The sequence below is a fragment of the Podarcis melisellensis genome (genome assembly GCF_964234715.1).
Source record: "Podarcis melisellensis genome assembly, chromosome: 17".
NCBI lineage: Eukaryota > Metazoa > Chordata > Lepidosauria > Squamata > Lacertidae > Podarcis > Podarcis melisellensis.
The window spans coordinates 8,039,141-8,149,838 of NC_138534.1; the positions used below are offsets into that span (position 1 = coordinate 8,039,141).

General features: G+C 45.8%; 2 protein-coding genes and 1 pseudogene across 5 annotated transcripts; 1 reads left to right on the forward strand and 2 right to left on the reverse strand.

Moving 5' to 3' along the window:
- Positions 1-307: 307 nt before the first annotated feature.
- Positions 308-54,809, reverse strand: DENND1C (DENN domain containing 1C). 3 transcript variants are annotated; one of them, XM_081894014.1, is made up of 24 exons: positions 54,762-54,809; positions 53,678-53,813; positions 50,414-50,478; positions 44,716-44,759; positions 43,783-43,832; positions 42,620-42,739; positions 40,538-40,607; positions 40,329-40,409; positions 38,959-39,048; positions 37,641-37,691; positions 35,000-35,110; positions 34,315-34,415; positions 32,607-32,652; positions 30,392-30,493; positions 26,062-26,187; positions 24,487-24,588; positions 24,158-24,245; positions 22,330-22,370; positions 19,635-19,706; positions 16,918-16,974; positions 8,645-8,782; positions 5,087-5,142; positions 1,714-1,936; positions 308-1,617 (listed from the first exon to the last, which is right to left on the reverse strand). In XM_081894014.1, exons 2-24 carry the CDS (start codon positions 53,695-53,697, stop codon positions 1,003-1,005), a joined length of 2,469 nt encoding a protein of 822 aa, XP_081750140.1. In that variant the 5' UTR covers positions 53,698-53,813; positions 54,762-54,809; the 3' UTR covers positions 308-1,002. The 3 variants fall into 3 exon arrangements, with proteins under 3 accessions (XP_081750140.1, XP_081750139.1, XP_081750141.1); XM_081894013.1 differs by having other exon boundaries at positions 308-1,620; XM_081894015.1 differs by lacking the exon at positions 8,645-8,782 and having other exon boundaries at positions 308-1,620.
- Positions 54,810-67,167: 12,358 nt separating this feature from the next.
- Positions 67,168-83,959, reverse strand: TUBB4A (tubulin beta 4A class IVa). Its single transcript, XM_081894486.1, has 4 exons — positions 83,800-83,959; positions 73,471-73,579; positions 71,785-71,895; positions 67,168-68,966 (listed from the first exon to the last, which is right to left on the reverse strand). The coding sequence occupies exons 1-4, from the start codon at positions 83,854-83,856 to the stop codon at positions 67,909-67,911; spliced, it is 1,335 nt and encodes a 444-aa protein (XP_081750612.1). The 5' UTR covers positions 83,857-83,959; the 3' UTR covers positions 67,168-67,908.
- Positions 70,752-71,324, forward strand: LOC309360258 (large ribosomal subunit protein eL21 pseudogene; annotated as a pseudogene). Its single transcript has one exon. The product of its transcript is annotated as a large ribosomal subunit protein eL21 pseudogene (transcript).
- Positions 83,960-110,698: the final 26,739 nt, after the last annotated feature.

Here is a 110,698-nt window from a genome sequence, read left to right on the forward strand (position 1 = left end):
CTCTGCAGAAAAAATAACACAAACTACATGGATTTCACTAGAGTGCCCAGGCACAGGATGATGGAATGAACTGATTCAGTGCAAAAACATCAGGGGCATAAGGATGCCTTTGGTGGGTCAGACCAAAGATAGAACTATTTGTGGGACATGGGTGGCGCTGTGGTCTAAACCACTGAGCCTCTTGGGCTTGTTGATCAGAAGGTCGGCGGTTCAAATCTCCACAACAGGGTGAGCTCCCGTTGCTCTGTCCCAGCGCCTGCCAATCTAGCAGTTTGAAACACACCAGCGCAAGTACCACATCTGGAGCTAAAGTTCCTTGGTTTTATTTATGTTTATTCACATGTGCACACCCCTCCCCAAATTAACTGATGTTGCAGCCACTGGGTGGCAAGCAGTGCATATGTTGAACCAGCCCATGATGATGGCTTGTCCTTTTCTAGTTACATACTTTCCCTGATATGGTTTCCATATTGGGAAAAGTTACATGAGGAGCAGTCTCACGTGTTTAGGAGAGGAATGGTGCTAAAGCAGTCTTTCCCCCAGTCCCAGGAATATGAATGTACGTACACACAAACACACAGACACTGCTTTTTTCTTTAAAAATGTTTAGGGGTACTCTCATTTTCCTACTCATTGAAATTCTGCCCCTCAATGAGGCCAAACTTAGATTCACAAAGTGTTCAGGGGTATGCGTACCCCCGGGAAAAAAGCACTACTGTCTCCTAGTAGTGAGCAAGGGGCAGCTTACGAGTCAGGCAGCAAGCGAGTCCTATGCACTGGGACTAGGAGTAGAACCCAGTTCTGCTTCTAGCAATCCCTATTGATGCCCGGAGCGATGGGGTGTTTCCCCCAGTGCCTTTCAAAGCCCAGAGCTGCCTTGTGGCACCAGAAGAGAGGCCTGTAGTGCAGCCTCCGGCCACAGAAGCTACTACTGCACCCTGGAAGTCAAAAAACAGACAGGTGTTCCTCTTCCGAGGCTACAGACTCCTCACTTTGAACATTCTAGGCCTCAAATCTTTTCTTCAGCTCGGACACTTTGGCTAAGGGCCGGGAAGTCAAGGAGTGTGGTGGTCTAGTGACCACCCCAAGGGCTGGCACGCTGTGCTTGGTCTTGAAGTCGGTGTCCACATTCACTTTTCTTTGGGACAAAGCCACAGGTGACTGGATGCCAGAGCAATTGGTTGCTGGTGGCTCTACCTTGGTGGCGGCAATGGCTGGAGCGAGTTTGAGCATCTGGTCCGTCCTAGACTCCTGGCCGGACTCCACCTCAGTGCAGCTTTCAGTTCCATTTTCATTTGCGCTGGAGTTCTCATGGTCTATATTCCGGGTCCATGCCACTTGCGGCAGCTCATAGCCAGCGGTAACAACTGCTGTCTCCCCTTGCGATGGAACTGCTGACTTCTCAGGGCAAGGAATCTCTTCGGGTTCAGGGACGTCATGGTCCCACTTCTCACAGCTATTTTCTGCTGCTCTGGTGGACACTAGCAGAGCACTCTGCACATGCTCCTGATCCGGAGAGGCTGGGAGCAGGGTGCCCTCGGACAATGAGTCATCATCATCATCATCACCATCCTTTTCCTCAGACAGGGGTTCATGGAGTGTGTTCCTGCTGGGCCTCTGCTACAACAGACAAAGAGACTGAGTTGGAATTTGCTGCTGTCCACGCTTGGCCTCTTTGACAGGTGCACAGAGAGCCAAACTAGGAGGGCTTACCTTAGTATAGAAGTTCCTCTCTTCTAGGTTGCAGAAGTCCAGGCTCCGCGTCCCATAGAGTGGCCGCTGGGCTTGGCTCGGCTCCAGCAAGTTTAGAGTCTCAAAGATTTCACCTAAAAGATCAATCCCACCTGTATCCAGGAAGTCCGGGTGCAGATTTTCAGTTTCTCCAGGCTCCAAAGAACAATCCAGCGAGCTTGAGCTGGAAGAGTGGGAAACTTCCCTGGAAGAATATATGTTTCACATGAGAAATGTGATCAGGAATAAAATGCTGTACAGTACATCAGGGGTCAGCAACCTTTTTCAGCCGTGGGCCAGTACACTGTCCCTCAGACCTTGTGGGGAGCCGGACTTATTTTTTTGGGGGGAAATGAACGAATTCCTATGCCCCACAAATAACCCAGAGATGCATTTTAAATAAAAGGACACATTCTACTCATGTAAAAACACGCTGATTCCAGGACAGTCAATGGGCCGGATTTAGAAGGCGATTGGGCTGCATCCGGCCCCTGGGCCTTACGTTGCCTACCCCTGCAGTACATGAAAACAACAATGTTTGAAAGGTCCATGTAAAGTGACATGGGAGATGAGCATGTTCACGCAATGGCCAAGGGAACCAGGCTTATTTGTCCCTCCTTGTATTGTTTCTGGCCCCGCTCAGCAAGATTTTGACTTCTGTAGTTTACGAAGAAAGCAGGAAAGGCAATTCATCCTTGTTTTGAACCTGGCTATGTTCAGTTCTCCCTCTCTCATGTGAAAGGCAATAGGTTGGTAGGTGGATTTGCGTTGTTGTGATCGTTTATGGACTAGCCCCGGGCAGCGCTTGAGCTAAACACTGCTAATTATCACATTACCTGCACTGCAGTCGAGCTGCACCACAGAACAGCTTCCAAATTTATTTTGGGTGTAAGTGACCTGTAAAAGCTTGTTTGGGCCTGCTCTGTTACCCTCTTCCCGATTCCATGCTCTCTGCAAAATGCCTGTGGAGCAAAACTCACAGGGACTTCACGAAAACAAAACTCGGCATGGGTGGCCACAGGGCAGGGCTCACCTATCTTTACAGGAGGGGCTGTGCAGCTCCTCCAAGTACGACATTGTCCTGTTTGCTAAAGAATTCAAGAGAAGCCACAGTTGGAATTCATTAGCAGATATGATCCTGTGGGAGGGGCCATCTTGCTACAGAAAGGCAATGCCCCACTTTGCACTCTGCCTTGTTATAATGCTAATTGTTCACCAGTGGTGTCTATCTGCAAGTTAATCACACCCGCTCTGGTATTAATCAGGGCTCCGCCTATTAATGGGACACAGTTCCTGCTGTCTCTTGCATTGCTGTGTGGGTTTTTTAAAAGAGGCATTTCTACATAGGCAGCTCCTGGCACCTTTCCATGCTTTGAAGAGGGCGGATATGTTCTGTCCATTTGATATGTCACTATGCACATTAAATACATGCCTCTCCTTAAAAAAAGAGAGAGAGAGAGAATAGTGCTAAGGAAATCTGCAGAGATGGTGCTACTACTCTTCTCCTTCCAGCGCTTTTCTGTGCTCTCAGATGGCAGGAACCAGTGCATGCTCTGGTTATCTCCCGCTTGGACTACTGCAGCAGTGGGAAACATAAGGCCCAGGGGCCAGATGCGACCCAATCGCCTTCTCAATCCGGCCCTTGGACGGTCCGGGAATCGCCGTGTTTTTACATGAGTAGATTGTGTCCTTTTATTTAAAATGCATCTCTGGGTTATTTGTGGGGCCTGCTTGGTGTTTTTACATGAGTAGAATGTGTGCTTCTATTTAAAATGCATCTCTGGGTTATTTGTGGGGCATAGGAATTTGTTCATTATTTTTTTCAAAATATAGTCCGGCCCACCACATGGTCTGAGGGATGGTGGACCAGCCTACGGCTGAAAAAGGTTGCTGACCCCTACACTACTGCAATGTGCTCTACGTGGGGCTACCTTTGAAGGTGACCAAGAAACTGCAACTAATCCAGAATGCGGCAGTTAGACTGGTGACTGGGAGCGTCCACCGAGACCATATAACACCGGCCTTGAAAGACCTACATTGGCTTCCAGTACGTTTCCGGGCACAATTCAAAGTGTTGGTGCTGACTTTTAAAGTCTTAAACGTCCTCTGCCCAGTATACCTGAAGGAGCGTCTCCACCCCCATCGTTCAGCCTGGACACTGAGGTCCAGATCTGAGGGCCTTCTGGTGGTTCCCTCACTGTGAGAAGTAAAGTTACAGGGAACCAGGCAGAGGGCCTTCTTGGTGGTGGCGTCCGCCCTGTGGAATGCCTTCCCACCAGATGTCAAAGAAATAAACAAGTACCTGACTTTTAGAAGACATCTGAAGGCAGCCTTGTTTAGCGAAGATTTTAATATTTGATGCATTATTGTATTTTAATAATTTGCTGGAATATTACCTATTCCATTGCCCATGGAAAAGCACAATAGAACTGTGACTGGCTAATGGCATCTGATGCCCTGTCAACTGCCAAGCAGTTGTCAACCCACTTTTTACCTGTCCATTTCCCCATCACTTTCCTTACTGCATAAAGTTCAATTTGGTGCAGCGGAGTGAGTTTCAAATCTACTTTAACTGCACAACTTGAATTTACTAGTATGTGATTTAATCCTACTGGCAAAAGAGCAACAGTCTGCTAGCAGTGAGCTCTGGACCATAAAAGCTTATGCCACACTTTACTTCTTTAAAAAACGAGGTTTATAAATAAATACATAAATTCCTCCTCAGAAGCGCGATTCAGAGGGGATGTTCTGTTTGGCTGTCTAAATTACTATTTCAGATTTGAAAATAATGAACCCAGAAGACAAATTAACTAAACAGTAGAACAGTTTTTCCTCAAGGTGCCAGCAGACTCTTCTGTTTTTACCACAAAAAGATGATGGCAGCTTATGGTTATTTTTAATCATTTAACAAGACACAACAAATACCTCATCCCTGAGTGTTTATGGAAGAACAGATGAGTAAAACCACTGGTCTGTTTGTTTTTTAATCATTTTGGAAATTATTTGTTTCAACATCTGTGGAACTCTGGAGCACAATGACACCCCCAAGAGCAGTGATGGTTTCCCCTAGAGATAATCCTCCCATCCCTATGGGTTTACTCAGAACTAGGAAACTTCCTCTGAGGTCAGTGAGACTTATTCTCGGATTTAAGGGTGCACAGCACTGTAGCCCAAGAGGTTTAGCTGAGCATGGCTTTCCCCCAGTCACAGAACCTAATTCATTGCAGCGAGGCTTGTGTAGGATCATTTTCCAGCAGATTCTGATCCACCTGCTGGGCCAGCCCTGAAACTCACACAGGATGTGGCAAGCAGAGCTGAGAACAGCAAAGAGAGTTCGGCGGTAAGCAGGCCTTACCTTTGTGACTCCAATTCTGTACTGCTGGTCTGTCTTTGTGGTCGCCTGGGGCGAGACTGTGAAGAGAAAGAGAGCACAACATTTATGCTATATGGTAATTTATGGACCTAATAGGTATATAAAGCCATTTGCACATAACAAAATATGTAATTTTATCAAAGTAATTGTTGAACTGAAATACAATTAAAGAAGAAGTATTTTAATAGTGCAATACAATTAAGAAGAAGTGAAATAATTATTAAGCTCTAACTTAAAATGATTGGGGGCCCATTACTTACATCACAGGAGCCTATACAGCACAAAACACTGTTGCTGTATGTAGGTGTTATTTTATTTGTTTTTTATCTTACATTTTGGGAATGTACACCCAGGTTTTTTCTTTTAATTTTTTTGGGGTGGCCCTAAGCTATAGCTTAGGGATGTGGGTGGTGCTGGACAGAGTCCAGGACTTGCCGATCAGAAGGTTGGTGGTTCGAATCCCCGTGACAGGTGAGCTCCCGTTGCTCAGTCCCAGCTCCTGCCAACCTAGCAGTTCGAAAGCACATCAAAGTGCAAGTAGATAAATAGGTACCACTCCGGTGGAAAGGTAAACGGCATTTCCGTGCGCTGCTCTGGTTCGCCAGAAGTGGCTTAGTCATGCTGGCCACATGGCTCCCTCAGCCAATAAAGTGAGATGAGCGCCGCAACTCCTGAGTCGTCCGCGACTGGACCTAATGGTCAGGGGTCCCTTTACCTTTACCTTTAAGCTATAGCTTGTTTAGCTTATATGTAAATCCGGCACTGGACACACACCTGTAAGGGTTCTGATCCCCTTGTCCAGAACAAAATGTCCTGGTGATTAGTGGCCCTTTCTCCATGATTCAAAACTACATATTCCCCACTCTAGTGTAAGGTGGGGCATGGATTCAGCTGGAGACTCTCAGGACAACCAGGCTGCTTTCTCTATTAGTAATACTACTACTAGTACTACTACTACTACTAATAATAATTTGTTATTTATACCCCACCCATTTGGCTGGGTTTCCCCAGCCACTCTGGGTGGCTCCCAACAGAATAATAATAATAATAATAATAATAATAATAATAATAATAATAAAAAGTGATAAAACATCAAACATCAAAAACTTCCCTAAACATTAGGCATCATCCTTGGCAATCCTTAACACTGGATGTGTCGTTACCGCCAACAAACCCACTTTCAGTCATTCCCTCTCACCAGGGAATTGTTGATCTGCAAGGAGAGCTAAGGATCTCCAACAGAGAATATCTGAGCACTCTCAACAAACTACAATTTCCAGTATTCTTTAGCAGAAGACACGGCAATTAAATAGTACATAATGCCCAAATGTGTTGTGCAATTAATTCAGCCAAATTTTCTGTCCCGTCTTTCTGCTTTGCATATTGTAACTTAGTTTTCGCTACAAATGTGAACTCAACTCTCATGATTACAGTGCTGCTCTCTACATTTGACACAAAGAAGCACAGTCACAAGTAGACTTTTGAATGCAAGGGGACATTAGGAGGTAAGACCCACTGAACCTATAAGGGCTTCCTTCTGAATTAACGTATTTAGGAGCTAGCCGTACATGGGAGCCTTAAGGTAGCATTTTTTAAAAAATCCTCTGCCCCTGTTTCTTTACTTATCTACTCCCAATTTATTTATTCCTTAACTTTTGCATACTGATGCCTTTTGCATATAAAAACATGCAAGCAAGCAACACATTCACATACAAGCCAGACACAGGCAAAACTTGCAGAACATTTCTATAAACAATGGGAGCTGCACTACTCTGCTCATTTCCTTATGTTAGAGCATGGGTCAGCAAACTAAGGCCCGTGGGTCGGATCAGGCCCAATTGCCTTCAGGATCCGGCCTGCGGATGGTCCGGGAATCGCCGTGTGGATCGCCAGCGCGTACGTTCTTTCCCTCTCCCTCACACGGCGGTGGCAGCAGCGGCGGTGCCTCCTCCCTCCCTCCTCCTGGATTCTCCTCGCCCTGCCTAGAGGAGGAAGGGGGCTGGGCTTTGTTGGTGCCAGTAGCAGCAGTGCTTGAGCGGCCGCCATTTTAAGCAACCCCTCTCCAGAGCCCTGGAGCCCATCATTTTGTTTTTTCAAGGTCTGAGGGACAGTGGACCGGCCCCCTGCTAAAAAAGTTTGCTGACCCCTGTGAAATAAAAAAATATGGTCTTATATATATAATAAATGTTCATAAATGTACCAAGCAAACACGTACATAAATATATAAACCACATGCCTGAAGCAGCACAGGAAAACAGTCCTGGAAGCATTTTGACTGCCAAACTGACCAAATGTTTTCTCTGCAAAGTCAAAGGAAAAGCCTCCCCATTGTTTTTTCCTTCACAAATCCTGTCTTAAGGGTATGTCTGTGTATGAATAGGGTATGAATAGGGTGAGCTTGTGACCTGGCTCAGGAACTAAGTATTTATCATTACAAAAGACTGGCCAGGCTCTCCAGGGTATCCAATCAAGTAAGCATTAACAGGTAACTTGCCAGACAGGAGGTAAACAACACACTCAGATATCTCTTGAGCTACATCCCTTTCTGTGATGTAGGTATGATGTGTCTGGGGGTGGTCTTGGACTCCAAGGCTGGCAATTTAATATGTCTATATAAGGGCGGGCACACCTGGGTTCTGGGTCCTCCTCCTTCTCCTGTGTGTGAGGGGAGCACCCTGTTGCAACAGTTCAATAAAGACCAGGCTTACTAGCTGCTTTGCTTCTCAATATTTTCTGGTTGGCCTCTGTTATTTTCTCCTACCGATGGAGAACCTACAAAGGACTCTATAAGGGCTCTTGTGTCCCCCATAAGGGAATAAGGGCAGATTTTCATTTATTACACCTGTGCTAGAGGTAAGCAACCTGGGCCCATCAGATATTGCTCGACCATTGGGCCATACTGACTGGTGGGAGTTGGAATTCAACAACCTCTGGAGGGTCACAGATTCTGCCTGCTGTGTTGTTCATGCAACTGGCTTGCGACTATCAGACAAGCTGTTGCACTGATCTCCTGCAGAGGGACATCCGTGACTCCACATTTGCACAGAGTACATGCAGCAAGTGTTAAGGCTGCCCATTTGCACCAATGCAGTTACAGTGGTACCTCAGGTTAAGAACTTAATTCATTCCAGAGGTCCGTTCTTAACCTGAAACTGTTCTTAACCTGAGGCACCACTTTAGCTAATGGGGCCTCCCACTGCCGCTGCACGATTTCTGTTCTCATACTGAAGCAAAGTTCTTAACCTGAGGTACTATTTCTGGGTTAGCAGAGTCTTTAACCTGAAGTGTCTGTAACCCGAGGTAACACTGTACATTCTTGGGGGAATCCTCTTCCGGGTGCCCCCTGGCCCGGTTCCTCTTCTTTTCCTCACATGTTGTTTTAGGTGAGGGATAGGGAAACTATGACCTTTCAAAATTCCCAATTCCCATCAGCTCCAGTCAACTGCCAGGGATGATGGAAGCTACAGTCCAACACTATCTAAGGGTGGTGGCAGCGATGCAGGTTCCCCACCCATTTTAAATTACTCATTCCCCCCTTACCTTCCCAAAGTGCTGGGTGATGGGCAACCGGCTTTGCAAGCTTTCAGACTGCCTATTCCTGGTGGGCATGATGGGATCGGAGATAAGGTCACAGTTCGAGGAATGCCCTCGCTGTCGATGAGGGCCTGTACTGGAATCCTAGAGAGGACAAGATTATTCTGAGCATAAGCTTTGCTTCCCATCCTGACCAGTGCCGGATTTACGTATAAGCTAAACAAGCTATAGCTTAGGGCCCCACTCTCTTGGGGCCCCCAAAAAAAATTAAAGGAGAAAGAAACTGGATGTACATTTCCAAAATGTAAGATAATAAACAAATAAAATAAAACCTACGTACAGCAACAGTGTTTTGTGTTGTGTAGGCTCCTATGATGTAAGTCATGGGCCCCGCCTGTTAGCCTGTTCCCTAAAATATCACTGGTTTGCTCATTTCTATAGATAGTGTGTGCCTACATTCTAATTACTTTGATAAAATACATATTTTGTTATGTGCAAATGGCTTTAGATACCTATTAGGTCCATAAATTACCATATAGCATATATTCAATGCAAAAAACAGTCATGGCCCCCGCCTGCTAGCCTGCTCCCTAAAATATCACTGGTTTGCTCATTTCTATATATAGGGTGCCTACATTCTGCTATTTATAATTATTAGTAGTTTGCATCATATATTTACACCTATTATTATTTCATGGTATAGCAAATTTCTAGAGACTAGATTATGAGTCTTTGTAAATTGTGTTTCTAAAGGAACTTCTGTTATTGCCAAATGCCAATGTGTTTGCAGTTTGTTATGAATAAAAAATCATTTTAAGTTAGAGCTTAATAATGATTTCACTATTAATAGACTTCTTCTTAATTCAGTTCAACAATTACTTTGACAAAATTCATATTTTGTTATGTGCAAATGGCTTTAGAAACCCATTAGGTCCATAAATTACCATATAGCATATATTCAACACAAAAAACAGCGACAATTTGTTGTTGACAAAGGACAGCTGGACATATAAAGGGCCCCATTACCTTTAGTAGCTTAGGGCCTCATCTAACCTAAATCCGCCCCTGATCCAGACCACACACCAGCTAGCTTGTCAAAGAAGAAGCTAACTGGAGAGGCTGCAATAGTTAGGGTTGCCATATGTCCGGAATTTCCTGGACATATCTGGAATACTGCAGTCAGAAACGATGTCCGGGCGGAAATTGCTAAAAATGTCCAGGAAAATCCGGATATATGGCAACCCATGTCGGCAGTGTCATTTTGGGCAATTTCCCTTAAAAATAGCTCCAAAACTTCATTTGAACAGTATTTCACACGGTAAACATGTGAGCGTATAAAGAAGAGTTTGGATTTGATATCCCGCTTTATCACTACCCGAAGGAGTCTCAAAGCGGCTCACAATCTCCTTTCCCTTCCTGCCCCACAACAAACACTCTGTGAGGTGAGTGGGGCTGAGAGACTTCAGCGAAGTGTGACTGGCCCAAGGTCACCCAGCAGCTGCATGTGGAGGAGCGGAGACGCGAACCCGGTTCCCCAGATTACGAGTCCACCGCTCTTAACCACTACACCACCCTGGCTCCCCTTCTGGCAGAGCGTATTTACAGAAATAAGCTATATTACATGTCAATATGTGGAATGTACCCCGAGTTTAAGATTGTTAACTGTTTTTAAAGAAGGGCAATTGGACCTTGGTTACTTTTCTTTGAGTAGCAGCACGTCTACTAGCAGCACAGAATTGGAACGGAATTATAAAATTATGCATGGCATAGAGAAAGGGGATAGAGAAAAGTCTCTCTTCTGCCCCTGGCAACACAGATTCAGGACACATAAAAGATAATAATAATAATAATAATAATAATAATAATAATAATAATAATTATTTATACCCCACCCATCTGGCTGGGTTTTCCCAGCCACTTTGGGCGGCTCCCAACCAAAAATTAAAAGCACAATACAGCATTAAAAACTTCCCTAAACACGGAGCCTGGAGCACCAAAGGAACCGGCACCCTTGGTTGACAAAGTTCCACCCCCGGAAAAATAACCAGATTCTTACAGGATGTCTCTGCAACTTCTGAGCTGGAACATAAATGGCTGTAACATTCCCGAGAAAAGGAAGAAAATTTTCCACATATTAAAAAAGGAACAATTGGACATTATTTGCTTGCAAGAAACACATGTGACCAGGCTCCACAGAAAAATTCTGGTAAATAAAAGACTAGGCCAGGAATTTATATCTTCAGACAGAGTCAAGAAGAGAGGGGTGGTGATATATGCAAAGGAGAGCCTTGCACCTAAATTATTATTTAAAGATGAACAAGGCAGAATTTTGGCAGTTGAAATACAGCATCAAGGCGAAAAAATTTTGTTATTAGGAGTTTATGCACCAAATGAAGGGAAATCGGAATTTTATAAGAAGTTGCATGAGAGCATGCTGGATTATCTGGACTTTGACAACATCATTTTGATGGGAGATATGAACGGGATTGTATCAACTAACATGGATAAGTCGCAAAGCCAAAAAGTTACCAAAGATGGCAGACTACCAAAGACCTTTTTTGAAATGACAGACAATATGGATTGGATTGACATTTGGAGAACGAGAAACCCCTTGGAAAAGGAAGGAACATTCTTCTCTGAAGCCCATCTGACTTGGACAAGAATCGACCAAATATGGATTTCTAGATGTCTGGCACCTAAGGTCAGAAAAGTGGAAATCTGCCCAAAGACCTGCTCCGACCATGACGCTCTGAAAATGGACTTGACATTACTACCAACCGGCTCCTTTCGATGGAAGATGAATGACAATTTGTTCAGAGATCAGGAGATTGTTAAAAAGGCCCAAAAAGTTTTGAAAGACTATTTTGAAATAAACTTGAATACAACGGTGGAAAAAAGAACAATTTGGGACGCAAGCAAGGCTGTGATGAGAGGGTTCCTAATACAGCAGAATGCTATCAAGAAAAGGAAACAAAATGAAAAGAAAGACAAGATTTTGGAAAAAATAAAAGAATTAGAAAAGAAGCTAAGAGGAAACCTGAAGTCGCAGCCGATTCTGAGAGAAATTAAACTCCATCAGGCGCAATATTCTAAATTGATAAATCAGGAAATAGAATGGAAGATTAAGTCAATGAAACAAAAAACGTTTGAATCGGCAAATAAATGTGGGAAACTGCTGGCCTGGCAGTTGAAGAAGAGACAAAAGTTGAATACAGTAACAAATTTAGAAATTGAAGGAAGAAATATTCAGAACCCTGTGGAAATCAGGAAATCTTTCCAGAAATATTTTAAGAAATTATATACTCAAGGGCTGCAAAATGAGGTTGAGATTGAACAATTTTTGAAGAAAAATAGTCTTAAAAAACTCACACAAGAAAATAGATCACTCCTGAACAGTCAAATAACACGACAGGAAATTGAACTTGCTATTCAGAACATGAAGCTGGGCAAATCTCCAGGACCAGATGGACTGACCTCCAAGTATTATAAGACAATGAGTGACTATTTGATCCAACCTTTGATGGAGGTCAGCAATGAAATTTTGGAGGGAAAGAAGGCGCCGGAATCGTGGAAGGAAGCTTTTATCACGTTGATCCCAAAATCAGAAACTGAAAAAACACAACTTAAGAACTACCGCCCCATCTCCCTTCTAAATGTGGATTACAAAATATTTGCTGATGTTTTGGCATGCAGACTTAAAAGAGTTTTAAATGAAGTAATTCATAAAGACCAGGCCGGCTTTCTCCCGGGCAGACACATGTTTGCAAACACAAGGAACATTATTGACATTTTGGAACTTTTGCAAACAGATATAAACACTAAAGCAGTACTGATATTTATAGACGCAGAGAAGGCCTTTGACAACATCTCTTGGAAATTTATGAAGGGAAATCTAAAAGAAATGGGAGTGGGGCGGGGTTTTGAAAATGGGATCGATGCAATATATTCAGAACAAAAAGCTAAATTGATAGTTAACAATGTGGTAACAGAAGAATTTAAAATTGAAAAAGGAACACGACAAGGCTGCCCGATTTCCCCTCTGTTATTTATCTCAGTTCTGGAGGTGCTCTTGAATTTGATTAGAGGGGACCGGCTGGTGCAGGGGATCCAGGTCGGAGCGAAACAATATAAACTAAAAGCCTTCGCAGATGACCTAGTATTGACATTGCAGGAGCCAGAATCTAGTACGAAAAGAGTATTACAATTGATAAATGATTTTGGTCAGGTGGCAGGATTTAAGTTAAATAAACAAAAAACGAAGGTGCTAGGGAAAAATATGACAGACACAGAGTCAGAACGGTTTCAGAGAGAAACAGAATTATCACTAGTGAAAAGGGTAAAGTACCTAGGGGTAAATATAACAGCTAAAAATCTGAGTCTATTTAAAGACAATTATGAAAAATGTTGGTCGGAAATTAAGAGAGACTTGGAAAGTTGGGCAAAGCTGAAGCTTTCTTTATTAGGCCGAATTGCTGCAATTAAGATGAATGTGCTGCCAAAGATGCTGTTTTTGTTCCAAACATTGCAAATTGTGGACAAAGCAGAGTGTTTCCGGAGGTGGCAGAGAGATATTTCCAAATTTGTCTGGCAGGGCAAAAAGCCCAGAATTAAGTTTAAGATATTAACAGATGCAAAGGAAAGAGGGGGCTTTGCCCTGCCAGACTTAAGGTTGTACTATGAAGCCGCAGCCTTCTGCTGGCTAAAGGATTGGCTACTTCTTGAGGACACTGATGTGTTAGATCTTGAAGGTTTTGGTTGGCATGCATATTTGTGGTATGATAAAGTTAAGATCAATAAGGCCTTTAAGAACCATATTGTCAGAAAAGCAGTGTTTAATGTCTGGACTAAATATAAAGACTTACTGGAAAATAAAACACCAAGGTGGCTTTCACCTTTGGAAGCTAAGGCCCGAAAAGGAACCAATATGGAAGCCAACTGGCCAAAATATTGGGAACTGTTAGAAAAAGACGGAGATAATTGGAAATTGCAGAGTATGGAGAAAATGAAGGATAAAGTGCGAGACTGGTTACACTACGCTCAGATTAAGGAAACCTTTAAAAGTGACAAAAAGTTAGGATTCCAGGTGGAGAAATCGAAGTTGGAAACAGAACTGTTAGAACCTAAGACTAAGGTACTTTCAAGAATGTATAACTTGCTGTTGAAATGGAATACACAAGACGAAATGGTTAAATCGGCTATGATAAAATGGGCACAGGATATTGGGCATAATATTATGTTTGAGGATTGGGAAAGGTTGTGGACCACTGGGTTGAACTTTACTGCATGTAATGCTTTGAAAGAAAATGTAATGAAAATGATATACAGATGGTACATGACCCCAGTTAAACTTGCTAAAATATACCATTCGTCAGACAATAAATGCTGGAAATGTAAGGAAAATGAAGGAACATTCTACCACCTCTGGTGGACTTGCCCTAAGGTGAAGGCCTTCTGGGAAATGATATATAATGAGTTGAAAAAGGTGTTTAAGTATACCTTTACCAAGAAACCAGAGGCCTTTCTTCTGGGCATTGTCGACCAGAAGGTGTTAAAGAAAGATAGAACATTTTTCATGTATGCGACAACAGCAGCAAGGATACTACTCGCTAAGAATTGGAAAACTCAAGATCTACCCACACTGGAAGAATGGCAGACGCAACTGATGGACTATATGCAACTGACGGAGATGACTGGCAGAATCCGAGACCTGGGAGAAGAGAGGATGGAAGAAGACTGGAAGAAATTCAAGATTTATCTACAAAAATATTATGATTTATCGGAATGTTAAAAAAGATGCTTAGTTATAAATAATTGGCCATCACTAAAATAGATCAGGAACTGATGAGAAGAGAGATTAAGAAAAACAAATTTGCAGGAGAACAATTTTATTGTAATTAAGCGGTTTTAAAATTTGGAAATAAGATGATAATTTGCTGGACAAAATTTATTAATGATGCAAATGGGAGTGGGAGGCGTGAGGAAGTTCAAAGAGGATATGAAATTTTGTTAAACAAAGTAATATTGTATATTGTTATTGGATGTTTTCTTTTTTTTCTGTAAAAACCCTAATAAATATTTTTTTTTTTAAAAAAACTTCCCTAAACAGGGCAGCCTTCAGATGTCTTTTAAAGATAAGATAGCTGCTTATTTCCTTCACATCTGAAGGGAGGGCGTTCCACAGGGTGGGCGCCACTACCAAGAAGTCCCTCTGCCTGGTTCCATGTAACCTCACTTCTTGCAGTGAATGAACTCCAGAAGGCCCTTGGAGCTGGACCTCAGTGTTCGGGCTGAACAATGGGGTGGAGATGCTCCTTCAGGTATACAGGACCATGGCCGTTTAGTACTTATTCATGCAGTGCTTAGGGATGTACAAAGCAGGGGGGCAGGCCGCCCTGGCCATCACTTGGGGGGTGACAAGATGACCCACTGCCCCCCAGCTGTAGAGTGGATGAGTGCGCACACACCGTAAGTATGGGCACCGCTTGTGTGGCTCTGCCGCTCTCGAGTGCCGCCTGTACGGGCATCCATAAGGGCTGCCTCTCGTGCGCCATTGGGCGTGTTAAGTTGTGGGCAAACATATCAGACGACACAGCGATTCTTCAAACAGCTCTTGTTTATTCACAGGCCAGAACAGAACTGAACTGAAGGGTTCAGCCAGCCTGCTTATATAGAGCTCCACTACAACGCAACAGTAACAACTTTCTGAACTATCCAATTACTGAACACTTTCAATTCCTTATTTGCATATGTGGACCTGAGTAAAAACTATCTACAGTATCCCCCTGCTGGCCCAGGGTGAGAACTTCAGTACATAACAGAGAGGTTCATCTCGCCCCTTGGTGTCCCACTCCCGGTGCCGGAGAGGGTTCCTGCGCCACTGCGCATAGTTAATCTCCCACAGGAGGTAGTGATGGTTGCCCACCCCAATGGCTTTAAAAGAGGATTAGACAAATTCCTGGAGGTGAGGGCTATCGTTGGCTACCAGCCATGATGTTATGCCTCTACAGTTGGAGGCATTAATGCTGCTGAACATCAGTTGCTGGAAACCACGAGAAGGAAGAGTGTTGCTCTTGTTGCGCTTGCGGGTTTCCAACAAACACCTGGCTGGCCAAGGTGAAAACACGATGCTGGACTAGGTAGAGCATCGGCCTGATCCAATAGGCTGTTCTTCTGTTTGTAAAACAATCAATCACATTTAAAAACAATTTTCACCCAGTTGTTAGAAAAGGTTATTTATGTATGCCACTACTGCGGCTCGTGTTTTGTTAGCCCAAAAATGGAAAACAAGAGAAGTCCCAACTAAATAAGATTGGCAGCTTAAACTGGTGGAATATGCACAGCTTGCGGACCTAAAATATAGAACAAGAGAACAAAAAGAACATAGGTTTAAAGAAGATTGGGAAATGTTTATTGACTAAATGGGGGGGGGGGAATTGTGTTTATTTGAAAACGTGGGCAGCATTAAGATAAATTCTACAGTGTAAATAAGTTTTGATGGATGTAATAATGGAATACTGAATGGTTCAGTTTATATAAAATATGAAGGGATTTATGTTGTGCAAAATGAACCATGGAAAGAGAGGAAGATTTTGAATTTTATTGATATTGATGCTGCATTTTATGTTGTATTCTATGCTGTTTTATGGGACGCGGGTGGCGCTGTGGGTAAAACCACAGAGCCTAGGACTTGCCGATCGTCAGGTCGGCGGTTTGAATCCCTGCGGCGGGGTGCGCTCCCGTTGCTCAGTCCCAGCGCCTGCCAACCTAGCAGTTCGAAAGCACCCCCCGGGTGCAAATAGATAAATAGGGACCGCTTACTAGCGGGAAGGTAAACGATGTTTCCGTGTGCTGCGCTGGCTCGCCAGATGCAGCTTGTCATGCTGGCCCCTGGCCTCTTGAGCGAGATGGGTGTGCAACCCCAGAGTCGGACACGACTGGCCCGTACGGGCAGGGGTACCTTTACCTTTACCTTATGCTGTTTTATGCTGTTTTCAAGTTGCATTTTAATCAATGTTTTAAATTTTTTGCTGTTAGCCGCCCTGAATATAAATAAAAAATTATTATTATTATTATTATTATTATTATTGATATTATTGATATTTTAAGGTTGTTTAAGTGAATATTCTAAAATGTACAACAGAAATTTAATAAAAAAAATTAAACTCTAAAAACAATTTTCAATTGGGTTTTAAACAAATGCAAAAACAAGACCCACTGAACACTCATCCAGCAGTACATCACCTTTAATCATTTTAAGGAAGAAGTCTGGAGTGGCTTACCTTTTCCATCAGACGGCTCCGCATATTCTTCAGCCGCATTTTGGCATGGCCTTTGGCCTAGACAGAACACGGAGGGGATGTGAGGAGATATGCAGCACTCCAAACAGAGGGTTTGGGCCAAAGGTAGTCTTACTCAGAAAAGACCAACTGACAGGGCTGGCCTGCCCATGAGAAGGGCTGAGGCAGCCACCATCTTGTGCCAGAATCCCATGGGGCAGTTCCCCCACAGGCCCCTTGCCGCAGCAGAAGTGAGGAGAAGTGATGGCAACAGATTCCAGTGAGATTAGGATGACCCTGGAAAGCAGGACTCCAGAACAGGGGCAGTGTTAGGGGGCGGCTGCACCTTCCTGTTTCACCTACTGTACCTGCCCATTGACAATAATAGACACAACTAACTCAAGGTTCTACTCTGAGTAGAACTTAGTTCAATACTTCCCAGAATTTCAAGGACAAAGAAAATAGATCAGTCGATTGACATGTGTAACTTCTCAAAGCTGCACACACACACAGGGTGAGCATGAGGTTTAGGGTGTAAAAAAAGAGCCATTTTGTGCAGTCTTCAGCATTGCATCCAAGTAGTTGGGAATTGCAAAACCCTCATTGCAACTACAGCCGTACCTTGGTTTTGAACAGCTTAGTTCTCGAACGTTTTGGCTCCCAAACGCCGCAAACCCAGAAGTGACTGTTCCGGTTTGCGAACTATTTTTAGAAGCCAAATGTCCGACGGGGGCTTCCGATTGGCTGCAGGAGTTTCCTGCAGCCAATCAGAAGCCACACTTTGGTTTCCGAACATTTTGGAAGTTGAAAGGACTTCGGGAATGGATTCTGTTTGACTTCCAAGGTACGGCTGTACTTAAAAGCACATTCAAAGCACATTCTTTCCCTGAAAGAATTCTGGGCAGCGCAGTTTGTTAAGGATTGCTGGGAACTGAAGGGATGCTCATCAGATTTGCAGATGACAACAAACTGGCTAGCTAATGCTGCAGAAGATTAAAATAACCTTAACAGACTGGAGAACTGGGACCAAACAAACAGAATGAGATTCAATAGGGTTCACTGAGGAAGAACTAGATGCACAAATATAAGATGGGGAACCTGTATTATTAGCAGTGCATGTGAGAAATCTGGGGTCTTAGTGGACCACAAGCTTTAACATGAGTCAACAGTGTGATGCAGTAGCAAAAGAAAGCTCATGCTGTTCTAGGCTGCATCAACAGAAGTCTAGTGTCCAGATCAAGGGAAGTAATAGTATCACTCTACTCTGCCTTGGTCAGACCACACCTGGAGTCTTGTGTCCAGTTCTAGGTGCCACAATTTAAGAAGGATATTGACAACCTAGAACGTGTGCAGTGAAGGGCAACCGAGATGATCAAGGGTCTGGAAACTGAGCCCTATGAAGAACAGTTGAGGGAGTTGGGGATGTTTACCCTGGAAAAGAGGGGATATGATAGCCATCTTCAAATGTCTAACTGGCTGTCACATGTGTTGCAGGAATTTATGTATAGGTTGGTTGGGGGTTGCCCCTCCAGCAGATATCATGCACATGCAGCCCACTACCAAAACCAGCACAATCGCTTTTGTGACTTTTGTGATTTGTCCCCACAAAACACTTCATCACAGTGTCTTCCTATCTATTCAGAGGGCCTCTGCTGCACAATACCAAATGTAACAATTCACTGATAAATGTATCTATGTACTGGCACACTCGGAAAACTTCAGAAATTCATATAGACATGTGAGCTCAGCTACCCAGCAGCCCCTCTGCCTGAGTGATAATCCCTGGCATCCTAATACCTGAGTGCTAGACAGGTAGCCATTCCAGAAATAACAAACCCAGATGAAGACAAAAGGGTGTGATTAACTTGGCTGGGAATCAGGGAAATGTACCGTAAATATCTTTTTTTGTTACACTTGATGAATGTTTGGTGGAGGGCAAGGGGAACCATGGGGCAGGGTCCAGGATGCTCAGATTACTGCCACCAGACCTCCCTTTTCATGATGTAATTGTGATGTATGAGTGATGTAGTTTTTTTGGGGGGTGTAACATGGGGATTAGCAGCTAATAAAAGTTTGGGGGCTCTTTTGTTTGGGGCTTCCATCTTGTCCCACCTTGTGGCAGGTGGGAGTCCTGTCGTGGCAGTCTTCAATAAAGACCAAACCTACTGGCTGCTGTTTTGCTCTGGTATTCCTGGCTGGTGTCCTTGTTTTTTGTCCAAGGGAACCCTCCGATTTCTCTGTTATAACACATGGAGGATGGAGCGAGCTTGTTTTCTCTTGCTCTGGAGGCTAGGACCCGAACCAATGGCATCAACTTGAAAGAAAGGAGATTCTGACTAAATACTGTATCAGGAAAAACTTTCTGACGGTAAGAGCTGTTCAACAGTGGAACAGACTCCCTCGAGAGGTTGTGGTTAAAAATCTGCTTAAAAATCTCCTTCCTTGGAGATTTTTAAGCAGAGATTGGATGGTCCTCGTTCATGGATGCTTGAGTTGAGATTCCTGCATTGCAGGAACTAGGTGACCCTTCGGGTCTTTTCTAACTCTACAAGTATCTGAAGAAGTGTGCATGCACACGAAAGCTCATACCAAGAACTAACTTAGTTGGTCTTTAAGGTGCTACTGGAAGGAATTTTTTTTGTTTTGACTATGGCAGACCAACACGGCTACCTATCTGTATCTACAAGTATGTGATTCTATGAAGAAAAAAAATGCCTTACATATTGATATGCATTCTTGACAGCTGGATTGGCCTTGTTTTTCATGGTACTTATCAGGGCTCCTCCACCTTTCTAAGGAGAGAGAGAGAGAGAGAGAGAGAGAGAGAGAGAGAGAGAGAGAGGTGTGAAGCTTAGGCACACATCTATTCGGAACAACACACTCAAAAGACACTAGTGGGCAAGGATGCTACGCAAGGGAGCTTGATTTAATTCCTGGCCACTGAGACAATCACTTGATATGCAGGGAGGAAGCAAGTCCCTCAGCCTGTGTGTGTCGGCTTGTGCAAACTACAGTCCATAAAAGCTGATTCATTAAATTTGTTACAGTCTTTAAGGTGCCACAAGACTTTTTGCTGCCACACACCACAGCAGCTACAGTGGTGCCCCGCAAGACGAATGCCTCGCAAGACGAAAAACCCGCAAGACGAAAGGGTTTTTCGGTTTTTGCGACGCTTCGCTAGACGATTTTCCCTATGGGCTTGCATCGCAAGACGAAAGCCCATAGGGAAATCTCGGGGACCTTTTTTTAAATGCTGGCGGTGGGGAGCAAAGCCTTTTCCCCCCCTCCGGACTTCAGAAGAGGTCCAGGAAGGCCGGCGGGGGCGAAAGGCTTTGCTCCCCACCGCCAGCATTTTAAAAGCGGTCCGGGATAGCAGGGAAGCGCTTCCCGCTATCCCAGACGGCTTTTGAAGGCAGGCAGGGGGGGGCAAAGACTTTTGCCCCCCGCCCGCCTTGGGAAGAGGTCCTGGACCTCTTCCGAAGGCGGGCGGGGGGCAAAAGTCTTTGCTCCCCCCTGCCTGCCTTTCCGGGAGAGCGGGAAGGCAGCGCTGCCTTTTCCGCTCTCCCGGAAAGGCAGGCAGGGGGGAGCAAAGACTTTTGCCCCCCGCCCGCCTTCGGAAGAGGTCCAGGACCTCTTCCCAAGGCGGGCGGGGGGCAAAAGTCTTTGCCCCCCCTGCCTGCCTAACCGGGGGCTTTTAAATCGCCCCGGGACTGTCCGGGGCGATTTAAAAGCCCCCGGACGGCTTTTGAAGCCTCCCCCCGCCGCCCGGCATCGGGGCATCGTCCCGATGCCGGGCGGCGGGGCAGGAACGCCTCCCCCCGCCGCCCGGCTTCGGGGCATCGTCCCGATGCCGGGCGGCGGGGCGAGAAAGCCTCCCCCCGCCGCCCGGCATCGGAACGATGTCCCAAAGCCCGGCGGCGGGGCGGGAAAGCCTGGGCGCGCTGGCAACTCTCCGCAAGGAGCGCTCCGGCTGCTTGCGGAGAGGTCCGCGAAGCCTGTCCTGGACTTCTTCTGAAGGCAGGCAGGGGGCAAAAGTCTTTGTCCCCCCTGCCTGCCTTCCCAGGGGCTTTTAAATCGCCCCGGACAGCGGAGAAGTCCTCCGCTGTCCCGGGCGATTTTAAAATGCCGCCCGCCAGAAGAGGTCGGGGGAAGGCGGTTTCCATAGGAACGCATTAATTGATTTTCAATGCATTCTTATGGAAAACCGTGCATCGCAAGACGAAAAACTCGCAAGACGAAGAGACTTGCGGAACGAATTAATTTCGTCTTGCGAGGCACCACTGTACTTCTCTGGACATCATCTTTGTTGCAATCCTTAAAAGCAACAGTCTCGAAGATAACAGAAATCACTGGGTTAAAGCTGACCAAAAGTCCAGAGGTTGCATTATTATCAATTTACCATGGGGTGGAAGTTGTGCAGGCTGTGAAGGACTTGATCACAAATTTATTGACAGCTGCATGAATTATGATAGCTAGGAAGTGGAAGGGGCAAGCGGAATATAAAATGGAAGAAGTGTGGGATATAGCTAGTAATGACAAATTAGCATGTGCCATTAAGGTAAGACGGGGAATATGCAGGAGAAATGATTTTGAGGAGATATGGAAGGTGTTTGTAGAATTCGTACTGTTAAAATGGAAAGGGGTCAAACCATCGCAAGAGGTGCTGAAATTTTTGGAGGTTGGATAGTTACAATGGAATGGTCTCAGTGGTGGGGTGCACATTTTTATTCTTATTTATTTATGATTATTACTTTGTCAAAATAATAATAATAACAAAAACAAAAACAGCAAGAATCTTGTAAAGTAGGTCACTACTGTTACCTCCATACTGCAGATTGGGGTGTGTGTGTGCGTGCTGATGTTGAGAGATTCGTGCTCTGACTCTTAGCTATTAAATTTCAGCAGCCACATCAAGGACCAAAACACAGAGCTCGGAGAATCCAGGAGGCCTGTGTTCACCCTGCCCTGCCTGGTGGATTGGCAGAATTGCACCACTGCTTTCTCGGCTCCAGACCCTGCTCCAATTGTGATTCCCTGTGGCCAGCCCCCTCTCCTGTGCAATGGTCAGATCCTGACCTTCCCACTCTGTTGGCCACATGACCCAGAAGCTGTATGCCGGCTCCCTCGGCCAATAAAGCGAGATGAGCACCGCAACCCCAGAGTTGGTCACGACTGGACCTAATGGTCAGGGGTCCCTTTACCTTTACCTTTAGTCTTTCACGATACTTTATGGTGGATGCATTTTTAATCAAACGTCCTAATTTTATAATTTCATGCTTATATTATGTAAGCTGCTTTCTGGGGGCTTGGCCCTAAAAGACAGCCTAGAAAAGACCTCAGTGCAAACAAAACAAGTAGCTGTGAGAAAAAGAGATAACAGGGTAAAACAAGATGGATGGAGTTTCATTCATTTACCTTTAGGTTCTCCACCCATAGCTGATAGGAATGCATGCTACCTGGGAAGGGAAGAGAGTACAGGTGAGTGTCCCTGAGGGCCTTGACTTTGTCTTCACAGAGATTTGAACTGTATATTCAGAGTAGCTTCTTATATCTGCCCATCAGTGTACAAAGGACCCACATTCTGTGAAGAACTGGACGCAGAAGGTAGCTCTGAACACATTCCCTACACAAAAAGGCTCCTAAATGTAGGGGGAAATGTGTGGGTAGGTACTGGTGTGGAAACGGCATGGGATTCCCACAAACTGATCTACGTACTTATTTTATTGAAATTTTATGCCGCTTGAAGGGGGGAAAAAACCTCAAAGCAGTTTCCAAAAAAAAGATAAAACAATATACTTATCGCTAAAAATGTACTACCGTAATTTAAAACATACAGAAGATTAAAAATAGGGTTGCCATATTTCAAAAAGTTGTTCAGCTTTCTTTGGGAAATTGTTCAGCTTTTTGGGGGAGGTGGGCCCAAGTTGTTGAGCTTTCCTTAGGTTTTGAGCAATTTTTAAGGGAAATTGCCAAAAGCGACACTGCCAACATGGGTTGCCATACAGATTTTCATGTACATTTAAGCGACATTTTCCCGACTATGTCCAGGAAATTCTGGACCTATGGCAACCCTACCTTAAAATCACAATAAAATAAGACTAAAGCAAATTATAACTCCTATAGACTTTCCAAACATCTGTGTAGGCTTGTCTGGGGCAACCCAGCCAGATGGGCAGAGTATAAATGATAAAATTATTGTTATTATTATTAAATAAGAATGTATTCAGCAGGCACCGAAAGGAATACTGTAAAGGTGCCTGCTTGATTTCAATAAGCAGGGAGTTCCAGAATTTATATATCCATAGCTGTCAACTTACAGATTTGAAAATAAGGGACCAGCAGCCAAAATAAGGGACCTGCAGCCTCACCTGTTCCAGGCACCCCAGTCTTCCTGTCCTCCTGCAGTCTGGTCAAACTCACGCTGGTAGCTTCGAGAACACTGTCCAACCAACTTTGTAACCAGAGGTTCAACTGAATAGAATCTGAATCACATGCACCACAAGGCCTATGGAGCCTCAACTTAAGGTGGTTCCCCGGCCTGGCTTTGCACTGCAAAGTTTGTAGCAGCACGTGCAACAAAATGGCGTCCAGCATTCAAAACCCCCCTCAGCTTGCATTAACTAGCCACACACAAGGCATGCAAGCTCCACCCCCCAGTCGTTCTTAGACCTCTTTTTGGGTGAGCAACACATCCAAGCAACACAGTTGGAGCCTCCCTCCTCCCTGGCCGGCAGGGAGGGAGGGAGAGGAGCTGCTTCCTTTGAAATTTAAGGGACATCATTTAAGGGACATTTAAGGGACATCCATCAATAAGGGATAGCAGCGGGACGTGGCGCTGGAATAAGGGACTTTCCCTTCAAATAAGGGACACTTGACAGCTATGTATATCATTGGAAAGTGTTGCTAACCACACCTTTCCTAAGGCTGTATCCAATCAAGTTACACTCATGAGAGACCCACAGACATTAATGGACCTAAGTGAGTCATGTCCATTGCTTTCTATGAGTCTATTCTATGTCAGAGTAACTGGTTACTAATGTGGAAGCATCCTACAATCTCAGGAGTCTCCCAGTAAATTCTTGCTGAGACTTTGTTGTTGTCAAAGCTTCACCTTTGAAGTACCCTACAAAGAAAGGGGTGTTGAGGAAGCCATACAACCTAGGGCTGTGCCTTGGTGGATCCTTCGCGGATCCGTTTCCATGTTATCAGCTGAAGAGCAAAAATAAGGGAGGTTCTGCCCTACCTGGGGACAGGCTTCTGTTGATCTCCTGCTCAAAGAGGTCAGAGAAGTCTTCCCCTGCATTCAGCTTCTCCAGGCGGTCATCTACGAACTGGTGGAGTTGAGGTTGGGTGCAGCGTTGGGGAGAGAAACAAAGGAAGTCATTAGAAAATATGCGGGAAGAAGTCATCTTCCATGGGAGAAGGAAGCACGCACAGCGTCAGCAACCGGTACACACAAAGGAAGAGGAGAACAGTCAAATGCCTTTTGCCTGGCGAATTGATAGCGGTGCTCAAATTGTGGAAGAGCATCTTGTTTGGAAGACCTGCTTGGGTTTCTCCATCAGCCCATACCTGCTTGAAGAGCTGCAGGTGCACGGCCCGCTGGAGGAAAGCCTGCATGGCACTGGAACCTTGTTGCAAGAAGGTGTCTTTGCAGAAGGAGATGGGCTCTCCCTGCAGAGATAAGAGAGAAAAGTTGCGAGGTAACAGTCAGTGTGGCCGGAGGGTGGGGTGTGTGAGAGAGAGACCCTTGCAAGCAAAATAGGTTAAGGTTGCCAGATTTTTTTCAATGAATCTCAGGACACTTTAGTTAGTTAGTTAGTTAGTTAGTTAATTACTACACATTCGGGACGTTGATGCTGCAGTTATGGCAGTGGCAGAGGGGCGGCCACTGCCTTGACCTCAACCACCACGTTTCCCCTTCCCCCAAGGCTTCTATCTCCTTTCTCCATGAGCCTGGGCAGCCCCTGAGTTGTTGGCTCTTCAGTGGTGGTGGTGGGAAAGCGGTTGGCGGTGGGTCAGGCATGGAAGGCAGAGAAGGAGGGCTGAGAGTGGCAGCGGCGAGGCTCGGGCAACACGATGCTTCCCTTCCCATCGGAGCAGCCCCAATCCCATTCCTACTTGCGTGCAAGCAGGAGGGGCTGGGATCCCTCAGCTGGGAAGGGAGGCCTCCCGTTGCCTCACTGAGAGATCCCTGCCCTGTCCTGTGAAGCCTCCCTTCACAGCTGAGAGATCCCCGCCCCGCTCCTGCTTGCACGCAAGTAGGAGTTGGGAGGTGGTTCTGATAGGCAGCATGACGCCTCACTTCGTAGCTTAGTTGCTGGGATCAGGGAAGGTGGAGGCAGCCTGGAAGCTGCATCTTAGAGCCCCTGCACCACCATCATATGGGGACTTCTGAGCAGCTCCTGAAGCCAGCCAGAGCCAACTGCTCCGGGCTGCTGAGACTTTTGCTGTTGCATTTCCCAGGGACATTAGATGAAATCCGGGGACATTCCGGGGATCAAATTTGTCCGGGGATTTATTTTATTTTTAAAATCATTTTTATTAAGTTTCCCATTTTAACGATCCAATCAAATCACATTGAATGTTCCAAATTATACAAATATATATCAAATAGTCCAAATATTCTGCCTAAATTATAATTTTTTTGTTGGGACTTCCCATGCTTCAAGTTTGGGGGGGGGGGGGGCTCTGATCATCTCATATCTCTGCTGCCTTGAATAGTCTTTCCAATAGTTCCTTTAAATCTTCCTGTTGTTAACCTTCCTTCTTTCACGGCCTCTGAGTTGTTTCCACAAGCGAGTTGAAAGAAGCAATGATGTGTTTCTGTGTGGATTTTATGTGTATGACTCTCCGCTGTTGTTGCAGTATCTCCTCACACACTGGTGTTTATGCTGAATCAATACAAAAGTCATTTTGCTGCTGGCAGACACCATCTTCTCTCAATTCCGGAATTTGTCTGGGGATTTATTCGCAAATCTGGGGACTGTCCCTGGGAAATGGGGACGTCTGGTAACCCTAATACAGGTATGCATAGTAAGTGTTCACGTGGGATAAAGAGAAATTGCTTCCAGGCAGCCTGTTTACTGAGCACTCATCATGATTTCTTTGCACAAACTTTGAACCAAGAGGAGCCCAGCTACTCACCGGGTTGCAAACGAGAGCCTCGCGGTAGCTGCCAAACAGCAGTGCCTGTGACCTAAGGAAAGCTCGGGCAACTCCATCCCCAGTAGTCGCCGTCTGTTTCTTCAACTGGAACTTCAACAGAGAGACCTGTGCGGGGAGAGGAGGAGGGTTACAAGCTCTTCTCTGACCAGGGGGTCCTTCCACAAATCGCAAGAGGGTGTCTCAACCACAATTTGTACCCAGAAGCCCCAACCAAGTGCCAGGGCCTTGTCATATGTCCCACTGCCATAGGGTTGCCATATTTCAAAAAGTAAGAAGAAGAAGTCCCAGCAAAGGAAGAATGGATACAAAAACTTATGGGATATGCAGAAATGGCGAAACTTAACAGAAGAATTAAGAAATCAAAATAGCAAACTTTTTTTTAATAAAAGAATGGAAATGGTTTATGGAATGTTTACAGATAAATTACAAACAGATAAAAACACTAACAGGATTATTGTAATAACCTGCATTATATAAGGTTATATATTTAAAGAAGATAAAAAGATGAGTAAATTAAGTGAATTTGGATACGCAGAAGATATTAAAAATAAATTTAAGGAATTGCAGGAAGAGGGGGAAGGAAGTCAAGTTTTAAAATGTCAAGAGGATTGTAAAATCAGGGAAATATGAAAATCATGGCCATAGGAGTTTCCAATGGGAGGAATGCAGGGCAGGGCCTTTTCTGCAGCAGCACCCTGGTCATAGAATTCTCTCCCTTGGGAGGTTGGTCTGGGGAGGTCAGGTAGGCCACAACCTTGATAGCTTTTCTGTAGGCAGTAAAAAACCACTGTTTCACTAATTGGCGCTTTAAGATTGAAGAATTTAACTCTGGGACAAAGTAAGCTGTATCAGATTGGTCCAATTTCCACAAACCACAGGAAGGGAAGTGTGTTTTTGTGCTCAGCACCTGTTTGTGGGCTTTCTGTGGGTCTGTGGCTGGCCAATGAGAGAACAGCATGCTGGACAATTGTTCCTGATATAGGTAAATGTAAAGGGACCCCTGACCATTAGGTCCAGTTGTGGCCGACTCTGGGGTTGCGGCGCTCATCTCGCTTTATTGGCCGAGGGAGCCAGCATACAGCTTCCGGGTCATGTGGCCAGCATGACTAAGCCGCTTCTGGCGAACCAGAGCAGCGCACGGAAACGCTGTTTACCTTCCCACCAGAGCGGTACCTATTTATCTACTTGCACTTTGATATGCTTTTGAACTGCTAGGTTGGCAGGAGCAGGAACCGAGCAAGGGGAGCTCACCCCCTGGTGGGGATTCGAACTGCTGACATTCTGATCGGCAAGTCCTAGGCTCTGTGGTTTAACCCACAGCGCCACCCGTGTCCCTCATTCCTGTTATACCTAATTGCAAATTCAAATGTATCCCTATCGTGTTTTATGACTTCCTTGATATTGTATGTGGGCTGGAACTGGTCTGTGACCGAAATAATAAAATTCAGCATGCTGGACTAGAGCCACTGGCTAGCAGCAGCTCTCCAGAATTTTGGACAACGTTCTCTCCCAGCCCAACCTGGAGATGCTGGGGATTGTACAAAGCATGTGCCTTACCAGTCTGCTGTTCTTGGTTTCTAATGCTTCATTTTAATTTGACTGTTTTTGTGTGTGTGATATAGCCTGAAAACAGTCTTGGGACCCTTTGCTAGGGTAAAGGTAAAGGTAAAGGGACCCCTGACAATTAAGTCCAGTTGCGAATGGCTCTGGGGTTGTGGCGCTCATCTCACTTTACAGACCGAGGGAGCTGGCGTTAGTCCACTTCCACAGACAGTTTTTCCGGGTCATGTAGCCAGCATGACTAAGCCGCTTCTGGTGAAGCCAGAGCAGTGCACGGAAATGCCGTTTACCTTCCCACTGGAGTGGTACCTATTTATCTACTTGCACTGGTGTGCTTTTGAACTGCTAGGTTGGCAGGAGCTGGGACTGAACAACAGGAGCTCACCCCGTTGCGGGGCCTCGAACTGCGACCTTCCAATCAGCAAGTCCAAATGGCACAGTGGTTTAAACCACAGCGCCACCCATGTCCCTTAGGACGGTATAGAAGGCGGTATAAAAACGCTTTTATAAATTCAAAAAGAAATATCCTATCCCCCATGCCAATGGTAGGTCTGTGATTTTGGGTGACATAGACAAAATGGAAGTTGTGGCACTGTTGGGATCATGGGATATTTGGCAGTCTTGCGTGCCAGCTTGTCACTTTCTGGTTAGCATTTCATAGTGTTTTATTTTCTACCTTTCTCAAGGTGGAAATGACATAAATGAGAAGAGACACAACTAAAAACACACCAGTTCCATGTAAATATTTTGCCCTATTAAAAACAGCGCTGAATTTGAAATCTTAAAACCACTCTTCTGCTAATCAGCTACATTGAGAGACCCCAAAATTTAAGAAAGGGAGAGAAAAATGTATATTGCCTCATCTTTACAACCATTCATAATTTTCTAAACTTCTGGCGTGTTGCCTCTTGCATATATTCCCCCCTCCTACCTAAACTAAAGACAAACAAAAACTTTAGTCTTTCTTCCTATGAAAGTACACCATACATATGTAATTTTACTTTCTTTTTCTATTCCTTTATCCCACTTGACAATATTTTTTATGAGACGAACACCCAAAAGCTGTACATGCAGCTACACCATAGAATTATATAATGGCATTTTTACTTTCTGTTCTCTTTTATCTGAAGGGAGAGGCCACACACAGACATAAAATGAGCTGAAATTCTGTTTATGCCAAATTAGTCATTGCAGAAAGAATATTTGAGGGTAGATACACAAATCGTGCTCTTGGCATTCAAATATGACTAACATGGCACTGGAGGGTGTGATATCAGTTGCATGCAAACAGCAGGTTCAAAAATAGACACTCTCTCAATTTATTTAGGGCGAGATTAAAATAAGTTGTGTGCACAGAACAATGTCCACTCAGGGTTCTCCAAATCTTCTCTGGAGAGTTGGGAAACCTCCAGAACAGCTTTAGGGGGCATACAGGGGAGGGAAGAGGGAGAAATTCCCACTGTGCAGGCAGACCTCATTTCCCATGTTCATACTCCATGTAGCACTATGTTGAATGCCAGCCCACAATGGTATTCAATTTAGTATTAGAATAGACCAGCTGACATTTATGAACATCACTAAAGTTTTATCCACATTTCCTCTCGTCCTGCCACTTCCCCTAGGGAAAACTGCTCTTTTGCTCTCAATCAGAGCAAACAGCAATTTGGGTTTTTCATGGATTGCCATTTGTTCCGATTTAGAGCTAAAGAGCAGGTAGTCCCTGGGAATGGGAAGGGGAGCCATGTTTTCTAGGCACACTTTATCTATGACAAGCATTAGTGTGGACAAGCCTTAAGTTAGGCCCATTGATTTTAATAAGTGTACTTTTTGTAAAACCCACTGTATGGGATTTACGTGGCAATCATTAGGAGTTTATGACCTTCATCTATATGGAATGTATCTGAGAAAGCTCAAAACCTGAATTGTTTTATGAATGGTATTAGGAAGTTAGAGAGTTAAAGAACAATACTAAGCAAAAAAATGAACTCTCTCTCAAATAGCTCAACTTCCTCTATCAGAACATAACAGAAAACGGCAATTTTCACACATTGGCAGAATAGCCCAAGAGTTTATGCAGGGCCATTTCCCATCTTCCAGGTCTGCTAATACATTTTCAGCTGATATATTTTCAGAAAAGAAGCAATGAATCAGTTGCTTTAAAGTGAAAGTTCAGTACTGGAAGCTAAAGTTTGCATACATAAAAAATAACTGTTAGAAGATAAAGATAAAGGTAAAGGGAACCCTGACTGTTAGGTCCAGTTGCAGATGACTCTGAGGTTGCGGCGCTCATTTCGCTTTATTGGCTGAGGAAGCCGGCGTACAGCTTCCGGGTCATGTGACCAGCATGACTAAGGCGAACCAGAGCAGCGCACGGAAACACTGTTTACCTTCCCGCCGGAGTGGTACCTATTTATCTACTTGCACTTTGACGTGCTTTCGAACTGCAAGGTTGGCAGGAGCAGGGACTAAGCAATGGGAGCTCACCCCATCAGGGGGTTTCGAACCGCCAACCTTCCGATCAGCAAGCCCTAGGCTCTGTTGTTTAACCCACAGCGCCATTCATGTGATAATTCAAGGCAGGGGGAGGAAGAGGGACTATGAGTGGAAGAAAAGAATAATGGAAGCAAACCACAAAGGCCCCAGGGTGCTCAGAAGAACATCAAAACTACCTGCACTATAGTTTATTGTTGTTATTTATCATCATCATCATCAATCATCATCATCATCATTTTATGAAATCAATACTAACTACGTCACTTGGGAGGTTTTCCAGGTCCTGGAAGGGCGATTCAAAGGTGTTGCTGTCAATGTTGAGAATGACGACATCTTCCAGGGCCTTGCTCCTCACTCTCTGGAGGAATGAAAGACAAAAGAGAGAAACTAAAAGAGAGACACCACTTGCTCCTCTATTCGCTGCCTTTGGAAACCACTGTCATGAATGTTAAATGTGACCCAGCTCCACCTGATCTTTCACCACTCTTGGGGAGGGATCCCTGCCTCACAGCACTGAGGTGTTCCTACAAACTGGGCATAATGTCTGTGGTTTGCCTCCACAGTTCCAATTTCTGGAAGCCATGGAATAGGAGAGTGCTTTGGTGCTTATGTTCTGCTTGCCGGTTACCCACAAGCATGTGGTTGGCCACTGTGAGAACAGGATGCTGGACTAGATGGACAATTGGCCGGATCCAGTGGCTATTCTTAGGTTCTAAGCATCATAGAAACAGAAGAGATGGGTTGGCCAAAGGGCTTATACTCAACCCACCAACCCACCAAGGCAGGAGCACCTGCCTGCCTGCCACACACAAAGCCTCCATCAACCTAAACCCAGGATCATGTCATCTGGACTGCACAAGCATGTTAGGATTTTTATCTATCCGAGCTGCTCCAGCGAGTGGTACTGTTGTACCATGTTTTTGTATGCAGAAGGACACTGACAAACTGGAACGTGTCCAGAGGAGGGCAACCAAAATGGTCAAAGGCCTGGAAACGATGCCTTATGAGGAACGGCTAAGGGAGCTGGGCATGTTTAGCTGGGCATGTTTAGCCTGGAGAAGAGGAGGTTAAGGGGTGATATGATAGCCATGTTCAAATATATAAAAGGATGTCACATAGAGGAGGGAGAAAGGTTGTTTTCTGCTGCTCCAGAGAAGCGGACACGGAGCAATGGATCCAAACTACAAGAAAGAGGATTCCACCTAAACATTAGGAAGAACTTCCTGACAGTAAGAGCTGTTCGACAGTGGAATTGCTGCCAAGGAGTGTGATGGAGTCTCCTTCTTTGGAGGTCTTTAAGCAGAGGCTTGACAACCATATGTCAGGAGTGCTCTGATGGTGTTTCCTGCTTGGCAGGGGGTTGGACTCGATGGCCCTTGTGGTCTCTTCCAACTCTATGATTCTATGATTCTATCATGTGAGTGTCTGAGAGAGTGTGAGGCAGGAAGCCTGAGTACTGTTGGAAGTTGGTTTCACTACTGAATGTGTTGCTGTTCTGTAAAGGTAAAGGGACCCCTGACCATTAGGTCCAGTCGTGGGTGACTTTGGGGTTGCGGCGCTCATCTCTCTTTATTGGCCGAGGGAGCCGGCGTACAGCTTCCAGGTCATGTGGCCAGCATGACTAAGCAGCTTCTGGCGAACCAGAGCAGCGCACGGAAATGCCATTTACCTTCCCGCCAGAGTGGTACCTATTTATCTACTTGCACTCCGTTGCAGGGATTCGAACCACCGACCTGATCAGCAAGTCCTAGGTTCTGTGGTTTAACCCACAGTGCCACCCGCATCCCTTTGTTGCTGTTCTGTACAGGTGCTCAAAGAGCACAGATGTGCTGATGGAGTCTTTGTATTATAGACTGTAAATAAAGTAGTTTTAGAGCTACTGATTGATTCTTTCTTCTGCAATGACATGTCAGAAGACGAGTTGCTTCTCTCAGGAGAGAGGGGTCGCTTATCACCGGTCTCTCTGGACTGAGGGAGATTTACAGCCAGGGAAGACCACTGGAGAGATGCCCCAATGACTTGGGAAGTTGGCGGCCTTCCTGGGTGTGTTTCCAACAGTCCAGAGTGATGGATCTATTGACTGCCATCAAAGAAGAAGGCTGCAATCCTAGAGGTTTAGGCCCAGAATCCTTTGCAAATGTCACTGGCAATGTCAGGCATGGCTTTTGAGTTGAGACTGAAGTACGGAACAAACAGACTTTGCTCAACAATACCGTACAGCCCACACTACAAGTGACCACAAAATGGCAGCTGCCCTGGGTGTCGAGGCTCCGTTAATGCTGACCAGAGCTTCTTCCCACCCACCCAACCACCCATTCGTCCTCTTGCACCTATTCATGGAACATGTGGACTCCCCTAGTCTTCGTTACATGGATGTTCTGTGCCTCTGGGGCCAGGGATTGCAGGACTCAGATGCAGGCTCATGAGAACTGACCTGTGAGGCCAGAGGCAGAATGGATTGGCACGCTCACCTCCATGAAGCTGGTGTGGATTCCTATGAGGTAGGGCATGGGGGCACTGTCAAGGAAAGGAAGGAAGGAAAGAAAGTCAGAGCTGGTTCCAGATTCGGGTGGGCTCAGAGCCCCTGGGAGAACCGTCCAGATTGCACCCCCTAGCCATGGACTTCTTTCCGCCTCTCCTCCATCCTCCACCCTCCACCCCACTCCCCCCCCGATAAAGACCCTCTATTGAAAACCTTTTCTTATGAGGCAATAATCAATATTTTTATTTAAAGACATATTTATGAACATATGCTTTAGCCGATTTTGCACCCCCCTTTCGTCTGTGCCCCTGGCGGGGGCCTTCCTCACCACCCCCTAGTTACGGCCCTGGGTGGGCTCCATTGAACCTTGCCTGACTTACTTTGCCCCTAGAGCCATGTGGGGGGGGGGGGAGAGACATGCCCTCCAGAACAGGGAAAAGTCCTTCTGTGGGGAGCCACACCCAGGCTCAAAACAGATCAGATTGGTAAGGGCTTTCCTGGGAAAACAATGTTACTTCTAGGCATTGTCTTTCATCTCTCTCTCTCTCTCTCTCTCTCTCTCTCTCTCTCTCTCTCTCTCTCACACACACACACACACAAATATGAAATTGATGTCTTTAAACACACCAAAGATTCTTGCTTCTAATGTGCATTGAAGTTCACAGCTCACATGTCTACCTTTGCAATGAATTAGGCACAAGGTCCTCTTATAATCACCCCTGGGCCTTGGGGAGGGCACTGGGAAGGGTCCAAGCCTCCCCACAGCGGATGCCAGAGACAGGGAGGGGGGCAAGCCCAGGGGTGGGAGTACAGGCAAAGATTTCTTTTTCTATTGTACAACTCTCCGTGCTCCACTTTTCTGCCCTTTGTCTACAACAGAGACTTGATTTGAACTACAGCTTCCCAAATCACAGCAGCAGAGACTCAAATTGTCAGGATAAGAAACAGCAACTGGCTGCCTGCCTTGTTCTCGCTGTTGATTCATTGCAGACATCACTATTGCTGCCTGTTTATAGGCCGTTTTCCCAGCAAACACCCCCCAAGTCAGATGCCAGGAACAGGGCTGGATTGAGGTTTAACAAGGCCCTAAGCTATCGAAGGTAATGGGGCCCTTTATATGTCCAGCTGTCCTTTGTCAACAACAAATTGTCGCTGTTTTTCATGTCGAAGATATGCTATATAGTAATTTATGGACCTAATAGGTATCTAAAGTCATTTGCACATGTTGCCATGCAACCCGTCCATGCAGAATATAGGCACCCTGTATACAGAAATGAGCAAACCAGTGATATTTTAGGGAGCAGGCTAGCAGGTGGGGCCCATGACTTACATCATAGGAGCCTACACAACACAAAACACTGTTGCTGCATGTAGGTTTTATTTTATTTGTTTTTTATTTTATATTTTGGAAATGTACATCCAGGGGTTTTTCCCCTTTACATTTTCTGGGGGGCCCCAAGAGGGTGGGGCCCTAAGTTATAGTTTGTTTAGCTTATATGTAAATCCGGCACTATACAGGCAGGAGCTGGGACAGAGCAACGGGAGCTCACCCAATCACCGGGATTCGAACTGCCGACCTTCTGATCAGCAAGCCCAAGAGGCTCAGTGGTTTAGACCACAGCACCACACACGTCCAGCTTTCAGTCTTACCCCCTGCCCTGCCCAGTGCTTCAAAAAGAAGAAATGAAAAGGCTCACCAGCAGTAGTCAAGGAGGTGTGAAGGCAGCACCGGGATGTAGATGTGTTGCCAGTGCATGGGATACAACATGGAGAGGGAGGCCTGAACACAGGCTGTGAGCTGCAGGGAGAGAGAGAGGGGTTAGGAGATTTCCCTTAGGATGGCCTGACTCTGCTCAGAAGACCAGAACCAGCCTCCAAGTGACAGCCTGTGCCTTACAGGTGGTTTTAGCCCCTGTAGAAGGATCAGCCTCGTCCTCTTCCTGAAAATTGCCAGAATTTTGGCCTGAAGTTTTGGGGTCTCCTCCAGATTCAGGGGGTGGGTAGGTGGGTCTCAGGCTAGCCTATTTTCTACTATGCCCATGTCTATGTCACCACCGCTAGACTTCTCCCTACCAGGCAGGCCCCCCCCCAAACTCCTTGACCTCTGCTCCTTGCAATTTGGGGCTTGAGCCACAGGAGACCTGGCAACTCCCTGAGACCTGAGACTCAGCTGTACAGCTGCAAACACAACATTTTGAGTGTGTTTTGAATGCATTCTGCAAATGTGACACCAGATGGCGATGGTGAGCTAACGGCAAATTCAATATATATATTTATAACTTATATATATTTCAAACTTTTTTTCTGAAAGCATTTTCACAGCATTTTTATATGTGATTCCACCTTCCTATCCCACACCTCCAAGCATCCACTTGCCCTCACCGTGCTGAGTTTTCTGGTGGTGAGCAGGATCCGTCGCTCGTGGAGCAGGCTCGCATACAGGCGTAACATGTTGTTTGCATCCACGGCCACAACAAATTCTGTCAGGTTCCTCTGTGGGAAGGAGCCAATGTCCGGTTAGGTTCTCCAGTGAAGATTTGGCACAGTCCCCTCCCCACCAATTGTTCTGCCCTCTGTACTCTGTGTCACTCATGGCAGTACAATGCATCCAGCTCTCTTACATCTTCTGTTGTCTTTTTTCTAGGAACACCATGACACCAGGAAATGCCCAGTTGCAGCACAGTGTCTGGGAAAATCTAGACATATGGCAACCAATGTCGGAAGTGTAGATTTTAGCGAATTTCCTTTTAAAAAAGCTCAAAACCATCATGTGTTTTTTGTGGGGGTGGGTGGGGAGATTTTCCAAAAAGCTCTACATTTCGGGGCAAAACCTTCATATTTTGCAAAAAAATATATATTAAAAAGCGCTTTGCCACAAAAAGCACAACATCTTTTGAGTTCCCTGGGTCCATCTTGTAGGCGATGGATTGGGGATTAAATGTGTAGATCGAAATTTAAACCTCCTATCCCCTGTGTGTAGGAGAAATACAAAAAGGAACCCTGTGTATCTGAATGCATTTTGCAAATTATCACTCATTCGAGCTGCAGTCTCTCCTTTCTTAGCGTGGACCAGCTGTTCCAATGTCTATGTGCCTCACCTCTATTTTGCCTAGCAACTGCTCTGCTTAAAAGCATCCTGATGGTGGTGTATTTTGACTACTGGAGTGAAAGTCTCAACCTGGTCCTCTCCATGCTTTTGTCATCTAATTCAGTGCTGCCTACTCTGAGGGTTGGTCTCCAGCAGAAGTCTTTCTCCCATCAACTGCTGCCTGATCTTCTGAAACTAGAGATGGCAGGCAATGGACCAGGGACCTTTCGCTTGCTGGTCTTGTGCTCTGCCATTGAAATACAATCCCTTTCTCTCCTCTTTCATCTCTTGTGCTAGAAACAGGTCCAACTCTTGCATTGCTTACCAGCAGATGTCAAACCAATAAACAACTATTTTACTTTTAAAAGACAACTGAAGGCGGCCCTGTTTAGGGACGTTTTTAATGTCTGACGCTGTATTGTTTTTAATATTCGGTTGGAAGCCGCCCAGAGTGGCTGGGGAAACCCAGCCAGATGGGCGGGGTATAAATAATAAATTATTATTAAATTATTCTTATAGCTGTTTAAAGTGCAGCAGTGATGTATGGAAGTGAGAGCTGGACCATAAAGAAGACTGATCGCCTAAAAATTGATGCTTTTGAATTATGGTGCTGGAGGAGACTCTTGAGAGTCCCATGGACTGCAAGAAGATCAAACCTCTCCATACTGAAGGAAATCAACCCTGAGTGCTCACTGGAAGGACAGATCATGAAGCTGAGGCTCCAATACTTTGGCCACCTCATGAGAAGAGAAGACTCCCTGGAAAAGACCCTGATGTTGGGAAAGATGGAGGGTGCAAGGAGAAGGGGATGACAGAGGACGAGATGGTTGGACGGTGTTCTTGAAGCTACCAGCATGAGTCTGACCAAACTGTGGGAGGCAGTGGAAGACAGGAGTGCCTGGCATGCTCTGGTCCATGGGGTCACAAAGAGTCGGACACGACTAAATGACTAAACAACAACAAAAAGTGCAGCAGCAGCGGCCTGTCCACAAAAATCCAGCAAAAATCCCCATCTTGCCCTCCTAGTCCCACTTTTCACAATCCCCTCCTTCCCCTAGGTTGCACCTGACTATGTTTGCCATTCATTGCACATTATACTCCTGGCCAATCCCCAACCCTGCTTGGAGAAAATGCCCTTTTGCAATAAATCACTCTTCTCTCTATTTTGAAATCTTCGTAGCATTGCCAGACCATGTCCTTTCCCAGCCCATTCAGGGCTCATCCAGACTTCCACTTTCCCCGCTGCTTTGAGCAACTGTCAGTTGGGTTTCCTGCAGTTTGATGTCTGCTCCAATTCAGTGCGAAAGAGTGAGCTTTCCAGTGGCGCAAAGCAGTGGCGTAGCGTGGGGGGTGCAGGGGGGGCCGACCGCACCGGGCGCAACATCTGGGGGTTAGGGTTAGGGGCGCAAATCCACGGGTTAGGGGGCGCAAATCCATGGGCTGGGGGGCGCAAATCCATGGGCTAGGGGGCGCAAATTACTTGCCTTGCTGACAACCCACGCTACGCCACTGGCGCAAAGAGAAAACCACTAGCAGAAAATCTCTCAGAATCATGCTTTCTAGGCACAGGGAAAGCAAAAGTGTGGGTGATCTCTCCTTGCCACTCCACTGCAACAAGAGCTATTGTGTTGGCAGTCACGCAACACACAGAATCTACAGCCTGCTGCCCCTCTGTTTCCTCCTCAATGTCATCTGGTTTTTCTGGGGTCGCCCCCTACCATGTGGGAGCTGAAGAGGATTTTGGGCGCCAGCAAGGGAACTAGGCTTGTGTGACCCACATTACGCCACTCTGGCGGATTAAGGATGATGATTAAGGAGACATCATTTCCACAATTGTGAAAGCTGGTGTCTCTCTCTTTAGAAAAGCAAACACAGCCCCTACAAACCACAACCACCTCTCCCAAAGCTCCAGGAGACGCTGCAAATGTGACTTACACTTTCAGGGATGGTGGGGAGTTTGCCTTGGTCAGGGACAATGAAATAAACCTGGAAGAGAGGAAGAAAGAGGTTGGTGATGATCTGGTCCAGCTAGAAGAAGACTCTGAAACAAAAATCGTGCCAGTGGTCCGAGTCTCTCTCTCAACCCCCCCTTATTTTTATGGATAGTAGCTGACTGGCCAACCAGCATATTACACCAGATCAAGCAATACATTAAATAATAATAATAATAATAATAATAATAATAATAATAATAATAATAAAATACAATTTTATTTATATCCCGCCCTCCCCAGCCGAAGCCGGCCTCAGAGCGGTTAACAACAATAAAAGTAACACAGCATTCTAAAATCAATTCAGTCTAAAACCAATTGAAAATAAAATTAATGGCAACCATTGGGCTAGAGTTCTGTGAGGATTACCAAAGGAGGGGGTCAGACCAGTGCCTTGGCCAAAGGCCTGGTAGAACAGCTCTGTCTTGCAGGCCCTGCAGAAAGTTGTCAAGTCCTGCAGGGCCCTAGTCTCTTGTGACAGAGCGTTCCACCAGATCGGGGCCACAGCTGAAAAAGCCCTGGCTCTGGTTGAGGTCAGCCTTGTGGCCCAGGACCTCCAAATTGTTTTTGTTTGAAGACTGTAAGATCCTCCGTGGGATATACCAGGAGAGGCGGTCCCATAGGTACGAGGGTCCTAGGCCGTATAGGGCTTTAAAGGTTAAAACCAGCACCTTAAACCTGATCCTGTACTCCACCGGAGGCCAGTGCAGCTGGAATAGCACTGGGTGAATGTGATCCCACGACAAGGACCCCGTAAGGAGTCTCGCTGCAGCATTCTTCACCTGCTGGAGTTTCTGGGTCAGTCTCAAGGGTAGCCCCATGTAGATTCTTGGCTGACCTCCCAATAGGAGATCTTGGGCATCCCCAGAAAAAGTACTTTTTGAAAAGGACACAGATTTGTATAAAGGATGCATATATGCAAAACTAAATATCTCGGTACAAATTTAGAAAATTGCCATAATTTAAATAATCAAGGGGTCTTTGGGCACCTTAAAGACTAGCACATTTATTATAGAAGAACTTTTGTGGACTCAGACTTGTGAGTCTTTAAGGTGCCGCAAGACTTAGTTGTTTTTGCTGCAAGAGACTAGCATGGCTGCCCCTCTGGGGGAAAAATTAAATAGAAATACAGTAGGGCCTTCTCTGTCTGCTTTCAAGATGCCAACTGCTGGTGGGTGGGCAAAACCAAGGTGCTCTCCATTTTTAGGGTTCTTTATTCCTTGCAAATGACACAGCCCCCCCCCGCCCGACTCCTGACTCACTGATGCAGTCCCACAGTCCGGATTCTGGCTCTTGTCTTGTTTGTTTGGATCCTTCTCAGTGGAAATTTTCAATTTGGCCATCTTTAGATCCTTGCAAGACAACAAGAAATGGTCAAAAGGAGGGAGACATACACCCCACAACAAATTAAAAGAAGATGGATGAGGAATTGTTTACATTTTTAGTCTTTCAACAATAATGCATCCATTTTTTAAAACAAACACACCTTCGTTCATTAAACTCCACATACTTCCACTTCCATATAATCTGGAGGCATTATAGAAAACATTTTATACCAGTTTACTAAATTGAGGAATTCAGGGACATTGACATTGACATTGGAACAGCTGGTCTGTGCTAAGAAAGGAGAGACTGCAGCTCGAATGAGTGATAGTTTGCAAAATGCATCTGGATACACAGTGTTACTTTTTGTATTTCTCCTATACATGTGGGATAGGAGGTTTAAATTTCAATCTACAGATTTAATCCCCAATCCATCGCCTACAAGATGGACCCAGTGAACTCAATAGGTGTTGAGCTTTTTATGGCAAAGCCTTTTTTTTTGAAAAATATGAAGGTTTTGCCCAAAAATGTTGAGCTTTTTTTTCTCTCATCAAAATTTCCCCCTCAAAAAAACCCCACCGTGATGGTTTTGAGCTTTTTAAAAAGGAAATAGAATCAGCTGCAGGTGTGTGTGGTAATTATCAGGATAAGCGCAGGCTAACTTTACTGACAGTTGTAAATAGACAAATTCTGTACACTGCCTAAAATTTCCTTGACATCCATCAGATGTAAAGGACATAAACAATGATCTGACTTTTAGAAGATATCTGAAGGCAGCTCTGTATAAGGAAGTGTTTAATGATTGATGTTTTACTGTGGTTTTATAATTTGTTGGAAGCTGCCTAGAGTGGCTGGGGCAACCCAGTCAGTTGGGCAGGGTATAAAAAACACGTTGTTGTTGTTGTTGTTGTTGTTGTTGTTAAAATTTAAGACTCTCCTCCCATGGCATTGTATTGAGGGAAACTCTCCATTTGCACCTCCTAATGCAAATTTCAACTTCAGAGGGCGAACATTTCCCCCTGGAATGAAGTGGGGGAACAAAGATTCCAATAATTATCACCCTCCCCACTAACTCTTTCCTGTGTATAGATGCAGGGATGGCGACACTCCAGGGGTCCTGCAAAATGCAAAGATGCCCCCCTTTGATTCTTGGAGTGCCCCCATTCCTCACAGGAAGCCCACACAGTTGTTTAAAGGCACTACCAGGAAAACAACAAATCATGGCAATAGGACTCAAAGCTCAGCTGTTTTAAGACTTTTGCTTATCTATAGGAGCAGATTCTTCTGTGTCAGAGAGGTGAGAACTTACAAATTCAAGGCTGATGGGGCTGTTGAGGTCAGGCACAGGATGGAGATAAAGTGCAGACAAGAACACATCCAGCTCTGTGAACTAGGGAGAGAGGAGATAAAGGCAGAGATTGGTGTTTAAATGGGAATGCTAGGAATCTGGGGTGGGGGCGGGAACAGCACAGGGCAACTTGCTGGGCTCTGCAAGGAATCCAGAATTTCTGCCCTCACCTGCTGCTTGGCCAAGTTGTCTGCGATGTAGTTCAAGATCTTGTAGAAAACTTCAAACCAGGGCACGTAGCTGCAAAGAGAATCAGCATCAGGGGCACAACTGACCAGGCAAAGGGCCAGCGCTGTCTTTAGCATATGCGCCGTCGGGGTGCAAAGATCTGCCCAGTGCTCCCAAATTTAGTTTAGCCCCCAAATTAAGACCACCACACTTAAACTAATAAGTATTGTTGAGGCACCTACTTAGGAGAAACATCAGTCGTGTCAAAGGTGCCACTGACCTCGCATAGCAGCTCAACACAATACGTAACGTAATATTTTGATGCAAGAGTTAATTTGGTGTGCACGGCACCATTGAAAATGACAAGCGCTGTCGTTGTGAATGACAAGTGCCGCCGCCGGCGCAGCGTGTCTTTGGTAAATGAGCGCACAAAGTCGAAAGTCCTTTAGTGAAAGAGTAGGTATACATTTTGGTAATACAGTGGTACCTCGTGTTAAGTACTTAATTCGTTCCGGAGGTCTGTTCTTAACCTGAAACTGTTCTTAACCTGAAGCACCACTTTAGCTAATGGGGCCTCCCGCTGCTGCTGCACTGTCGTCGCACAATTTCTGTTCTCATCCTGAAGCAAAGTTCTTAACCCGAGGTACTATTTCTGGGTTAGCAGAGTCTGTAACCTGAAGCGTATGTAACCTGAAGCGTATGTAACCTGAGGTACCACTGTACAGTGGTACCTCGGGTTAAGTACTTAATTCGTACTCCAGAAAAGCCATTGGGGCCTGTACTTCCTTAGCTAAGTATACAAGCCAAGGTGTCTAATTAGAATTTTATTATTATTTATTGAATTGATATACCACCCTGTACCTGGAGGTCTCAGGGCGGTTCACAGAAAAGATCAACATAAAAACCAGAATATATATGATCAAAATAAAAACAACAACCCAATAACACCCCCCCCAAAAGAGCCACATTTTAAAAGGGCATAGAGAAGTGAAATTGGCCCCATGCCAACTTAGTGGAGAGGCACATGGGTAACTCTGTGGCAACTGTGGCTTCTGCGACGGCTTGCACCCGCCTGCACTTCTGCTTAGTCCAGGTGTGCGCAACCTCTGCCCTCCAGATCTTGTTAAACTGCTATGCCCATCATCCCTGGCCACTGGCTATGCTGGATGGGGCTGATGGGAATTGTAGTTCAGCAACACCAGATTGGGGAACCCCCAAGGGAAGAAGAAGTGTTTGGATTTGATATCCCGCTTTATCACTACCCGAAGGAGTCTCAAAGCGTTTAACAATCTCCTTTCCCTTCCTCCCCCACAACAAACACTCTGTGAGGTGAATGGGGCTGAGAGACTTCACAGAAGTGTGCTGGCCCAAGGTCACCCAGCAGCTGTATGTGGAGGAACGGGGAAGCAAACCCGGTTCCCCAGATTACGAGTCTACCACTCTTAACCACTACACCACACTGGCTCTCAGGGAACCCCCAGGGGAGGAGGGCTCAGAGCCTGGGGACTGGTGGTGGGACACTGAGGAGAAGTCAAAGGGAAAAGGCTGGATGCTGAAGGGGCAGCAGGGTTTAGTGAGCAGGAAGAGCCTGTGACAGGGAGCAGTTCAGGCTCTGGGGCTGAAGCAGAGGAGGGGGTTCAAGAGGCTGTTGAAGAATCCCGGGAGTCTTCCTCTCCTGCTGTTACAAACTTCCCTCTCCTCTGGTCTCCAAGACCGCACAGAATAATGAGGAGAGCAGAACAGAGACCAGGGGTGTGCAGGCACTTGGGAAATATCCAGGAGATGAGGAGATTTACAGGGGTAGAAGGCAAGGAACCTTCAGTCCTGGCAACTGCTCTATAGGGGCAAGACCTGCTGGGAAGCATTGCTGAGTTGTATGCCATTTCCTTGAATAAAGAGTGAACTTCACTGACAACGGACTCTGCTTCTTTGTGCTGATCTGCACCTGACTCCAGCCCTGACACCCAGTGGGCTAAAACTTTTTGTAAGTTTGTGGGGTCAACCCACACCAAGAAAATGCTTCCCCCCATGACATGAAAATTCCCATCCATGAGAAGAGGCTGAGGAAGAACAAACCATCCTACCTGAGGATACACAGGCAGGTGCGGAAGGCCACGGCCAAGCGGCAGAAACCAAAGCGTTGCTTTCCGTCCATATCGGTGAGTACAAAAGTGAAATGTTGGATCGTGGGGCTTTCCTTGACCCTTAACAAAGAAGTGGGGAGACTGGGTAAGGGAGTGCCATTTTGGAGAAAGAATGCAATAAGTTGGCTAAAGCGACAAACTGCTAATATGCTTTGGTAGGCAAAACACAGAGGGATGAATGCACAAAGCAATTGTTTAAATGTCATATGAATGCAGGAGGAAATAATATTCTCCATATAGTCAGGCTGGTGGGCTAAGAAAGAAGTAGCCACAGGTCTATAGCACATTTTTATGCAGAGCAAAAAAGGTGAGTAGGGAGGGGGCATTTTCCAGACGGAGGCTTCCTACCACCCCCAAACACAAAATGTTTCCATGCAGGTAGTTCATCACATGCAGTTCACAGCCAAAATAACAGGTGTTGTGTTGTTCAATAAAGAGATTAAGGGACGTACCTGCATGTGGGAACTTCTGACCCCATAATACAGTCATACCTTGGCTCCTGAACGCCTTGGGAGTCCCAATGTTCTGGCTCCCGAATGATTGAAAACTGGAAGTGAGTGTTCTGGTTTTCAAACGTTATTTTGGAAGCCAAATGTCTGACAGGGCTTCCTTGGCTTCGGATTGGCTGCAGGAGCTTCCAGCAGCCAATCAGAAGCCACACTTTGGCTTCTGAATGTTTTGGAAGTTGAACGGACTTCCGGAACGGATTCCGTTTGACTTCCAAGGTACAACTGTATTTGGAATGGGAGAGAATGGTTTGTCAATGTGAAGCAGAGGACAAAAAGTTCCCTCCAACGAGGGTAGACTTCTGCAGGTCCATATCCACAAGGGAAACTTGTTACACAAGGATTGATCCTGATCGCTGGGGTGCTGTTCCCAGCTTCATGAGGGTTGCTAATTGACCAGGGGAAAAGTGCTATTGTGACCAACAGCAATTTTATCCGTAGAAATCAGCAAATAATGCTTCTTGTTGTGTGGCGCTCTGCGCATCATATTGCTGCCAAAGGCACCGCTTGCAACAGCTGGTTTCAAGAGCTGGCGAGCCTAAGTTGCAAGGGTGCATAAAGTGCATGGAGACCCCATTCTTTCAGGCCACCACGTACCTTTCGACATCAAAGGGGAAGCAAAACTTGGGCAGTATCTGGACTGAATCCTACAGGAAGAGAGAAGGATCCTCGGTTATTACAGCCTGAACCCAGCAGACAAACTTATAGGCACCTTGAGAAAAACCTTCGGTTGGCAAGGAGGAGCCTGGTGCACATACGGAACAATCTGAATTTACAGCACAATCCTAGGCAAGTCTGCTCAGAAGTGCCCACCCCAGTTCCATGGGGCTGAGTCCCAGGCAAATAGCACTGCAGCCGTGGCCTCCTTTGCAAGTTGAATGCCAATCATTTGCAAAGCATGCCAAGAGTGAGGGGGAACTGTAGCCCTCCAGATGTTGATGGACAGCTGCTCCCATCATCCTGGACCACAGGACACCCTCTAGATGTTGCTGAACTGTAAATCCCCACCCTTGGGCTTATATGGAGTATGTGTGCACCTATCTGCCTGGCAAAGTGCCTAGGGCTGTTTCCAGATACTCCACAACGTTCCTCCAAAATCTCTCCTTCCCACACACAGTATTTCACATTTAAGTAAAGGTTGCTTATGCAGCCTTGAATTAGAACAACTTGCCTGGCAGCCATAGGAATTCCATTGGGTAAGTGGTATTTCATGCAACTGGGCTGGCACAGCAGCCAGCTTGCTTTGTAGCCTGCAAATTGAGAAGTCTTCTGTGTTTCCAAGTTACTAGCCTACAAGGCAGTGCAAATGGCCTCTATTTAATATCTTCCAATGCCTTTAGCTTCTATAATCTGTTTAATTGCTCCCATTTTATCTTCATGCCAGGAAAGCTTCACCTGTTTAATTTCTGTGTGTCGGGTTGTTTTCCCAAATCCAGAAGAATAAAAAGTTGGTGACTCTTGAGCACATGCTAGCAATGATTTTGGAATGCAAAGTGGAGTTGGGCAGCAATTGTGCAAAGGGGGACTGACCTGGTCATCGAACTCCGGAGGGAACTGTCTAAGCACTTGAGGATCTGCGCAGGGAAAGAGAGCGGAAGTCAGCATATGGAACAAAGAGGCAGCCAACATGGTTCCAACTGTGGTTGGATTTAAGATCCCATCATTCACCCTGACCAGGGACCAAGGTGCTGATGGGTGCCAGTGCTCAGCTGCATCTGGAGGGCACCCTGTTGGCTAGCCTTGGGTTGTCAGTGGCTCCTCCAGACTTTCAGGCAGGAGTCACACTTTTGCTTGCCCCATATTTTGATAGGATTGGATACCAATTAATTTCCCCAAGTCCGAGAGCTTTCCTCGTCGTTCCATGGCTGTGCCTTGGGAAAACCCAATTTTACCCATTGAATCAGAAGCGCAGTAAGCAAAATACCTCTTTGGCTTGTCTGCACTTCTGATGAGATCTGATTCAGTGGGTCAGATCTGATTTTTGCAAGGCACAGCCATGGAACAGCAAGAAAAGCTCTCAGACCTGGAGGAATTCATCAGTACACAATCAAAATATGGGGCAAGCGAAAGTGGGAATGAGCATTGAATGTGTTTCCATCTCTAAGTTCATATTTATCTCAAAATAATCTTTTAGAGTCTTTTGGGCCTTACCAATTCCTCAACAAATCATCATTCATTCTCCATATGTAGGGTCCCTGCAGAGACAATTTCATCTCCAAAAACACTGCATTGTGGTCTGAGCAAGTCTTAGAGCATATTTCCACTTGCTCCCACTGTTGTTATTTAACAGAAACAGGACCCGTTTTCTGTCCCCTGTCCCCGTGAAAAGCATGGTTCCTGTTCTGTCTCATTTCTTCCAACCTCTAGAGGACATGTTGAGAATGCATTTTTGAAAAAATATATGCAATTATGCAGACACACCTACACAAAGTTGTTTAGTTTGCAGCTCCCCCCACCCTCTCCCTCCCATCTTGACAATAATACATGCAAACGCATACCCATGGACATACAATTCCCTCTGAGGGTCTGCAGGGGAGAGCAATGCAAAAGGTCCCGGATTCAGTCCCTAATTATCTCCAGTTAAAAGGATCAGGCAAAGGAGGGCTCTCATTAGAGCAAAATGGGACAGTGTCTCACCAGCTAGAGATGCCCAAGCAGACATCTCAAACTCCACCCTCCTCCAGAACCCATCCCCCAGTAGCGTAGCGTGGGGGTGCAGGGGGGCGCACCGGGCGCAACATCTGGGGGTTAGGGTTAGGGGGCGCAAATCCACAGGTTAGGGGGCACAAATCCACGGGTTGGGGGGTGCAAATTACTTGCCTTGCCCTGGGTGCTGACAACCCACGCTACGCCACTGCCATCCCCTGTCCCATGCAAATCAGAGGTCATAAAATTAAATATTATTTTAAGCAGTTTTATGGTCAGTTCACTAACATCTCTTTGCTCCAGAAGCCCAGTGCACAACTGATTTATCAAAGAGTAAAGGAAGACAGTCCTTGTTGTAAGAATAGGATGTTACAAAAACATCTGTTTTCATTTGTGGATGTGCTAGGAATAGTGCAGTTCCCCCTCCGTCCTGTGTGTAATAATAATAATAAATAATAAAATTTTATTTATATCCTGCCCTCTCCAGCCAAAGCCGGGCTCAGAGCAGCAAACAACAATAAAATAGAAATCCATTTGACTCAGGGCTCAGAGCGGCTAAAAACAATATAATAGAAATCCATTTGACGAAACCTGAGAGCAGAGATGCCCTAAATGAGAAACCCTCTGTACGGTGAACCATGAGGCCCAATACCTTGGTTAGCTTTTGCAAGCTACACGGTTTAATTTTGGCCAGGACTGCCTAACTCTGAAACTGGTTTTCAGTGCTAGAAAGCAGCAACAGCTGACAGAAAATGCCTCTAGCCCTTGTGAACATTTCCCTAACCACTGAAGAAGCGCAGCCCTATTGCAGCTGAGATTCGAGGCCTGGCTTCCAGGCATGCATGAGACCCTGCACCTCAGTTGCACAGACTAACCTGCACGCACACACACAGGAAGGAGAGAACCGGATGGGACATGATGAAAGAGTTTCATGCTGTCTTGGGCTGCCTCTGGGCAGAGACGGGTTTCTCCCTTGCCGGCTTCCTTGAGCAGGAGAGCTTAAGCGGAGACTTCCCTTTCCCCTCTCTTTCTTATTTTTAACAACCATCCAACGGTCATTTTAAGCCATCTGGAGAAAACCACAGCAGCAAGGGGGAAGGGGGTACATAAACTAAGCACTATCTCTGTCAAATAGGGACACCTGGAACTGGAAGAGGTGCAGGTGGATAGGGACACCAGTTTCCTTATATCAGAGGTTTCCAACCTTTTTTAGTCCACAGCTCCCTTGACCAACTCCATTCTTTCTGTGGCACCCCTGTGGGGCTCAGGAGCCCAGTTCTGTCATCCCTTGCCCGCAGAGCTTGCAGCCTCTCTCCCTCTTTAAGACACCCTCCCTTGTGGAGGGTTCCTCCAGACTCCTCTCCTCTCTCCTCTCCTTAGGAGTCCTCTGGGCAGCCACTGCTGCTGCCCCTGGTCTCTGAGCTATATCTCTACTGCCCCAAAGAGAGTTGCCTCCTGGTGAACTTATAGCCAGGTCTGCTGCAATAAACACCTGTTATGGCCTCAGTGAAGAACAAGAATGAGACTGGAAGTGCTGCCTGAACAAATGCTGGTTCCATAAAGATACCATGTGATTTTTGTCCCTATACCAGGCTAGTTCCAGAACTGGCCCATCCTCTATGAGCCACTTTGAACAGGTGGCTAGAGCTGCTCACCTGCCAATCACCTAGGACCGGATTTAATGGGGCCCTTTATATGTCCAGCTGTCCTTTGTCGACAACAATTTGTCACTGGTTTTTGTGTTGAGCATATGCTATATGGTAATTTATGGACCTAATAGGTATCTAAAACCATTTGCACATGTTGCCATGCAACCTGTCCATGCAGAATGCAGGCACCCTATATATAGAAATGAGCAAACAAGTGATATTTTAGAGAGCAGGCTAGCAGGCGGGGCCCATGACTTACATCATAGGAGCCTACACAACACAAAACACTGTTGCTGTATGTAGGTTTTATTTTATTTGTTTTTTATCTTATATTTTGGAAATGTACATCCAGTTCTTTTTCCTTTAATTTTTTTGGGGCCCCCAAGAGAGTGGGGGCCTAAGCTATAGCTTGTTTAGCTTATATGTAAATCAAGCACTGCAATCACCCAGTGCCCTATGATGTTGTATGATTCAAATTCAAATTCCCCTGTAGTCTAGTGTCTTGTTCTGAACTTTAGCCAGCCAAATGCTTCTGGGCAGCTCACATTGATTGTCCCACCCTGGCAACTGGTTCTGAGTGATACACTTCGTCTGAACATAGAAGCTGTATTGAGCTATCCCAGCTTACTCCCATTTAAAGAGCTAGCCCTCTGTGACTTTGTCTAATACTCTTTTCTAACTGTCTAAGCCAATTGCTATTGCCATATTTATCAGCGCCCGCTGAAAACATTCTTCTTTAGGCAAGCCTGACCAGATGCTTAGAAATGCTGGTGTGAATTTACCGGTAATCTGTTTTCTTATTTTAACTTCTTACATGTTTTAATGTACTGTAGTCTTCCGATGTATAAGTCAAGTGATGTAGAAATAAATATATTGCAACCTTGAGGTCCATTTGTTAATTACCGTATTTTTCGCTCTATAACACGCACCCGACCATAACACGCACGTAGGTTTTAGAGGAGGAAAATCCGTAGGCATGCCACCCGTAGGCATTTCCTCCATAACACGCACAGACATTTCCCCTTACTTTCGAGGAGGAAAAAAGTGAGTGTTATGGTGCAAAAAATATGGTATTTGCTGTGCTGTGCAAAGAAAGGCTCTGTTTTCTCCGTTCTGCATCTATTACCAATCCACTGGTGCTGAGTTGTGATGAGAGGGGAGAAAAATGATATTTGGCCTGTTCTCTCCACATTGTGCAGGATTTCATTCCACCCTGAGAGAAGTTTGTAGGAAGCCCCTTGCAAGCAACCAAAAGTAGACAACCTCAAACCAATTCTAGCTGCTGAGCTAAGCGCTTTGGCTGCTGTGGCTGTCTTTTACTTCCTTTGACCACTACAACTGGGTAGTTTCAAAAATGTCACTCAGCTGAGAGTGGCATGGGGAGGGGAGCAATGTCCGGGGATTCACCTGCAGCCCCCTCCCTGTGTTCTTCTTAAATCTGCTCTGGAGGGTCTCCCAGACCTGCAATGTTGGGGCTGCAGGGACAGAACTGGATACAAACTCATGGGCACCACCGGATAGCTCAGTTGTCTAGAGTGTGGTGCTGATAGCACCAAGCTTGCAGGTTTGATCCCCGTATGGGGCCAGTGCCAGATTTACATATAAGCTAAACAAGCTATAGCTTGGGGCCCCACTATCTTGGAGGTCCCCAAAAAAATTAAAGGGGGAAAAATTGATGTACATTTCCAAAATATAAGATAAAAACAAATAAAACCAACATACAGCAACAGTGTTTTTTGTTGTGTAGGCTCCTATGATGTAAGTCACGGGCCCCGCCTGATAGCCTGCTCCCTAAAATATCACTGGTTTGCTCATTTCTTATTTAGGGTGCCTACATTCTGCTATTTATAATTATTAGTAGTTTGCATCATATATTTACACCTATTATTATTTAATGGTTTAGAAGTTTCTAGAGACTAGATTACGAGTCTTTGTAAATTGTGTTTCTAAAGGAACTTTTGTTATTGCCAAATGCCAGTGTATTTGCATTATTTTGTTATTAATAAAAAATCATTTTAAGTTAGAGCTTAATAATGATTTCACTATTAATAGACGACTTCTTAATTGTACTTCAGTTCAACAATTACTTTGATAAAATACATATTTTGTTATGTGCAAATGGCTTTAGATACCCATTGTAAAGGTAAAGGTAAAGGTAAAGGTACTCCTGCCCGTACGGGCCAGTCTTGACAGACTCTAGGGTTGTGCGCTCATCTCACTCTACAGGCCGGGAGCCAGCGCTGTCCGCAGACACTTCCGGGTCACGTGGCCAGCGTGATGAAGCTGCTCTGGCGAACCGGCACCAGAGCAGCACACAGAAACGCCGTTTACCTTCCCGCTATAAAGCGTTACCTATTTATCTACTTGCACTTAAGGGTGCTTTAGAACTGCTAGGTGGGCAGGAGCTGGGACGGAACGATGGGAGCTCACCCCGCCGCGGGGATTCGAACCGCTGACCATGCGATCGGCAAGTCCTAGGCACTGAGGTTTTAGCCACAGTGCCACCCGCGTCCCACTAGGTACCCATTAGGTCCATAAATTACCATATAGCATATATTCAACACAAAAAACAGCAACAATTTGTTGTTGATGAAGGACAGCTGGACATATAAAGGGCCCCATTACCTTAAGTAGCTTAAGGCCACATCAAACCTAAATCTGGCCCTGGGGGCAGCTGCATATTCCTTCACTGAAAGGGGTTGGACTGGGTGATCCCCAGGGTCCCTTCAAACTCTACATTCTATGATTTGTGACTGGGATGTAGATGAGATAGCAGTGAGACAGAAAGGGAAAGGACTCACCTTTGACCTGGGATGGTTCTCAGCCCACTTTCCCCCAGCAATTGCTACCTGGAGCCTCCTAAAAATCTGGCCCACTGATACACAAACATCCCACCCCAAGAAGCACCACTTCGTACCATAGATGAGACTCACCATCTTCTGCAAGCGTTGGACAGGCAGCTTCGAAGAACAGCTCAAATATTTTCTGAGGATTTGCCCTGAGGAGAGAGAAGAGGGACCAAGGAACTCAGAGCCGGTAAGAAGAGGCAAGAAGAAGAGCTTTGAGCAGACCCATGGATTTATTGGACAATATTTACAAGGATGGAGAAGTGTCTCTCTCTCTGTATGGGCAAAGCAGCAATGAGTTCTGGCAAGAACTCACAGATCTCACAATATTTTGACGAGTTCTCGTGAGCTCCTGAAGGAAACCACTGCCAATGCCTGTGCTGCTTCTCCATCGGTGGTGAAGGTGGCGGGGTAGTTGGTGCACCAATGGGGTCACAGCCTCATGGGTCTCTCATGCCTGAGGCAGTGGCCTCACCTCACCTCATGGGTGGGCCAGGCTCCTTCTCAATTCCTCCTCCTCTCCAGCTTTCTTCCCCAGATCACCAGGATCCTAAAACTCTCTCTCTCTCTCTCTCTCTCTCTCTCTCTCTCTCTCTCTCTCTCTCTCACACACACACACAACTTTCTGCCTCTCATATTCCCCCTCATTCCTCCAAATACCACCCTTACCCTCCCTTAATTCCATCTGCCCCTGCTTCTCCTTTTTCTCCTGCCACCATCACCAAAGAATTAAAACCACCACACACTGAGAGACCCTTCTCCCAGCCCAGTCTTCCATTAACCTGTGCAATTATTTGCTACAGACGTCAGCACCCCTCTTTTCCCCCTTCCTGCCCACTTCTCCTTAACCCACTCCTGCCTTTAGACCTTTGGGAAACAGCCGATGGAAATAGTGTGATGACGAACTAGAACAAATATAGTATATTCATACACACACACACTTCCTGTGATACTGAACTTAGGTGGTGAGTGCCGACAGAAGTAAAGCCACTGAGAGATAACAGGGAGATATCTGCATGCTCTGGTAAACTCCAAGGTTTGCAGAAGTTTTTTTTTCTTTAAAAAAAACAGACAAAACCTAAGACCCCCCTCCAAAAAGATCCCCTCCCTTCCCAATGAGGACTGGCCATGCTCAAGAGCCGCAGAATGTTGCCTGTCATGTTGGAAAATAAAAGCAAGATTCTGGGTTGTAGGGGAAAGAGGAAGGTGTGGCAGACTGGCAAGGGCGTTGATCAGGCGGGAGGTGAGGAAATACTGCAACGTTTTGCCACACATCCCGTGTTTGTGGGTATGCATTTTTAGTGCAGGTTCTGGCCTACAAAGCCTTAAATGGCTCAGGACCACAATACCTCAAGGACCGCCTCTTTCCATATAAACATACCCGGACCCTGAGATTATCTTCTGAGGCCCTTTTTCATGTGCCACCTCCTCAAGAGGTCCAGAGGGTGGCAACATGAGAACGGGGCCTTCTCTGCAGTGGCTCCCTGTCTGTGAAATGCTCTCCCCAGGGAAGTTCGCCTCACACCTTCATTTGTGTATAATGGGGGGTTGTGGGGGGGTTATTATTGGGTTGTTATTTTTATTTTGATTATATATATTGTGGTTTTATATTTTGATTTTGTTCTGTGAACCGCCCTGAGACTGCTGGGTATAGAGAAGTGTATAAATTCAATAAATAATCATTATTGTCATCTGATTCCCGACATTCTGTGACTTCAGCATGATCAAACTGAACGAAAAATGATAGAGGCAAAACTTAATTCTTAATATCTGAAGTCTCCAGTCTTACATCTCCATATAATATATTTTAACCATCTGTAAAATAGGTCCATCTCTCTGTACAGTTAACACTTCAGAGTCTACTTTCTCTCCTTCATATCAGTTTGGTTAATTTGTCCATTTATATCACTTCCAAGCAGCTTAATAACTATTCCTAATTAGATGCAGGTTCCTGAAAGTGCCATATTCTAGCATCTAGCCCACTCTATCTTTGCAGCTTTAAACAGGATCTCTGTACTAGTAGTTTCTAAGCCTATATCATCCTTATCTTCAGTCACATAAAACAAAAGCAGCATATGAGTTAATCTCAAAGTTTCCCCTGTCAGATCAGATATACACCATTTGTCTCCAAAAATAGTGGTTATTTGGCACTTTGCCTTCATGTGCAGAAGGTGTGTATTCCCTGATCAGGTATATGCATGGTTACACATTCTCATTCTGTTATTTTTGCCTTACAAATACTTTTCCTTGCAAAATGGTGCTTATTCCTAGTTGTTGTTGTTTTTTGGATCAATGAAGCCAAAAAATATTTTATTCCTGCGGTCATGAGGTTGCTGTGAGTTTGAAACTTCACATGCTCAGAGTATTTCCTCTCTTACATCAGAGTTGCCATACTTTAGTTTGTTTTGCTCCAACATGTCAGGAATAAAGAGGCAATTGGAATGCATGAAATGGTAGACTGGGGTGGGGCAGAAATGTTAATTGTGCCCTCACAACTGAAGCAGTAAACAAGTCTGTGTGCACCTAAGTTATATGCAGCCTATCTGAAGTACCTGAGCTGAATTTCATGCCAGGAATGTTGTGCCTTGGAGATACCAGACTGAATAATATTCCTACTATTCTTCCTGGTTCTCTCTGGTTAAAAAGTGGTATCAGGTACCAGAACTGGTAAAGAGAATCTGGAAAGTAGCTGCCATTTAGAACAGACAATATATCATCAGTGGTATCACCAGAAAACAAAATACGGGAAGAACAAAGTGCCTTTCAGGAGATGACCTTTGTTACCATGGCCAGCTTCTGAAGACAAATAAATGACTATCCTATCTGTTCCTATTCTACCAGTATTTTCTGTGATGTCTTGGCTCTTGTAACCCAATGACTGTTGATTCTTCAAGAATCCCACCACACACAATGACCTCCTAAGACAGGAGTGGACAACTGTGAACCTCCAGATGTTGAACTCCAATGTCCATCAACTCCTGCCAGCATGGCCACTAGTAATAATGGAATAATGATAATGGAAGCTGTAGTCTAGCAACAACTGGAGGGTCACAGGTTGTTCACCCTGGACCTAAAACTGTTTACAAGCCAAGAGATTTCCATGCACGGCCATCTGGCCTGAATCAGCAATTAATTATCCCAGCAACACACAACTTGAAGAGTTGGCCCATAGCATGTCCTCCAGCATTGCAAGGTGTTCTAGTGGGATACAACTCTCAGGTCAGTTGGAGGAGGAAATAGTTTCAGGTAGATCTTGAATTACTTTGCTGCACGGAAGAATTAAAACCGAAGGAAAGTGAAGGTGAGCAGGCTTTGCAGACACAATCCCCTACCCTGCAGCCATGGTCTTACTTGATCCGGGATCCCATCATCCTTGGCTCATTCCATTACATTGTCATCTGCTGAAGCACCACGGCGGACTATCTTTCCTTGCATCTGAAAAGTGGACTGAAGCCCTGAAAAGTGACACATCTCTCTAGGGCTGAGTCTGGTGCATTAAAAAGAAAAAAACACACACATGCAGGGCATTTCCTTTGTGGCTTTTTGTTAGAGGAAGTCTGAGGCCTGTGACTGCCTTAGCTCACTGCTAGGGTGGAAGTTTGGGGGGGGGAGGGGTGCTTGTTGCTTGAGTCTTGCTCTTTTCTTTTTGCTGTTTCCTTTCCGAGCTCACCTGAACCTTCAAGCCAGGCTAGCGGCAGATTCCGGGAGGCGAGCAGAATTTTGGATCTGCTTAGGCCTTTGACCAAAGGGAAAGGAGGAAAGGGATGTTTCTGCTGGCAATACGGTCTTTCTCCACTCTACTTTTGTGGTGCTTGGAGGCATTTAGAGTGTTGCAAGAGTCATTGCCTGCATCCTCTTTGGATCAGCACCATTACCTCCTCCCAGTGCTTTTGGATTGCTGACTGGATTAGCCTTTGGTAACTGGTGGCTACTAGCTACTGCACACCCTTCTTGTGTGGGTGTGAGAAAGGAGAAACAGTGTGGCTGTCTAAATGTAGCCAGAAAAAAGAAGGAAGTCCACATTTTTGCAGCTGGCTGACAAGAAACAGCAGGGAGGTGGGGGCTGTATGCTGTTGTACGGTATGCTGATGACAACGTAGTATGCGCACGCTCAGAGGATGACCTCCAAACCATCCTAAATATCTTTGCAGAAGCTTACGAAAAGCTTGGCCTATCACTCAACATCCAAAAAACCAAAGTGCTGCATCAACAAGCACAAAACAACCCCTCTGCAGTCCCACAAATCCAACTCAATGGTGTAACACTGGAGTCAATCACTTCTCCTATCTGGGCAGTTATCTTTCCACAAGGGATGCCAAAATCCAGCATCACCTAAGCTCTGTGAGCGCAGCTTTCTCCCAACTGAAGTACAGAGTGTTTGAGGACCGGGACATTTGCAGGAAAACCAAAATGCTTGTTTACAAAGCTATTGTACTACCAACCTTATTGTATGCTTGCGAAACATGGACCACTTATAAATGCCATCTCCAACTCCTTGAAAGATTCCATCCACGGTGTCTCTGAAAAACAGGCAAACTAATGCCAGTGTACTGGAAGAAGCAAAGATCACCAGTGTCAAAGCAGTGATTCTTCAACATCAACTTTGTTGGACTGGTCGTGTGTGGAGAGAAAGGGAGAAACATGCTAAGAGGAAGACATGTTTGGCAAACCCTCACCATGATCAACCCTCAACTCTGTACTCACTGTGGAAGGGCGTGTGGATCCAGAATTGGCCTCTACAATCACCTACGGACACACTGTTAAAGCTGTGTTCATGGAGACAATCTTTTTAAAATATATATATATATATATTATTCAATTTTATTTTTAAAAAATGGCAAAACATCCATCTTACATATAATATATAAAAACCACTTGGCCATCTTGGCTTGAGACTTCCCTCCTTCTCAACTAATGGTTTTCCTAATTATACTCTAATATTGCATTTTGTTATTATTACCCTTAAATCCAAATCTTAAATACACCATTTAAACATCATATTGATAATAATTGATATCTCTAACCTTACAAAACTTCTTGTAGCCCTACTAACAATGTCAATTGTTAACAATTGTCTCTCAAATACAATGCAAATTTATTCCAGTCTTTCAAAAAGGTCTTGTTCTGCTGGTTCCAAATTTTCCCAGTTAATTTCGCCAATTCGGCACAGTCCATTAACTTCATCTGCCACTCTTCTTTTGTTGGGATCTCTTCCTTCATGGAAGACAATCTTACGTGGCTATGATTGATTACCAAAGAAGAAGAAGAAGAAGATCTGAGGAACTGATGTTTTTATTTTTATAAATATTTTATTAGGTTTTTAATAAGCAAATTTCCACTTTCAAATACATACTTCCATGAATCCAATGGACTCCCCCCATCTCCCGAGCACTGCATTCCCTGTGTAACCAAGACCTCAGCAATTTGTTAACTTGTTTTATACATAACAATATATCTTCCATTTTATCGTGTTATCTGATGTAAACATTTCAATACAATTGCATTAATTTTTAATTTCCACACAATAAAAATATTTCAGATCTGAGGAACTGATGAAACTTATCTATTCACTCTGTCCTGCCCAGCTTGTCAAACAAAAAGATGTGACAATTCTCCTTTTAAGTAAAATGACCTAGTAACAACTCCTGAAACTTCCTGCCACAGGAAGATGTAGAGGGTATGAAATGGCACATTTAGGACCACTTGGTAACCAGCCTTTGCTCAGCTGCTTTGCTTGCTAATAGGAATTCATGCTTCCTCAAGGAGTCTTACTGACTAAATTTGTTATGCACTAAGCTTGGATCCTAGATCAATAGGCAAGTAGGATCCTAGAATGCAACAACTGATTGGCTTGCAGGAAAAGACCAATCAGGCTCCAGGAGGGAAGCAGAATCAGCCAATCATTGCATTGGGGAAACATAACAGAACTAAAGTAGAATATGCCACTAACACATTATTATTGTGTCAACTACATGTTGCAGAATATGCCCCAATAAAACATCAGTCTGGATGTGGCTGAAGTAATCTTAAACAGGATTTAGGTTTGATGAGGCCCTAAGCTACTGAAGGTAATGGGACCCTTTATATGTCCAGCTGTCCTTTGTCAACAACAAATTGTTGCTGTTTTTTGTGCTGAATATATGCTACATGGTAATTTATGGACCTAATAGGTAACTAAAGCATTTGCACATGTTGCCATGCAACCTGTCCATGCAGAATATATATATAGAAATTAGCAAATAGGAGCCTACACAACACAAAACACTGTTGCTGTATGTAGGTTTTATTTTATTTGTTTTTTATCTTATATTTTGGAAATGTACATCCAGGGTTTTTTTCCTTTAAATTTTTATGGAGGCCCCAAGAGAGTGGGGCCCAAAGCTATAGATTGTTTAGCTTATACGTAAATGCGGCACTGATCTTAAGTATATTTTACTGTAGCTGTGCAGCTTGTAAAATGTTGGAAGCTTAAAATAAAAAGTTGAGGACCATGTGAATGAATTATGGATTGAACTGGAGTGGAATTAGTTCGTTTTTGGAAGTGGAACTTGAACGGACTCTATTTTGGAGGTGCATTGGAATGGGTTCTTCTTCTTTTTAAAGAACTTTCCCAATATTATCCTTAATTCTGCAGCTTCTCTTCTCCACTGACTTCCTGACAGGCAGACGCAGAATACAATTACAGATAGGTAGCCGTGTTGGTCTGCCATAGTCAAAACAAAAAATTTTCCTTCCAGTAGCACCTTAAAGACCAACTAAGTTAGTTCTTGGTATGAGCTTTCGTGTGCATGCACACTTCTTCAGAATACAATAAAACACATAGGAAAATGTGTAAACGTGAGTTGGTTCTGCATCTCGTTGCAGCCTGTGGCTGTATGTATTTCGCACACTTTGCTTCTGCCTGTTATGTTGGAAAAGGGGAGGAACATATTGGAAGCAACAGCTCTCTGGAACGGCATTAAGCTGCTGCCATCTGTGAGCAAGAATTGGCGCACGTGCTCCAAAGGGAATGTGAGGTCATGGGAACGCTTACTACATGTTGGGACAAAATCCCAGGCCGGCTGTTGAGCAGCTCACTTCCCAGAAGCCAGGCTTTTGAAAATATTTGTACTGAAAAAAATACAATCAGGGTACAAGAAGCATCACAGTGGCCCAGTTCTTAGGTAGCAAACCTGTGCCAGCCTGCAGATGGGGGCTCATATAATGGAATGCCTGCCCCCCCCCCAATTTGCAGAAAACAAGCATGTCAGGGGGAAGGGATCAGTGCCTAGCTGTGTCCTGGACATGCTAATTGGTTTTCCATTGTGTTAGTTCTTTTAAAAGTGATTTTCCACTTGCAGTTTACAGCCAGGTCAGTAATACGAGGGAGAACTGGGCCAGAACCTAAGGGGTAAAAATATTTTTAAAAATATTTTTAAATTGAGAAACTGTCCCTTTAACTTGTGAAGGTATAAGGAGGAAACTTATAGGCAGTATTCCACAGAATCCATTTGCTCACTGGGGGATAAACGTGCTCCCACCTTTTCCATGTTATTATTGTTATGGCTAAAGAGTATCTAGGTTGGACACCTGAAAGCAACATGCAGTTATTTAAACACTTTAATATTTACTTGAACACTGCTGATATTTTTATGTCAAAATTGGGGTTTGGCTTTTGCTGCCCAACTCTCCATGGGACTCGGAGTGCCCTAAGTCCATGATCAGTTAGAGAAGAATGGATAGAGACAGAATATTATTGAGGGGAAGTGTGTGGAACAGGTCGCGGTGTTTCGATTTCTGGGAATGGAGTTGAGAGATGACCTAACCTGGGGCGAAAACAGCAAAGACCTGATGAAGAGAGCACAGCATAGGTTATATTTTCTGAGAATCCTTCAGAAAAATAATCTCTCAAAGGACCTGTTGATGGCATTTTACCATTGTACTGTGGAGAGTGTATTAACTTATGGTCTCTGTGTGTGGTTTGGGAGCTGCACGGTCAGGGAAAAAACAATGCTGTACAGGGTTATAAAGACCGTGGAGAAAATAATTGGGTGCACTCTTCCCACCTTGGATCAAATCTATGCTTCCAGGTGCCATAAGAAAGCTGCAGAGATAGTGCAGGATAGTGCACACCCCGGAAATGATCTCTTTCAGCTTCTGCCTTCTGGAAGAAGGTACAGGGTTATAAAGACTAGGACTAGCGACATGAGAAACAGTTTCTATCCAAATGCGATTTTGGTTTTAAATGCAGTGTAAGGTAGTCTCTGTGGGAGTATATTGTATTTAATAATGGGGTTTCAGAGTTTTTAGGAGCTAACCAGGCTGGGATAGTTGGGATAGCAGGCTTGTTGGTTTTTGAATGTCTGATGTAGATTTTTTCAATTTCATTGTTCTGTATGGGGCAATGACAATAAAGATTATTGTATCATATTGTATCGTATCATATCTAGTGGAAAGCAAGGCAGGCTTTTATTTTTCTGTTGCAACAGAGTTCCCTCTCCTCCTTCGAAGGAAGGAGAGACTCTGAGCAAAAGTGTGCAGGAACCTTTAAAGACTTTTGACATTGACCAACTCCCTTAGCCAAAGACCCCCCCCCCAAAATCATCATACATACATCAAAAGAGGTGGTCTACAGAAGAAATGCTGTCTGCCAGGATACCAGTTAAGGTTGCTGATTGCATTACCTGGGCAGACTGGCCATTCTTTTGTGATGGTTAATGCTTTAGTTCCTGAATCCAGGTCACAGGCTCACCCTATTCACACACAAATACACCCTTAAGACAGGATTTGTAAGCCAAAAGACAATGGGAAGGCTTTCCTCATTTGCCTCCCTTACTGCAGAGGAATATTTGAGGTCATTGGGAGAGTCAAAATGGCCTCAGGATTGTTTTCCTGTACTGTTTCAGCCTCATGGTTTATATCTTTAGATATGTGTGCATTTATGAATATTTATTTTATATTTGAGACCTTTGAATTCTTATAGCAATTTAAAACAACTGCATAACTTTTAACTGTACTGCATTTGGGTTTTGGCTGTTCTGTATGGATTTTACATCCTCCCACCTCCGTTACCCTCCTTCGCTACAATATTTCTGGCTACAGGCTTAATTGTCACAATGTCAAAATCTTCCCAAAGTGATGATCCAGGCATAGAATCATAGAATTATAGAGTTGGATGTGTCATTCCCAAACAGTTAGAAAAGGGCAGGAATAAAAGGCATCTGAATAAACTCAGGGAGCTAATTTCTTGGCTCATACATGTTCTGCAGTTCCAGCTAGTCTGCCACACTCTGTGTTACCAATCAGTCAGTCAGTCAACCTTACTGCTGCCAACGTCGCCACCCGACCCCCCCTTCACCTTTCCCCCCCTCCACCTCTTTCCCACTTTTCTTCCTAATGTCGTTCAAATCAGAACCAGTGAAGGCGGTGAAGGTCCTGTGTGAGTGCCTGGAGGTGGTTGGAAGATGGATGGTGGCTAATGAATTGAGGCTGAATACTGACAAGACAGAAGTACTGTTTTGGGGAGACAGGAGGTGGGCGGGTGTGGAGGACTCCCTGGTCCTGAATGGGGTAACTGTGCCCCTGAAAGGCCAGGTGCACAGCCTGGGAGTCATTTTGGACTCACAGCTGTCCATGGAGGCGCAGGTCAATTCTGTGTCCAGGGCAGTTGTTTACCAGCTCCATCTGGTACGCAGGCTGAGACTCTATCTGCCTGCGGACTGTCTCGCCAGAGTGGTGCATGTTGTGGTTATCTCCTGTTTGGACTACTGCAATGCGCTCTATGTGGGGCTACCTTTGAGGGTGACCCGGAAACTGCAACTAATCCAGAATGCCGCAGCTAGACTGGTGACTGGGAGCGGCCGCCAAGACCACATAACACTGGTCTAACACTGGTCTACATTGGCTCCCAGTACGTTTCCGAGCACAATTCAAAGTGTTGGTACTGACCTTTAAAGCCCTAAACAGCCTCGGTCCAGTATATCTGAAGGAGCGCCTCTACCCCCATCATTCTACCTGGACACTGAGGTCCAGCGCCGAGGGCCTTCTGGTGGTTCCCTCACTGCGAGAAGCCAAATTACAGGGAACCAGGCAGAGGGCCTTCTCAGTAGTGGTGCCCGCCCTGTGGAACACCCTCCCACCAGATGTCAAAGAAATAAACAACTACCAGACTTTTAGAAGACATCTGAAGGCAGCCCTGTTTAGGGAAGCTTTCACTGTTTGATGTATAGTGGTACCTCAGGTTAAGTACTTAATTTGTTCTGGAGATCCGTACTTAACCTGAAACTGTTCTTAACCCGAAGCACCACTTTAGCTAATGGGGCCTCCCGCTGCCGCCATGCCACCGGAGCACGATTTCTGTTCTCACCCTGAAGCAAAGTTCTTAACCTGAAGCACTATTTCTGGGTTAGCGGAGTGTGTAACCTGAAGTGTATGTAACCCGAGGTACCACTGTATTACGGTATTTTGATATTTTGTTGGAAGCTGCCCAGAGTGGCTGGGGAAGCCCAGCCAGATGGGCAGGGTTTAAATAATAATTTATGTATTTTTTTAAAAAATGTCTCAACAAATGAAACTGATCTGCAAAAAATCTTACTTGGGGAAAAAAGAGAGAGAGAGAGACATTGCACATACTTTTGTAAACCAAGAAAATCTTTAATAAAAATACATTTTTTAAAAAAACCTTACTGCTGCCTAGCACGACATTTCTCTTTTGTCAGTGAAACTAACCATCACCTGTTCATAGCCATGCCGGAGAAGTCCTTTGTACGAATGCGATGAGAAAGGGGTGTGAGGTGGACCAGGCCTTTGTGTGAAGAGTTCTCCCAGGTAGAACATTTTTTTCATGTTGCTTTGCTTCTATCCATTGTTTGTCTAGATTGTGTGGGATAACCAGCCTCATTTAATCAACATGCTTAAGTCTAATGAATGCATGAAGGGGTTAATAACATAGGGTGAACTGTCCTGCCAAGCTTAGCTAGGTCGCTCCCTCTCACCTTGGGAGGAAAATAATCATGCTTATTCTTTCCTTCTCAATCTACTTGAGAAGCACATGACTATCGCAAGCTGCTCTTGAATTCTATACCAATAATTTAGGCGCCATCACCGATGTGACTAAGTCACGTTTTACAGACTGTGCAACTTTTTTGAATGCTGTATGGAAAAGCACATGAATCGGACCTTTGAAGAATCTGTAAGTAAACCAATTTTCAACTTACCAAACGTGTGCTCTTTTCCTATGCTGGGGAAAGAGGGAAATTCAGAACTCACAAGGGCATATTTTAAAGGTCTAATAGTCTATATCCCCACACTTTGCTTTGCTGCATGTTATCCGATTTTAAATCTCTGCTGCCTACCTGAATCTCTCACCTACCTGAATCTTGGCATACAGGGAATTCTCCTTTTATACCTATATTTTCCTTGCACCGACAGATTGTTCACGGCTTTTTTGAAGTCACTGGGCACATTAAACTCACTGAATTAAAGTTGTTTTTTTGAGCAGATCAATGCCTTAGAGCTGATGCAATTAAAAGGAGCAGAGAGAGATTAAAAATGCCTTCAATTCTGTGCATGTTATTAAAATGTGATCAGTAATGGTGAGTATCACTGTATTCTGTTAAACAGGCCACTTGGGGGAGCACAACATGCCAGTATAATGGAAACTGCGAGAAACGTCAGCTAAGGCTAGTCTGCAAATAGGAAGTCATGGAGGGTGGAGATGTTGCAATGGCTAAATTAGTCATGCAAAATATGGGTGAATCACTTTCCCCTCTGAGCACTACTCCTCAGGGCTGGGCACCTCTGCTATGTCACAAGAAACCATTCAGTCTTTAGCGATTACATCAGCTTCTGCAGCATATCCGATCATCTAAGCAGGACTTGCACAGAAAATCCTCCCACTGACTTGTCCCCTGATGCTTTTGGATTTTCTTTCTCAGGATTGTCTTTTGGTGTTTTCCCTCTGCCTTCTGCTGTGGAAAACTGAGCTGACATACTAGATCCGTCTAATAAAAACAGAGAACCATAGTCTACAGGTGGTGCCCGGCCTGCCCTTTCTAAGCCACACAAAGGGGCCCATTGTGATGCTGGAAGACTTCCATGGAGCGGGTGAATCGCAACGCTCTCTTCATTCAGAAAAAGCTGGCATCCTTACACGGGTTAGAGTGCCAATATAACGCAAGTGGAACATTTGGATGAGAGGGCAGCATTCTTGAAGTGGCACGGAGTAGAGGCTAGAGATCAAGGGAATCCACATTGGCCTAGGAAAGGTAGTTGAACAAGTCTGTTCTGGTGGAAGCAAGCAGCAAACATGTAAGATGGCTTTCTCTACGTGTTTGTTTCTTCGGCAGTTGCCTGGGAACAGCACCTGTTTGGCAGGTTAACTTCCCCAGGTTATAACAGCCAAACTTATTCCAACTGAGGCACCTTTTAAAGACACTCAGCTTTGGGCAGTTCTAAAACATAGGGAGACACTTTTGAGCAGCAACAGACCATGGTCGTCTTTCGCACATGCGCCGCCAGGGTGCAAAGATCCACCCAGTGCCCACAAATTTAGTTCAGGTAAAGGAACCCCTGACCATTAGGTCCAGTTGTGGCCAACTCTGGGGTTGCGGCGTTCATCTCGCTTTACTGGCTGAGGGAGCCGGCGTACAGCTTCCGGGTCATGTGGCCAGCATGACTAAGCCGCTTCTGGCGAACCAGAGCAGCGCACGGAAATGCAGTTTACCTTCTCGCCGGAGCGATACCTATTTATCTACTTGCACTGGCATGCTTTCGAACTGCTAGGTTGGTAGGAGCAGGGACTGAGTAACGGGAGCTCACCCCGTCGCAGAGATTCGAACCGCCGACCTTCTGATTGGCAAGCCCTAGGCTCTGTGGTTTAACCCACAGCGCCACCCATGTCCCTCCCCTAAATTTTAGTTTAGCCGCCCCCAAATTAACTCCTACAGTGGTACCGGTCCAGTGGTGGCCTCGGTCCAGTATACCTGAAGGAGCGTCTCCACCCCCATCATTCTGCCCGGACGCTGAGGTCCAGCGCTGAGGGCCTTCTGGCGGTTCCCTCATTGCGAGAAGCAAAGCTACAGGGAACCAGGCAGAGGGCCTTCTCGGTAGTGGCGCCCACCCTGTGGAACGCCCTTCCAGCAGATGTCAAAGCGATAAACAACTACCTGACATTCAGAAGACATCTTAAGGCAGCCCTGTTCAGGGAAGTTTTTAACGTGTGATTTTACTGTATTTTTGGTTTTTATGGAAGCCGCCCAGAGTGGCTGGGGAGGCCCAGCCAGATGGGCGGGGTATAAATAATAAATTATTATTATTATTATTAATATTACCTCAGGTTACAGACTCCGCTAACCCAGAAATAGTACCTCAGGTTAAGACCTTTGCTTCAGGATGAGAACAGAAATCGCGCAATAGCAGCAGCAGGAGGCCCCATTAGCTAAAGTGGTGCTTCAGGTTAAGAACAGTTTCAGGTTAAGAACGGACCTCCAGAACGAATTAAATTCTTAACCCAAAGTACCACTGTATTGAGCTTTTTTGGGGAGGGGCGGGAAACCAAAGTTGTTGATCTATTTTTAGGGGGGGGCGAACTCAAAGTTGTTGAGCTTTTGGGCGAGGATTGCTCACCTGTAACAATGACACAGCAGAAAAAGACTGCTTTTGTTTCCTGACTCGGGAATATTTGACGCTACGGAGTAACGGAGGAGGGGGCAGGGATTTCGCTCCATTGCTTTGCACTGCCGCCAATCGAGAGGGACCGGTATACAGTAGGTATACATTTGGCGCTCCCCAGAATTCAGCGCCTGGGTGCCCCCAGCCCTTGCACCCCTGGGTAAAGGCGGCAACAGACATAGGTACAATCTAGGCAAATCCACCCCACACCTACCATATCGACTCACCACAGCATTATTTTTTCATTTCAGAAGAACGAAATGACAGCCATTGAGCTGCAGTATATGGTAGAAAGTAATAGTATATACACAATATTTCTCTTGTCTAGACTGTGCGTTGGATCTTCCCGCAGTCTTGTTATGGGAGAAAGTGAATGGGCTCTAATGAAAAAGACGGAGAATGGAGTCTATTTTGTGTAGCAGCCCACTCCATTTCTTAGTCACACTAGAGTAGGACAGAAGCATAAGGACAAGTTCAATGTAGATTAAAATTCCTTTTAAAAAATATTTATGATTTTCAATTTTATACATTTCAATAATTTTATAACTTTAAAATCTCAAAACTTTACTTCCTTCCCCCTCTTTCTGCATATCCAAATTAAATTTATTTTCTCATTTATTCATCTAAGTATACACTCTTATAAAACTGCAGGTTATTAACAATAATCCTGCCAGTGTTCTTATTTGTTTGGTTTATTTGTAAAAAATCAATAAACCATTTCCATTCTTTTATTAAAAAGTTTGTTATCTTGATTTATTATTTTTTGAATAATTTTTGCCACTTCTGCATATTCCATAGGTTTTTTGCAGGGAGCCATTTGCTGGTGTTTGGTACTGCTTTTGAGTGAATTGGACCTTGGTTTTTTGGCAAAACCATGACTCCGTGCGTTAGGGCGCTGAGGGCTCATTTTATGGCCTACTGTGAAACGTGGGGTTTGCACCTCAAAACACTGCAGGGGGCAATTTGAAGGTATTTGGCACTGCTTTTGAGTGAATCAGATGAGATTAGGTTTTTGGCAAAACCGTGACCCTGTGGGTTAGGGTATAGTTTCCTCTTTTTCTAAGTGGCAGTGACTGCAAACTGTTCCATTTTCTCAGGAATGCTGGGAAGTAACTTGTCAAGTTTTCATTTTTTAAAACCACCACCACTACCAGGGCAAGAGTAAGATACCTAGGAGCTTATGGCATCTTAGGAGAACTATTCAGGTTTCCTGTACTGTACTCTCTTTCTCCTCTTGTTAGGATAAATCACTTTTGCAGTTTCAGACTGAATGGGATTAAGAATAAACACACATGCTCAGGCTATGGTTTCCCTCCTTGCACCTCCACCATGGGCACATTAAAGCATGGGTAGGCAAACTAAGGCCCAGGGGCCGGATCTGGCCCAATTGGCTTCTAAATCCGGCCTGTGGACAGTCCAGGAATCAGCGTGTTTTTACATGAGTAGAATGTGTCCTTTTATTTAAAATGGGTTATTTGTAGGGCATAGGAATTAGTTCATTTATTTCCCCCCAAAATATAGTCCGGACCCCCACAATGTCTGAGGGATGGTGGACTGGCCCTCTGCTGAAAACGTTTGCTGACCCCCGCCTTACAGGGACAGTCGTCCCCACCCAGGAACACAATCCGGACGGGGCAGCGATCCACATTCTGTGTTCCTACAAATGAGAGTGTGTGCCAAGGGCTTAGAATTTCTCTTGCTTAACTTCTATTAAAGGGAAGCAACAGAGTTTGGGCTCCTACCTACTGTTCCCCAGCTGTCTCATTGAGCAATTCTTCTGCCTCCCAAAGAGTCCCACATGTAGTGCTTACCTCACAGGTTCAAATGCACCTTTGGAAGAATAACTTCTCTGTGCTTTATAAATGAAGGCCAAACTCTGCACACACACCCCCCCCGCTAATTTCCCCCCTGCCTGCACTGCCACAGAAATGCAACAGGATACAAACTGCTCTGGATATCTTGATCAGTTATTGGCGGTGTTCTTCCAATGAGCAACCCAACTAAGTAGCAATTGAGGCAGAGTAAGGATCTTATTGTCTGTGTAATCATCAACTAGGAGCTCCCAACAAATTACTCATATTGGACAGGTAGTGAAAACAAGGAAGGAGAGCCTGTTCTTCTAACTGAACCTGTAGCCCCTGAACCTGTTTGCCCCACACCCTGAGAGTTTCCTCACCTTTCTTTTGCTGTAGGGCTATTCCATCCCCCATATCCACATGCGTGTGAAATGGAACCACCCCAAAACCAGGTCATACTCCTATTGGTTCCTAGCAGTGGTGGCACAAAATGGAGCTCATCAGTTCTGTGGATTTCCATCAAAAGGGCTTGAGGGGAAATTATTTTTTTATTCTTTATACACTGCGATTCATTTGAAGGTCTTGGGGAGGTTCACAAGAAAAAAAATACAGGGTAAAAGGACAAAACAAATAGTTAAAACAAAGCCCGAAACAAAACGATGCCCTCCACTCCCAGAAACCCATTTAAAAGGCCGTAAGAACAGGCATAGGCAAACTCGGCCCTGCAGATGTTTCGGGACTACAACTCCCATCATCCCTAACCACTGGTCCCGTTAGCTAGGGATGATGGGAGTTGTAGCCCCAAAAAACATCTATAGGGCTGAGTTTGCCTAGAATATAAATTAGCCTGGTTGAAGAGGAACATTTTTGCCTGGCACCTAAAGGTGTACAATGAAGGCAGCAGACAAACCTCCCTAGGGAGAGCATTCCACAAACAGGGAGCCACTGCAGAAAAGGCCCTACATCATGTTGCTACTCTCCAAACCTCTTGTGGAGGCGGCACATGAAGAAGAGTCTCAGATGACGAATGGAAAGTCCAAGTCAGTTTATATGGGGAAGAGGCGGTCCTGAGCTGGCAAAGAGGTGCTTGTGTGTGGTGGGGGGGAGACACTTAATACTTGACTAGGTAATCCTTAGGGTCTCTTCCAACTTCACAGTTCTATGACCTTCTGAGATTTCTGCATCCAAAATGCTCCATGTTTTTGCAAGCACACAAATGAAGGCCGCTTCCAAGCCACAAGGCTGAAACCAATCAGGCATAATAGTTGGAACTGCACCAACCTCTCCCATTTCTCTTTTCTTGCACATGACTCTGTATTGCTGGTGGCTGACTGGATGGTCCTAGGAGTGGGGAAGCCCCCCAACAGTACCTGTTCAATGATTCACATTAGCCCGTTATTGTTATTCAGTAGTTTATTATGGAGACATAACTGCTTTGACAGCAAACACTCAAAAGGGGGACTACATTTCACCCTAAAGGACAGAGCCCCACCCCCCTCAAACCAACCCCCCCCCCCTGAGTTCCATTCATCTTTTCTTTAAGCCCAGGCATGGATGGAAAAGAAACAATGCGAGTTACGAGTTAGTGCATACTCATCTCCGAAAACAAAAAAACTCACATGACCACAGAACACTAAGGACAGACATTGCAGCAGGAAAGGTGCCTTGGAGGGTGGGCAGAGAGGAAAGAAGGGATGTGGGGGTCAGCTGAGAAAATATAGTGCTTTATAGCTAGACATATTACTGCCATTTACTGCCATTCCCAAACACGACTCTGAAGCCTCTACCCCGTCACCAATTCTGCAGCCATCACTCCTTTTAAATATTTGCAATGGGTAGGTGGGAAGGACTTAAATTCACAACTCTTTTAATTGCTTTAGGTTGGGCTGGAGCAGGGATGGGGAAACGGCGGCCCGCCAGACATTGCTGGACTCCCAACTCCCATCGACCCTAGCCGGCTTGGCCAATGGTCAGGAAAGATGGGAGGTGAAGTCCAACAGCAGCTGGAAGGCCGTTGGTTCCCCAACCCTGGCCTAGAACGCTCAAGTCTATGCCAGCGCAAGCAGTATGGTCCATTGGTTCAGAAGACTGGTGGGAAGAAGGAGGAGTCATGGGGGAAGGAGAAGGAGGAGATCTTCATGCTACTTCTTCTTCTGCCTCCTCTTCAAACTCCCCTTCTTCAGCAGTAGCATCTTGGTACTGCTGGTACTCGGAGACCAGGTCGTTCATGTTGCTCTCGGCCTCTGTGAACTCCATCTCATCCATGCCCTCGCCTGTGTACCAGTGGAGGAAAGCCTTGCGGCGGAACATGGCTGTGAACTGCTCGGAGATGCGCTTGAAGAGCTCTTGGATGGCCGTGCTGTTGCCAATGAAGGTGGCGGCCATCTTGAGGCCGCGGGGCGGGATGTCGCAAACCGCCGTCTTGACGTTGTTGGGGATCCATTCCACAAAGTAGCTGCTGTTCTTATTCTGGACGTTCAGCATCTGCTCGTCCACCTCCTTCATGGACATGCGGCCACGGAAGACGGCTGCGACCGTTAGGTAGCGACCGTGGCGTGGGTCACAGGCTGCCATCATGTTCTTTGCATCAAACATCTGCTGCGTGAGCTCGGGCACGGTCAAAGCCCGGTACTGCTGGCTGCCGCGGCTGGTCAGAGGGGCGAAACCGGGCATGAAGAAGTGGAGGCGAGGGAAGGGCACCATGTTGACGGCCAGCTTGCGGAGGTCAGCGTTGAGCTGGCCGGGGAAACGGAGGCAGGTGGTCACGCCGCTCATGGTGGCAGACACCAAGTGGTTGAGGTCTCCGTACGTGGGAGTGGTGAGCTTTAGGGTACGGAAGCAGATGTCATACAGAGCCTCATTGTCAATGCAATAGGTTTCGTCTGTGTTCTCCACCAACTGGTGGACAGAGAGAGTGGCGTTGTAAGGTTCCACCACTGTGTCCGAAACCTTGGGTGATGGCACCACGCTGAAGGTGTTCATGATACGGTCGGGGTATTCCTCGCGGATCTTGCTGATCAGCAGGGTCCCCATCCCCGATCCGGTGCCCCCGCCTAGCGAGTGGGTGAGCTGGAACCCCTGAAGACAGTCACAGCTCTCGGCTTCCTTCCTGACCACATCTAGGACAGAGTCCACCAGCTCAGCTCCTTCCGTGTAGTGGCCTTTGGCCCAGTTATTCCCAGCACCACTTTGACCTGAGCAGCAAGGAGAAAGTCGGGAGTGGGGGTTAAAGGTCATCACCTCGTTACTGGCCTCTTCTGAACAATATGGTCTCTTTTAAGAAGGCAAACTATTCGACTCTTATTACTAAACTGAAAACTATGGAGATACCAGGTCTGAATAGAGATATTGGATTCATGTCTCATTACACATGCTAAAGCTATTTTTGGTCCTCTGCATACTATCCCTTGCTTTTTCCTGTAGGACTAACTGCAGTCAATATCAGTCGTCAACAGGTTTACCATACCCATTGAGCCAATCACCCATCTCTTACTACCCTTCTTAGAAATAACCCACCCCACCTTCCCACTATATATAAGGGTCTGGTGACTTCTGTTTCAGTGTATCTGAAGAAGTGTGCATGCACACGAAAGCTCATACCCAGAACTAACTTAGTTGGTCTCTGAGGTGCTACTGGACATTCATTCATTCATTCATTCATTCATTCATTCATTCATTCATTCATTTCGACTGCATCAGACCAACATGGCTACCTACCTGTATCCATTCGACTCTTGTTTTACATTGCCCCCTGAATAGTGACCCAAAGAGGTGCCCCCATTCATGCGGAACAAAAACACTTCAGAACTGACCTCTCACTCCCATAATTTCAGCTCAGCCCAGAGCTTACAGACCACTCCTGTCACCTTTGGGTGACATACCTGAAGCCTCAATGTAGGGTAGTATCAGGTAACTTAACAGTTGCAATCCTTATCATGTCTACTAAGATAGTCCTACTGAATTCAATGCAGCTTACTCCCAGGTAAGTGGAGTTAGCACTGCAGTCTAAAGCATCAAAGCTATCCTTTCCATACTCCCAGGGACCACTAATAACTGTTGTGTAAGTACATTACGTAACAGTTTGTGCATACAGATCCAGTTTTGATGAGAAATCTCCACCATAATTTAAGTAGCGGGTTCCTAGCCCTTTTTGTTTTGGAGAACTGCAGGCAGCTTACGTAAAACATTCCTGTACTTAGGGTGCGGTGTTTTCGTGCCCTGCATGACTAACTGCTCCTTCATGGCTTCCTATCATTTGCTTTTGCTAAGAATAATTATCTCTTGCAAAAAGTAAGAACCTTAAAAAAACAAAAACCCTGCTGCTTTAGAATTACATTTACAGAACTAGGACCTGAGCCAAATAAGAGTTTGTGCCCAAAACATTGATCTCCTTATTCTCCACGAACATTTTTTTTAACTGCAAAGAACCTTTCCCTCGAATAATCCTCATGCCCAAATGTTGCTATTTCAACCTCCCTTACCCCATTGATTTACATTATATCTGACCATCTGTACATCGCAGGAGCTGGTAGGTGTAATAAAAGCTGAGTTTCTGCATTACAGAACGCTGTTGCTATTCCCCAGTTCCCCAACCCTTCCCCCCCAAGCTCCATTCTGGAACATTCCTCCTCCGCCCCACAATGCAAACCAGGTCAAACTTCCAAGATTTACATGTGTCAAGTAAGGAGGGAGCAGCTTCCGTCAGCACACTCAGAACATACATGTCTGTGCTTGTGGAACAAAAAGTAGTACAGAGATAGCCAAAAGCGGTTGCGAGCTCATTCTGGCTCTTTCCTCCAGGCCTCCCTCCCTCCCTCTCCCTCACACAATGGGGGCAATTTAATTAAGAATTGCTTTTGCATAATGCATGCTACATCAAGCAACTGCCGTTTTTAACTTGGGACATAGCAAATAAGGTTATTCCTGCTAGCAGAAGGCACCCTGGGCATGACCTAGAAGGGAGGTCACACGATGGATCTCAAGGTGGTCCCCTTGGGCCTTTTGGCCTCGGACGCCATCTTACAGTAAACCGTCAAGATGACCAACACCAAGGAGAAGAGGCGGACACGTTACATGTTCTCAAGACCCTTTCGCAAACATGGTGTGGTCACTCTCGCTATCTACATGCGCATCTATAAGAAGGGTGATATTGTTGACATAAAGGGCAGTGGCACAATTCAGAAAGGCATGCCCCACAAATGTTACCGTGGCAAGACAGGAAGGGTATATGACATTACCCAGCATGCTGTGGGCATTATTCTGAACAAGAAAGTTAAGGGCAAGATTCTGGCCAAGAGAATTAATGTGCGAATTGAGCATATTAAGCACTCAAAGAGCAGAGACAGCTTCTTGCAGCATGTGAAAGAAAATGAAACAAAGAAAATAGAAGGAAAGGAAAAGGGAATTTGGTTTGAACTAAAACACCAGCCTGCTCCTCCAAGAGAAGCCCGCTTTGTGAGACACAATGTCAAGGAACCAGAGCTGCTGGAACCAGTTCCATATGAGTTTATGGCATAGTGTATGTGAACAAAATAAAATACCATGTTGAGGACTTGGGGGGGGGGGGAGATGGTCCCTTGGGTGACTCTTGAATGTCAAGGTTGAACAGAGATTTGAACCTGGATCGCCCAAGCCCAACATTATTTTCTGCTTCCTCACCCAGCTACCGACAATTGTTTCTCCACTCCCACCATGTCCATTGGAAAACACGAAGCTGCCACAACACTGGACCTTCTAGATCTGAATTGTCTTCAGGATTTCAGGCAGAAGTCTAAATCTACCTGGAAATGCCAGGGACTTTCTAAATGCCAAGCAGACACTCTGCCATTGAGCTACAGCCCCATTTGCCTATGTGGGCAGCAGATCACAGTTCAAGTGCCTCAGGTTTGAGCTCCTGTGATCAATTACAGTTCTCTCTCTCTCTCCACCCCTCCCCCACCCAACATCCTTTAGCTTGACCGGGCAACATTTGCAACTGCAGCTCAGCGATGCTCCTCTGCAATAGTTCCTTACCAAAGACAAAGTTATCAGGCCTGAATATCTGCCCAAAAGGGCCGGACCTGACCGAGTCCATGGTGCCAGGTTCCAGGTCGACCAAGACAGCTCTGGGCACGTACTTGCCACCTGAATGGAGAGAAGGAAAAAGGCTTTTAGAAGTTTTTAAGAATCCGCCCTCCCAACAGATATACTAGCATTTAATCTGACCAGCTCATGTTGAGCAAATCACTCAGTTCAAAAGATGGGAGCACACTAGTGGGCTGGTTGGGACTGGTAGGGGTTGAAGTCCAGCAATACTTCCCCATGGTATGCGGTACCTGGCAAGTGGTACCTAGCAAGGCTCCCCATGCCTACTCCAAGAGCTCACAGCGACACCTCCTTGGGCAGCTTACAGGGCCTAGGTAGCTTCACTTCAGTAGCAGACCTGCCTCTAGGTCTTAACCTTTCTCTGGGTTCTCCAACAAAGAGAAGGAATACTTTTGAGACACTTCTGCAGGGAAGATTGCCACCACCATCATCAAACAAAAACCGTTAGGTCCCTTCCACAGAGATTTTGCAGCAATTCCAGAAACAGTTGGCGACAGCTGCCACAGGCTCTTATTCCCAGACTCATTCCTCATCACAGTCCCATGCCAGGGACCGATCCCATGGAGAAAGCCAGGAGCCTGTTCTGCGAGCCGGCAGATCCAGTTTGCTGATGACACCAGACTCACTGATTTAGTTCGGTCTAGGCACCTTCCATCTCAGTCCCCACTCTCAAGCCTATTATGATCCACACTTGGGATACATAGGGATAGAGATCAGGCGCCACTAGGTCAACAGAAAAGGATTAGCTGGAGGTCAACTTATAGGATATAGCAAAGTGCTTTCGTATGGGGGCTGGGGGAGAGAAAACAGCAGACCAAGGCTTAATTAGAAGAGACAACAGATCTGAGAGAGAGCCACATCAACTGAATTTTAGTAAAGGCAAAAAGGTAAAAGACCCCTGGATGGTTAAGTCCAGTCAAGCTTGACTATGGGGTTGTGGCGCTCAGGTCGCTTCTCAGGTCAAGGGAGCCAACGTTTGTCCACAGACAGCTTTCCGGGCCATGTGGCCAGCATGACTAAACCGCTTCTGGCGCAAAGGGACACTGTGATGGAAGCCAGAGTGCATGGAAATGCTGTTTACCTTCCCACCAGAGTGATACCTATTTATCTACTTGAACTGGTGTGCTTTTGAACTGCTAGGTTGGCAGAAGATGGAACAGAGCAACGGGAGCTAACCCCGTTGTGGGGATTCGAACTGTCGACTATAGCCTAGACACAAACTGAACACAACTATATATAGGGCCCATCAAAGTAGGGTACAGCACCACAGAGATGCCACTCTGAACACTTGCTCTTAAAATAGCAAATGTTAGCCAGGAATTGGGAAAGTCAGGACTGTCACTTTCTATGACAAGATGGGGAACCTGTGACTCTCCTGCAGTTGTGTGATTACAACTCCCACCCTGAGCTGTGCTGTCTGGGGCCAAGAAGACCTGGAATGTAGCAACATCTGGAAGGTCACAATTTCCCCATCCCTGATCTGTGAAAGGCAAGAGGGAGTGCAGAGAAAGGGGCTGATCATACAGAGGAGCTTGGGTAGCACGGAGGAGCGTGGAAAGAGACAAGGAAAGAATTCTGAACTCTGAAATGGACAGCAGTGCTGCAGGAACAAACCTGAGGCCTCATTGTAGTAGACATTGATCCTTTCCAGCTGCAAGTCGCTGTCTCCGTGGTAGGTGCCGGTGGGATCTATGCCGTGCTCATCACTGATGACTTCCCAGAACTGTAGCAGGTGAAAAAAGATAAGAAAAGGGGGATACAGCATTAAGAGGAGTCATCTGACCAAACCCTTCTGAAAACCAGGTCTAGCCTGGCCTCTTGTGAGGCAGAGTAGCAAGTGGCAGATTTCAGGTGGCCTTTAAGACACTTCTGTGCCTTTTAGTTCTCATTCATTTCAGTGGGAACTGAGTGGGTTTCTTCCCAGTGCATTGGGCCCCTGTGCGAACACGGGGAGGAACATTTGGGTTTCACCACCTTGCGCACTGGAACAGAGAAGGGGGACCTGTGGCCCACCAGGTTGCTGGACTTCATCTCCCATCAGCCCCAGCCAGCAGGGCCAAAGAGTGGGGGCCGAGGGAAGCCGAGATACAACAGCATTTTGAAGGCACAGATTTCCCATCCCTGCAGCAGTTAAGCAGCTCCAGTCACACAAATGCCTCCCCTCATTAGTCTCACGGGCAGGCTATCATTGCAAGGGGATGCATTTCGTCCCGGCTGCAGTTAGCTGCCAGTAGTATCCATTGCAAGAGAGCAATGAACTCAGATACCTCCGAGGAGGGTAGGCCAGGTATCAGCATCACCCCCTACTTCAGATCATTTCACCAGTCGGCGTGTATTGGATTTGCTACCCATTATCTCAAGCAGCAGCCAATCGAGGGTATTGGTTGCTCTTCATTCAACAAGCCCTGACCTCCAAAGGAACTTGGGCGACAGAAGACATTCAGCTTTAGGGAGAAGCAAACTGGCAAAGCGATTCAGCACACGGTGGTTTCTAAACATTCTACTCTCATATATATATATATATATATATATATATATATATATATATATATATATATTACTATATATATATATAGTATACAATATTTTTGGACTTCCATCAATCACATCTCAAATTTTCCAATCTAATCACTTAATATACATTTCTTACTTTCACTATTACCTTTAAATCTCATAACTAATCTCTCTTCTTTCTCTATTTTGCAATATTTCGTGTATTTTTCCTTACAAAACTTCTTGTAGTCCTACTAACATAATTTGTTGATTACAGTTGCTCTTCAAATAATTTGTATATTTTTTTCCAGTCGTCTGCAAATCTCTGGTCCCGCAGGTTTCAAATCCTTCCTGTCATTTTATCTAGTTCTGCATAGTCCATTAATTTTGTCTGCCAGTCTTCTTTCGTGGCCAAACGTTCTACTCTCAAGGAATGCTTTCCACGTAAGCATGTCTGTCAGAGACCGCTTTGCAAAGAACAAGAGGATTTGGGGAGAGGTTCTAGAAGGTGCACCCTTAGATTCTGCTTGCCCCATGGTTCAAATGTCTGCTCAGACACGAGACTCACTGGGTGACCTTGAGCCAGTCACCATTTCTCAGCCTATCCCACTCCTCAGAGGGATTTTGCAAGGGGAACATGGTGGCTGGAGATGGCAGTGAGGAACTAAGTATGTTCAATTCATGGTGGTGGTTGGGCCTAGCGGGGCAGACTTGTGGCGTCACATGGGACCCCAAGCACACACCCGAACACTTCCCCAAAGCCTGAACACTGCACACTCCAGTGACAGAGAGGAAAAGGTGCAGCTTTTCTTAAAGGAAGCACATCTTGAAAATACAACAGCAAGGAACAGGGCAGATTTCACAGGTTTACACCGAATAATTAACTTTGCTGCATGCCACCACTTCCAAACCAGCTTTCCTAGCCACTCCTGTGTCACCTGGTCATGCAGGGAGGTGAATGGTATAGCCCTCGTGAGATTGTAGCACTACTAGAATGGGAAGGTGTTCAACAAAGTATCTTTGCACGCGGAAGTCTAGTACACCAAGAAGGATGCTTCTAGAATTGTTTGTCTCCTTCACAAGTTAGGCTTCCGCCTGCTAGAGACTCTATATATGGAAACACTTCCAAACAACCACCCATATGTATTTTGAAAATGATACAGCCTGACTATAGAGAGGAACCAAAGTGCAGCATGCAGAAGGTGCCGGGTTCAATTCCTGGCACCTCCCAGCATATAGCTGGGTAAGAGCCCTGTCCAAAACACTGGAGAACTACAGTCCGTCAGAGTTGCTGATGGTCTGACAAAGTATGAGGCAGCTTCCTGTTCCCTTGTATACCACATTCTTCCCTGAGTGTTTGGACCAAATGTTGGTAGCAAATGTTGTAGATGCCTACAACTGCATCTACTTGAGAGAGAGACCTGAGGCCGTACGACTATTATTAGCACAGCAATGGAAATGTGTCCCAGCTAAAGAACATTGGCAAGTTAAATTAATGGAATATGCTGAAATGGCAAAATTGACAATGAAACTAAGAGGAAGAGACGATAACGAATTTAAGGAAGATAGGAAGGAGTTTATTGCATATATTCAAAAGCAATGTACTTAGATTAATACATTGGCAGGGTTTTAATACTACTTGTAATTTAACTTTGAAAGGATAATAAGTAATAAAATGGTTTGTAACTTTATAATGGACATGCAGTACATTGATAAACAATGGAACCAAGGAAGGGACTAAAGGGAAGTTAATTTGTTTTGTTTTGTTTTGATACTGTTACTGTTTTATTTTTGGAAAATTAAGAAAATGTTATAAAAAGAGGGAGACCTGAGCATGGGAGAGCGGCCACCAATAATGTTGTGAGTGTGTCTTTTGTTTTTCCACATAAGGCAGACACATTGTATTGCTAAGTAACACGTACAATGAACTATAGCAACAGAGTAACATAACACACAACACACACAGTCTCATGTTATATTTTAGATACATGACTTGACTACAGAAACCACACTCGTGACTTAACACTGCAACTAAGGAAGCAACCCCATTGTGGAAACTCAACAAGTTGTCATTTGAACTGAGGGGTCAGGTCACCACCACCTGGTTACCAAGGCAGCTGCTTCACAAAGCCCATTCACTGTGCCAGGAGAAGCCACCCAGGTTTGCAAATCAGCTGTGAGGTCCCCAAGGAGCCAATTGCTGGCTCCATGAACTTCCTGCCCAGCGTGAGCTTCAGCTTGCAAGATTTTTGAGGCTGCGAATAGGTGCAACCTGTTAGTGCCCTTAGCACATTTTAAGTCGGTTGCATGGCAGGGATGTGAAACCAATCAGTTGACATCAGTTTATGCACGAAAAACATATCAAAAACATTTCAAACTTCCACAAGAATCAAAGCAAGGTGGGTTGACATCCTGACACCTTGCAGCAGAGAAATACTGCAGTGACCTTCTCTAGTTATGATGCTGCGCTAGGATTCCTTCATGCTGGCTGCACTACAGCCAATAATAATAATAATAATAATAATAATAATAATAATAATAATAATAATTTATTATTTATACCCCGCCCATCTGGCTGGGCCTCCCCAGCAGCTCTGGGCGGCTTCCATAAAAACCAAAAATACAGTAAAACATCACACGTTAAAAACTTCCCTGAACAGGGCTGCCTTAAGATGTCTTCTGAATGTCAGGTAGTTGTTTATCGCTTTGACATCTGCTGGAAGGGTGTTCCACAGGGCGGGCGCCACTACCGAGAAGGCCCTCTGCCTGGTTCCCTGTAGCTTCGCTTCTCGCAATGAGGGAACCGCCAGAAGGCCCTCGGCGCTGGACCTCAGCGTCCGGGCAGAATGATGGGGGTGGAGACGCTCCTTCAGGTATACTGGACCGAGGCCGTTTCCCCACAAGTGTGGGGAAAAGCCCAGGAGCATGACCAAGAAACTATGGATCCCATCTCCAAATCCTAACTGGAATGGTAAGCGGGAAATAATAACTAGGCAAGGAAGATACCTGTCCACTGTTGCAGGAGCTAGGTAAGAAAACACTTGTATGTTTTGAAATAGTGGAATTACGTATACTAGGTGCCCAGAAGTTTGATACTGGGAATACAACCCAATCTCAGATATTCTGCTTTAATGGGGGAAGGCAGGTAAATCCAAGATATACAGGATTTAGGAGCATTCCTAGCTGCCCTTCAGCGGTGGCACCCACCACATGAGGGTCACAGCATACACCTGGTAAGAGACAGTCGACAAGGAGGCAAATGCGGCAGGGGGGGGCGGCGGGGGGGGGAGAGCAGGTAAAAGGTCAGGCAAGAATTCACACCTAAGGCCACCTTTTTGTGGCATGTTCCCAGGCAAGGGGTTCTCTGATAGGCTCTAGCTACCAGAGCAGCCAGATTTAATCAGAGGCAAAAGTGGTTCAGAAGTCAATAGGGATGGAGTGAGTGCTCTTTGCCACTCTTCAAGTCTGCTACTCATGCCCATCCAAATATTTCTGCACCAAAGGTTGAAAACTATTGATGAGGCACAAGCTCTAATGAAATGAATGGGAGCTGTGCAAGAGCACTGCTGGTTCATTTCAAAAGAGTTCCTGCAGCAGACATTCCCCACTGATGCAGTACTTTTTGATGGTGTCCTCATACTAAGCCACTAACTATGTAGAGAAATCAACTGATGTACCAGCCCTAGGAAATCCACTGTTAAACTTGACATCTCAGTTCTGCTTTGGAAACAGACTCTAAAAGCTTTGGGATCTCTATTCACTATTTTCCTCCCCTCTTCTATCCCCACAGATTTTTGGCTTGGCTTATTTGTGGTTGCCATCAGCACCTCCCGTCCTTGAGTCCTGTGGCACACAGAGCCCTTGGGAAATGAAGAGGTGTTTAGCGTCAGGATTTCACAGAAGCCGCAAACAGAGCCTTGCTGCATCCACCTTCTGCAAAAACCCAGCGGAAAGAGAGAGAAGCTACCCTCCTTTCTTTCCCAAAAATTCTCTTGGGCCTCCCGTGAAAGGGCAAAGGGTGGCAGCTGTCAGCAAGCAATTTGTAGAAACCAGGTTACCAAAGGGGCAGACGGGAACTGGCCAATGCTGGCATGCTACACTCTTAGCTGCAGTGATGGGGCGGTGGAGATAATGGGACCAACATGGCCCTGGGGTACCCAAGGTAGAGAAGGGAACCTGCGGCCGTCCAGATGATGTTGGAGCCTCAACCCCCATCAGCCCCAGTTAGCACGACCAGTAGTCAGGGATGATGGGAGGCCAGCAATATCTGGAGGGCCACATGTTCCCCCCCATCCTGACTTAAGGGACAAGCAGACTGTAAAGGGAAGTCTCAAAATTGTGCTGGCACCAGGTTGACAACAGGTGTTTAGATATATGGTAGCTGCAGAGAGCAGCTGACTCTCAAAACAGCCTTCCTGACTCCCACCCAACCTAGGGAGCATTGCAGTGGTATAAGACTGAACTGTGAACTACTAGGAAATCTCTTTGCCGTGACTTCACTAAGTGGCTTAAACAAGTCTGCACTCACTCTGTGCACCAAACAAAATAAAAAAATTCATTCCAGTAACACCTTAGAGACCAACTAAGTTAGTTATTGGTATGAGCTTTCGTGTGCATGCACACTTCTTCAGATACCAATTTTGGCACACTTCTTCAGATACCGAAAGCTCTGCAGACCTACCATACACAGTTGCTGCAACAACAATTACAACGAACATGCTTTTTACACCCTGATATACTGTATTGATATTATGAAGACTACCTCCTCCTTTCTCAAGAGCTTGGGACAGAACCCCCTGGGCTCACACTTGCTCCCCAAAATCTCTCCCACTGCATGTTTGCCCTTCCCTTAGGCAGCAAAACCTGTACTGGGAATAAGCTGTCATGACTTAAGTCTGAGAGGCTTAAAAGAGTAGATCTCCCCGGCAGAGCAGCATACAAATAGGGAGACCACTGCCTGGAATCATATCATACCCCCTCCCTCCTCCCCCTTGCAGACAGAGCACTGTGCACAGCTCTAAAATGGAGTCGCTCTGTCAGTCTTTGCTTCCCTCACACTGCTGCAGGAACCGCAGCCCTGTGAGTGGCAGATTCTATTTATACCCAATGCCTGTAAAAGCCCGAGGGTGGGGGAGAGCTTGAAGGAGAGTCCACAAGGGTGGACACAGACGTTGGTGCACTCTTCAACGCCACCTCTCTCTGTGCAAACACATACACACACCCAAGAAAGCAGCCGGACCAGCAGGGAGAGGCAAGCGCTGCAGTCATAAATCCAGCGAGGAGGCTTCTAGCCCAAGAGGCTGGTGTGCTGACAGCAAAGATGGCTGACAGGCTTCGACAGGCTGCAGGAAAAGGCTGGAGCTTCACAGGCTCCAGTGACGTGTTCAAAGAGAACACACCCATTCTCCAGCACTCTGCCTGCACTCGCAACGGCCCTTGAAACTTTGCTACCATAAACGAGGGCCATGCCTTTCCCAGATTAGCGCTGGAACGCTTGGCTTTCCATTCTGCACTTGGTCCCCCAAACAAACAGCCAGTTCTAGCTTGCAGCTTCTTCTCCATGTGGCCGTGCCTTAAAATGAAGAGGGGCCTTCCATCTCGAGCATGCAGCCACCTCCCATTTCGCATGCTTCAGGCCAAGCCCATTTTTGTTTTAAAAAAAGTTGCCACCCAATGGGAAGAGGTGAGCACGCAAGACTTCTCCCCAGGAGCCTTCTGCTGGAGCAGCAATGCCCCTGCACATTGAAAACCAGCCTGGGAGCACAGCTGCTGCCTTTGTTCTGCAGGAGGTACGTTATGTGAGGAGAGAGCAAGCCAGATCTCATTACCATAAAGGGTGAGGCTACTATTTAAGCCAGCTTGGCTCTGTGCAGAATCGCTCCTGAATGCCCTATGAGCACAGTGTGTGTGTGTGTGTGTGTGTGTGTGTGTGTGTGTGTAGAGGGGTAGGGAGACACATCAATGCAACTGCTGCTACAGCTGCATTGAGCCTAGAGGTCAAGATGAATCTGCTGTCCCAAGAATGCATCAATTCTACATGGGCACATGTTTGCGTTCATCCCAGCATGCTGAGCAGATAAGTCTTTGAGCTCTGGTTATTAATGCCTTCAGATCCTCACCAGGTTCAGCCATGAAAACCAGACAGATGTTTAAGGCAGGGAGGGAGAGAAGCTGATTTTTGTATGTGTGTCAGAAGAGCTACAGCATAATCTTCAAAGGGCATTGCAGTAAAACAGCTGCCAGCCTAGTTCTGCAGCCATTCTTAGTGAGGAAAGTCACCAGGACTTGGGATAGCCATCTTGATGAGAGGCCTGGGCACATGGCCTGAGAAGCAATTGCCCTGGCACGATCTTCCCCTGGAGGGCTAACAAGTGAAGAAACTCTGGATGAGTCAAAGATTGATCCTTCCCTTGCCAATCTCTCAATTGGAAGAAAAGTGAGCTTTGCAATGGTGACTCAGGTCTGACTCTCATTTAAGTTATAAACTGGTGTCTGGGCCATACCATTTCTGATTGCAGGTGGGGGGTGTGTGCCTGACAGAAAGCTTCTCCTTGTAGAAGACAAGGCCAGAGCCCTTCTCCCCAATTTTTAGCTTGCTGTGTGGAGAATTACTTTGCACGAAGAAGCTTTCAGTTATTTAAGCTTCTGCCTGCCATCCACCTGTGTTTTCTTTAAAAAAATATTTTTTATTAAATATTTCTTAATTTACAAAAATACGTCAATAGTCTCTTTTTTCAAGTTGCGTTTCCTACATATCAGCTTCATTTGTTGTGAGACACTGTTGCATACAGTGTTAGGTTAGGAAGAAGAGGGGGGGAAGAGGGGGAGGGGCAACTCTTCTACTTAGTGTTATGTGTGGGGTTTTGTGTCAGCGTCACCTGTGTGGGTTCTCTTACTATTCACTTGTGGCATCTTTGGCAGTGAGAGAGGCTGTTGGTGACCTAGGGTGTAGTTGGTTGTCTTTGGCTGGCTGTAGTGAGATTGGTTTTGGTGTGTGAGTGGGGTATGTGCTTTAGTTAGACCTCAGCGTATCTTAATTAAGCCTACAAGGAAAGCTGGTTTAGCAGCAAGGGCTCTCCCTGCTATGCATTTCCCTCATAAAGCAAATAAACGCTTTGTAGAAAGGGAACTATCAGCAGCTCTCCCACGTGAGAACCTGAAGGCTCACCCACCTCTCCACAAATAAGTAACTCTTGCTTTTGAAGGCAACCTTTGTGTTACCACTAACAGGAGCACTTCTGAGGGTCAGGGTGGAAAGGTGTGTTTCATTTCTAACCTACTTCCTCTCTCCATCTGAGAAAGGTGGGGAGGAATCCCTTTCTGAGGGTTTGGTAAGCCTGCAGTTTGTGGGTGCAGGTTGACAGTATCAATTCAGAGGGGTTGAAGGTAATTTGCAGTTGTGACAGAGATCTTCCAATGCTAAATGATGGGACTAGTTGGCCAACTGCGTTCCTTTCAACCAAGTTCGGGCCAAGACACGAGGGATGGTTAATTCCAATATACTTCTTCTGGAATAAAATCCTAAAGGTTACTAATGAACTGTTTAAAGTGAAGCTTTCAATAGACTTTGATTTCATGACAATGGGTATACTTGGGGAAACGGCTATAGAGAAAGGGGACCAGTTTACTTTCAAAGCTATGATATTAGCGGGAAAAGGCAGCAATAGTTTTAGGTTGGAAGGACAGAGAAAAATGGACAGTAGAGGCATGGAATAGTTATTTGTTTTAACTAATTCAGTCAGACATTGTCGCAGTAACGTCACAGGAAACAACGTGGAAGGTCAAGTCCACCATGATAAGGAACAGATGGAACTCCTATCTTCAATGGATAGAAACTACTGGAACAAAAGACATTCGGTGGAAACTAAAGAGGCTATGCCCGTGGCTGAGGATAATTGTTTGAACCTTTCCAATGGATATGGGGGTGGGAAGGGAGGGGAAGGAAAAATTGTATGGGAAATTTAAAAATTGGAAGGAGATAATATAATGTATGTAAAAATCCCAAAATAATAATTAAAAAATAAATAAATTCCAATATACTTCTGGCCATAATGGAGGCTGTCATGACACAATTCAAAAAACATCTTTCCTCAAGCATCATGGGAACTGACCTAAGTAAACAACCAAACAGAACAGGCAATTTTAGGTGTGCTAATTTAGCCCAATAAGCATACCCAAAGGGTCCCATCCTACACTGCATGGAAACCTGGTGCTACCCAAATGTTGTCCGACTACAACCACCATCGCCTCTGACCACTGGCCTGGCTGGTCGTGACTGATGGAGGTGAAGAGTCCAGCAACATCCAGGGGCCCCTAAGTTATCCCATCCCTGGAGACGCTGTTGGGGGAGGACAGAATGCCTTCTATTTGATTCTGCTTTGCACCAGGCAGAGTTCTGACACAGTTCTCATTCCCCTGTTGCTGTGCAGCGTCCGCACCGCAGTGTGCTTGGCACATGTTGATTCTGCTGCATTCTCACGCAGCATTATACAGCATGTTCGGGTTCCCTCTGCATCCATGTTAGGGAGAGAGAATCTTGTGCCACGCGTTCCTTCGGGAAACGTCTCCAGGCTTCCCAGCGCTGTCCCACTAAACTGGACGAAGCCAAAAGGTCGCCTTGACCACCATTTGGAGGAAAGGCGGGAGATCGATGAAGCGATCAAATCAAAAAGACACATCTCCAACGGCTGGGTGGCAGCAGGGCAGCTCGGCCAAGCCTCGCCCTCCCTCGAGACCTAACCAGACTGCGCCAAAATCTCACGGAGGAGGGAAGGGGGTGTCTAGCCTTCCACCAGCGACGGAGAGCCCCGCCTGGGAATCCGTCTGCGGCGCAGGAGAGGAAGGGGTCGAAGATCCCGGAGGAGATCGCCCCCTTCCAGATGCCTTCGTAAGCGGCTACGGGCGGAAGCCATGTTGGCGGCCGCAATGCAGAGATCCACAGCCCCCCCTCCCACACGCGGGAAAACAAGGCGCGCAAAGGCAGCGCCAGACGCGCGAATCGGAGATGGGTTGGGCGCAACCGAGGCGGCCGCTCTCCGTGGCGCACGGAGCCAAGCGCTTCGCCATCGTTCCCGCGCCCCCCACCCTGCGCTCCAGGCACGATCCGGCAAGGAGCCGCCACCGGGAAGCCGCCGAGCTACATTTCCCCACGGGGGTGGGTAGGGAAAACTGGAGGACCCCCCCTCCAGATCTAAGTCTTGCTTTCCCCCACCCCACCGCATGGCGCGCGCCAGGCCGCCCAGGAAAAAGGCGCCGAGATCGTGGAAGAGGAGACCAGCCGATGCGCCTCCGCCCAGCTGGGAAGGGGGCGAAGGGTCCGAGCGCCCTTTTCGGGGGGGGGGTCCGCCCGCCCCGAGAGCCAGGAGGCCCCATGGCCGGGGGGGGGGCAATCGGAACGTGGCCCTAGTCCCCCCACCCCCGGGTCCCCGTGCCCCTGCCCCGTGCCCTAACCTTGGCCCCGATCTGGTTGCCGCACTGGCCGGCCTGCAGGTGCACGATCTCCCTCATGGTCTTGTGGCGGTGGCTGGACGCTGCGCAGGGACTCCGATCCTCGTCTCGCCGCTCCTTCGCGCTTCTCTGCCTCTGGCCGCTGCGCTCGCGCGCCTTAAATGGGGCCCGGCGGGGAAGGGAAGGGCAGGCGCCCGTCAGTGCGCATGGGCCGAAGCTGCCCGTCGACGCAGCCGCCGCCACCGCCGATCCTCCCCGCCTCCCTCGCCTGCCAGCCCGCCCGGCTGCGGCCGCGTTACCAAGACGCCCGAGCGCTTGGCCTCTTCTGTGTCCTGGCCTGCTGCGTCCTGTAATTCTACTCAATGTTGATCCAGAGCAGAACTCCAACGTATAGTTAGTTAGCAGAGCAAAAACTTAAACACGTTGCGGGATCCCCCCAAAATAGACCAGAGGCAATTGTATTTCATCCAGCAGAGTTTTCCTGCTACTGAAGGCAAATGAGCATAATGGTCACAAATCCAATACATTCAGGATTGGCCCTGTCCATAAGAAATCCAGTTGCTGCAGACTTAACTTAAACTTACAACAACTTATAATAAGACCAAGCTTTAACACTTGGCATACTATATACAGAACATCACACAGAAGGAGAGAGAGATAGAAAGAAAGTGAATCCCAGACTACTTCTGGCCTATTATTACAGTCTTAGGTAAAGGTAAAAGGACCCCTGACCATTAGGTCCAGTCATGGCCAACTCTGGGGTTGCAGCGCTCATCTCGCTTTATTGGCCAAGGGAGCCGACGTACAGCTTCCGGGTCATGTGGCCAGCATGACTAAGCCACTTCTAGCGAACCAGAGCAGCGCACGGAAACGCCGTTTACCTTCCCACCGGAGTGGTACCTATTTATCTACTTGCACTTTGATGTGCTTTTGAACTGCTAGGTTGGCAGGAGCAGGGACCGAGCAACGGGAGCTCACCCCGTCACTGGGATTTGAACCGCCAATCTTCTGATCGGCAAGTCCTAGGCTCTGTGGTTTAACCCACAACAGTCTTAGTAAATGAATAAATGCTCGAGTCAAGAAAGAACTTAGCATATGAAGTTGAATGTTTATAAATATATCAAAACCGTGAGAGAGAACTTACTGAAGAAGCCCGAGACTCTTCATGGGCGAAACAGGTGACAAACGCCGGCACCCTGTCTAACTCTTGTGCGCAACATCACCGACTCTTCGTTTGATCAAACTTATCCTCGTTGATATCTAACCCTTGAGCGCCACATCGCCGACACTTCGTTTGATCAAACTTACTTTTGTTGATTATCTACAGGAGCCTGGCTAAAGGAACTTTAAAGACTGAATTTTCCGTTTGGACACAATTTGAATTAGTTTTCTGTTTGTGGCTTCCGTAGTAGATCTTGTACATAGCTCTCTCAATTTTTGGATTATTAATCTAAGATTTAGAACGTAGAATGGTTTGGTAGCGTTTTGTGTGCCGCTTATGTGCTGCTTACTTTATACTGGTCTACTATTATTACAGTCAGCGTGACCTTGACAGAAGAGGTAACTAAGCCAGCTGTACTTACTCAGCTTCTCTGAAGGAATAACCCAAACATCACGAACCTTCTGCTTGTTAATTCCACAGACAGAAGCTTCCAGAACCTTCTTGAATTAATTAGAATAGAAAAGATCTCTACACATCAGATCAATACTTTCTGCACTAAGAAATGCAAACTGACATGGTGTTGGGGCACTGGGGGTAGGGGGCTAGGGGAGCAGGAAAAGCACCCTGCTTGAGCTCAGAGGTGTTGCGATGCCGACTGCTGTTCCCTATGGATCTTTGAGGATGCACGGCATGAGCAGGATGCGGCCAAGATGCTGGACTTTCCCCACCTGCGTTGGCCGTTCAAGAGGAAAAGACTTGTAATGGCAGTGACAGTCTAGGCCGTGTTCCTGAGCCGTGTTCTCCAGTGGGGAAAACACACACCTGCGGCTTGGGGGTCTGCAATGGATGCTTAAAAATGCACCAAGTTATTCAGGGAAAGATAACAAAAATCCCCAAACAGAGTATAATACTTATTCAAATAGTCATCTTCACTTGCTTTTGGGTATATAGCCAGTACAGTGGTACCTTGGTTGTCAAACATAAACTGTTCCGGGAGTCTGTTTGACTCCCAGAACTGTTTGAAAACCAAGGTGCAGCTTCTGATTGGATGCAAAAGCTTCCTGCACTCAGTCAGAAGCTGTGTTGGACATTCGGCTTCCAAAAAATATTCGCAAACCGGAACACTTACTTGGGAGCCGATTTGTTCAGGAGCCAAGCCATTCGGCCACCAAGGCACCACTGCATTGAGGAAAATATTTTTTTTTTCCCAGAGCAAGGAGTTCCCCAACATTCTGTTTTTATACATTTTGCAGTAGGAAATAATCCAGCACAGATTTAGACACAGGGTGTGCATTAGTGAAGTGGCACTTTAAAAAGAAGAAGAAGACGAAGAATTCTTCATTAGAATTCTGTGATTCTTTTTTTAAAAAAATAGTTTTTTATTTCATTTTAATACACCACATACAAAAAGAAAATGCACAGATACCTAACAACTATGAAGATGCACAGATACCTAACAACTAAGAAAGAAGAAAAGAAAAAAAATACAAAACAAAACAACACCAATACACTGAATATTGCTCACAATACATTTAACATAAAAATGACTTTTTCCTATGCAGCTGACTTCTCGTCTACTCCTTACTTCTATTTCTCATCCGTTATTCAGTCCAATATTATAGCATATTTTGGCTTTAATGTTATTTATTCTATCCTGGGGTTTCCATCAGATTCAAAACTCCTACTACAGACTTCTAACTGCCATTGCTATTTTTCAAATAAATTTTAAAGACTTCCCATTTTGCGGTAAATACTTCCTTCAATTTATTTTTTATTCTTTCTGATTACAGGTCTAATTCTGCATATTTGGTCATTAGAATTCTGTCATTCTATGGTGCTGGAAGGGACCTTAGCGGTCATCTAGTCCATCCCCATTTCTCAAGGCAGTGTCTTGCAAACGCAGGATGGAACCACAGCATCCCTTGCAGATAAGCCTACCAGCCTCTGCTTAAACCCCGCCCCCAGTGGCGTAGTGTGGGGGGTGCAGGGGGGCCGGCTGCACCAGGCGCAACATCTGGGGGTTAGGGTTAGGGGGCGCAAATCCACGGGTTAGGCAGCGCAAATTACTTGCCTTGCCCTGGGTGCTGACAACCCACGCTACGCCACTGCCCGCCCCCCAAATGAGAGCCCATCACACACCACCTCCAGAGGCAGGCTATCTATATAGTCTAAGGGTGCTTACAGGTAAGAGGTCTTCCTAATGTTCAGGCAAATTCTGCTTCCCTGGAAAGCCTCGGAAGTCAGGGTGTGTGTGTACAGCAGCAGGGGGGAGCCTTTTTCAGCTCAAGGGCACATTCCAGGGCCGGTCCACCCAGGAGGCAAGGTGAAGTAGCTGCCTCAGGTGGCAGGATGCACAGGGGCAGCAGATCCGGCATTCAAGGAAAGCATCACCCACTGCTGCCGTGGACCTTTACCGGGTCACCTTGGCAAGTCGGAGGTCTCCCACCCTTGCCCCTGATGCAGAGCTTCACTCATCCCTTCTTGCCTGTTGGGGAGAAGCAGTTGTCGTTTGCCTCAGGTGCTAAAATGTCTTGGACTGACCCTGACACATTCCCTTGCAGTGGGCGTGTCTGAGGGTGTGGCCCGAAGCAAAAGTGGGAGGGGCAATGTGCGCTAAGTCTTACGTTTGCGCAATGTGCAGCATGCCAGCCGTGCAGTGGTCAGAGATTTCTACACACAGACTTAAGGAACTGAGATGCGTTGTCACTCCAGATTAGTGGCTTGGGGGTTGTTCTCCCCCACACCCTCTGGATATCTGCAGAGCTTCCTATTAACTTGTTGCCATGTCTGCCCAAGCTGGATGAACAGACTGGTATTGTGTGGCTACATGGGATGCCATTCTGAGGGTATTAATTACCAGGACGCCAGAGTATCTATTATCCCTCATTATCCTATTATATGCTGGCATCCATTGAAAGCTTGGAAGCTGCACAAGAGGAGGGGAGACCCAGAGAGGCAGATTCCATTCAAAGCACGGAGCAGGTGGGTTTTCTATCAACTGTACTTGTAAATGCTTACAAGAGCCTGTGAACCGGGCCCTTTTGCTATCAGCCTTTAAACACAGAGCAATTTTAAGGCTACTACCCTGTGGACACTACTCTAGGAGTAAGCCACACTGAATGTAGTGAAACTTGACTAAAGCATCCCTGACAGATGGCCATCGAACCTCTGCTTAAAAACCTCAAATGAAGAAGAGTTCACACACAGCCACCCGCACGAGTCTGTCCCACTGGCAAACAGAAATTTCTTCACAATGCTTAGCCAGAATCTCCTTTCTTGTAACTTGAAGCCATTGATTCAGGTCCTACCATCTGGGGCAGGGGAAAACAAGCTTGCTCCATCTTCCATGTGACAACCCTTCAGATATTTGAAGATGGCTATCATATCTCCTCTCGTAAAAGTTTAATGTGCCTAAAATGCTATGTGGAGGTTTGCATTTTCAGAATGTCTGTTCTGCAGAGAACGGTAGCGAGTGCAGAAGGCGCTTGTGTAGCTAAAGCCACAACAAGGCGGTGGAGTCTTTGTTTCTTCCTTCCTGCCAATTAATATCTCTCAAAGGAGACCTGCACATGGCCAATACTTTGGGAGCACGTCTGATTGTGCAGAGTCCGTTCACATGGAGCACTGGTCGGGGCATTCCACTGCTCTGTCTGAACTAATACTGTTGTAAGCTTGGATCCTAGAACAATAGGCAAGTAGGATCGTAGAATGCAACAACTGATTGGCTTGCAGGAAAAGACCAATCAGGCTCCAGGAGGAAGTTAATCAGCCTATTAGGCTGGTAGGATCGTAGAATGCAACAACTGATTGGCTTGCAGGAAAAGACCAATCAGGCTCCAGGAGGGAAGCAGAGTCAGCCAATCAGATGGGATTCATTGTGTAAATAATGTATATAAAAGCCTGAGGTTTGGGGGGCAATTCAATCACTGTTTTACAAGCGGCATTTAAGAGCATGAAATCACTACAGGACTCCAAGTATATTTGAAATATGCTCTAGATTAGAGATGGGCACAATATCTGGTTTTCTCTCAGAAGCCACTGGCATATCGAACAAGTAACTTGCTAAACTCTCTGGGACAATCAACAAGTAAGAACCTAAAGAAAACTGGACTGCGTTGCTCATTGTTTAAGAGCAATGTGTCGATTTGCATTTACAATGTATATATTTTGTAACCATTTAAAAGAAGTTTGCAGTAAAACTTTGGAACTCTTTTCTTGGTGTGGAGAACTTATCGATTCATTCTCTGCACAAGGCCCAGATCGGAGAACTCCAATCACGTAACCCTAACACAGGGGAGGTGTTAAACACACTGCACATTCACTTTTAAACTATAGTTAAGCTTTTAACTATGGTTTAAAATGATGTGTGAATCAGGCGAACGTCTTCAAACTGGACTTCCTAATTATTCTATGTGTTTCTTTTGTTAGGGTGGTGGAAGTTGTTTGTAGGAGATAATGAAGATGAAATAACCCAGAAATGTTTATATGGCAGTGGTCTGGTAGCAGTGTGTCCCTCTATCTGCCCCAAAATGATTTCTTTTTTTAAAAAAAAGAAAAGAAAAAGAAAAACTGCCTAGTATTATTTCCCCCCTATTGCAACCTGGAAAAGGAAATGGAAGCTGAGAAGCCATGTGATTGCTATTATTAATTAATTAATTTGACCAATTGATTACTTACCACGGAAAAATCTTTAAGTGCCTTATTATGATTAAGAGCCAAACATGATCTTCTGCATATGCCCATGTTGCAAGTAGGACATAGTCCACAGTTATCATCTGTTATCACAAAGTACAGTTAAATATTAAAGATGTGTCTATACAATATAGCCCAACCACAATGAGGAGTGAGTCATGGGAGGAGTAATCACAAGACTTTCCCTAGTGGTATATAATTAAAGAAATAGAGACCAATCCACGCCAAAACTGACTGATTGGTTTTGTGCCAGACATTCAGATAAAGCAATATCTCCTACTGTAATCCAGAGGCAGAGAAATAATAATAACAGTTAATTATGTAATAGGATATGTGGATATTTGAAGTTAATAATTTTGGCTAACAGAGTACATGTATCTAAATCAACTGAAATCATAATGCAGTCATGATGAAATCTGGCAGTACAGAAAAATATATATATATATATACCATACCAAACACACTCTATGTTGCAGCAAAGATAAATCTAATTGCATTTTCACTCCAGTCAGCATCTCAACAGACCCCTCTAACCCAAAGCTAAGTTGAATACAGATGTGATCCTGTCTTCATTTGTTTGCATGCAGGCACCTTTGTGTGGCGAGGCCCTGGGCCCCACAGTTCCCTCAGAAATAAACACAAAGACACGAATATCTTGGGTTAATGGGATAAATCAGGCCACAACTTTACTGGTTACAGATGTGAGCGGTTTGGCTTAGGCAATTGGGTGAAGCAATACTACATCCTAGGGACGTGGGTGGCGCTGTGGGTTAAACCACAGAGCCTAGGACTTGCTGATCAGAAGGTCGGCAGTTCGAATCCCCACGACGGGGTGAGCTCCCGTTGCTCGGTCCCTGCTCCTGCCAACCTAGCAGTTCAAAAGCACGTCAAACTGCAAGTAGATAAATAGGTACCACTCCAGCAGGAAGGTAAACGGCATTTCCGTGTGCTGCTCTGGTTCGCTAGAAGCGGCTTAGTCATGCTGCCTACATGACTCAGAAGCTGTACGACGGCTCCCTTGGCCAATAAAGCAAGATGAGCGCTGCAACCCCAGAGTTGGCCACGACTGGACCTAATGGTCAGGGGTCCCTTTACCTTTACCTTTAATACTACATCCTGACTCCTGCCCATCTGCAGGAGTCCCGAAAGGGTCAACCACCGATAGAAGGAGCCCTATGATGTACATCAATTGAGCACCCCCAGGGTCACCGATGGGGTCGTGGCATGGATCTAGCCCACGCCCAGGCTTCAGACAGGAACCACACCCCCAGATCCCTTTAACGGGAGAGGCAGGCCAGAGGCAACAACCACCCCTCCCATGAGAAGGCTTACCTAATGCTTAGCCGCCACCCGAGCCCAAAGGCTTGCCACCAACACCCTCATACCCGCAGCCAACCCTTAATGCCCTTGACGATATCGGCCAGCCAAATATAATTGGTAAGGTGAACACCATCACAGTGCAACAAGGCCTCCTGGTCGAATGTAATGGTGGGGTGCCGTATCACCCAGCCCCACAGTAGTTGCACCTTCTGTGCCACGGCACAATCCGCAATTTTCCTGGCCCTGTTGATTGCCGCCAGGTGGGGCAACCACGCCAACCACGCCTCTCCAGGAGTTGGGACCTTATTATCATCAATTCCAGGAATAAGGCGAGCAAATTATCAAAGTATTCTTTGATGTTCTAGGGCAGATCAATGTCCTTCCTTTTATCATTTTGTTATAAGAACTTAAGGTCTCAAATATATAAATTAAATGTTCAAGGCAAACACGTACAGTACATAAATATATACACCACATGTCTGAAACAGTATAGGAAGAAAGTCCTGAAACCATTTTGACTCTCCCAAACTGACCAAATGTTTCTGTCCAAGGAGGGAGGAAATGAAAAAACCTCCCCAATGTCTCTGTGCCAGTGGCGTAGCGTGGGGGGTGCAGGGGGGGCCGGCCGCACCGGGCGCAACATCTGGGGGTTAGGGGGTGCAAATCCACGGGTTAGGGGGCGCAAATCAACGGGTTAGGGGGTGCAAATCCACGGGTTAGGGGGTGCAAATTATTTGCCTTGCCCCGGGTGCTGACAACCCACGCTATGCCACTGCTCTGTGCTCACCAATCCTGCCTTAAGGGCACATTTAAGGTGTGAATAGGGTGAGCTTGTGACCTGGATTGAGGAATCAAGTAGTTATACTGTAATAACAAAAGAATGGCCAAAACCCAGATAATGCAAGCAGGTAGCCTGCCAGACAGGAGATAAACAACACAGGATTCTGTTTTAGACCGCCCCCAGTAATGTATGTATGTATGTATGATGTATTGAGGGAGGTGGTCCTGGGCTACACCCCTTCTGTGATGTATGTATGATGTTTCTGGGGTGGTCTGGAGTTTGAGGGTGGGCAATTCTAAAAGTCTACATAAGGGCTCTCCACCTATCTCCTGCGTGTGGGGGAGCACCCTGTTGCAACAGTTGAATAAAGATCAGGCTTACTAGCTGCTTTGCTTCTCAATATTCTCTGGTTGGCCTCTGTTATTTTCTCCTACCAATAGAGAACCCACTTAAGGACTCCATACAGGCTCTTGGATACCCCATAAGGGGAAAAGGACAGATTTTGTTTACAACAATTTCAACCGTGTAAAAGCAAGACTCCCTCCCCCAACCTCTTGAAAAAGAAACTAGGGTCTGTTGTTGTGTTATTCTGCAGTATTGTATTACTTTTGTTTGCACACAGCAGGAGCAAGTGCCCGCCTTCCTGCTTAAGAGGCCAGAAGGCATTTGTGGACAGGAGAGTGATTTAGCAACAGAGAAGCTATGGCTTCCTTCAACAGAGACTCCTCATTCTGCAAATAGTTAATAAAAGTTTATATTATGTTTATGGACATCATGCATTCTGTAAGTTATTCTTATACAGAATAACACACTTCCCACATGAATAAGAACAGAAGTTTGTCATGAGTTCTGGGAGATAATTCTTTGCTAGGCTGATGGCTTGCTAATAATCCAGGATGCCTGACTGTAGTTTTATCCGTGGAAGCTAATGGCAGGATATATTCCCCTAATGGTTTGGAATTACTCATTGCTAGAAATTGCTTGCTTACTCTCCACCTTCTCTGACCCCAGTGTCCCTCCTTTGCTAAAAGGGGAAAAAAAAGAAAAAGGCTAGAATAGTACTCTTAGTTCCTGTAAAAGTCGAAAGCAGCTATTTGCCCTTCTATCCTGCAGATTCTGTGTGTTGAAAACCATCTACGTATTGCAATGGATAAACATAACAAGTGGAAAACTTGCACCATTTTAAACTGGAAGTGGTAATAAAGACTGTGCTCTGTGTCAAATGCTATGTAAAACCATAGTTAACATAAAATATGGTTTGCTTGTTTGTATATTATATTTATTTACATCCCACCTTTTTCTGTGTGCCAGACAGTCTGCTTTTTCTGCATCACACTGAGCCTTTTCCGGTGGAGTCCTCCCTTCTCAGACATCTCTGGGATTCTCCCTGTTTCTACTCGCAACCTTTTACATAGCTGGTCACTTGAGGGCAGACAGCCTCAAAAGACCTGATTCTTTGCGGAAGGGGGAATTTGTGCCTGATACAATGGACCAGGATGAAGACCACGTGCCTGGGAAAGCAGCCCAGGGAAAGAGCAAACAGGAGCATAAGTACTGGGCCCGAGTCCAAGTTATGCGTTACACAACAAGCTCCCTCCCTTCTTTCATCTGAAGTCTCTTTTTGCTTTTCCAGCCCTCAATTATGAGCGCTCCCGATACCACCTTCTGCTTTTTTTCTTTCCTCCTAACTCTCAGTCCAGGTTTTGGATGCTCTAGCTAGGGGTAAGATAAGATGGAAAAGGCTTGGGTTTTGGCCAGCCAGGTGCTTGATAAGCTCCCTGCTTTTGCAGTCCCAGGCAGGCAGCAAAATCTGGAGGCTTATGGAGTCCTAGCTGGTCTGCCATGAATGGCTAGTGGGCTGCATTTTGCCTAGTTGTGCCACACAATGGGTCACTCACGGCTCCAAGTTCAAACAAGCTCAACTTCTCTCGAAACTGGCACAAGCAAGCTGCCCCTTGCCACCTCTTGGACATTGGGCCATATGAAGCCAACTGCTCTTAGGCACAGACAAGCTTTGTAATGGCAGCAGGAACTGATGTTCTCCACGAATGGACGCAGGGGAGCAATTCTGAGGAACACCAGCAGAGAAGTGGCGCCCACGGCAGCCACCATTTTGAGATCGGTCATACTTAATAAGGGTACAATTGTTTTTAATCAAGGGGGAGATTCAGTTAGAAGAAAATGGTTACCACAACTACCTCAGGAAAGTTCAGGAAATCATTAAAGTAGGTGAGAATTTGCATCGTTGTTGTAAGCAATGCCAAAACCTTGTTTGGTAATTCTACTTCATCACGAAGACAAACATGACAGGCATACCAAAGCAGGACCGTTTTCTTTAAATAACTATTGATTTAAAAGCTCCTTTTAATCTTGCCTAGTGATGGGGAATCCCAGCGCTCCTCAGAAGCTTCCTTGAAAGACAGCAGGCTCAGCGCTATTGATCTTTCCCTGCTGTGGAAAGTTGTCTTAGAGTGTAGAGACTAGAACATTTACCAGAATCCTCTACAGCCTAGAAGGAAATGGATCTCTGGAACTAGAAAATTTGACAAACAAAGAGCCGCTCCTCACATTACACATTATCAGTGGCGTAGCGTGGGGGTGCAGGGGGAGCCGGCCGCACCGGGCGCAACATCTGGGGGTTAGGGTTAGGGGGCGCAAATCCACGGGTTAGGGGGCGCAAATTACTTGCCTTGCCCCGGGTGCTGACAACCCACGCTACGCCACTGCACATTATGACTAATGTGTATAACTTTCTCCAGTATGAATACTCATGCTGTTCCACACAGATGGAAGGATGTTTCTATGTATGCCTCTTTCAGGCCGAGTGTGAAAAGAGATCCAATCTAGAACTGAAGGTGTCGCATATAGAGAATAATAAAATCATAGAACTGTAGAGTTGGAAGAGAGCATCTATGACATAGGGCCATTCAATAGCTCTGGTTAGATCACCAGCGATAATCTTGACAATCCATGCGACCACTGAACTGATTACCATATTTTACTGCAGAATCACCACATTTTTAATCCTGATTTTTCTTTTTCTTTTTTTTTTAAAAGGGGTGTGTGTGACTATTATGTGGCGAAAAGCCCAAGGGATGACCGTTATGTGAGGAAACAATTTTTATTAACAAACATACTTATGCTTATTATTTGTTATTAACTGTTTTGGTGCCATCCAAGTTTCTTGTGTCTCACTCATGACAGTTTTGCCCACCCACCTGCTCCCCTCTCGCCCACCCACCTGCTCCCCTCTCGCCTTTGTCTGGTACTGAGAATGCCCATTGAGCCCCCCCCCCCGAGACTATTATGTGGTGAATGCTTTGGGACCGATTTTGGGTCCCCCGCAAAGGGTGTGATTGTTATGCAGTGGTGACTATTATGCGGTGAAATACGGTATTACTGATGATCTCACCAGGGAGACATGCAAACAGCTAGATTAGGGCCAACGTTTACAAACATTGCAGCCAAGGTTTCTGGCAACTGGTTGCTGTTAGCTCAAAACATGAGTTTTGTTTGTGGTGGCACAGTCACATGAATTCAGCCTAGGTTCATGTCGGTTCTCATATATACACCAGGATACGCTGGCTGTGAGAACTGACACATTCAATTCAGATTTTTCAGGTGCCCTGTTGTGATTATAGCTGACATATTCTTTGGATATAGATGAGACCTTAACCATGATTCTGCTAAGACCCCCTGCTAAGTTATGGAATTGGGATTTAAAATTCACAGCATGTTACACGTTGAAAGAAAACTATATGAAAATGATTGCTATTTAACTTCTAGCAAATTAGCAAAAATGTGTAAAACGGGGTCAAATGTATGCTGGAAATGTAAGAAAAAAGAAGGCACCATCTATCATATGTGGTGGAAATGTAAGGTAGTAAAAGAATTTTGGGAAATGATATATAATGAGTTGAAAAGATGTTTAAAATAACATTTTCTTAAAAAACCCTAAAGCCTTCCTGTTCGGAATTCTAAGTGCTGAAATCCCAACAGAGCAGAAAACACTATTTATGTATGTGACCACAGCTGTGCAGATGTTATTGGCCCAGAGATGGAAAGAAGATAAAGTCCCTACCAGAGAAGAATGGCAGATCAAGTTGATGGATTATGCCAAAATGGCAAAAATGACCGGAAGAATCAGAAATCAGGAAGACCAAAATTTTAATAAGGAATGGGGGAAATTTATAACTTACCTTAAAACCATTGTAAACAGTTAAAATTGTTAGTAGGATTGGAATAACACTTGTAGTTTAAGGGTGAATTTTGGACATAATGGAGAGGTAAAAGATCTGGATTATCATAAAAGATGCATGAGGACATGATTAAGAATAGGACCCACAAAGGCGAAGAGGGAAGTCCAGGAGATTCTTTGAAATCTTGTGTTTATGTTGATTGTTGCATATGTGACTGTAAAATTTTAATCTGAAAATCCAATTTTTATTTTTATTTTTTTAAGACCCCTTTACATATATCTGGCTTGTATTAACCACCATCATGGTTGTTTCCACCCCATCTCTCTAGATATACAGAAATACAGAAAGTTTCTTCTTTGCGGTGTCTTTCTATAGCTGCACACACCCTCATCTTTGAGACTCCAGGGGTTCCAGTGCTTACCCAGAATTTGAGGGTTGTTTTTTTTTAATGAAGGTCAAAAAAGACTGTGGTCTCTTTAGCATATATCAGGCACATCCAACAGGTAGATTGTGATCTACCAGTAGATCACTGGACGTCTGTGGTAGATCACCGGTAGACCCAGAGATGCATTTTAAATGAAAGCACACATTCTACTCATGTAAAAACACACTGATTCCTGGACCACCCATGGGCCGGATTGAGAAGGTGATTGGGCCGCATCCAGCCCCCGGGCCTTAGTTTGCCTACTCATGCCCTAGAGCCAATTCCGCAGTCCTCTGCAATATGAAGAGGTTCCACAAAACACATGCATTATCCTCTTTGGTAGGGAAATATATATGACAAGGGTAGGAAACCATTGCCCTTGAGAAGCAATATTCTGCTTGCAGGTGTGATCATAGAATCCGAGAACAGTAGAGTTGGATGGGACTCAGAGAGTCATCTAGTTCAACCCCCTGCAATGCAGGAATTTCAGCAAAATAATACATGACAGATGGACACCCAACCTCTGCTTAAAAACCTCCAAGGAGTCCACAACCTCTTGTGATAATCTGTTGAACAGCTCTTGCTGTCAGAAAGAGAGTATGTGGGTATCTCGTTTCCCTGGCTCCAAGCAGCATGATTAACTCTTGTGGGCACCAGCTGTTGGGTTTCTATTCCTCTCACTGTGCAGATATTGTGTAGGATTGAGTCTGTTCCGCAAACTGCAAATACTCTGCAGGATCCTAAGTGTCTCTTGGTATCGGTCGCTGCGATGTTCGGGCTGGAGAAAGCTTTTGAAGCTCCCAAACGACTGAACAGGAGGGAGAGAACATGCCAGTCGGGCATGTGTCTCTGCCAGGGTCCTACATGCGAGTAGGACCATCCTAACATGGTTATGGGCCCAGGGATCGGGGCCACAGACCCAGTGCCAGCAGAGATAAAATGCAGGCAGAGCTAGGCTGGGGTTGTAAGCACTAAGCTACTTTATTTACACATAATACACTTGGAGCATTCTGACTTAGCCCCTTCCCCTTTCTCATCAGACAGCAAAGAAGAAAAACAAAGGACTGTTGCAGGAATTTATGTACAGGTTGGGTGGGTTGCCCCTTCAGAAGATATCATGCACATGCAACCCACTACCAAAATCAGCACAATCACTTTTGTGACTTTTGTGATTTGTCCCCACAAAACATTGCATCACAGTTTCTTCCTATCTATTCAAAGGGCTTTTGCTGCACGATACCAAATGTAAGAATTCGCTGATAAATGTTCCTATGTACTGGCTCACTGGGAAAACTTCAAAAATTCATATAGACATGTGAGCTCAGCTACTCAGCAGCCCCTCTGCCTGAGTGATAATCTCTGGCATCCTGATACCTGAGTGCCAGACAGGTAGCCATTCCAGAAATATCAAACCCAGATGAAGACAAAAGGGTGTGATTAACTTGGCTGGAAAACAGGGAAATTGAAAGATCTCTTTTGTTACTCTTGATGGGTGTTTGGTGGAGGGCAAGGGGAACCATGGAGCAGGGTCCAGGATGCTCAGATTACTGCCACCAGACCTCCCCTTTCATTATGTAACCGTGATGTAGTTTTTTTGCAGTGTAACATGGGGATTAGCAGCTAATAAAAGTTTGAGGGCTCTTTTGTTCAGGGCTTCCATCTTGTTCCACCTTGTGGCAGGTGGGAGTCCTGTCGCGACAGTCTTCAATCAAGACCAAGCTGACTGGCTGCTGTTTTGCTCTGGTCTTCCTGGCTGGTGTCCTTGTTTTTTGTCCAAGGGTGCCCTCAGATTTCTCCTTTAACAGGACAATAGTCCCACTTCACAGAACACGGTAACATAAACATCCTGTCTCCGTCACTTCTCACACTGTGGAATGAAAACATACTGTACACCGTCATGTGACAGACAACAATCCCATGACTGCAAACACAGAGCAAGAATCCTAACACCAGCAAGGCCTTTGGAATTCTCTGTAGGGTTGTGTTCCATATCAACATCCTTTTGGATAATGTGAGCTCCCCCGCCGGATCTTTGTTCATGAACCTATGGGCTTGTTTGGCCTCGAATGAGCCTTGTTGGCAGCATGGAAAGTAGGTGCACTGGGGAGCAGTTTTAGCTAGCAGCTGGGGGGGGGAGGAGACTTCAGTTTTTGTCCCATTTATCTCAGGGTGTTCACAACAGAAAATCACAAAATAAAAACCACAAGATACATAGTAAAAATAACAACAACAGTAAACCAATAACCCCACCCCTTCAACAACACATTTAAAAGGCCATCAGATGCCAATCAGCCAAAGGTTGAAGAAGAACATTTTCGCCTGGCGCCTAAAGGTGTACAATGAATGCACCAGCCGAACCTCCCCTGGGAGAACATTCCACAAATGAGGTGCTACTGCAGAAAAGTCCCACTCTTCTGTTGCCACTCTCTAGACCTCTTAGGGAGGAGATGCATGAAAAAGGGCCTCAGTTGATGAACACAGAGTCTGGGTCAATTTATATGGGAAGAGGCAGTCCTGGAGGTATTGTGGTCCTGAGGCATTTAAAGCTTTATGGATCAAAACCAGCACTTTGAATTTGGCCTGAAAACTAATTGGCAGCCAATGCAGTTGGGCCAGGATTGGAGTAATATTCTCAGTCTGTCTTGCCCCGGTGAGCAACCTGGCCACTGAAGTTTGCACCAGCTGAAGTTTCTGAACCATCTTCAGAGTCAGTCCAATGTATAACATGTTGCAGTAATCTAACCTAGAGGTTACCAGAGCACAGACAACAGAAGTTCAGCTATGCGTAGCTGGGGCACCAGCCAAAGCTGATGGAAGGCACCCTGAGCCACTAAGGCCACCTGAGCCTCAAGTCACAGCAATGGATTGAGAAGTACCCATAAATTGTGTACCTGCTCCTTCAGAGGCAGTGTAAACCCATTAAGAGCAGGCCACTTCCCAGCCATCTGGTCTGGGGAACAACCGATTAACAGTGCCTCAGACTTATCTGGATTGAGCTTCAGTTTGTTGGCCCTTATCCAGTCCATTGTTGAGCCAAGACAAAGGTCCAGCCCATCCGCTGCCACACCTGTGGATGTAAAGGAGAAGTAGGGCTTTGTGTCATCAGCATACAGTGGTACCTTGGGTTAAGTACTTAATTCGTTCTGGAGGTCCATTCTTAACCTGAGACTGTTCTTAACCTGAAGCATCACTTTAGCTAATGGGGCCTCCCACTGCTGCCGCGTGATTTCTGTTCTCATCCTGAAGCGAAGTTCTTAACCCAAGGTACTATTTCTGAGTTAGCGGAGTCTGTAACCTGAAGCATCTGTAACCCGAGGTACCACTGTATAGGGACGTTGTATTCCAAAACATCTGGAAAGCACCAGCTTTGAGAAGACTGCTCCACACACTTAGGATGAGAACAATCCAATCTCCCGTTCTAGGACAAAACATATAGCTTCTGAATTCAGCCCCAGAATCTAATTGTTTAAAAATAATTGTATGCAATAATGGTGAGAGATGAGAACTATGTGGTTTGAATTAATTGTTAAGGACTGACCAATAATAATAATAAGTATACCAATTAGGTAGTCCTATTACCTTCTAGGAAAAAAGGAAAGTGAAACAACATGTAATGTGTATTATAACCAGAAGATGGTGCCCAAGGCCTCAAATGCCAGACTGCACCCAAAGACTTGTACCAGACATTCCTCCATAGGGCACCACGAATGCGCTGCAAGAAACCAATCAAACAGTCAAAAGCTTTTGCATAGCTCAGATGGGGCTCTTTCCACACAGCCTTGTCTGAGGCCAGATGATTCTACTGAATTTCTACATAATTTTGAACATTGGGAGTGGCTGGATGATCCAAACATGTTCAATGCCAAGGTCACCTGCCCTCAGAGATCACATGTTGTGCCTCTTCAAGGCTTACTGCTCCGGGCAGCACATCTCCTACTAATCAATAGGCATTCCCAGAGCAGAAACTCTCTCCCAGAACTGGTGGAAGCTAATTCTGCTGCATTCTATAGGGCAGGCTTCCTTAAACTCGGCCCTCCAGATGTTTTCAGACTACAATTCCCATCAATCCTGACCATTGGTCCTGCTAGCTAGGGATCATGGGAGTTGCAGGCTAAAAACATCTGGAGGGCTGAGTTTGAGGAAGCTTGCTATAGGGTGTAAAGTAAAAGTAAATCTAGTAGGGACGTGGGTGGCGCTGTGGGTTAAACCACAGAGCCTAGGACTTGCCGATCAGAAGGTTGGCGTTTCGAATCCCTGTGAGGGGGTGAGCTCCCGTTGCTTGGTACCTGCTCCTGCCAACCTAGCAGTTTGAAAGCACGTCAAAGTGCAAGTAGATAAATAGGTAGTGCTCCAGCGGGAAAGTAAATGCTGTTTCCATGTGCTGCCCTGGTTCACCAGAAGCGGCTTAGTCCTGCTGGCCACATGACCTGGAAGCTGTACGCCGGCTCCCTCAGCCAATAAAGCGAGATGAGTGCCGCAACCCCAGAGTCGGTCACGACTGGACCTAATGGTCAGGGGTCCCTTTACCTTTACCTTTAAAAGTAAATCTCAGGAGGGCATTTTAAAGTGAGGTGCAAAGCAGGGCTGCATAATAAAAGAGAGTTGTGGTTTCAAAAATATTGTTAGGAAGTGAGCAGTAGCAGTTGCCTGGGGTGGGAAGGGGAAACTGCAGGGGGCAGGAGTTCCAGCCTGGCTCTTTGACTGTGGGTGTCAGTGGTCATGGGTGCCCTGGCACTGAAATTTCTGGTTGCCTGGCCCCTTCATGGGGAATTTTGTGGGTGCTTGGGCCCCCAGGGCCCCAGGAAGTTGGCACCTATGGCAGGGGATCAATATGTGGTGGGGGGGGTTGAATTGGTGAGTGGAGCATGCAGGTGGTCTGATATACACAAACCCCCGCTTTGTTTTTTTAAAAAACAAAAAACAAATTGAAGATGATCTGACAGAGTCTGTGCCCATTGTAGCATGTACCCTCAGCCCACTGCTCATATCTGGCAAGTTTGGCAAGTTTTTGAATCACTACCACCAGCTCTCTGTAAAAGCTGTACAAGCTGTGTGTACCTCAAATCTTGCCTGTATATCATGCTTCAATCACCTGGGATTCATTTTTGTATATATATATAATGGAAGATTTCCACATTCTTTATTGGAATAACTCAGGTGAATATAAACTGTTAACCATCAGGACAGTGTGATATTGAGGAAAACTCAGGAAAACCTCAGAAAATTTTGTCTTGTTAGAATTCACTTTTAAGGAAGCTTACGGTAATTTGTGGCGCTGTGGGTTAAACCACAGCGGTTCAAGGTCAGCGGTTCACGGTTCACAACGGTTCACGGTTCACGACAGGGTGAGCTCCCGTTGCTCGGTCCCTGCTCCTGCCAACCTAGCAGTTTGAAAGCACATCAAAAGTGCAAGTAGATAAATAGGTACCGCTTTGGCGGGAAGGTAAACGGCATTTCCGTGCACTGCTCTGGTTTGCCAGAAGTGGCTTAGTCATGCTGGCCACATGACCCGGAAATTGTACGCCGGCTCCCTTGGCCAATAAAGCGAGACGAGTGCTGCAACCCCAGAGTCAGCCACGACTGGACCTAATGGTCAGGAGTCCCTTTACCTTTACCTTTTTAACTAAGCTACTTTCTACCTCTTGTGGTTTCACACTTCTGTTATGAGGTTCTAAACAACTTCAGCCTCTGAACGTTGTTACCTGGGATTCATATTTGAACTTCCTGTGAATTCTGGCATCAGGGAGCCACAGTTTAGTCAAATCCCTCCTGCCCCAACTTGCTGCGACTGTTGGCGCTCGCACAACATCTGTTGGCCATGAGTTCCACTTGCTTGCCCTGTGTGGAAAAAGAAACGAGGAGAAATAAGGGATGCAGATTCTGTCCAAGCCCAGTTAGAAAGATCTCCCCACTCTCCCCCAGATCCTTTCCCCTCATACATTGGCAACCTCAGCCAAGCTCTGCTGACTGACTGGGAAGACACTCCCCTCTCTGCCCAGGAGCTGGAGGCAAATGTGAGGGTGGTGTCAGGAAGAACTCAAAGGATCAATTGTTCCTGCAGTATCACCTGAAACTCATTCTGAGAAGGGGGGGGGGGGAGATCCAGCACAAATCAAGGCGGAAAAGAGGAATGCACCAGGCTGCCAAAATCCCACCCACCCCTCTGGTGACATCTCTTGAAAGCTTAGATGAGTAGGGCTAAGATATGAATATGTGAGTAATGTTCCCACAGTACAGTTCTGTAAGGCAGGCTCTAATGGATCTGACCAATACCTTTCCCTGGAAGCGTTACGTTCAGATACAATGTCAAGGTGGATGTTTATGCAGAAAAGAAGTTGTCTTGGATGTTGCATGGACTTGTTTCAAGGTGAAAGGAAACCACACATTTCCACCAGCTTTTAAGTTCATATTTGTAATAAAAAAAAATTAAGGTCTCATATGTATAATAAATGTTCATAAATGTACCAAGCAAACATGTACATAAATATATAAACCACATGTCTGGAGCAGCACAGGAAGACAGTCCTGACACCATTTTGACTCCTCAAACTGACCAAATGTTTCTCTGCAAGGAGGGAGGGGTGGGGGGAACCTTCCTATTGTTTCAGGTATTAAGTGATTACCATCTCAAAGGAATGGCCAGACTACCAGGAAAGGCAATCAGATAAGGCATTATCAGATAACCTGGCAGACAGGAAAAACAACAACATTCAAATTTCTGTTGTAGACCACCTTTTCTGTGATGTAGGTATGATGTATCCAGGGGTGGTCTTGGGCTACACCCCTTCTGTGATGCATGTATGAGGTTTCTGGGGGTGGTCTTGGACTCCAGGGTGGGCAATGGTCCCTTTACCTTTATATAAGGGCGGGCACACCTTTGTTCTGGGTCCTCCTCCTTTCCTACATGTGAGGGGAGCACCCTGTTGCAACAGTTCAATAAAGATCAGGCTTACCAGCTGCTTTGCTTCTCAATATTCTTTGGTTGGCCTCTGTTATTTTCTCCTCCTGATAGAGAACCTACAAAGGACTCTATAAGGGCTCTTGTGTCCCCCATAAAAGAATAAAGGCAGATTTTGTTTACAACAATATTCCTCAGTGGTGGATACCACTAAAGTAAACTCATGCACCCTACTTGTTCATGTCATGTCTTGTAAAGAAAGTGCAGTTACCCCTGATATAAACAGCGTATGCAAGTTGGTGCTAGTGCATTGGATGTGCGTGGCGCTGTGGTCTAAACCACTGAGCCTCTTGGGCTTGCCGATCAGGAGGTTGGCGGTTCAAATCCACACAACGGGGTGAGCTCCTGTTGCTCTGTCCCAGCTCCTGCCAACCTAGCAGTTCGAAAGCATGGCAGTGCAAGTAGATAAATAGGTACTGCAGCAGCGGGAAGGTAAACGGCTTTCTGTGCCGTCATGGTGTCCCATTGTGCCAGAAGTGGTTTAGTCCTGCTGGCCATAGGACCCAGAAAGCTGTCTGCGGACAAACGCCGGCTCCCTCAGCCTGAAAGCGAGATGAGCGCCACAACCCTAGTCGCCTTTGACTGGACTTAACTGTTCAGGGGTCCTTTACCTTTTTAGTGCACTTGGCACGGAGGGGTGTCTGTAATCATTTTCAAAACAAATAAACAATCCTAAAATTCTGCACCGAGGTAACCCAAATTCTGTGACAAAAAGAGCTGAATACTGCAGTCAGTATAATTTATGCAAATTCAACATATTTACATGATTTTGCATAATTCCTTGTGCTGTTTTATGGCTGGCACGCTGTACTTTTTTCTGCTTCTGCCACTTAAGGGGATGGGTAAATACAGTACCCGGAAGCCCTGCTCCAACCAGTGACACTGGAGATCTTATTCAGCACCTGCTCCAGCTTCTGGGATTTCAACAGGCTTCTCCCATATGCTTTGAAGTATGTCTTCACCACAATCAGGCTCTGAACTTTGCTTCTTTGAGAAGCGGAGATTCTTAGGAAATCAAACCCTGTAACTTGAGACCATATTCTGAATATGGCATAATCAGCAACTCTCATAGCACATAGTTTGGGAATCACTGTTTTATGATAATGTGAAAAAAGAGGCTAACTGAAGAATGAAATAAAAGCTAGTTCACCTCTCCATCACACCACATTTGTAGGCATCTGCTTTGGGAGCATTGAATGCTTGTGTACTTCCTGTTGTGTCTCCTCCCCAGCAATAGCACGCAAACATTTATTGTGAGATTAGTGCTCCTTGTACATGCAATTTTTTTCACAGCATCTACACAACGTCATTGACATCGAAATGCCACTCCATATTCTCTCCCCCCATTTAATCCAGATTTAATCCCCTCTCTGGAGAAAAATGCAATAAAGTGGTACCTTGGCTTGCATACGTCTTGGTTTGCATACGCTTTGGATTACAAACACGTCAAACCTGGAAGTGCGTGTCCCGGTTTGCAACCTTTTTTTGGATTACAACCCATTTATTTTGGATTATGAACAAAAAAAATTTGGAGGCCCCATTGGCGAAAGCACGCCTTGGGTTATAACCTGTTTTGGTTTACAAATGGACCCCCAGAACAGATTATGGATGCAATTGTAACCACAGTAATTAAACCACAGTAATTATTTTTTAAAATGGTTACCAACGACTTGTTGTTTCAATGACCCATTTGCAAATTAAACCACCATCTATAAGCATCTTTGGTCTAGCGCAGTGACTCCCTCACCACAAGTGGAAAATAAGCTCCTGTCTGAAAGTTCCTCAAGGGGAGCTTGCAGCCAGGACGCCTGGGTCGCATGTATTTTTTAAAAAAAGGTTTTTATTTATTCTTTTCAAATTTACACATTCCATTATTTTTACAATCATTTTAACATTTCAAAGTCTGACTTCCTTTCCCCTCTTTCTGTGGTTCCTTAACTTTATTCCTTAACATCTTCTGCATATCCAAATTCATTTAATTTGCTCATTTGATTATCTGCATTAAATATAAACTCTTATGAAACTGCAGGTTACTACAATAATCCTACCAATGTTTTTCACCTGTTTGCAATTTATCTGTAAATATTCAATAAACCATTAACCTGGGTTGCATGTCTTTTGGTTTTAAGCAGAGAGAGGGATCCAGTGATTTACGACAGCGAGTCTTAGGGACTGCAGGATTTTCAGGTGAATTCCAGACTTGTAATTCTATACGCAAGTCCTGTTTGTGACTTTGTAGAATCCCCTGGCAAGCTGCTTCTGCTCTGTGTGCTGCTGGACACCGGCCAACTATGCGAGCGGGTGTTGGACTTTGCTTTGGGGCCGTTAAGTGCTTTACGCAATTGTGTACTTCCTGCTGCTTGTCCAGAATTTACCGTCAACCCACTTCACTGGACAGCCTCCCAGAGCTCCAGCTCCAGCTCTGTAGCGTCTATTTCAGCTCCAATTCTCCTGCTGTATAAAAGGGAATTACATTGACCTGGCAGGAATGCTGTGAGACTCAGATAACCATTAAAAGTCCCATTGCCAAGGCCAACCCAAGATATTTTGGTGCCCGAGGTGGAAAATCCACATTCCATTCCTTCCCCCCTTTTTACAGAGCGCACAAACCTTATCAAAAGGGATGAGGCCTGCACATGATGGGCTGGTGCAGGAGAGCTTTCTAGTGGGTGTTGCCTGCTTCCTATTCTGGCTAAAGAAAGGCAACTGATTTAAATCAGAGTTTCAAAATGTCTGAGATAAGCATTACACCCCATATTATACACATAGATGCACACACATGTCTCCCCCCCCCCCCGCCTGCCACTGGTCAAGCAAGTTTTGCAGGTTGCTGAAACCATACAAAAACTCCACCCTCAGAAGCTGTTGACTAGGGGTGAAAGTGAGACGTGCCCTCACGCTGCAAGCAGCAAGCCCCTTTTCAAAGAGCCTCCATTGCTCTGCCTCCAGATCCTGCTGCCCTTCAGCATGCCACCCCCCTTGCGCTTTGCACATGAAGTAAAAGAGTAAAGGGACCCCTGACCATAAGGTCCAGTTGACTCTGGGGTTGCGGCGCTCATCTCGCTTTAATGGCTGAGGGAGCCGGCGTACAGCTTCCGGGTCATGTAGCCAGCATGACTAAGCCGCTTCTGGTGAACCAGAGCAGCGCACGGAAACGCAGTTTACCTTCCCGCTGGAGCGGTACCTATTTATCTACTTGCACTTTGACGTGCTTTCAAACTGCTAGGTGGGCAGGAGCAGGGACCGAGCGACGGGAGCTCACCCTGTCGCAGGGATTCAAAGTGCTGACCTTCTGATCGGCAAGTCCTAGGCTCTGTGGTTTAACCCACAGCGCCACCCGCGTCCCTGTTGCACATGAAATGACCTGTGCAAATGACCAGCAAGAAAATGTTAAGTGTTGTTTGTCCCTGCCTCGAACAGAGGCTGTGCAGGATGCCAGGAAGGACTCGGTGGTGCCAGCTTGGGACTATTCCCACCCCCAGTCTTGGCCCTGGAAGTCACATGCCTCCAGCACTCCCCGGACACTGCATAAAGGAGCCATTGAGAATGGCCTTGAATGGATTCAGCAGCTCTCCTGGGAGAGGCTGTTGTGAAGAACAGACTGGGGAATGGTGCAGCCAATCGAGTGGGAGAGGAGGGCTGGGAAACCTCACTCTGTGTTGCTGAAAGTTGATATCAGATTGTCTCCTGATGAAAGCACAGGTGGCTGTGCCCTGCTTGGAAAAGCAGCCTCCTCTGGGGCTGCTGTGCGCTGATCTGGCAATCTGGAGCCGTAGCTGGCCAGGAAAGTGCCTGAGGTACAGAAGGGGGGAGAAGAAGAAGAAGAATTTGGATTTGATATACCGCTTTATCACTACCCAAAGGAGTCTCAAAGCGGCTAACATTCTCCTTTCTTTTCCTCCCCCACAACAAACACTCTGTGAGGTGAGTGGGGCTGAGAGACTTCAGAGAAGTGTGACTAGCCCAAGGTCACCCAGCAGCTGCATGTGGAGGAGCGGAGACGCGAACCCGGTTCACCAGATTACAAGTCCACCACTCTGAACCACTACACCACACTGGCTCACTGGGAGGAGAACTCCTGGGAGGAGAACCCTTGCTAATAAACAGCCAAGTTGCAGAGGGCCAGAACACACACTCTTTCCTTCTGGTGGACGCATATACAGTTGTTTACCACAGCCGCTTTACATGTTTAAGTAGCTAGCAAAATGCCTGAGCTCACGGCCAAGCGTGCTAAGTCCGGGGGGTTGGCAGTTTTGGCTGCCCAGATGTTGAACTACAGCTGCCATAATCCCTGGCCATTGGCCATGCATGCTGGGGCTGATGGGGGTTGTAGTTCAGCGACATTTGTATAGCGGGCCAAAGGTTCCCCATCCCGTCGCTTGGTGATAGACCTGCTCCAGGGTGGCAGCACTTCAGATTGCAGCCTGGCATCTCTCTGAATGCTACTTCCCAAACAGGCTCCCCACCTCTTCCTTTGGATCAGGGATGAGTCAAGAATGATCGTGAAGCTCAGCGGTAGGGATGCCGAAGTTGGGTTCTTGTCACATGGAGCCAGAGTGCTCCTGCTCCGAGGTAAAGAAAACAAGCTCATTTCCCCTCTGTTTGTGGAACAATCCTGATAGTTACGGTTGCCCAGTGTCTCTGGTTTTTTTAATTTCCCTTCTCACCTTTAGGGCTGAACATTATTTGCAGTTGGCACAGGACTGCTGAGAAATGGCAGCACTTCCACTCTTTCAGACCGGCCAACTTTACTAAGCCTCTGAGCAAGCTGCTGTCTCAAAGCCGGCCCTCCTGCCATGATGGCAGTTTTGTATATCACTCTCCTCTCCCCCAGAAAGCTACATGGGCTGCCCTCTGTTTGGTTCTGAGCTTGTACTCATCCTTATCTAACTGTTTCTTTCAGCTACTCCTCTGAGGCTGGCTGCCCTTGAAAGCTCAAACTCAGCAAAAGACAGTCTTTAATGCTACCCAAGATCAGGAACACCCACATGGCAGGTCTCAATACCCCTCCTAGTCCAGCCAACTGAACACAGGTGTAACATTTTGAACTCTGAGGATGCCTGGATGGAGAACAGAAAGGTGTGTCTGTGTGTCTCATACCTACAGGACCGCCTCTTCCAGTATGCCCTGCAGAGGACCTTAAGGTCCATAAATAGCAACACCCTAGAGATCCCGGGCTCTATGGAAGTCAGATTAGCTTCAACCAGAGCCAGGGCCTTCTCAACACTGGCTCCGGCCTGGTGGAACGCTCTGCCTCGAGACCAGGGCCCTGTGGGATCTGATTTCTTTCTGCAGGGCCTGTAAAACAGAGTTGTTCCGCCTGGCCTTTGGCTTGGAATCAACTTGATCCCCTCCCGCTCTTTCCTTTTTCCTTCTGTGATGGAACTCCTATTTGGGGACTCCCCTGGCTTTTTTCTGGCCCACGTAGGACCAGTCTGGATAGTTGGCCTTGGTGAAGATTTGACGTTTTCATCCCCAAAAAGTTTTTGATTTGCGTTTCTATTGAAATGAGGCTGCATTTTAATATTGTATTTTAATCTTGTTTTTAAGTTGTATTTTAATCAATTGTTTTTATACCTGGTGTTAGCCGCCCTGGGCCCAGTCTTGGCTGGGGAATAAATAAAATGTATTATTATTATTATTATTATTATTATTATTATTATTATTATTATTATTATTATTATTATTAAATGAGCCTACTTGCATCCCTTACTCTACCCAGTTTTGTCTCTGGCTCCTGCCCTCCATTGGCATTTTACCCTCAGGAGCCTCCTCAGATGGAATGGGGCCCTTGGATCAGGAACATTCCCTACCCATGACCTACGATGAATTTGTCAGTCCCAAATGAGCAGCAGAAAAGGGGCCCATCTACTCCCACCAACTCATGAGCTGCATTTGGCTTTGATAGGCCTCAACCCTTTGGAGCACTCCCCACCACAACCATCCAGAACAGCTGCTTCACTTGGCTCCCAAGAGATCTTTCCTCTGCTCTGCACTAGGTTTACAGAAGACCAAGGCAAGACAAAGGACTCACATCCCAGGTCCACAACAGTGTCTCCTGCTTCTCTCTTCTATAGTCATTGAGCGGTCAGGGTTCCAGAAACAAGGCTCTACTAGGTCAGGTTTCCAAAAGTCATGATTTGAGGACTTCCTGCCCCCAAACACCTTGCACCATGTGACTTTGACAATGGTGCCTGGGCCAGTTGCTGCCTCTCGGCCTAGCCTACACCGCAGGATTGTTTTGGAAAATTTAATGGGGGATGGATGGAGAACCATGTACACCACCTTGAGCTCCTTCAGGGGTGGATTTTGATCTTTCAGATTTCAACAGTATCCTAGGCAGGCTCAAAATTTGGCTCCCTCGGCCTTTTGCCTTCTATTCTGTTCAATTCACTGAATCGGTGGTTCCCAATTGGTGGGCTGCGGACCCCAGGGGTCCCACCAGTGGGATCTGTGGCACCATTCACATAAGGAAAACTCCCAGAGTGATATCAAAATGATCAAAAGTAGGGGGTCCATGGCTTGGCTTTTGAAAAACAGGCGGGCCACAGTATTTAGCTAATTAGGAACCACTGAACTAGACCAGCGGCAAGCCAGCCTTTGAGAAACGTTTGCCTGAAGCCAAGTCCAAAAATCTGAAGCAGTGGACACACACAAATGGCGCTTCAGTACAAGCAGGCAAACATTGGTAATGGTGGACAAACGGTCTTCGAGGGAAACTGATCTGCCATTTTCCTTCTCACTCGGGAACCCCAGACAAATTGCTGAAGAGTCCTGGGGATCCCCCAGAACACATCAGAGGCAACAGCAACCCAGTGACCCATTCCACTTTTTCCAACAATGCATGTGAACAGAAGCAAACCAGTTGAGCTTGAACTGCATCCAGCACTTAAAAGATTGCTACAATCCTGTGTCTGGTTATACAAGTTTCAGGCTGCTGATTTCAGTGGAACCAAGCCTCTAAAACTGGGTTCAACATCACAGCCTATAAGAGGTAGCTGCAGACTTTTTTTGTTTAGCATCACAGTGATCCCCCATTATACGATTCTATGTGTAAGGTTGCATTGCTTGCCTTAGCAGCGAGGAAGATCATGCACAGATACTGCTCTGTTTCCTCCTTATTTCTCAACCCTTTTTAAACCATGTCTCCCGCTTTCAGCTAACATAAAAACCCCACAGAACCCTTCAAACCTGGCTCCTGTAATTCTTTCATTTGAAATTTCACAACTTTTAGTTTTTTACTCACATTGTAACATATATATTTTTTGAAACACTCACCCCCCCATCATAGCCCCTCAGGAGGGGATGCCTCGCTGGCTGAGAAACACAAACCTATTTCCTCATCGCTCCTTAGGACCCAATCCGG

Excerpts from the sequence above, each read along its gene's own strand:
- DENND1C (XM_081894013.1), bottom strand. The coding sequence starts at position 53,697 with ATGATGGGATCCCGGATCAA. Across the intron at positions 26,188-30,391 it reads AAAACCTCCCAAGTGACGTA|GTCTCTCTGTTGAAGTTCCA; the intron begins GTTAGTATTGAT and ends CTCCCCGCACAG. Across the intron at positions 24,246-24,486 it reads ACCTGCAGCTCTTCAAGCAG|TTCGTAGATGACCGCCTGGA; the intron begins GTATGGGCTGAT and ends CAACTCCACCAG.
- TUBB4A (XM_081894486.1), bottom strand. The coding sequence starts at position 83,856 with ATGAGGGAGATCGTGCACCTGCAGGCCGGCCAGTGCGGCAACCAGATC. Across the intron at positions 71,896-73,470 it reads CTACTACAATGAGGCCTCAG|GTGGCAAGTACGTGCCCAGA; the intron begins GTTTGTTCCTGC and ends CTCTCCATTCAG. Across the intron at positions 68,967-71,784 it reads GCCTGATAACTTTGTCTTTG|GTCAAAGTGGTGCTGGGAAT; the intron begins GTAAGGAACTAT and ends CTTGCTGCTCAG.